The sequence below is a fragment of the Quercus suber genome, unplaced genomic scaffold (assembly GCF_002906115.3).
Source record: "Quercus suber isolate HL8 unplaced genomic scaffold, Cork oak 2.0 scaffold_709, whole genome shotgun sequence".
Lineage (NCBI taxonomy): Eukaryota > Viridiplantae > Streptophyta > Magnoliopsida > Fagales > Fagaceae > Quercus > Quercus suber.
The window spans coordinates 205,192-349,370 of record NW_027070150.1 but is presented as its reverse complement, the minus strand read 5'-3'; the positions used below and the strand labels follow the sequence as shown (position 1 = coordinate 349,370).

At 36.5% G+C, this 144,179-nt stretch overlaps 8 protein-coding genes, 2 long non-coding RNA genes and 1 other non-coding gene across 11 annotated transcripts; 4 read left to right on the top strand and 7 right to left on the bottom strand.

Moving 5' to 3' along the window:
* The first annotated feature begins 10,330 nt into the window (after positions 1-10,330).
* On the top strand, positions 10,331-14,632 carry LOC112029550 (uncharacterized). The gene is made up of 3 exons (XR_010626200.1): positions 10,331-10,641; positions 11,259-11,407; positions 14,267-14,632. It is a non-coding gene; the product is annotated as an uncharacterized LOC112029550 (long non-coding RNA).
* LOC112029559 (U6 spliceosomal RNA) lies at positions 10,350-10,452 on the top strand. The gene has a single exon (XR_002884754.2). It is a non-coding gene; the product is annotated as a U6 spliceosomal RNA (small nuclear RNA).
* Positions 14,633-16,922: 2,290 nt separating the features above from the next.
* Positions 16,923-17,899, bottom strand: LOC136064575 (uncharacterized). The gene is made up of 2 exons (XM_065766482.1): positions 17,458-17,899; positions 16,923-17,257 (listed from the first exon to the last, which is right to left on the bottom strand). The coding sequence occupies exons 1-2, from the start codon at positions 17,897-17,899 to the stop codon at positions 16,923-16,925; spliced, it is 777 nt and encodes a 258-aa protein (XP_065622554.1).
* A 2,151-nt stretch (positions 17,900-20,050) lies between these two features.
* LOC112015413 (uncharacterized) lies at positions 20,051-21,606 on the bottom strand. Its single transcript, XM_065766481.1, has 2 exons — positions 21,188-21,606; positions 20,051-20,433 (listed from the first exon to the last, which is right to left on the bottom strand). Exons 1-2 carry the CDS (start codon positions 21,507-21,509, stop codon positions 20,051-20,053), a joined length of 705 nt encoding a protein of 234 aa, XP_065622553.1. The 5' UTR covers positions 21,510-21,606.
* Positions 21,607-36,260: 14,654 nt separating this feature from the next.
* LOC112015415 (uncharacterized) lies at positions 36,261-40,787 on the bottom strand. Its single transcript, XM_024047820.2, has 3 exons — positions 40,197-40,787; positions 37,820-38,049; positions 36,261-36,771 (listed from the first exon to the last, which is right to left on the bottom strand). The coding sequence occupies exons 1-3, from the start codon at positions 40,504-40,506 to the stop codon at positions 36,493-36,495; spliced, it is 819 nt and encodes a 272-aa protein (XP_023903588.2). The 5' UTR covers positions 40,507-40,787; the 3' UTR covers positions 36,261-36,492.
* Positions 40,788-43,637: 2,850 nt separating this feature from the next.
* On the top strand, positions 43,638-44,165 carry LOC112029556 (uncharacterized). Its single transcript, XM_024062238.2, has one exon. It carries the CDS (start codon positions 43,638-43,640, stop codon positions 44,163-44,165), a length of 528 nt encoding a protein of 175 aa, XP_023918006.2.
* A 750-nt stretch (positions 44,166-44,915) lies between these two features.
* LOC112029557 (uncharacterized) lies at positions 44,916-45,368 on the top strand. The gene has a single exon (XM_024062240.1). The coding sequence runs from the start codon at positions 44,916-44,918 to the stop codon at positions 45,366-45,368; it is 453 nt and encodes a 150-aa protein (XP_023918008.1).
* A 22,871-nt stretch (positions 45,369-68,239) lies between these two features.
* LOC112029558 (uncharacterized) lies at positions 68,240-73,416 on the bottom strand. The gene is made up of 3 exons (XM_024062241.2): positions 72,897-73,416; positions 69,766-69,995; positions 68,240-68,755 (listed from the first exon to the last, which is right to left on the bottom strand). The coding sequence occupies exons 1-3, from the start codon at positions 73,234-73,236 to the stop codon at positions 68,477-68,479; spliced, it is 849 nt and encodes a 282-aa protein (XP_023918009.1). The 5' UTR covers positions 73,237-73,416; the 3' UTR covers positions 68,240-68,476.
* Positions 73,417-92,669: 19,253 nt separating this feature from the next.
* LOC112029551 (uncharacterized) lies at positions 92,670-94,522 on the bottom strand. The gene is given in 4 exon segments (XM_024062234.2): positions 92,670-92,943; positions 92,946-93,039; positions 93,752-93,981; positions 94,137-94,522. Coding segments are annotated over 4 exon segments (840 nt in total). The 5' UTR covers positions 94,471-94,522; the 3' UTR covers positions 92,670-92,761.
* A 2,076-nt stretch (positions 94,523-96,598) lies between these two features.
* LOC112029552 (uncharacterized) lies at positions 96,599-128,637 on the bottom strand. Its single transcript, XR_002884753.2, has 2 exons — positions 128,397-128,637; positions 96,599-96,791 (listed from the first exon to the last, which is right to left on the bottom strand). It is a non-coding gene; the product is annotated as an uncharacterized LOC112029552 (long non-coding RNA).
* On the bottom strand, positions 125,335-126,681 carry LOC112029553 (uncharacterized). Its single transcript, XM_065766485.1, has 2 exons — positions 126,456-126,681; positions 125,335-125,748 (listed from the first exon to the last, which is right to left on the bottom strand). Exons 1-2 carry the CDS (start codon positions 126,579-126,581, stop codon positions 125,470-125,472), a joined length of 405 nt encoding a protein of 134 aa, XP_065622557.1. The 5' UTR covers positions 126,582-126,681; the 3' UTR covers positions 125,335-125,469.
* Positions 128,638-144,179: the final 15,542 nt, after the last annotated feature.

Below are 144,179 nucleotides of genomic sequence, written 5' to 3'. Positions count from 1 at the left end.
GAAAGAAAAAAAGAAGAGAGAAAGATAGAGAGAAAAAGAGCAAGAGTTAGTGGTATGCACCAATAGGTCCCTTCCCTTCTCTCCCTCTCAAATCCCTACTCTCTTCTATAATCGTCCTGGGCATTGTCCATTCAGGTTCGCCTCCCTCAAACCCATTAATTTCCACAGCAGGAATTCTTTTCCTCAGAGGTTAATCGTGTTGAGAAGAGGTGTTCTTCCTCTTTGGCCTTGCTCCTGTGGACCTACCTGAACTTATTTCCTTTATCTGTTGATTAATCTTTATTACCATTTGCCCTTACTATTTCATTTGTGAAAGTTGTTAATATCATTGTGATTATGGATCATTTGGTCATTTCCTATTAAAAGAACTTAAAGAATTATCTGGTCATTCCAGAATACACGATTCTATTTTATCAATTGTATCTGTCTGCAGCAAGCACTCTCCTGGCAAACAAGGCATAGTTTGCGCACAAGCCGGCCAAGTTGAGTTCCAGTTGGACCGGTCTCGACTCCCACAACCCAGAACACTTGGGCCTACAATCACAAAGGGTAGCCCAGCAGAACACAGTAAGAGAAAAAAAGGCCCCACACTCTCATACGCACATAGATCACCAATAAAGAAGTGGAGATTGGCGTTCTACTTTTTTTTTTTTTTTTGTTCTAGTTTGATTAGTTTTATTTTATTGTTCAAATTTCATTAGGCTTATGAGAAAGGTTGTTTTTGTGTTTTAAATCTTTCAATTAGGTTTTGTGTTTTTGTTTTGATTGTAGTATATTTTAGTTTATAACCGTTGAGATAGAGAATCACAAGAGAGTGAAGAACGAAAGAGAAAAGGAATGAGAGAGAAAGAATTATTTTTTTATTTAACTGGGTATTATTTTAAGGGAGAATATTGTTTAGAGGTGCTACAGTAATTGTTACAGTACTCTTTATGTTAAGAGAGCTACTGTAGCAAATACAAAAAAAAAAAAAAAAAATTGGAAATGGAAAACTATTAGAGGAGTTTTTTTTTGTATCTTTGATCCCCATATTTAGCTTTAAAGAGCCTATTGGAATACTCTTACTAATCCACCTTCTCATTCTTGTGGGCTTTCTTTGGAGAGTAGGGAATTCACTACGAATTCCTTTCTTTTTTTAAAATGATGACCCCTCCCCCACCCCCCACCCAAAAAAAAAAGATATATTAAATAGATGAACCAGAAATAAACGCATTTAATTTTAAATTTATAATACATGCATGAAATAAATTAATATATTAAATACAAAAAAAAAATCGAATTTAAATACAGTTTACTACCTTTGTTTATGTTAACTACGTAAAACTCAAGAACCCAAGATATGAAAATAGAAAGTAAAATATTTGGTAACATGTAGATATATGATTAATTTTAGAAGAAATATGAATTTAGTTGCTTAAATCAACAACTTAAAGATAAATATTTAGAATAATAAATGAGAGAAAGCAATTGAGTTCAGAGCATTCAAATTTGGAATTGTAAATAAATATCTTTTTTATACCCTAAAATGCTACTTTATCTACTTTAACAACTCCTTTAACAATATACCAAACATCTTATTTCTTATTTTTATATATAACCCTATAAAATAATATAAACTATAAAAACAAATAATATATAAAAAAATAAAATAAAATAAAAAAAAACTATTCATCTCTCTCTTCCCTCTTCCTCTCTATCTCTCTCTCTCCACAACAACCAAAAACACTAGCCACCCACAACTAAAACACCAGCCCCCATTAAACTAAACACCCACCACTGAAACACCAAACAACCAACCACCACACTAAAATTCCAAATCTAAACCCATATTAGCTAGCCAAACCCAAAGGTCCCAAACCTAAACCAAAATCACACCTATCAAACAAATCACAACCAAACCACTTAGCCAACTGCCACCGCCACCACAGTATCACTATTCCATTACCACCTAAAATCGTGAGATTGAGAAAGAGTTAGGAATGAGAGAAAGAGATCTGAGAGAGAACAAATAGTTGGAGAGTAAGAGGGAGTGGGAGAGGGAGAGAGAGGAAAGAGAGTCCAAAAATGAGAAGAGAAGATAGAAGAGAGAGAGTTTGAAAGTGATAGGGGTATTTTCAAAAAAAGTAATTGATTTATAAGCAGTAGGCTAGGAAAGCAAACGACCTCTACGAGACCGTCAGCTTCATAAAAAGATGACAGAGGCTCCAAAAAGACTATAATAAAGGTGACGTACCCTTAATAAATCAACGATACTTTCAATGGATGATGCCACTACAAAAGCCGACGGATACATCTCCCCCACAAACCAATGGGAGAACTTGAAGCGACGGGTGACCATAAGGCCAACGAAGTGGAGAAGCTGACGGGTCCTACGTGACCTTGCTTGGCCCTCACGAATACTCATGTATGGAAATATCTTGCACATCACGCACAAAGACCCTATCACGTTCTCGTATCTTCCCCATATAGAAAGACACCCTAAAATCTATAGAACCCTAATATTAGAAGTCCTTTACAAGGAAAGATCCCTACTTTTAAGGGATCTTGGATTACTATTTGCCACTATATAAGCACCAGACCTCCTTTTTTCTCAGGTATGCAGAAAATCCTTAACTCTCTCACTATAGAGTTCTTAGAGATTTCTTATACACTAATTTGACTTTCGAAGGGTTTTTGGTTGGTACTACACCGGTGCCTTCTGCTTGGTCCTCTAATTTTTGTTCCATAGATACCCATTAGTGTGATTCGAAGCCTACAACTCACTGATGATTTCAGCACATCATCAGAAAGTATCAGAAGAGAGGGAAAACAAAAGAGGGAGAGAGAGAGTAAATAAAATAAATTTTTTTAGTTTTTACATACATGCTACAATGATTCCTATATATACAAACTTACTGTTCACAATTTAGCAATACCCACAAGGTAAAACTCAATTTGAGCATATGTGGTTGTAAAATAGCAATTTAGGAAGTTTTACACTTCCCAATGCTAATGCTCAGACATTATGTTATATAATAAAAGAGTAATTATTCTCATAAAAATAGGTGGGGTACTCAAAAGATTTGACACTTAGGACAATTGCATAATACTTTAATAGCCAATTGTTGGAGGCAATTGGACATGAATTCAGGGCAATGGGTCCCGTTTATACTCATAAGCAATGCATAATGCAGTTGGTGTATGTTCCAAGCAATTGAAAAATAATTCTGTTTTGGAGGAAGCTTGGAATATTTAGGAATGAGTATTGCTGAGAAAAGGCTAAAGGGTAATGAGAGCAGGGTATAACTTAGAAGATAAACTATTTTATGAAAATAATAATTGTAAGGACTCAATTTGGATTTGACCCTGAATATGAATGGGTTTTCAGCCCAATAAGCCCAAATAATAAATTTGTAGAGAGTGGGTTAAAGATTTAGACGCTGGCCGTCGTTCACCAAGCATGAACTCTCTTTTATTAAGAAACACTTAGAATTAATTTACAACGGGGAGAATGCTCCTCGGCCCGTGGCCGAGGAGCCCCTTTTCTTCTCTTTTCTTTCTCCCCCCTCTCTTTACTTTACTTGCTTTTCTTATATAGTCTTCATCTTCCTATCCCCTTCTTCCATCTGTTGATCATCCATTCGCCTCCCTTCTGGCCATCCGTCCCATCAGAGGCCTTATCAGTACTCAAGTGGTTCACTCTGATCAACGTTGCCCTACTAAGGGGTTATATCCCCATTAATGCGGCCAGAGGCGTTAGGTGAATGCATTAAGTGCAAATGTGACAGTTTGCTCTGGGCTTGTCCCCTCCCAAAAATTATCCTTAGTATGCCGAGGACGGAGAGGTCCTCGGCGTGGGTCAAAAAGGGGCTTTGTCTGACTTAGCCTTGGCTAGTCAGTCCTCCTCGGCGCTGGTCTTGGGCCTACTACGTGATGGGCTGTGGCTGTCAGGCCCACGGGCCCCACAATAGCCCCTCAAAACCCTGCTGCACGTTCCCTCGGACGGGGAGGAGGGTTTTGATACCTACGGGACCTCTTAGGCGAATCGCCTCACTTTGGCTTGTGCTAATGCTGGCGACTTTTCGACTGCTCGATGTGCGTTTTTTACGTTTCAAGACTTAATGCGTGCCCACATTAAATTTTGGTGGCACCATGTTTCCCACGTTCAACGGCGTGATGGTAATCGTTCGGTGGGGATCTCTTGCTTTTATGTGCAGGTCGTTACACTTGGGGAACCTAAGGGGGAGTATAAGTACCTGTTTAAACCGCCTAGTTTCCTCATTTTCGCGCTTACAACCATTGATGCGTATGACTTGCGTCTAGTTCAACTTGCACTCTTCCTGAAGAGAATCGCCATATTTCTGTAAGTCTTATTCTTTTAGTGACCCCCAAATTTCCTTGATTTTACTCCTCCTTTTCTTCTTCTGGAACTTTTAGTCGTCTTTGGGGAATGGGTAAGTTTAAGAAGTTGGTTGATTCCGAAGAGATGATGAACAAATTCATTGTCGACTATGGGATACCCAATAATGTGAGTTTGAAGTACTGTGAAGAAGGGGAGTGGTACCTTAAGAGGAGAGAGGGTGAAGTCGTAATCCCGATAGTCGCTTTCGTAGAGGGAGGGATGAGAATCCCTATGAGGCCAGTGACCCTCAATTATCTTAGGCATTTTCGCCTTGTTTTCATTGGCAGGCTATCCAAGCTCTTTTCAGGTTAGATGAGGAGATCGATGGCCAGGGCAATGCCTTAGCGAAGAGCGTAACAAGTTCTTGGAAGCTGCTAATACCCTCAAGAGATCTGAGGCCGACCTAAAAAAGGCGACCGAGGATCTGGAGGAGATGACGAAGGCCAGGGACGCTGCTGCCTCCGACCTAGCCGTGGCCAGGAAGCAAGCTGAGGATCAAACTAATCGCTTGCAAGTCGTTGAAGGTCAACTACAGACTGCCAAAGGGGACATTGTCTATATGAGGGAAAAGTTGACCACGGCAATCCATGAGAAATGTGTTGCCGAGTATGCCAGGGACGAGGCTGTGAGAGCCAAAGAAGAGGCGGTATTTGCAAAAACAGACGCCGAGCGCTCTGTACAACAGGCAGAGAAGGAGGCTTTCGCAGATGGGGTGGCTAAGACTGAAGCCATCCTCCGGGCTCAAGTTCCTGCGGTGTGCAGGCATTACTGTTCTCAGACTTGGCATAAAGCCCTCAACCAAGCAGGGTTGATGCCTCATCTGACCTCAGGAGGGAGGATAGGGTATATTACCCTATTGCAATTCGCGAGACTACCCCTGTTGCTCCCGAGGAGGGATCCTCATTACCAGCGGTTAAGAGTCACGATAAGACCGCCGAGGATATATCTTTGACTGACCAACCATCCGAGGAGATCGAACCCCAGAGGATGTTGGGGGAGCTAGAGCCGAGGGTCAGGAAATACCACAAGATGTGGCAAGGCTCCCTGCGGACCCTTCGATTCAAAGCCCTTAGGCCTTGGCTAAAGCCTTCGGTTCGCTTATCGAATTAATTTGTCTACTGAGTTGGGGAAACTGGTATACGACATAGGATAATTTTGTTTACTTTCTCTTTCATTTCATTTTGTTTCTTGCCTTAATGGCGTTGTAAGGAAATTGTATACTTTTTGTTTAAGCTGAACGCTTAGTGCTTTGCTTCCAACTACAGATATTTTCTTTTGTTTGCTTTACTATAATATTCTACTTTATATTCGTATTCTATTCTGGAGTTAGCCTCATGAAACCATCTATTATCCTTCAAATATAAATCTAAAGACCGTATTATAGCTTGACTCTAGGTAACGCTTTGGTTTTTCTCCAGATAGTTATTTTCTCCATGGGTTCGAGTCTGAGGACCATGCAATACCCTGGTTATGTCTAGTACTTCTATTTTTCTATAATATCTAGTTTTCCATAGGCTTGGGTCCGAGGATCATACAATACCTTGGTTCTGTCTAGTACCCAGGTATAATGGTGTAAATAGTTTTGCCATAGGCTTGGTCCGAGGACCATGCAATACCTTGGTTCTGTCTACCACTTCTATTTTTCTGTAAGTATCTAGTTTCCCCATAGGTTTGAGTCCGAGAACCATGCAATACCTTGGTTCTGTCTAGTACCCAGGTATAATGGTGTGAATAGTTTTACCATAGGCTTGGGTCCGAGGACCATGCAATACCTTGGCTCTGTTTACCACTTCTATTTTTCTGTAAGTATCTAGTTTCCCCATAGGTTTGAGTCTAAGGACCATGCAATACCTTGGTTCTGTCTAGTACCCAGATATAATGGTGTGAATAGTTTTACCATAGGTTTGGGTCCGAGGACATGCAATACCTTGGCTCTGTCTACCACTTCTATTTTTCTGTAAGTACCTAGTTTCCCATAGGTTTGAGTCCGAGGACCATGCAATACCTTGGTTCTGTCTAGTACCCAAGTATAATGGTGTGAATAGTTTTACCATAGGCTTGGGTCCGAGGACCATGCAATACCTTGGCTCTGTCTACCACTTCTATTTTTCTGTAAGTATCTAGTTTCCCCATAGGTTTGAGTCGAGGACCATGCAATACCTTGGTTCTGTCTAGTACCCAGGTATAATGGTGTGAATAGTTTTACCATAGGCTTGTTCCGAGGACCATGCAATACCTTGGTTCTGTCTACCACTTCTATTTTTCTGTAAGTATCTAGTTTCCATAGGTTTGAGTCCGAGGACCATGCAATACCTTGGTTCTGTCTAGTACCCAGGTATAATGGTGTGAATAGTTTTACCATAGGCTTGGGTCCGAGGACCATGCAATACCTTGGTTCTGTCTACCACTTCTATTTTTCTTAAGTACCTAGTTTCCCCATAGGTTTGAGTCCGAGGACCATGCAATACCTTGGTTCTGTCTAGTACCCAGGTATAATGGTGTGAATAGTTTTACCATAGGCTTGGGTCCGAAGACCATGCAATACCTTGGCTCTGTCTACCACTTCTATTTTTCTGTAAGTACCTAGTTTCCCCATAGGTTTGAGTCCGAGGACCATGCAATACCTTGGTTCTGTCTAGTACCCAGGTATAATGGTTGAATAGTTTTACCATAGGCTTGGGTTCGAGGACCATGCAATACCTTGGCTCTGTCTACCACTTCTATTTTTCTGTAAGTATCCTAGTTTCCCCATAGGTTTGAGTCCGAGGACCATGCAATACCTTGGTTCTGTCTAGTACCCAGGTATAATGGTGTGAATAGTTTTACCATAGGCTTGGGTCCGAGGACCATGCAATACCTTGGTTCTGTCTACCACTTCTATTTTTCTGTAAGTATCTAGTTTCCCCATAGGTTTGAGTCCGAGGACCATGCAATACCTTGGTTCTGTCTAGTACCCAGGTATAATGGTGTGAATAGTTTTACCATAGGCTTGGGTCCGAGGACCATGCAATACCTTGGTTCTGTCTACCACTTCTATTTTTCTGTAAGTATCTAGTTTCCCCATAGGTTTGAGTCCGAGGACCATGCAATACCTTGGTTCTGTCTAGTACCCAGGTATAATGGTGTGAATAGTTTTACCATAGGCTTGGGTCCGAGGACCATGCAATACCTTGGTTCTGTCTACCACTTCTATTTTTCTGTAAGTATCTAGTTTCCCCATAGGTTTGAGTCCGAGGACCATGCAATACCTTGGTTCTGTCTAGTACCCAGGTATAATGGTGTGAATAGTTTTACCATAGGCTTGGGTCCGAGGACCATGCAATACCTTGGTTCTGTCTACCACTTCTATTTTTCTGTAAGTATCTAGTTTCCCCATAGGTTTGAGTCCGAGGACCATGCAATACCTTGGTTCTGTCTAGTACCCAGGTATAATGGTGTGAATAGTTTTACCATAGGCTTGGGTCCGAGGACCATGCAATACCTTGGCTCTGTCTACCACTTATATTTTTCTGTAAGTAGAGGTTTGTCCTCGAACCGCTTTATTGGGGATGATTCCTCCTTGGGTCGGATTATGATCTTTACACGTGGCGTTGATCTCGCCTCCAACTCGAGGCCCTATCTTTTTTATTTATGAAGCGCCCTTTGTCTGTTCGTGTTCCGCGCTTGACGCTTCGGTGCGCGAAACGCGCCTTCATTAATGTCCTCGTGAATTAACACGAGTCCAACGGTCTACGGCGTCCTTGGAAATTGGTGGCCTCATTATTAACCCAGCTGATAATTCTCTTTTCGAACTCTATATGAATTAATTCTCACCAACCCCCATCCCCTATATAAGGTGGGGAGATGGTTTCTCCACAACCCATGGACCTCTCAAAACAAACAGAAAAAGACACATTCTTCAAACTTCCCAAGCCCTTTTAACAACCCCGCCGGAATTGTGATTAGAATTGGCAAAAGCCGGTATGGCCGCAGTCCCCACTGGGCTTTCGGTGCGGCAGAATCTAGGCGTAACCCTGATGGCGCCCTACATGGTGGCCCAGAGGGATGTTGTTAGAGCACCTAACGTCTCTCCTCGGAGCGCACCCCTGACGAAGAAGACGTGCGAATTCATCTCATGGGCGGTGCTCGAGTGTTGCCGTCTCCAACGGCCAACACTCGTGAGGATCGGAGAGAATCAAGGGAACATCATGGGGGAAAGTATCCCGGAGCCCCTGCATCTGCTCCTCTCTTTGTTCCAGCTCCGCCGCGCCGAGAAGGGAGTTGTCGGTGGCCTAGAAACATGATGGCCCTCCCCCTTCCCGGCCTTTTGTGTCAAGCTCTCCCATTCTCTTTATACCAATAAAGGGACGGCTTGACACTTCTCACCGGCTAGCTTTTTTAGGGCGGCTCCACCTGGGCCTCTGATTGTAGAAATAGCTGGTAGGATTAGCTTGTAAATTTGTGTGTGAAACACACCTGCCTGAGCCTCTGATTGTAATTTGTACTGTTTCTATTTATGAAATAATAACATCAAGATTTCTCTTTTCGCTGTCGAATCTTCTATTTTCTCTTTTTTTTTTTACAACGACCACTTAGAAAAATCGCCTGGGGCGCCGGCCAGCACCCTAAATCTCCCCACAGACGGCACCAATTGTAAGGACTTAATTTGGATTTGACCCTGAATATGAATGGGTTTTCAGCCCAACAAGCCCAAACAATAAATTTGTAGAGAGTGGGTTAAAGGTTTAGACGCTGGCCGTCGTTCACCAAGCATGAACTCTCTTTTATTAAGAAACACTTAGAATTAATTTACAACGGGGAGAATGCTCGGGCCGAGGAGCCCCTTTTCTTCTCTTTTCTTTCTCCCCCCTCTCTTTACTTTACTTGCTTTTCTTATATAGTCTTCATCTTCCTATCCCTTTCTTCCATCTGTTGATCATCCATTCGCCTCCCTTCTGGCCATCCGTCCCATCAGAGGCCTTATCAGTACTCAAGTGGTTCACTCTGATCAATGTTGCCCTGCTAAGGGGTTATATCCCCATTAATGCGGCCAGAGGCGTTAGGTGAATGCATTAAGTGCGAATGTGACAGTTTGCTCTGGGCTTGTCCCCTCCCAAAAATTATCCCTAGTATGCCGAGGACGGAGAGGTCCTCGGCGTGGGTCAAAAAGGGGTTTTGTCTGACTTAGCCTTGGCTGGTTAGTCCTCCTCGGCGCTGGCCTTGGGCCTACTATGCGATGGGCTGTGGCTGTCAGGCCCACGGGCCCCACAATAATCATCATTATAATTCTCATTATTATTATTTTTGAATATTATGATTATTATCTTCTAAGTTGTTATTTTTTTCCTTTAAGGTTCTCTTAAAAGAAGATGTTTTTTTTTAAAGAAATTAAATCAATATTTTTTTTTCTGAAATTAATCATATATTTGCATGATACCATATTTGTAGAGTGTGACTTCATTCCAATAGTTTTAAGACATATGTTAGTCTCGTGGCCCATCTTGTATTCCTCTTGTTCATAAGAGGAAAGCCTCGCCATATTTTACATTTTAATTTCATATATTTAGTTCTTAAGTCTGGCATAGTTAGCATGAACAAAGGTAGTAAATTGTATTTAAATTCGAAGATTTTTATATTGAATATTTACATAATAAATTCATGCATCCATTATACTTTTAAGATTACTCATCTATTATTTTTCTTTTACTCTATTTTACAGAGATGATATTATATAATCTTCTTATTTTTTTGGTATTGAATTCAAAAAAGAAATCATATGTTTCATTATTAAACAAAAAATAAATAAATAATTGTGCTTGATAACTATGTCTCCAAAGAAAGCCCACAAGGATGAGAAGGTGGATTAGTAAGTTTGGGCCTGGGCATAGCACCTGAATTTAACTTTAGAAGGGGTCAGTGCCGGAGTCCCACATCGCAAAGAAACAGTAAAATGATAGCATTTATATACAACATGCAGCAAGTGACTAGTGTCCCTTCGGGGACATCCGATAAAATTGGAACGATACAGAGAAGATTAGCATGGCCCCTGCGCAAGGATGACACGCATAAATCGAGAAATGGTCCAAATTTTTTTTCCTTCTCTTTGTTGCCCTTAATCTAGACACTTAAGTTTACGACAACTCGCAAACTTTCTTTTTCCCACACAATACCCTTGTCTTCAACCACGTAGCTATTGCTTTTCAACTATGGAGTCACAGAGTTACACAGAGCCATACCCACTAGACCTATCTAGCCCCAAACTTCAAAATTCATCATACAAGGTAATAGTCCAATCTGGGGTGTGGGTTTAAACTTTAAAAGAAAAATTTGCAGTCTTATGAGTTTTCTTTGTTTTTATTTTTTACTAATTGTTTGTTTGAAGAAAGGTTTGTGTTTGTGTTTGTGTTTGTGCTCAAATTTGAGCCTTGATGGTACTATGTGACCGAATAAAATTCTTGATAAGCTGCCGGTTGGTGTATGGAGTGGGTTCTTTTCTCAAGCATACCAGCTATTTGATGAAATGATTGTGAGGGTCCTAAATGTGATATTTGGTCTTATGCTTCTCAAAAATGAACTGGGTTTTGCTTATAATATAGCTCATTGCTAGGTTTTAGGGGTCAAATTGATGGTACTATGTGGCTGAGTGCAATTCTGGGTAAGCTGCCGGTTGGGGCAAGGGGTGGTTCTTTGTTAGATGAAATGATTGTGTAGTCTTGAATGTGATTTTTGGTTTTATTCTTCTCAGAAATGAACTGCGTTTGCTTAGAATATAACTCATTGTTAGGTTTTAGGGATCAAATACCTGTTTGTGCGTGTGCGTGTGCGTGTGCGTGCTCGCTTTTATCATTTTTCGGTGTGTAAATTTGAAGACAACTCAATCATGAACTTGTGATTGCAGGGCAAATTTCTTGATAGTAATCAAACATGCCGCATAGAACCCGACCTATGACTGCCCTTTTGGTATTTACTGGACTCAATGTCGCTCTGGTTTCAACCATTACACCTGTCTATGATTTCTTGTGCTTTCTTCCATACTGGGAAAGAAGGGTATGTTCATTTTTATCATTCTCTATTTGCAACTGGATTATATTTGTTCCCTGCAAAAATTAGCGTTCTCCTATTGTTTCTTTTATGTTTTTTGAACAGAGATGAAACAATTTTGGTTTGAGTGGTGATACTTCTATCATCCATCTTGCCAGTGTTATTCATGCATTATGCCATGTCTCATCATTATTTCATTAAATTATAAAAATGAAAAAATTCTATTAACATTGAGAACAGTATTAAATGCAAGAATGCTGACAAAATGTATTTTATTGATCGTATATGACCATATTTTCTTGTGTGTGACATGACTATTTTAATTTACAATTGATTTACCCAACAATCAATGCAACAAGGCAAACCCAGGAAAAAACTTTCCCCTGATTCAACTGCCAATCTGGTTTGTTATAATGTTGTAGAAAAAATCATGGTTAATTTTAGCATACATGTTCTATAATATTGTATTGTGGCCTTATGTTTTAATAAAACCCTTGTGCCATTAGGGAGCTGGTATTACGCATCCCCATGATATATGCACCCAATTCTCCCACCATTAGGGGTTGGGGGCATGTGGCACAGGTTTGAGGTTTTGGTGCAAAGAAATTGGGAAAACATTAGCAATTGCGGTTTACTGTTTCTGCAGAAATACGACTGCCAATAGGTTAGCAATGGCATAGAGTTAATGATACATTTGTATGTGCTAGAAGAAAGCTTTACGGCATTTGAAAATGTCTAAAAAGGTGCTTAAAGTTTCGACTGATCTATGAATTAGGCATGGCTCACCCTTTTAATCTGAAATTATCTTTACAAGATTATAAAAACTAAAGAGATTATATAAGTCAAACTCTTAGAATTTCCTTGGGGTTTGAGGTATACCCTAGTGGTTCCAGCACTTCTTTGGGTGCTTAGGCACTGGGGTTCAAACCCCACCAGCCTCCTCCCCCTATTTACCCATAAAAGAAAAAAAGTCTTAGAATTTCCTTAATATCAATAAGAATTAGAAACGTATAACATAGAAAAGAAAATACAAGTATTTCGAAGTCGTTTGCAAAACTTTTATTAGGCCAAACTTACGTTGTTTGTTAACATGCACATTTTCCGTAGAATCCAATAGCGAGCAATTTAGGCTGTGTTTGTTTCAACTTCAAACCACTTCCGGAAATCAATTTCCGGAAAATTGCTGTGTTTGGGTGCTTGGGAAAATTGGGTCAACGGAAATTGATTTCCCCTTTGACCGAAAAAGTGCTCCCCACGCCGGAGTCGATCCAAGCCCAGCGCCCAGCGCCCATCGCCGGCGGCCTTGAACCCACGAACCGCCGATCCAAGCCGAGAGACCATCGTCGGCGACCATGAACCCTCGAACCCAGTCCCCATCGCACCGCGCCGATCCAGTTCCGGAAAATCGATCGCACCGCGCCGTCGATCGTCGATCGTCGAACTCCTTCGAACCCGGCGCTCTTCGCACCGGCGAGTCGCGCCGCGCCGCGCCGTCGATCTTCGTCTTCCTCGATCTCTCCGGTTTTTTTTTTTTTTTTAAGTTTGATTGTTGTTTTTGTTTTTTTTTGAGGAACTGATTGTTGTTGCTGTGGTTGTTGTGTTGTGGTTGTTGCGTTGTTGTTGCCGGAATTTGGTGGTGTTGTTGTTGTTGTTGTTGTTGTGTTGTTGCCGGAATTTTTGTTGCCGGAATTTATTGTTGTAGTTGTTGTTGTTGTTGTTGTGTTGATATGAAAAATTTTCAGGAAAATAGCATTTTAGAATACATCCAAACACATAAAAATATTTTCCACAACAATTTTCATAATTCACCCAAACACCTTAAACATATTTTCCTTTTCCGGAAAATAACATTTCCGGAAAATATGTATTTTCCGGAAAACGTTTTACACGAAACAAACACAGCCTAATCGTAAAATGGAACTGAAATTTCAAAAGATTGTGCAGTTGAAGACCACTAAAAAGAAAAGAAAATCTTTGATGCGATATGTGTTGGTGGATGGTCAAATAGGAATAGGAAAAAGATGAAATAAGAGGATATTCTCCATTGGCCAATCAATATCCACTGAATGTATGTGAAACTTCCCAATAAAGCATGGCTTATTTGTTGATTGATTTTGCAACTCTTGAGAGCAAAAATGCTCATAAACTAACTACGTTTCTTTCAGTAAGAGGCTACAATATGCACTTAAACTATTCTCATTTCCATGTCCTATATTTAAGTTATCTTCAGCTGGCAGGTTAATATCAGAGTCCTCGCCTCTCCTAATACGATTTCATCCTATCATCTGTCTGCTAAAGGAATATTGACTTGTTTTATTCCTAAAAAAGGGCAATTTGACTTGAAAAGGGGGGAGGGGGGAATTATAAATCCACTTCCAGTGCGGGGGGAGTATCAACACAGGGTTATTATTATGGTCTAAAGCTTTGGATAATTTTGGTAATTTCCTGAAGTCCTGCTTCAACTTGTGGCTATGATAAACACATGCAGTTGAAAGTTGAAGGCATGTAGTGGATTCTTTTATATAAACATTATGCTTTGTGTCTTTGACAAACTACATGTATCTCTACTGATACACACCAGCTAATCCATAAGCTATAACACAAACAATAGGCCAGGTTTAGGTGGGTTTTGGTCAGCTTGAGGTTAAAAAGTTAGCCTAATTGGAAGTCGTCTACCAGTTATTTTCAAATATAACTTTTATATGACAATAATACTAAATATATTATTGAGAATATTAATTTGAATTTTGCTTAGTTGCCTTATCCTTGCACTTTGGAATATTAAAATGAGCTTTGCCTATACTTGATTCATTGATTTATGTAGTTGGTGATCCATCTTAAGAATTTTTTTCTCACATGTTACAGAGAGAACAATGGCGTCGAGAATGGGAAGTTTCTTTAGCAAAGGGGTTTGAATCAAAATAAAAGGATCTATGAGGTAAAGAGATGGATAAGAAGACAATAGAAGCTTTATACGAGTACCTATTGATTTTCTCATTTATATTCCGTAGATTTTATTAGACACCAAAGATTTGCAAGAAATTATGATCTCTAGTAAATTATATTCTGTTTCATCTAGGCACTGCTATACTAGATTCCCACCCAATGTTTTTGTCTTTAAATGGGCTAAATATTATTACCTAGCTTTTGTTGGAAAAGCTATCTTCTGTACTGTAGCCTTTCTCTTTAAATGGGCATTGCTCTACTGCAGCTCTGCATTGATTTGCGATCGATCATTTGGCTAATATTTCTAGACTCTAGTTCTTGGGCAGGGACTGAAATTTTGGGTTTATGTCCTCCATTTTTAGAGGTTGGCTCATCATTATGTAAACATTGCAGTGGAGACAAATTATTTCATTCTGCATTATTGGCCAACACTATGTAATGGACTTGAAACATGTGTTTCAATCAGTACATTTTAAGCCTCATACAAATAGCTTGAACATAGGGGCTGAAACCAACTTTCTCATTAATACATCCAACAAAACCTTAGAATTTTGCGTGAGTTTGAATCATAGTTCATAAGTAACAGATGTGGCTTTTCTGCAATGACAAAAAGCCCACGAATACTTTTTTTTTGATAGGTAAGAACAAATATATTCAAAAACTGCTAGATGCAAATTAGCACCAGCAAAACAGAAGTACAAAAAAAAAAAAAAAAAAAAAAANGCAAATTAGCACCAGCATAACAAAAGTCAAAAAAAAAACAACTTAGATTACAAAGAAAGAGAGCTAAGGAATAGAGGAAGAGAGTCACTAGATGTGAGTCCCCAAGCCCTAGCCCAATCAAACAGAGAACCAGAAAAGATCGCAAGCATTTGGTCCTCAGATCTATCCAAATCCTCAAATGTCCGCCGATTGCGTTCCTTCCAAATACACCACATCAAACACAACGGAACTAAGTTCCAAATGAAAGATGAACACTTCCCCAACCAATTCCACCAACTAAATAGAAAATCTGACACCGTACATGAGGGAACCCATGAAATCCCAAAAGTCCTAAAGACAAAGCTCCATAGCCGATAAGCCTTTCCACAATGTAACAACAAATGATTCACGGTCTCACCACAGCAACGACACATAATACACCAGTCAACAAAATCAAAGCCTCTAAGCTGCAAGTTATCACCTGTGAGGATCCTATCCCAAGCGGCTGTCCAAACAAAGAAAGAAACACGCCGGGGTGCCTTAACCTTCCAAATACTTTTCCATGGAAAAACAATAGAAGAAGAGCCATGTAACTTATGATAGTATGAGCGGATAGTAAAATCCCCGTTTTTAGTCAACTTCCATCTCAACTGATCACCATCAGTCCCTAAAGGTAAATTGGCTGCCAAGGATCGAAAGAAATCAACCACTACAGCTGCCTCCCAATCATTAGGACCTCGATTAAAACGAACATCCCAAGTTCTCCCATCTCCTGCTCCTTGACATATCAAAGATGATTCTATGGAAGCCTCTCTGTTTGCAGCAAAATTGTACAAGACAGGAAAAGCCAATTGGAGAGAAAGATCTCCACACCACCTATCTGTCCAAAATTTCACTCTATCCCCCACCCCAATCTTAAACTGGACATTTTTTTTGAAAACTTCCCAGCCCTTCCGGATACTTCTCCACAAACCACAACCATAAGCACCCCTACCCAACTTAGAGGTCCACCCCCCCCCATTCTTCCCCAAATTTCAAAGCTATCACCCTCCTCCAAAGCCTATTCTCCTCAGTCCCAAAACGCCAAAGCCACTTTCCTAGCAAGGCTTTATTGAAAGTAGTCAATTTCCTAATACCCAAGCCACCATTAGCAATAGGCATACACACCTTATCCCAACCCAATAAATGAGTCTTAGGTCTCCCCACAGGAAGTCCCTTTGGAGCTTCTCAATTTTGTTTGCCACATGTGTAGGGATGGTGAATAGAGATAAAAAATAAGTGGGAAGGCTGGATAGAGTGCTTTTAAGCAATGTCATCCTTCCTCCTTTCGACAGATACAACTTCTTCCACCCAGCTAGCTTCCGTTCGATTTTTTCCAAAATAGGGTTCCAAATAGAGGGGACTTATGGGACGCCCCAACGGCATACCAAGATATGTCATTGGCAAGGCCCCAACCCTACAACCCAAAATCTCTGCCAAAGCATGCACATTATTTACCTCCCCTATAGGAACCATTTCGCTTTTAGCTACGTTAACCTTCAAGCCAGTCACAGCCTGAAAACAAAGTAACAGCAATCGAACATGTAGAACTTGCTCCATCTCTGCATCACAAAATAAAATAGTATCATCCGCAAACAGCAAATGTGAAACACTTTCCCCTCTGCCCCTCCTACCATCAGCCCTAAAAGCACTAAGTAAACCTGCCCCCTCCATTCTCTTCACCATCCTACTAAACACCTCCATCATAACTAAAAATAATAAGGGAGACAACGGATCCCCTTGTCTCAAACCTCTAGAGCTACCAAAGAAGTCAGCTGGGGTCCCATTAACCAACACAGAAAACTGCACTGTAGAGATACAAGTTCGAATCCAGCTACACCATTTCTCCCACAAAACCCATTTTCTTCAACAACTTTAGAAGAGCCTCCCAATTCACATTGTCATAAGCTTTCTCAATATCTAACTTACAAATCACTCCCGGAATCTTACTCTTCATTCTGCTATCAACACACTCATTGGCAATGAGAACTGAATCAAGGATCTGCCTACCTCCCACAAAACTATTCTGAGATTCAGATATCAACTGATCTAACACTACTTTCAGTCTATTTGCCAAAACCTTGGCCAAGATTTTATATAAACTCCCCACCAAACTGATAGGTCTGAAATCGCGAATGTTAGAGGCATCATTCTTCTTAGGAATCAAGGCTATAAAGGTAGCATTAAGAGATTTTTCAAACTTACAGTATTGATAGAACTCATCAAAGACTGCTAAAACATCTCTTTCTACTATTCTCCAACAATGATGGAAAAAGGCCATAGAAAAGCCATCTGGACCTGGAGCTTTATCCCCTTCCATATCTCTGACCACTGATAGAATCTCGTCCTTCTCAAATCTCCTCTCCAACCAGCCCCTCTCCAACTCCCCTTTTGATCAAACTCCAATCCTTCCACAAAAGGTCTCCACTCCTCAGGCTCCTGATACAGAGTTTTATAGAATTGAGCTACCTGAGCAGCCACTGCTGCTTCTTCCTCATAAATCACCCCATCCACTTCTAAGAAATTCAGATGGTTAAACCTTCTATGAGAATTGGCCATCTTGTGGAAGAACTTAGTATTATTATCTCCTTCCTTAATGCATAACATCCTCGATTTTTGTCTCCAGGAGATCTCCTCAAGAGAAATAAGATGCTCTACCTGTGATCTCACTTCATTTTTCTCATTTCTCTCCGTCTCAGTGAGTCCGAGAACCCCTTCCTTAGCATCTAATAACTCTAAGGCCCCCAATAATTCTTTCTTCCGGCGCCCAGACATTGCCAAACTCTTGGCGATTCCACTGAATAATGTCATCTTTCAAAGCTTTCAATTTTTTAGCAAACACATAACTAGGTGTACCCGAAAAAGAATGGTGATTCCACCATGAGTCTACTCTATCAACAAATCCGTCCGACTTCAACCACATGTTCTCAAACCGGAAGGGACTTTTTCCCTTCACCATACCCCCGCCTCCAAGAGAATTGGGAAATGATCTGAGACCGGTCGTGGTAGAATCGTTGGGTCACATCCGGAAAATGATGCTCCCAGTCATGTGACACTAGAGCCCTATCGATCCTAGACATGGATGGCTGGTCAGTACCACTAGACCATGTATAACTCCCTCCCTCCAACGGCAAATCTATCAAGTTTAAATCTTCAATAAATTCAGAAAAATTTTCCATAGCTGGAGTAAGCCTAGACCCACCCCTCCGTTCACTAGGAAAACGAACGATATTAAAATCCCCAAAACAACACCAAGGAACATTCCAATACTGCTGAATACCCCCCAACTCATCCCATAAATCACCCCTCAAGTTGTTATCATTTGGGCCATACACCCCTGAGCATGCCCAAATAAAACCATCCTCCACACCTTTCCACTGAACCGACACCGAAAACAAGCCCACCAGAACGTCCAATTTTTCTAAAACCCTCCTATCCCACAAAATCAAGACCCCACCAGCCGTCTGATCAGCATCTAAAGCCACCCAATCCACATACAAACAGCCCCAAATACTGCAAACCAGCTGCCTATCTATGCCAGCAAGCTTAGTTCTTGAAGGCATACAACATCACACTTCCATTCACGTAACAAGTTTTTCACTACCAGACGTTTCTGGAGTCATTCAAACCTCTAACATTCCATGTAACCATTTTCAGCTTCATAAAGACTTTTAAGGCCCCACAACTATCTCTACCACACTTCCAACACACTATCTCCATCGTAGTTAACCGTTGAGATTAAATTCCTCAACTCTTCTTCCTTTACCAGTGATGATGCCACTTTCTGGTTAGCAGCTGCTTTCTTCCGCTGCTGGTTAATAACCTCCATCTCCTTTTCTAGTCTTTGAAGATAGGCAATACACAATTGTTCATGATGTTTCACAGAAAGCCCTATCATTTACTAAAACCTGGGATTCTGTTTTTCACCCAATTAGAGACATCCAATATACCACCCAAATCTAATACCTCAGAATCGTTATGCGCTTCCATCGACAAGGCCCAGCCCCTGAGGGATAATAGTAACCAACGGATTACAATCAGCCAACCTCTCCTCCTCACCCAAGACCACATTCTGGAAAGCCACTTCCTCCACCGTCGAGACTCCAAAACAGATGGGCCACTAACTGACTTCGGTTCCATCAAAGCTAAATTGGGCTGGCCAATCTCATACATATCACTTGACCTGTTACCTTTGTTATGCACCCCTTGAATCACGAGCACTCTACACTCACTTCCAAGTTTATCCTCACTATTGACACCAAAATCCACCAAACCCGCAACCGAGAGTCTTTTAAGGATATTTGCCAAGAAAATACCCTTGAAAGTTGCGAACTTGCCTTATCGGACTTGCCCAGAGCCAACGTGAAGGCATCAGAGTTGAACCCAACTGACTCGCGCCGTTCGAGTTAAACCCAGCAGAAAAAAGACAATCGGTCACCATCGGAACCGCCACAAGACCATCGGAGCTGGTCCCAACCTCCAACCTATCTACCGCGGTGCTGTCGGAGCAAAACCCATCAAGACAGCTCTGATTATCCTCCATCGGTTCCACCTCGGCACCTACGGAATTGATCCCAGCCTCTAACCCAGCCACTGTGTGGCTATCGGAGCTGATGCCCACAGAACAGGTGCGACTACCGAGCAACGTAGGCTCTCCCTGTCGCTCAGCCCCTTTGATTTTATAACTTAAAGGTTCGGTCTGGTGAAAGAGATGACTTAGGCTTCACCGAGTGGGCCAGGGGTGTTGGGCTTGTCATCACAGAGATTCACCCATTCAAAACTTTTGGGCCCGAGAAGCAAGTAAAAGAGCCCACACCATTTTGGGTCAACGAGGATACATTTGACCCTGACCCATTAGAAAGAGCCCCCACATGCATCCCCTGTTTCCTTGATACCCAAACAGAGCACTTTCGTCCCCCTATTAAGGAATCCCTGCACCTTGCCTAAAATGGTTGATTTTGTTTAACATGAGGATTTTTTCCCTGTAGTCCATTCGTCTATGAAGATACTGCGATTTTTCATCTTATAGTTACTATTTTGTTTCCAAACAATTACAAAACATGACAATGGTATCACCCCTATATTTTGCAAGAGTTGAATGGCAATTGACATTACCTTTGTCAAGGTGTTTAGGCCTGTCTTTGAAGCAGCATAGGCAGCACCTCCAGGCAATTGCCCACGGTCGAGACCAGCAATAGAAGATATGTTTATGATTGATCCTCCCCGCTCTGCATCACGCATGCGTATGCCAATGTATTTTGACACCAACCAGGTTCCTGTTAAGTTTGTTTTGATAACATGATTCCATTCCTCCTCAGACAATTCTAATGGTGATTTCACAGTACCTAATGTACACAGCATAAGAGTTAGGCATCCAGGTACCTGAACATTTTGAAATGCTCATAGAATTAAAATAAAGATGAAGAAGCAAATGTTAAAAATACACATAAAATTCCAAGAAGCACAACTGATTTCTTTTTTTTTTTTTTTTAATAATTGGTAAGTTACATATACGGATATACCCATTAAACTTAAACCCACGACTTCACCTTCCAGTTAACATCTGATGCTAGTTGAGTTAAAGCACATTGGCAAGAAACACAACTGATCTTGTCAATACAAGAATGAAAACTCAAAATATATCTGTCTTAAACAATCAATTGTGCATGATCCATGGTCATCAAAGCACATTTGTCCATGGATAGATATCATTCATTTACATAACTTTTTTTTTTTGAGAAGGATTCATTTACATAACTTTGTCCACAATATTCACAACATTTACATTTTTTGAGCAAGACAATGTGGTCAAATGTAAAAGTACTGTATAAGGTTTTTAAAGAACAAATAGCTAGAAGTAAATGGGCTCAAAACTCGTAACTTGCATCTTAGAGACACTCCCAAGAGATTCCACCTTATAATTTCCTTAAAGAATAGTAAGTAATTTGAACTGAAACCTTTTGAACTTGGAAGCTGTGATGTCAAATCATGGTTTCAGTTTAAAATTGGAGCATGCGTAAAATAGTGTATCACCTTATGTACAACAAGTATTACCCAGTGCGTAGCTTACTTGATTTTTTTTTTTTTTTAATTTCTAACCTCTAAATCCGGCGTTGTTGACCAAGGCATTGATGTGGCCAAACACATCCCAAGCCTGTTGTATGGACTTGTCAATAGTGGGACCATCGGCGCACAAATCGAGCTCCACAGCCACTGCTCGTAGGGAGCTTGAAGAAGTAGAGGAAGAGAGGTGATTGATTTGATGACAGAGTGATTGGAGTCTGTCCACGCGACGAGCGGCAGCAATGATCTTGCAGCCAGCTTTAGCGAGATCGAGACAGAAGTCAAGACCGAGGCCTGAGGAAGCTCCAGTCACCATCACCACTTTTCCCTCTAGCTTTCCCCACTCCTCCAACGCCATTTCTCTGACTCGGTGCAATGCCAATGCCTCAGATCTCTTTTTTATTTTCCCTCCCCCCGAGAAAACCCAATTATTATACTGCGTATGGTTATGAAGTAATAATCCGTTTGTCTTTGAGTCTTAGGATCCGTTTGAATACAATTAAAAATTAAAAACTAAAATTAAAAATTGAAAAATACTATAGTAAAATAATTTTTAAATATATGAATAATATTGTAGGACCAATTTTTAATAAAAAAAGTGGTTAAAAAGTGAAATTTATGAATCTGTAAACAATACACAGTGTGCACTGTTCATGAGAAAAGTCAAACTTTCTAAAAAAAAAGAAAGAAGAAGAGAAACGCAAATGCGTCTGGGAGGCGCAAAACGCGCTTCCCAAACGCACACTTAGGGTGTATTTTTTCCCGCAGTTGCATTTACGTTTGTTTCCTAGCCTTTTTTTTTTGCTAGTACATGGCACTGTTTATGAACGAGCCAAGTGCTAAAAACGGGTAAACAGTAATTTGTAGTAATAAAAAAATATTTTACTAATGTACAGAAATAAGTTTTCAACAAAATAAGTGGTATTTAAATGTACACTTAAAATTAAAATTTAACATTTTTTTGAAATGTAAATCATTTTTCAAAAATATTTTCTTTATAAAATTATCTTAATTTTTATACATCATTGATAACAACTCTAAAATGAGTTCAAAAACTTTCCCTCATAATTTTGTTTTGAAAAACTATTTTATTTAACTTAGTGTGTTTGGCATTTTTTAAAAAGCCAGGTTTTTTTACTATTCAGCTTATTTTTGCTACTATTCATGAGTCTTGTTGCACTTTTTAGTATTATTTATGAGGCCTATTGTAGCTTTATTTACAATATTTTTAGTAAAAAAAATTCAGTTTAAACTAAATAAGCTTTTTTAAGTATAAGAAAAATTTTAGGGTAAATTTGGTACAATGAACGAAATTACATATTTACATTAAAAATATTAATTTTTATATGGCCAAACTTATGTATAGTACCTTAATTACAGTTACTTAAAGTTTTTCTTTTATAATTTTGACATCTGTCCAATTTAACAACCCCTACAAATGGCATTAAAACTAAAAAAAAAAAAAAAAAAAACTTTTTTTTTCTTCTTCCTTCTTTTTCTCTTACTGCAAGCGAACCAACGACTTCAGATCTTTTTCAGATTGTAGGATTTGTGCCTTACACTTAGGGATAAATAGATATCATCATCAAAACCAAACAAAAAGCCCCAGCAAAAAATAAAGAAGAAATGGAAAAAAAAAAAAAAAAAAAAAAGCAACAAAAAAATCTCATATTTTCTCTCTCTCGTGCTTCTAGGAAGCCCAAATCTCGAAATCAAGGATCACCACTATTTGATTTGCAAAATATCTTCAAACCCACATTTGAATCTCTGCAAAATCTCATGGACCACTTTCACTTCTTCACTTGCATCTTCTCCTTTTCATCCCTTACCTTCTCCTTCTCAACCCTTACTTTCTTGTTCTTACCCTTTATCCACTGGCCTTCTTACCCTTTGTTGGCTTCAATTTGGTTCAGATTGAGGGTGAGAAGTTGGAGAGATCGAATGCAATGGGGTTCTACGGTTCTACATTCTATGTTCTCTCACGGGACAGAGGAATAAGAGAGAGAGAGAGAGAGAGAGAGAGAGAGAGAGAGAGAGAGAGAGAGAGAGAGAGAGAGAAAAACAAATAGTAGTATTTTAACATCGTTTGTGGTTGTTAAATTGGACAAATGTCAAAATTTTAAGAAGGGAACCTAAAAAACTGTAGGTAAGGTACTGTACCTAAGTTTTGCCATATTTATTGTTGGTATAAAAGATATTGTAATGGAATAATTATTAGTTTATTACTAGACATAAGTTTGGTTGCTACATATTAGAAGCTTGTAAAAGATGATGTATAAGGAAATTTTATATTTTTGAAAATATATTATTTTAAAACTTATTAGAATCATTATAAAAATGAATGGTTATTCCTCAATTTAAAGAAGGATTGTTGAGAGAGAACATAAAGCCGGAATATATACTAGTATTTGGGGGGCAAAGTAGATTTTTTGATTAAAAAAAGTGCGGCCGATAATTGATATTTTGTTGATTGAATCGCGTGAATTGAAAAAGCTCAGAAAATTTGCTTTTTTAAAAATGTGGATGTGGTGTTATTTGTAAATGCAATTGACTAAAATCACGCTACCAAACAATTTCCTTTTTTGCGTTTAGCTTGTTAACGCGCACTTCCTCTGCAAGAACACTTATCCAAACAGGCTCTAAAGATACAACCAAATGACCAAATCACTATTACACATGAATAACTATTCCATTACATGAGTTATTACAGCATACCAAACATACTCTAAGAGATAGTTTTCCTCTTAACCATTTTTTTTATGATACTATCAAATACAGAAAAATGCATGAAACTATCTTCACATAAGGTTCTCCATTGAAGCAATTAATTTTAAGCTAAAATATTATTTTTCTCATTATTGAATTTCGCATGAATTTCGTTTTTCATCCTTAAAATTTTAAAAGTTGGTTTTAAACTCCTAAATTATTGCAAATGTTATGCTTACCACTTTTTAATTTAAAATGTTTATTTTTCATCCCTAAATTATCATAAAAAAATTATTTTTTTCGTCTTTATTTTTGTTATAAGCTATTGAAAAAAATTTCTTTAAAAAGCTTAGGAATGAAAAAATGAAATGTTTTTTAAAATTAGGGATGAAAAACCAAATTCAAGAAAAGTTTAGGAATTGAGATAATATTTTTGCCATAATTTTAACTCATATTTCTATGCCCAAACAAATAATTATTTTACGAGACATAACTCTCATAACATCTATAGGTCCAACATGCATTGGTCCCACATGTTATGAAGAAAGATCACATGAGATATCTTCTCTACCAAATCATCCTTAGAAGATATCTCATTCGAAACGCTCCATTATAGACAAGTACACGTTGCGTCATAAATGATCACTTCAAACATTGTAGTTTTTTCATTTATGCGTCTTAATTAAACCAGTAAAAGTGGCCCATTGAAATTTTGAAGATTTTAACGGTGTTAGAAATAAAGTCTGATTGGAATGTGTAAATTTTGGGTAATGAAAAGGTTATGTGGGGGAGATGTATATCCATAAGTGTCTATAGGGGAGATGTATATCCATAAGTGTACTCATTATTACAACCTTATCCCATAAACTCTACAATCATTCTAAGGTCCTATATATATGTGAGATTACTTTACTGTTATTATACACACTCTAAAATAAATCAAAGAATTGTGGATAACTACTTGAATATAAGAGTTTATCAATTATATTTCTTGTTTCTTTTACTTTGTTTTATTTATTTTCTCATTTCACAACACTTTATCAGCACGATTCTCTACCCAATTTCGAAGGAAGTTGTAATCCCATTATTCTTCAAATATCAAAGATTATTTGTGTAGTTTTCTTAACTCACTGTAAGTTTTTCTTTTTAAGGAATTAGTAATTATCCTATTTGTTTGTCTTTACGTTTTATGCTCATAATTTTAGTAATTTTTAATTGATTAAAATTTTTATGAGATTCACGTTATTCTATTATTATATATTCTTATGAGATGCACGTTATGAGATTCACATTTAATTAATTAAAAATATTTTGTTAAAAATGGTTTGTGATGAAGCAACTTAATAATAGTTATATGTACCGTGTATAAATCAACTTTGAATATATATGTCTGTAGGGTCGATTTTTGTAGCCCAAGCCCGAAAGATATGGGTTAAAGGCCCAACAAATCCAGGACAATGAATTTGTAGAGAGTGGGCGAAAGAGCTGGGCTGGTTATGAAGTAAACAATGGTTGGCTAAGTTACTTGCAGTGATGATAACATGAAATAATGCTTGAACAACTCCATGAATGAATGTCCGAAGAGATGTTTTATTAAGTAAACAGTGATTACAACATTCAGAGCTACAGTAAAGCTTCCCTCTCTTTTTCTCCCTCCCCCATTATCAGGGACCCTTTTTCTTTATATAGCATCCTTTCCTATCATCTCCATCGTCCACCTGTTCTTCATCTGCGTATCTACTCAAGTGCATGTCACGTCATGTGTCTACTTTAGTTCTTTGTGAGTGACGGTAGCCGAGGTTACACTGTTCAGGGATCTTCTCCACATAAATGAGGCCAGAAAAGCTGTTGCAGTGCATTAAATACGGTGGTAGCAGCTTTTCCTTTAGATATTTTTTAGTTCTGATCATCTTCGGATCCACCCAGAACTTATCATTATCATTGGGATNGACCATGCAATGCCTTGGTTCTGTCTAACGCTTCCATTCTTCTGTAAGTATCTAGTTTCCCCATAGGTTTGAGTCCGAGGACCATGCAATACCTTGGTTCTGTCTAGTACCCAGGTATAGCTGAGTGGTTAGTTTCCCCATAGGCTTGAGTCCGAGGACCATGCAATGCCTTGGTTCTGTCTAACACTTCCATTCTTCTGTAAGCATCTAGTTTCCCCATAGGTTTGAGTCCGAGGACCATGCAATACCTTGGTTCTGTCTAGTACCCAGGTATAGCTGAGTGGTTAGTTTCCCCATAGACTTGAGTCCAAGGACCATGCAATGCCTTGGTTCTGTCTAACACTTCTATTCTTCTGTAGGAAGGGGTTTGTCCTCGGACTGCTTTACTGGAGATGGTTCCTCCTCGGGTCAGACTATTAGCTCCGCGGTGCTTTGGGCAGGGGCAGTTCGGACTTTGATCTTACATGTGGCATTGACCTCGTCTTCAATTCAAGTTCCCATCTTCCTCATTTACGAGGCGCCCCTTGGCCGTTCACGCTCCGCGCTTGACGCTTCGATGCACAAGACACGCCTTCATTAATATCCCCGTGAATTGCTACAAATCCAGCGGTCTATGGTCTCTTTGGGATTTGGTATCTTCGTGATTGGTACTGCTGATAATTCTATTTTCGAATTCTGTGTGGATTAATTCCCACTTGTCTTCATCCTCTATATAAGGCTTTCCGGGGAAAAGGCTTCTCCACACTCTATGAACTTCCCAACGCAACTAGAAACACATCCCTTCGGCTCCTCGAGCCCCTTCAATAACCTTGCCAGGATTGTGACCAGAGTTGGGAGATATGAGGCGGCCTTGGGTTGGTGTGAGGACACATAGACCAAAGGTCCTACTGCCCTGGCTAAGAGTCGTCGTGACCGCATCCCCCATTAGACTTCCGGTGCGGCAGAGCCTTGGCGTAACCCTGATAGTGCCATGCGCGGTGGCCAGGAGGGATGTCCCTGAAGTACCTAACGCTCCTCCCCAGGGCGCACCCCTGCCGGAGGAGACGCGCAAAATCACGTCATGGCTGGTGCCCGAGTGTTGCCGTCTCCAATGGCCAACACTCGTGAGGACTGGAGAGAATCGAGGGGACGTCATGGGGGAGGGCTTCCCGGGGCACCTGCATCGGCTCCTCTCTTTGTTCTAGCTCTGCCGCACCGGATAAGGAGTTGTTGGTAGCCTTGAAGCGGGCTAGCCTCAGCCCCATTTCCTCTGGCTAGTTTTAGAACAAGTCCACCTAGGCCTTTGTTTGTAGAATTAGCTTGTAAAGTTAGTTATAAAACACGCCTGCCTGAGCCTCTGTTTGTATCTTGTACCTTTCGTTTAATAAAATAATATGAAGTTCCTTTTCTTTTTTGTTGAATCTTCTACTTTTCTGCAATGTTTTTTTTTTTTTTTGATGTGTCGCCACCAACCTTCCGTAAAATAACTACTTAGGAACGATCGCCCGTTGCGCCTGCCAGTGCACTAATCCTTCCCACAGACGGCGCCAATTGTAGGGACTCAGTTTAGAAAGGTTCCCCAACAATACATTTTTAGAGAGTGGATCGAAGGTTTAGGCCCTAACAGGCTAGCAACGGAATACAAGCCCCCCTTCTTCCATTGAAGGGGAGTAAGCCCAGTTTACAACTAAGGGTAGCTCCTCGGCACTCGTCCGAGGAGATCCCTCTCCCAGAAACTGACATGACCTCTGAGTCCTTCTATAGCATTCTCTTGAATGATCCAAAAAAGTCCCTCCCCCACTCTAATTGCTTTGCTCGTCTTTCTTATATAGTTCTCTTCCTCCTCTCCCCTCCTTCCTTCTGTTGATCATCCATTGGCCTCCCCTCTGACTATCCGTCCTATCAGAGGCCTTATCCGTACTCAAGTGGTTCACCATGATCAATGTTGCCCTGTCAAGGGGTTACATCCCCATTAATGCGGTCAGGGGGGTTAGGTGAGCGCATTTAATGTAGAGGTGACAGCTCGCCTAAGGCTTGCTCCTTCGCCGACGCGTGGCACTGGACCCTTCCTCCTTGGATATTCAAGGAGTCCCCTTTGGTGGGGTGTTCCTTGTGTTCTCCCGAGGTCTCGGGCGCCCGAGGACGAGGTCATCCTCGAATATGTTCCTCAGGGGTTGGTCTTCGCGCTTTCATCCTTGGACCCCTCATGCATCCTTGGCGTGGGCCATTGGGCTTGGCTTGGAGTGGGCCAAGGCCACCTATTTTTCTGGCCCCACAGGTTATATTATACTACAATGAGAACAGTTGAAACAAATATTGCAATACACCAGAAGTGTTCGGACCCAAAGGTTTTTATGTTTTGGCATGATCGTCTTGGTCATCCAGGATCAACAATGATGCGTCAAATTATTGAAAACTCTCACGAACATCCCATAAAGAACCAGAAGATTCTTTTACCTAGTGATTATCCATATAGTGCATGTTCTCAAGATAAATTAATTACCAAACCATCACATTCAAAGATTGTTGTTGAATGTCCATCTTTCTTAGAAAGAATTCAGGGTGATATATGTGGACCAATACACCCACCTTATGGTCCATTTAAGTATTTTATAGTTTTAATTGATGCATCAACCAGATGATCACATGTATGTTTACTTTCTACTAGAAATGTTGCATTTGCTAGGCTTCTTGCTCAAATAATTAGGTTGCGAGCACAATTTCCTGATTATCCAATTAGGAAAATTCATTTAGATAATGCTAGTGAATTCATATCTTAAGCTTTTGATGACCATTCCATGTCAATTGGAATTGATGTTGAACTTCTTGTTGCCCATACACATACTCAAAATGGTTTAGCTAAATCACTTATCAAGAGACTTCAAATTATTGCTCGACATTTGCTTATGAAATCAAAATTACCAGTTTCTACTTGGGGTCATGCTATTTTACATACTGCATCATTAGTTCGCATTAGGCCAACTGCTTATCATAAATTCTCACCATTGCAACTCGTACTTGGCCAATAATCAAATATTTTTAACTTGCACACATTTGGTTGTGTTGTGTACCTATTGCACCCCCACAACGCACTAAGATGGGTCCTCAACATAGATTTGGAATTTATACAGGTTTTGATTTCCCATCTATCAATAGATATCTTGAACCTCTAACTAGTGATGTTTTTAAGGCACGTTTTAAGGATTGTCATTTTAATGAAACAATCTTTCCACCATTAGAGGAAGAAAAGTTGTTGCCTGAAGCATGACGTGAGATTGCTTGGAATGTTTTGACGTTATCTCATCTTGATCCTCGTACAAATCAATATGAACTGGAAGTTCAAAGAATTATTCATTTGCAAGGAATTGCAAATCAATTACCAGATGTATTCACCGACCATAAGAAAATAGTGAAATCTCACATTCCAACTGCTAATACTCCAGCACGGATTGAAGTCCCTGCAAGACAATCAGTTAATACAACAACAAATGAATCAAAGCCACACCTAAAGTGTGAAAGACCTATCGGTGTTAAAAACAAAATTCCCCGGAAGAGAAAAGTACAAGAAAAACAAGTTGCAACCTATAAAGAGGCTATACCTAGGAAACAGGTCACAAAAATAATTGATCTATCCAAAACTTATGAACAAAAATCTCCTGAAAATAAACCTCCTGAAGAGTTATCCCTTGAAGATGATCAGGTACCTGAAAATAACGAGATCTCAATACATTATGTACATACAGGAGAAATATGGGATAGAAATAAAATTGTTGTTGACAACATAGTTTCATATAAAGTTGCCATTGATATTACCAGAAATAATGATAACGAATATGAACCACAAACCGTTGATGAATGTCAATGTAGAAATGATTGACCAATGTGGAAAGTGGCAATTCAAGTAGATTAAATTTACTAATTAAATGTGAAGTTTTTTGACCTGTAGTCCAAACACTTAAAGGTGTAATGCCTGTTGGATTCAAATAGGTATACGTAAGCGAAATGAGAAAAATGAAATTATAAGGTACAAAGCGCGACTTGTAGAACAAAGTTTTTCACAGAGACCTGGTATTGATTATGAAGAAACATATGCTCTTGTAATGGACGCAATTACATTCAGATTTTTAATTAGCTTGGTAGCAAATGAAAATTTGGATATGCGATTAATGGATATTGTTACAGCATATCTATATGGATCATTAGATAATGATATCTACATGAAAATCCTTGAAGGATATAAAATGTCTGAAACATATAATCCAACATCCGGATGTATGTATTCTATCAAGCTATAATGATTTTTATATGGGTTAAAGCAATCCAGACGCATGTGGTATAATCACCTCAGTGAGTATCTTTTGAAAGAAGGATTTGAGAATAGTCCAATTTGTCCATGTGTTTTTATCATAAAATCAAAATCTGGATTTGCTATTGTTGCAGTATATGTTGATTAAATCTTGTAGGGACTCCAGAAGAGTTAACAAAAACAACAAATTATTTAAAGAATGAATTTGAGATGAAAGATCTTGGTAAGACAAAATTTTGTCTTGGCCTACAAATTGAACATCTTCCAAATGAAATTCTTGTTCATTAATCAACGTACACAGAAAAAGTCCTGAAGCAATTTTACATGGATAAAACTCATCCTTTGAACACTCCAATGGTGGGTCGGTCACTTGATTTTAAGGAAGATCCGTTTCAACCACAAGAAGATAATGAAGAAACTCTTGATCCTGAAGTACCATATTTTAATGCAATTGGTGCTTTGATGTATCTTGCAAATTTCACACGATCTGATATAGTAGCAGTTAACTTACTAGCAAGGTATAATTCTGCACCAACTCGAAGACATTGGAATGGAATTAAGCATATTTTACGTTATCTTTGTGGGACTACTGATTTGGGATTATTTTATTCAAATGGATTAAAACCACAGTTAGTTGGATATGCTGATGCAAGTTACCTTTCTGATCCACACAAAGGCCAATCACAAACATGATATTTATTTACTTATGGAAATACTGCTATTTCATGGAGATCTGTTAAGCAAACAATTTCTACTACTTTCTCAAATCATGCAGAGATTATCACAATTCATGAAGCGAGTCGTGAGTGTGTTTGGTTGAGATCGGTAATTCAACATATTCGTGAAAACAGTGGATTATCATCAATCATAAAAAGTCCAACGATATTATACAAAGATAATGCCGCTTGTATCACTCAAATTAGGGGAAGATATATCAAGGGTGATAGAAGCAAGCATATTGCACCAAAATTCTTTTATACACATGAGCTCTAGAAAAGTGGCGATATTGATGTCAAGCAGATAAGATCATGTGATAATTTGGTTGATATGCTCACTAAGCCATTACCAACTGCAACTTTTAAGGAGATGGTGCACAATATTAGCATGCGTCGACTTAAGGATATTTTTACCATGAACAATGGAAATTCTATGTACTCATGAGGGGGAGTAAATTTTCTAAAGGATGTGTGTTGATTGTACTCTTTTTCCTTCGTTAAGATTTTTTTCCCATTGGATTTTCCTTTGTAAGGTTTTAATGAGGCAATCCTAAGGCACTAGAAGTTACACAAGAATATTGTACTCTTTTTCCTTAACCAAAATATTTTTCCACAGGGTTTTTCTTTGGCAAGGTTTTAACGAGGCATATTCTTATGAAATGGTCATCCGATGGGGAGTGTTAGAAATAAAGTCTGATTGGAATGTGTAAAATTTAGGCAATGAAAAGGTTATGTGGGGGAGATGTATATCCATGAGTGTCTATAGAAGAGATGTATATCCATAAATGTACTCATTATTACAGCCTTATCTCGTAAACTCTATAATCATTCTAAGGTCCTATATACATGTGAGATTACTTTACTATTATTGTACACATCTAAGAGAGATCAAAAGAATTGTGGATGACCACTTGAATATAAGAGTTTATCAATATATATTTCTTGTTTCTTTTACTTTGTTTTATATATTTCTATCATTTCACAACAAACAGTGTTCTATTTAATTATCTTTTTCCCTTCACTTTTTTATTTATAGGTCAAGTACCAATTACATTCGATCCTTCCTTGGTATTATGTGATTATTGATGAATTTTCATTCAATATTATTGCAAGAAAAATTAAAATTAAATGGTAGGATCGACCAGTTCAATTTTAATAAAAAGATAAAAGGAATTGAATCTCAATGTCCTTTTAAAAGACTGATTTTTTTAATTGAAAAAGTCTAAACTGAATTCCAAATAAAGTAATCTTCCTACAAAGTAGAATATAAGAAATAGTTGATTGATGTTTTGAGGGATAAGTGATGAAAATGATTCAACCTCCTTGCTAGTGAAAAAACATATCCAATTTTTCAAGATTTCCAAGATCCATATGAAATAGACCTATATAAATTTTGACTCAAATTAGGAATTACTATTGGAGAATATCTTTAGAGTGGTATTGTTCCCTCGACTAGACAATGGTCATCTCCAAAGTTGGGGATTGTTTTGAGGGAGCTCGAGCTTGGGCCTAAGGCTCTCACCAATGATGAATGGGTCTAAGAAGCCGTGACCTGTTGGGGGGATAAATACTTTGGGAAGCTTCTTTGAGTAATTAATAGAACATATAGAAACACACTTTAACCCAAAAGGCCTAAGCCCTATGGGTATGTGCTCAATTATATTATATTAACCACTCATTTTTCTCATCTTTATTCAGTGTGGGACTTCACTCACACGTGTAACCCAACAATCTCCCCCCTCACGTGTGAGTCTGCCTCTCTACAGGCTTCAAGACCTCTCTGTGGGCTATGAACAAGTCCTATTCACTCCCCCTTGGCTAATGGGCTTTTCACTTCATCAACGCATCATCCATGGGTCTCTTGTATGCCACCCATAAGAACCACGTGTTAACCCCACACGCACATCCATGGGAACCCCACACGTCCATGTCCATGGGAACCTCGCATCACACCATTATTTAGCACCATTAGCAATATTCCTTTGTTGAGCCTTTTTTTTTTTTTTTTCATTCTCCAAGATCTTTGTGTGTGGGCCATTTAGACTTTTTTTGTCCTTGCTGGGTAGGGACTATGAACACCTCACCACCATAGGCTCTGATACCACTTGTTGGGGAGATAAACAGCTTGAGGAGCTTTCTTGAGTAATTAATAAGACATATAGAAACACACTTTAACCCAAAAGGCCTAAGCCCTATGGGTATGTGCTCAATTATATTATATTAACCACTCATTTTTCTCATCTTTATTCAATGTGGGACTTCACTCACACATGTAACCCAACATGACCCTACTTGAAATCCAAGGAATGTGTTTTGGTTAAGGTCTAAAGTGGCAAATGGGTGGGTTAGAAATGGGTTCGGTGGTTAAATATTGAAGAGAGGAGCTGGGTTCTTGTGCCTCTCTTAAGTTTGAAATGCTAAGAAATTCCACAAATTTTTTACCAAATGACCTTTTTCTTATCATTTTTTCCTTTCCAAAAAAAAAAAAAAAAAAAAAAAAAGAAACAACAAATATAAAAGGAGAGCAAAAATACATATTTATTATCATTTTTAACAAAAGTTGGTTACGGAAGACAAACAGATTTTACCTCAAGTTGGTAAAATAACATTTTTTAAACCACTTGTAGGAAAAATGATTTTGAGTCAAATCAGTCACCCCAAAATAATATTTACAATAGAGACATCAACTCTATATGATATCTTGTGCTTTTCTCGAGTTCAAGGCTGGATGATAAGCTCTTGGATCCAGTGCACAATACTCCTCTTTCTACAGGATCTATAAGAGGGGATTTCCAAGTTGAACCCACGACATTGTTTGGAAGACGCTATTGCACCAAAATCCATCCAGTGGGGACTTTTGAGGAAACGAAAAAAATAAAATAAAAAGAAGCTCCTTTTGCAAATACGGCCTTCACTTGAAGATGAAAACTGCCTCCAATTAGTTATGAAAGATGGAGAATTTGCTAAATCTCATTTGAGATTTCATCATTTTAATGCTATCGATCTAGTTACTGTGATTTTCAATGTTATCACTAGCATGCATTTGATTTAAGACACTCATGATTAGACAATTCTTCTTTTTTTTTTAGAATCAACGAAGTGCCTTTTATTTAAAGAAAAACATCAGAGTCTGCTAGAAACAAAAGAAAGGAACTGTGGGGGAGCATCCTCCATCCACGCCTTATAATCTAAAACAATTAAAACAAACAGAGCTAAAACAGTAGCAACCATATTACCCTCTCTCTTAACATGAGAGTAGTGTAATTTACTTAAACATCTTGTCAAAACCACACCGAACCTTGGTGTTTGCCCCCAATTGAATCGTACATCCTCAAGATTGACCTTAACCATGTCCAAGATAGGAGCTCTCCAATGAACTTGGATCGGGGTGGACTGTGGTTGGGGAGGTTGTTGCACTGCCTGGAATTCCGATAGTAATTCGTTGGCCACATTGACGAGTTGCTTTGGAATGCAACAAGCTTGGTTAGTTCTGACCCGATTCCGATGTGTCCCTAATATCTAAAACATGACTGAGAACGACTTTTTATTATGTTCCATTTTGATCATCCACGACAGCAACTCTTTGAAATCCATGAAAGCTGCTTCCATGATAGAATCGCTATTGATCAAAGACTTAGTCGTACTGAGGATGTGCTCTAACTTTGCTTTGCCTGCCCATGTTTTGGCTATGAGCATGGTAGAGGGATTTTTTGCCCGTAATATTTCACCAAGCTCTCTCTTTGTACATGGGTTCCCAAGCCCATGATAGATCATTACTAAGAGAATCATTGCATCTGGTGGGGTTGTGGGACAGCCTCCGCCAATATCTGTGATTGAGAGACATCCTCCTTGGAAACTTGCTGCCTCTTATTTGGTAGCTCAGGGAGAATTCTATTGTCATCCATTACTTGTTTACTTAGACCCTTATCTTCTTTTTACCCCCCGAAGAGAAGGAGAAGAAACTTGGGCTTGTCGAAGTCGAGACCATTTGCCCTGTGTAGGATGATTAGACAATTCTTGGACACCATGTGAATCCTTGCATTAAAAAATAGAAAAAAGAATTGTTACTATGAATCCTACGTTGTTTGGATTTTTAAGGTTCTTTGTCCCTACAACAAGCTTCAAAAGCTTGATAGGTAATGTACGGACGCAATACTTAGTTTCAATCCTAGTTAACTACTTCGATTACAGTAAAAACCATTTTCCATTACAATTTATAAGTGTCACTGAATAGCAGGAGATTTGTGAGGAGATGATGCAATTTGGCTAAATGAGCAAATTTCAGATTCCTTCAAATGCTTACCATGGTCCTCTGACAAACAAATAATACGTACGCTAAAACTGTCAACTAGATCTGGTACATTTTCCACGAAATGTCAACTCTTTCATATCTTGAGCTTTTCTTGAGTTCAAGGCCGGACAATAAGGTCTTTAATGGCCGTGTAACTCAAGGTTATTGCTTGTTCTTCAAAACAAGTTTTGAATCTCCTATTCCATTATTGTAACTACTGATTTTTTTTCTTAAATAATAAATTTAAGGACGCAACTTTTGTCCCAACTTGTTGAAGTGAAATGTCATAAGTGGTGGAAATAAAAATGATGTTAGTGTTGAGTTCATCAACCTATACAAAACTGATTGTACACCACGGGCAATCTGTCATGTTAATAAATTGTGAAAAATTTTGAGGATAAAATTTTGTGTCCGTAGAGTTGAAAAAAAAAAAAAAAGAAGAAGAAGAAGAAGAAGTAGCTAGTCTTGAGCTCTCGGCCAGTTAAGGGTTGGAATGTTGGATATGGATCAAATCATCAAAACAATAACTATTTCTGAAGCTATAAAAAAAGTATTTTGGTCTATGCAGAAACACAGGCAGGCACCCGCAAACCACACTCATTCGCACAAAGAAGCGATCAAGTGATTCAAATCATTGCTACAAAACCAATCTCGATCTCAGACTCTCAACACCCCAGGGAAATTAAATGGTAGCAATAGATTTATCTTCAAATTCTCAATTTCACAACACCGCTGCAGGAAAAAGGTTGCTGAATTTGCAGCTGATCTTTCCCTCTTTGATATCCATTTGCTTAGGATCCCTAAGATTGTTGCAGGTTTATGGTTTTAGACAGAACAGCCTATATAGCAAACAAAACGAATATAACAGAAAATTCTAGCTCTCATTGTGATCATAATTCATAATTGCCATAGATGGAAAATTGGCCTCATTGAAAATAGATGTATTGGCTTCCACTAGGCAGCAATAAAATTCAGCTGCTAAGGGTCTAGTTTAAAGACGAAATCAGATTTCAATCCTCTTGAGCTTCTTGAAACTTGTACATCAACAAGAGAACTTTTCAAGGACAACACAATTTTAGGACCAGTTTGAATCTATGTTGCTAAGCTTATGACCACACAATGTTAAATTCATAGACATAAGTAAAAATGCCAGGCATCACGATGCACAGAACACTCAATAGTAGGATTAAAAAGGAACAAAATAATCCATAAGTTCCAGTCTTCCAGAAACTATGAATATTTCACATATATCTGCTAACCTGTTTAGTTGTAATCTTCAAAAGGCAATGAAGTAGTTATTGGAAATTCTATGAAGGATAAGAAACAAAATTTGCAGCAAGAATATTTACACTTGTCTTGATAAGACAGTTATATCTCACTACATAACATGGCTTTCAAAGGGAAGAGTAGATAGGAACACCTGGTATGGTTGCACCAGAATCAACAATGAAAATGTTGCCCGAAACATATTCGGAAGATTCATGTACCAAGTATCGAACAAGTGATGTCAATGCTGGATCAGTAGTGCCATATTCTCTTAACGGGATAATTTTCTTTGTCACGTTATGCAGCCATTCTTTTTGCAAGAGACTCTGGGTAATCTCAGATTTGAAAATGCCAGGTGATATAGAATTCACTCTAATTTTATATACACCCAATTCCAATGCCATGACCTGTCATAAGTAGAAATAACATTATATACAAGAAGAACAAAATCAACACACACACACACATGCATACATATCATGCAGCACAATTATAAAAAAGCAATCGGGACAAAAACAGCAAAAAAAAGAAAAACTAGTCTGATAAGGATACATTTCCTATGGGTAAAGACTTAAGAAGAGCCTGGCTCCTATCTCTAAATAAGTTCAGGGTATTCCATAAATAATTAATTTATGACGTGTTCATCACATAATTATAGAAAAAGTAGCATCCTAGTCTAAAAAGACAACCAAAGTGATAGCACAGTAGCCAGGGATGACAACTCATGAAGTACAGGCCATCAGACCCAAAGTTACTAAAATAAAAAATAAGGAAAGAAAAAGAAACACACATATAGGCAAACAATCAGCAAACATAATAAGCCTGTCCCAATTTCATGAAAATGCAATATGATGGTGTTTGGAGATGGTATATATGTTTTGTTACTCAGTTTCAATGGGGACCAACAAGAGAATATTTAGTACACGTACTTGAAAATGTCTGACCTGAAGTGAATCTCCAGTCTTCATTTGTGTGTCTATTCTTTTGATGTTTCTCTTGGAATTTTCTTTTTCCTCTCAATTGGGAAAAATATATATCTTAAGGTGATGTAATATTTCCTCTTTTATTTTAAATTTTTTTTATAGGAAATGCACCAAACTTGACCTTTTCTTGAATCAAAAGAAGTAATTTTTTTGATAAGTGATAGAGATTTATTAATATAAAAAAATAGACACCTAGGTATACAAGGAATATACAGGGGTGTACAGATCAAATACAAAAGAATCAAAAGAAGTAAATTCTATTTGTTTACCTATTGTTGAATCAATTGAAATAAATTTATTTTTGTTTAGCGTGAGTGTTTTTTTTTTTTTTTTAAATCTCTGCAGTGTATTTTTCTATGAAGTTACTACGATTTTTCATCTTATAGAAAATATTTTGTTTCCAAACAATTATAAAACATGACAATGGTATTACCCCTAAATTTTGGAAGAGTTCCATGGCAATTGACATTACCTTTGTCAAGATGTTTAGGCCTGCCTTTGAAGCAGCATAGGCGGCAGAACCAGGCAATTGCCCACGGTCGAGACCAGCAACTGAAGATATGTTTATGATTGATCCTCCCCTCTCAGCATCACGCATGTGTATGCCAATGTATTTTGACACCAGCCAGTTTCCTGTTAAGTTTGTTTTGATAACATGATTCCATTCCTCCTCAGATAATTCTAATGGAGATCTCACATTACCTAATGTACACAGCATAAGAGTGAGAAATATTTATCAACGATAACCTTCAACAATTCAGTAACAAAAACAGCCAGATAGGCATCCTGGTACATGAACATGTTTAAAAAGCTCATAGAATTATAATAAAGATGAAGAAGCAAATGCCAAAAATACAAACACAAAAATTCCAAGCACACTGATTATTTTATTTTATAAATAAATTGGTAAGTTACTCATACCCAGTCTTAAACCTACGACCTCACCTTCCACCTAGCACTTAAAAGGAATGAAGGTGTCTGTTGAGTTAGAACTGATCTTGTCAATACAAGAATGAAAACTCAAAAGATATATTTCTTAAATAATCAACTGTGGATGATCCAGAGTCATCTAAGCACACTTGTCCATGTATGGATATCATCCCTTTACATACCTGTGTCCACAATATGTGTATGTGCAATGTTTACATTTATGAACAAGACAACGTGAATGTAGTCCAGTGTGAAAATGATGTATAAAGTGTTTAAAGAATAGAATATTAGAAGTAAAAGGTCTCAAAACCTATAAGTTCTTGGGTTCAAAACTTGTAACTAGCATTTTGGGGCCACTTCCAAGGGATTCTACCCTATAATTACCTTGTTTGTGCACATCCCTTAGAGAATAGTCAAGTACTGGAAAACCTATGAGCACCATGTAGTGTGTGTGTGTGTGTGTGTGTGTGTGTGTGTGTGTATTCATATATATGTTTGCGTGTGAGCTCACATGAGGGTGGGTTCCTGTGGAGACTCAAGAGTGGAGTCCATCCGTCACATGAAAGGGTGGGTTCCTGGGCAGTCCTAATAATATTTCTTGTGCATAACAACTCGAGAATATCATAGAAGCTTCTATAACTCTTAATCCTCTCAAAGAAGGAGATCCAAAAGGCAGACACATAGAGATTAATTGGTTTATAAAAATCCACACAATCAATTGAAGTTGAATTATCGTATTTATATCTCTAAGCACACCTTACTAAGTTACTCCCACGGGCATTAAATTGCATGAATCCTGTCCACATAACAAAAAACTAGAATTTGCTCTGTCTGGTGCCAACCAAATATGACAGGCGAACCATTTGAAGCCTAACAATGTGAAATTGGAGAATCAAACACTTCACACTTATTTATTTATCACCCAATCAAACACACACAAAACCAAATTTACCATATTAGGTAAAGAGAAATTAAATGGTTTAATTCCTTTTTTAGTTTTCTTTGTATCAGTACAAAACTACAAATTACCAAATCCAAACCTTAATTTTCCTTCAGTCAATTTCTCAGGAAACACACAACAAACAGAATTAAAAACAAAATTTAACAAAGGGAAAATTTCACAATTCTCCCTATAGTTTTGATTGGTTTCAAATTACACCTAGATTTTTAAAAGTTCCAATTAAAACCATAGACTTTTTAAATTGTTTCAATTTGCCATATTATTATTATTATTATTTTTTAAATGCAAATTCACATCAATTCTAGTTAGAACTTACCTAGACACAAATTCTTCCATGTGAATCATATCAATAAGTGTACAGACACACCCAATTTCACAGCATGTTGAGGTGTCAACTGTCAAGTGCTACTATTTTATCATCACAACTTGACACCTTAGCATATTAGAAAATTGGATGTGTCTGTAGAGATATTGGAATCACAAATGATATTTTAATACTGAAAGTACTATTCAATTTTCACAACAATACCGAGGGGACAAGTTATAAAAGATTTTCATCTGGTTCATCATTGACATCACTTTTTTACTTGTGATTATCAACCTACCACCCAAACTTTGTTGAGAAATTGTAGTTAAAATAAGATAAATTGTTGAGTTTATTACACTAAACTGTCACATAAAGCAAGCATAGGTATAGCTTACTTACATGGGTTTCAACTAATTCAACTAGTAAAATCTCTAATTGTGGAATAAGATATCGATTTCAATCCCCCTACACCTAAAACTAATTGATGTCCCGGTCTAATAATTAGTAAAATTATAAAAATAAAAATAAGGGCCATGCTCATTTTTCCATAAAATAATTTTAAAAATAGTTTCCATGCCCTTAAGTCAGTCATTCGTTAACATTTTCCTAAAAAAAACAGAAAAAAGCAGAAGCTAGTATTTAATTCCTAACCTCTAAGTCCGGCATTGTTGACCAAGGCATGGATGTGGCCAAACACATCCCAAGCTTTCTTTATGGACTTCTCGATGGTGGGTCCATCAGCAGTCAAGTCGAGCTCCACAGCCACAGCTCGAGGGGAACTTGTAGAAGAAGAAGAAGAGTTGATTTGGTGACAGAGTGATTGGAGTCGGTCGACGCGTCGAGCGGCGGCAATGATCTTGCAACCAGCTTTTGCAAGGTCGAGGCAAAATTCAAGACCAAGGCCTGAGGAAGCCCCAGTTACCATCACCACTTTTTCCTCTAGCTCTCCCCATGACTCCATCGCCCCTTCTCTGACTCTGTTTTGGATTAAAATAAATAAGAAGAAAAAATGTAGCTTTTAAAACATCTCAATTTGTATAGATGCAATGGATGAGAGGTATTGAGTAATCCTGGAACAAAACTATTTCCACACTCAATTGCGTGGCTGTCGACTCATGATTTGATTTCCGTGCCTTCACACGTGTTCTCCACGTATAAGCTAATAAAAAGTTGCCCTCCAGTATCATTTTTAGCTGTGCTTTTAATTTTTTGCATCGTTTGGAGCATTTACATTTGAAAATTTTGTTTCATGCTATTTTATCATTTTAAAAAATCATTTTATCAATTATACAATATATTTTTACAATATTTTTAGTATTTTAATTTTTATTTTACAATTTAACATATTAAAATAATATAAATTATACAATCAAATAATAAACAAATTATATCTTTCTCCTTTCTAATTTCTGTCTCTCTATCACTCTCACCACACAACAACCATCCTCTCAACCACACCACTTCCAGGCATCCACAATCCTAGCAAAATACCAGTTCACCACCAATGTCACTCTCTCTTAGCAAAATCAAAGCCTAGTCTCACCATCCAACCAGAATTAATAGCAAAATCAAAACCCAAATTTCATAGCAAAATCAAAACCCAATCCACCGATCTCGCCACCCACTGATCTACACCACGCCAATCTCCACCGTTATCATTCCCATTCCGATCTCCACCGGCATCAAAACCCACATCGACCCATGCCCACGTCAGTCACAAACCCACCACCACCAAAGAGAGATAGAGAAACCCACAACCACTAGATGAGAGAGAGAGAGAGAGAGAGGGTCATTGGAGAGAGCACGAGGTCTTAGATCTGAAGAGAGTAGAGAGCAAATGAGAAAGAGAGAAGGAAGAGAGAGAAAAGAAGAGAAATAATGAGAGAGGAGAGAGAACTTTTGGGGTTAAAAAGGAGGAGAGAGTATATTAAAAACTATTATTTTGTTTTAGAATTGTGCTACAGTGCAATTCTAAAAGTAGAATTGCATTGTAGCACTATTGCAAAAAAAAATTTCATAGTTGAGTTTTACAATTCCGAATGAAGCATGGTTTTTGTGTGAAAACAATAAAATTGCTCTACATATGCCATTTGGCATGCCTAGTGCGAATGCTCTTAAAGAGTGAATAATTACATTTACTATTTATCTTACTTTTTCAAATATATTTTCCAAGCTGTTTTCTATATTTACTCTATTCTATTTAAATATTTTTTTTTCTTTATTACTTAAAACTTTTTGTGATTTTTTTAACAAGTCTTGCAGAGCACTTGTGGCCAGATATAATTGTTGTAAAACCAATTTTATAATAAATCATATGTGGTAAGTTGCTATTGGTTCTAATTTGAACTCACCACTAAAATTATTTTTTTTTTCTCAACAGTTGTAGGGATATTGGGCCAAGAGCTCATTATCTATGTAAATATTGGGCCTAAGGCCCAAGTTGGGGACGAGAGGTCGACCGAGGAGGAGTAAACATTGTCAAGGGAGCCCGTGTTAGTAAATGAAGAAGTTAGTTTTGGTTATAATGGCGTAGGAGGGTGGGCCGAGGATGAGTGCCTCCTCGGCTAACCAAAGTCGAGGTCATAAAAGGTGATCTGTCGTCCAGGAGAACGTTCCAAGAAGCTTTGTTGGTACGGATAAGCATTGTAGAAACATAGGACATGGGGAAGTCTTAAAATATCTAAGGAGAAACTGCTACCACTGTATTAAATGCTCTACAGCTAATTCTCTGGCCGCATTAATGTGGAGGTAATGCCTGAACAGTAGTTTTCAGCCTTATAACTACTGCATAAAGACTTATGGAAGGTGCTGATGAGACAAGTTTCAACACCAACCATCTGGCCTAGACGTAGAGGGTAAAGATGAAAGGGGAAGATAGTATAAAAGAAGAAGGAAGCAGTGTGAGAAAAGGATCAGAATAAAGAGAAAAACATTATAACATCAAGAACTAACTTTGTAATCAAACCTAAGGAAAATATATAAGAACCGGTCTCCTCGGACTTTGCCAAGGATGATTTTCTTAAGTTTAAACTTGTCTATCTTCATTCTCTTGTAATCGAGATCTACCTTATTTGTTGTCTGATTCACTAAAACCCAGTTTTCCAATCCACTCTCTACAAATTCATTGTTTTAGACTTTTTGGGCTTGAGTCCATCTATCTTTTAGGCTAGAAACTCAAATCTGGTCCTTATAATTGGTGTCGTTTATAGAAATTACTAGGGTTATAGTGAGTTTAACATTCGACGATGGTAGGTTCAAGTCCAAATCAGGCAGAATCTATGGGGTCTCAGCGTCAAGATCATTTTCGTGATCTTGAACAAAGAAGGGGCCGGGAGGGGAGGGGAGTGTACATACTATCCATACTAGTAGGAGCCACTCTCGAGGTGGTAGCCATCTCTCTCATAAGAAAAATACCAAAGCCATGCAGTTGGAGATTGATCACCTGAAGAGAAGCTTACGTCATGAATGGCGAAAGCGAGCTCCCTCCAATTCTAACTTCTCTTCCAATGGTGAAGAGGACGGTAGCTATAGGCGCAGAATAAGGACCTCTCCTAGTGAATCTTTCTCGTATGATGAAGACTACCGTCATGAGCGTAGAAATAGAAATTCATCTTCGAGAGGCTTGGGAAATGATGCTATGAGTAGAGCACTCAACCAAATTTCTAGATCACCTTTCACGCGTAGAATTGAGGGAGGAAGATTTCCTCGGCGATTCACTTAGCCCACGTTCACCATGTATAATGGTCGAACAGACCCTGTGGAGCATGTTAGCCAATTCTGACTTCTCTTCCAATGGTGAAGAGGACAGTAGCTATAGGCGCAGATCAAGGACCCCTTCTAGTGAATCTTTCTCGTATGGTGAAAACTACCGTCATGAGCGCAGAAACAGAAATTCATCTTCGAGAGGCCCAGGAAATGATGTTATGAGTAGAGCACTCAACCAAATTTCTAGATCACATTTCACGCGGAGAATTAAGGGAGGAAGATTTTCTCGGCGGTTCACTCAGCCCACGTTCACCATGTATAATGGTCGAACAGACCCTATGGAGCATGTTAGCCACTTTAATCAAAAAATGGTTGTGCATTCCAAGAATGTGCAAGGTATTCCCATCCAGCTTAGGACTTGTGGCGAGGAGGTGGTTTGATGGTTTGGGAGCAGGTTTTATTGATTCCTTTAAGGAACTCACTCAGGCATTTGGGTCTCGCTTTACTACATGCAGCAGGGTTCCCCGGTCCTTAGATTCTTTGTTGTCCGTATCCATGAGAGAAGGGGAGACCTTGAAAATGTATTCGGACAGATACTGGGAGATGATCAATGAAATAGATGATGACTTTGACGACGTAGCCATCAGAACTTTCAAGGTTGGACTACCTGCCGAGCATGGCTTAAGGAAGTCTTTGACTAGGAAACCTGTTACTAATGTCCGCCAGCTCATGGATTGGATTGATAAGTATAAGAGGGTTGAGGAGGACCAACAGCAATGCAAGGGAAAGGGTAACGTTATCCCTCAGGATAGGAGAGATTTCAGGTTAGACCGCTACAACAATAACAGATCCTTGAGGGATTTTTCTGGGCAATTTAGGCTTAGAGCTCCTCAAGTGGTTAACACTGTATTCTGAGAACCAGCGCATCAAGTTTTGGAGAAGATTAAGAATGAACCATACTTTAAATGGCCAAACAAGATGAGTGGAGACCCCTTGAGACATAATCAGAGACTTCATTGTGAATACCACTAGGAGCAGGGACATATCATCGAGGATTATAGAACTCTGTAAAACCATCTGGAGCGACTGGTTAGAGAGGGAAGGTTACAATAGTTTTTGTATCGGCCCAACGGGCAATAAGGTTAGAGGCTCAAAGGAGCGCCTCTTCAAGGCCCTTTTTGGGCACAATTAATGTCATCTTTATTGCACTAGGGAGAATTGGTTCTCATCCTTCCAGGGTGATGTTTGTGGCTCGGCTATAGGCCGAGGACTCTTATTCTAAGCCAAAGAAGGCTAGAGTGGAGATCTAATCAGCGCTGAGTTTTTTGGACGAAGACAAGATTGGAACCATCCAGCCACACAATGACGTTTTAGTAGTCACCCTTAGAATTGGGGGTATGATGTTAAGAGAGTGATGGTGGATCAAGGTAGTGGGGCAAAGATTATGTACCTCGACTTGTACAACGGACTAGGCCTAAAGCCCGAAGATTTGACAACCTATGATTCACCTTTGGTAAGGTTTAATGGGAATGTTGTCATTCCAAAGGGTCAAATTAGACTGCCCGTGCAGGCAGGTTTAGAAGTGGTTGATCATTGGAAGGTTGTCATTCCAATGACGCTTTAGTAGTCACCCTCAGAATTGGAGGGTATGATGTTAAGAGAGTGATGGTGGATCAAGGCAGTGGGGGGTATGATGTTAAGAGAGTGATGGTGGATAAAGGCAGTGGGGGCAGAGATTATGTACCCCAACTTGTACAATGGACTAGGCCTAAAGCCGAAGATTTGACAACCTATGATTCACCTTTGGTAAGCTTTGATGGGAAAGCTGTCATTCCAAAGGGTCAGATTAGACAGCCCGTGCAGGTGGGTTCAGAAATGGTTGAGGTGGATTTCAGCTCAATGGATGCATACTTTTCCTACACGGCCATAGTGGTCAGACCCTGGCTTCATGCCCTAAGGGTCATTTTTTCAACTCTGCATTTGAAAGTGAAGTATCCATCAGGGGACCGAATTGAGGAGCTAGTAGGGAGTCAGTCCATGGCTAAGCAGTGCCTCGTGGCTACAATTATGCATCAGCCTGCAGCTGAGTCCTCGGCTTCTACTAAGGGGGGCTTATAGTAGTCAAAGTCTTCGGTGTTACTTGTTGATGGGCCAGCCAAGGAGGAAAAATGTGAGGATTTAGAGAAATTTGCTGTAGGTGATGACTCGGAGAATTTTTTTTAGGGTGGGGCTCAGCCAATGCCTTAAAAGAAGGAAGAATTGGTAGAGTTTCTCAAGAGGGACATTAATGTGTTCGCTTGGAATGCCTACGAAGCTCTGGGGGTGAATCTGAGCTTCATTTGACATTATTTGAATGTCAATCCATCTGTCACCCCTAAGAAGCAACCACATCAGCGCTCATCTAAGGATCATTCTAATGCTGTAAAGGATGAGGTGATGAAGTTTAAGCAGGCTAGGGCAATTAAAGAAGTGTTCTACCCTAAATGGTTGGCCAATTCTATGGTTGTGAAGAAGAAAAATGGAAAGTAGTGGGTATGTGTGGACTTCACAAACTTGAACAAAGCTTGTCCAAAGGACCCCTTCCCTATGCCTCAGATTGATCAACTAATGGACGCAACTGTAGGCCATCCTTGGATGAGCCTTTTGGATGCCTTTCAGAGGTACCATCAAATACCTTTAGCCTTGGATGATCAAGAGAAAATAGCCTCTGTCACTCATATTGGGAATTATCACTACAACGTAATGCCTTTTGGTTTGAAGAATGCAGGGTTCACCTATCAGAGGATGGTGATCAGGATGTTTGAGCCACAGCTAGAGAAAAACATTGAGGTTTATATAGACGACATGGCAGTCAAGAGCAAGTTGGAATATGAACACGTTAACGATTTTAGAAATATCTTTGAGATCTTGAGGAGGCATAAGCTACGACTCAATGCTCTTAAGTGTTCTTTTGGGGTCAGATCGAGGAAGTTCTTGGGGTACATGGTTACATATTGCAGAATTGAAGTTAACCCTGACCAAATCAAAGCAATAAAAAATCTGCAACCACTTCAAAATCCCAAAGAGGTCTAGAAACTGATAGGGATGACCGTTGCTCTAAACCGATTCATCTCTCGGTTAGCAGACATGTGTAGACCTTTCTTTCAATTGTTGAACAGGTGGAAGGGACTTGAATGGACCGAGGAGTGTGTCTTGACTTTTCAGCAGTTGAAGGAATATCTTTCTCAGCCACCCATTATGTCCAGACCCGAAGTGGATTAAGTTTTGTTTGCCTATATTGTTGTTGCTTCCCATGTAGTAAGCCTGGTAGTTGTATGGGTTTATAGTGGTGTACAAAGGCTGATTTATTATATGAGCAAGTTATTGCATGAAACCGAGGTCCCTTACCTACCACTGGAGAGGGTCATTCTGGCAGTAGTGCATGCTATACGTAAGCTCCCCCACTATTTCCAATCACACACAATTGTTGTCTTAACCCAACTCCCGCTCAGATCTCTACTTTGAAGGGCTAATTACATAAGGAGGATTGCAAAGTGGGGTACAATCCTATGAGCTTTTAATATTAAGTACATGCCTCGCACCTCTGTCAGGGTCAGGTCCTCATCGATTTGGTGGCTGAGTTTACCGAAACCCCATTAGAAGAGAGAGTAGAGAAGCAGAACATGGATGAAAAATTGGTTGGTGCAATCTCCTTACAATAACCTTTGTCTTGGAAGGTATACGTTGATGGAGCGGCGAATTACAGAGGATCTGGAGTGAGGCTAGTTTTGATGTCTCCCAAGAGGATTACAATTGAGAAATCCTTAAGATTGGGCTTCTCAGCCACAAACAATGAAGCTGAGTATGAAGCTCTACTGGTAGGAATGACTATGGTTCAAAAAATGGGTGGAAAAACAGTGAAAATATTCTTTGATTCGAGGCTAGTTGTGGGCCAAGTTCAAGGAAAGTTGGAAGCTAAAGATCTCAGAATGCAAGAATACTTGAACCAGGTTAGACGCTTACAGTCTAGACCTGAATCTTTTAATTTGTCACAAATCCCTAGAAATAGAAATACACATGATGATTCTCTTACCACTCTAGCAATCCCCTCGGCACAAAGTTTACCTTGGGTGATCCTTGTGGAAGACTTGTGTAAGCCTACTGAGGTAGGGAGAAATGTGGCCCATGTTCATCAGATTAGGGTGAGACCTAGTTGGATGGACTCCATAGTGTTGTTCCTTAAAGAGGATATCCTACTTGAGGAAAATTCAGAGGCTGACAAGGTTCGAAGAAAGGCTCTTCGGTATTGGCTATCCGAGGACTAAAAATTGTATAAGAGATCTTTTTCTGGCCTATATCTGCTATGTATACACTTTGAAGCAGTTAAGTTACTCCTAGAAGAGTTACATGAAGGAATTTGTGGGAGCCACACAACGGGAAGATCTTTGTCTCACAGGGCCCTCACTCAAGGATATTGGTGGCCAAACATGCAAAGGAAAGCACAAGAGTACGTGAAGAAGTGCAATCAATGTCAGAGATTTGCACCAAACATTCATCAGCTGGAAGGAGTCCTTAATCCTTTGTCCAGCCCTTGGCCTTTTGCTCAATGTGGCTTGGACATTGTAGGTCATTTCCCCAAGGCAGCAGGGAATAAGAGATATTTATTAGTCGGCACAGATTACTTTACCAAGTGGGTTTAAACTGAACCACTGGCAAATATCAGGGACGTGGATGCCAAAAGATTTTTTTGAAAAAATATTGTTACTCGATTTAGAATCTCTCATACACTCATCTCGGACAATGGACTTTAGTTCGATAGTAAAACTTTTAGGAGGTATTGCAACCTGGGCATAACAAATAGATATTCCACTCCAGCATATCCACAGGGGAATGGATAGGTCGAAACTATCAATAAGGTCATAGTGAGTGGGCTTAAAAAGAGGCTGGATGATGCAAAAGGAAAATAGGTGGAAGAATTACCACACGTCCTTTGAACATACCGAACTACACCTCGTAGGTTCACTGGGGAGATGCCCTTTTCAATGACTTATAGGGCCAAAGTTGTCATTCCTCTGGAGACTAGATTTCCCATGCTGAGAATGAGTTCTTTCACTTTGAGCAGCAATGATGGGCTATTGGAGAAGAGCTTAGACTTAATTGAAGAATGAAGAGAAAATGTCATGGTCCAATTTGCCTATTATCAACATAAGCTCAAGTAAGGATATGATACCAACGTAAAGTTAAGGTCATTGGCACTTGGAGACTTGGTCCTAAGAAAGGTTTTAGGAATTGCAAAGAACCCAACATGGAGAAAATTGGGACCCAACTGGAAAGGGTCATATCGTATCACATTAGTAGCTAGAATAGGTGCATATTATCTTGAAGATCTAGAGAAAAAGGCAGAACCACGCCCCCTAGAATGTAAATAACTTAAGAATGTATTACTATTAATGAAAGCTTTCTTCACCACATTTGGGTTTATTATGTTGCATATCGTGCATTCTACTATCTATATAAGTATCAAACAGAACATTGCTCATGCCTAGCTCTTTGGCCACATACCTTAGGTAAATTGATATCTTTTCATCATTTTTCTAAGTATTAAATAGAACCTAAGCTATGTTTGACTCCTCGGACCACATGCTTTGGGTAAATTAATACTTGCTGACATCAATCTAAGTATAAAATAGAACCTTGGTCATGCCTAACTTCTTGGACCACATATCTTGGGTAAATTGATATCTTTTAATCATTATTCTAAGTATTACACAAAACCTTAACTATGTCTAGCTCCTCGGACCACATGCTTTAGGTAAATTAATACTTCTTGATATCAATCTAAGTATCAAACAAAACCTTGGTCATGCTTGGCTCCTCGGACCACATACCTGGGCTAAATTGATATCTTTTAATCATTGTTCTAAATATAAAACAAAACATTAGCTATGCCTGGCTCCTCAGACCACATGCCTTGGGTAAATTAATACTTTCTATCATTTTGCCAAGTTTTAGGGCAAAGCCTTAGCTATTTCATACTTTTTGGACTACATATTTAAGGCTCAAGTGGATGCTCATGAGAATCACTTAAAGCATTTGTAGGAATACTTGTATTTATTTGAGAATTGATTATCCCTCTGGTCCTTTAGACTTAGTAATGAGCAGGGATAGAGTAAGTTTAAACCTGTACGTATGCGGTATTACTGTGTATGTTCTCGAAGTTAAAGTCATACTTTGCCGAGATGGAGGACTTGGTAAGTTTGACATGTTTTGCTACTGATCATGTGATATGTGAGAATTATGCTGCCAATTATGTAGATCGGTAATTCAAGATATGCCTCATTATCCCATTTTTTCTCAAGTGTTGAATCAAACAAAGGTTAAGTTTGGATTATCATTAGCATCAAAATCATAAGGGAAAGACTTGAAATTTTCATTAATATTGAGCCTCTAAAAAAGGCAAGTAGATTACAAAAGCTTGATATAATTACAGACCTCAAAAACACAAAAAAAAAAAAAGAAAAAAAGGGAAAAGACAGCCTATTGTTTCATTTTTATTACAAGTTTATCTTTAGGATTCTTGGGAGGCTGGGTAGATGCTGCCGTGGTGGACACTTGGGCCTTGCCTTTGGGATCCTCCTTTGAAGGTATGGGAAGAGTGGCTAGCACTAGCTCCTTTGGGGGCAACTAGAGGTAGGCAGCATCTTGGACTACTTCTTTATTGATATCTCCTAACTTTGCAATGTCCTTGGCCCATTCTACTTCCTTGGAAGAAGTGTTGGCTGTAGGAGGAGTTTTGGATGGGTTAGCTTGACCTTCACTTGCCTCCGAGGAGAGCGGGTCGACCTTAAAGCCTGAGAAGCTTAAGGTGTGTATGGCTGGGGGGTAATACACGTTTTCTACCATTCTAAGAGCAGAAGAGGCCTCAACCCCAGCCTGGTTGAGGGCCTTATCCCACACTTGGGAGTAGTAGTGTCTGCATACCCCCTCAACCTCAACCCTTAAGGTTTCCTTGGTCTCGGCCACTCCTATGTCATAGCCGTCATGCTCGGCTTGATCTCGGGCTTTCTCTGTCTCCTCCAACTTCTTCTTGAGGGTAATAATTTTTTCTTTGGAGGCAGCCAACTATTCCTCGGCTTGACAGAGGAGTACCCTTTAACCTTCAGCCTGTCTCTCCACCACATCCAAAGCAACCTCAGTGCTTTTCTTGGCATAGTCAGCCTCTACTAGCTTGGTCGTAAGGTCTTGAGACTTTTTTTTCGCTATCTCAAAAGCCTTCACAGCGGTAATGCACCTACCCTCCTCATCCTTGGCTAGCCTGTGAGAGCTAATAACTATCTCCTCGGCTCTGTGGGCAGCCTGGATAGAAAAAGAAAAAAAAAAAAAAAAACAAAAACAAAACAAAAGAATAAAAAAAACAAACAAACAAACAACAACAAACAGGGACGAGGGGATATGTGAGTTAAGAAAGTCAAAGGTGAGAATAGGTACAAGAAACATTAATGCTATGAAAGTAAAGTGACAAAAGTTGTTAATAGGCTTACAAGGGCCAAGTCCCTCTTCAAACTGAGGAACACTTCATGTTTCCTCATAGTCTTCAGATTAGACATATTTGCAAGTAACAGCAAGGCCTGCTCCAATACGTTTGCAACATACCCTGCCTCCTCTTGTTGGGAATTCCTGATGGATGCATCAGAGAGAAGGGGAGCTCTATCCAGAATAAAAGGAGGTGTTTAGGCAGGAACCCCAACCTAGGTTTCAACTCTTTTATCCGCCAGGTTTTGGGTTAACCTAGTTTGTTTGGCCCCCTTTTGGAGCTCGACATCCTTATGAAAAGGAACCCTGCCTCCCTCCCCCAAATCTTGACTTTGTTGATCCCTTTTCTTTTTGTGATCGACATGATTAACTCGGAGAGGCTATATAGGGGAGGGAGATAGGAGTTTGGCTTGGGCATTCTTCTCAAGCGCCTTGCTCCCTGAGGTAGACTCTATTACATCCAAGAGACTGGTCCTCGACTTTCTTTGTATTCCCATGATGTCTGGAACAGGGGAAGCCTCTTGTATTTGGCTTTCTTCAACTGGAGATTGTGGTTGGTTGAACACGTCGAAGTCGTCCTTGGAGTCGAACACTTCAACTATTTCTCCTTCTTCTTCTTCTTTTTCTTCCTCCCCTTCCTTGACAATAGGACGAGAAGAGGAAGCCTTTACCTTGGGTATGCCTTTTGGTATGGGGTTGGTGGTAAGGACATCCTAAGCCCATTTTTTCATTAAAGGCGTATACACTCACTAATATTCTAAACATGTTTGGGGCACATTGGTGGGAGCTAACCTATAAGCCCTAAGGTAGTCCCTGGTAACGATGCCCATGGGAATCCCCATCCCACCCTCTATAAAGGCAATCATTGGGATCGCCACTTTTCCCTCTTGCCTTTTTTCATGCCACTCTCCCTCCTTATAGTATCTAATAAACACTCCGGATGGCATCCTTTACAAAGCTCTAAAGCTTTCCATTCCCTCCTCGGAGTCTACCAAACTTTTGAATCTACCTATTTCTAGAAAGGTGTGGAGGAACTAAGAAGATTGAGAGAAGAAAATGGGTCGAAGAGAAGAAAATTATAGAGAGAAGAAAAGTATATGGAAAAACAAAGTATAAAGGTTTGTGAAGACTTACAGAAAGAAGAAAAATATCCTTGAACGGGCTTTCAGTATTTGTAAAGGCACGAGTGAGTTAAGAAGGTTGGCAGGTTTAGTATATGTGCGCTAGAGCTAAATGAATGTTAAAATGAGATGAGTGATTGATTTGAGTGATATTTATATCAAAGAGAAAGCTACAGAGCAAGAAAATTCCCGCCCAGGTCATGGTAGAATCCTTAGCCGTTGGATCCACATCGTGCCATAAAACGTGGGAGACAGGGAGCTATAAAAATTTAATGAAGAGCACGCCTCGTATGCCGAAGCTTCAGGAGCGTGTCTTGGGCAGTTAAAAAAGTGTCTACATAGGCAGAGGTGATGTGTGATGAGCACGGACTAGCTAAGGTGACATTGAAATCCTCATTTCTTCCTAAGGAGCTAGAAAGAAGAATCTCGAGGGGCTATTGTAGGGGTATTGGGCCAGAAGCTCATTATCTATGTAGATATGGGCTTAAGGCCCAAGCCAAGGATGAGAGGTCGTTCGAGGAGGAGTAAACATTGTTAAGGGAGTTCGTGTTAGTAATTGAAGAAGTTAATTTTGGTCATAATAGCCTAGGAGGGTGGGCCAAGGATGAGTGCCTCCTCGGATAACCAAAGTTGAGGTCAGAAAATGTGATTTGCCGTCCAGGGGAACGTTCTAGGAAGCTCTGTTGGTACGGATTAGCATTGCAGAAACATAGGACAAGGGGAAGTCGCAAAATATCTAAGGAGAAATCTACTATCACTGCATTAAATGCTCAGCAGCTAACTCTCTAACCGCATTAATGTGGAAGTGATGCCTGAACAGTGGTTTTCAACCTTACAGCTACGGCATAAAGACTTATGGAAGGTGCCGATAGGACAAGTATCAATACCAGCCATCTGGCCTGCACGTGGAGGCTAAAGATGAAAGGAGAAGAGAATATAAAAGAAGAAGGAAGCAATGGGAGAAAAGGACTGTAAGAAAGAGAAAAACACTGTAGCATCAAGAACTGACTTTGTAATCAAACCCGAGAGAAAGATATAAGAATCGGTCCCCTCGGACTTTGCTGAGGACACTTTTCTTAAGTTTAAACTTGTCTATCTTCATTCTCTTGTAATCAAGATCTACCTTATTTATTGTCTGATTAACTAAAGTCTAGTTTTCCAGCTCACTCTCTACAAATTCATTGTTTTGGGTTTTTTGGGCCTGAGTCCATTTATCTTTTGAGCTAGGAACTCAAATCTAGTCCTTAGAACAATAATAGCCAGCAACATCTTGTTGCTTAAGGTTTATTGTTCAAAAATTATGAAAATATTGTGGTAACATTTCTCAATTTCAATTTTCTATTTCTTTATTTAATTTTTCCCTCTCGCTTCATTTTTTCTATCTATATGTTTCTTCTTTTGCTTTTCTTTTTTCTCCACCACACACGTATCCCCACTTCTCTTTTGTCTTCATTTCTGCTTCTTCATTTTTCTTTCTCTCTTCACTGTGCTCCACCAAGGGAGAGAGAAATAGTCTTTGTCCTCTGTCCTTCTCCAAATATTGTGGGGTAGAAATTTCTTTTTTAATTTATTCTGATTTCATTAGTTTTATGAGAAAGATTGTGTTTTGTGATTAGATTGCATTGTGTATTTTGTTCTGATTGTGTTTTGGTGTCTTTTTAGCAATTGAGGTTGAGATAAATATTGAAATTTTAATTCACTGTGTTAGATTTTTTATTCAGATTTATTCAATTGTGGATTATTTTAAGTGAGAAAAATAGTTTAGAGTTGCTATAGTGCTCTCTTCTTCAAGAGAGCTACTGTAGCCACTCTAAAAAAATTGGAAAAGTCTACATTTTAGAGAGGCTGTTGGAGCTATTTTTTTTAGTTTGCTCTCAAAAAATGACTTTGGCTAGTCTATTGGAGATTCTCTCTAAGAGCATCTCCAATAGGCTCTTCAAACCTATTTTTGGAGAGAAAACAGACAATAAATCAATCCAGTTGGGGATTGTTTCTTTTTATTTTGATCTAATCCAGCAACATAAAACAATTTTGATGGTGTTGGTTTATGAATCTGAGCAAAAAAAATTGAGTTTCTTTCTCTCGTTTTCTCTCTTTAGATGTTTTTGGTTGATGAAATCTAAGCAAAAAAATTGGGTTTCTTTCTCTTTGTTTAATTCTCTCAACCCAACACCTTTGTTTCTCTCTCTCCATGACTTAAGATCTGGGTCTTTTCTATATAGTAAAAGATTTGGATGTTGTTGGTTGATATAATCTTAGCAAAAGAAAATATTGAATCAGTTTGGTTGGTAAAATCTTGGTAGAAGAGAATTGGGAGTTGTTGATTGATGAAAAGCAAAACAAATTTGGGTATTAGTTGAAGGACAAATTGTATCAGATTCTGAGAAAAATTATAATAAAAAAAGTAAAGAAATAATATTTAAATGGAGATTGAGAAAGGATGAAGAGTCTGTTGGAAAGTGTATTTAAAAAGTAGGTAAGTAAAACTATTCACTCTCCAAACAGTACAAAAATTTGGAAAGTTGCTAGAGATACTCTAAGCAATTGGATATGGTAATGGGTTAGCAATTGGATATGATAATGGGTGTGTAATGTGTGTTCCTAGCACCACTTTGATAGTCTCATGTATGGTGATGTGATGCTCCATCCCTTCACATTTATGGTGGAACTCTACATGAATTTTATTAGTGGGAATACTGGGATCTATTGTAAATGATAGACCAAAGAGCACCACATCCAATAAAGTCAATTTCATACCTAAGGCCATTTAATTTGGTCAATGTAGCGAAATATTTCAATATTAGTTAATACCGGTATATTGTTTTGGAATTACCACTATAATTTTATATTAAAAAATCATATATTTTGTAAGCCTAAATATTAGCTTAAGTACATTCACACTTAATATATATGTTAAATAACATTTTTTTTTAAAAAAAAAAAATCAAAATTTTAACATTTATTTTTTTATTTTTTTTATTATTATTTTTTTTTGTACTAGTGAATGTAAAAAAAAAAAAAAAAAAAAAAAAAGGAAAAGGGAAAAGACAACCTATTGTTTCATTTTTATTACAAGTTTATCTTTAGGATTCTTGGGAGGCCGGGTAGATGCTGCCGTGGTGGACACTTGGGCCTTGCCTCTGGGATCCTCCTTTGGGGGTATGGGAAGAGTGGCTAGCACTAGCTCCTTTGGGGGCAATTAGAGGTATGCAGCATCTTAGACTACTTCTTTATTGATATCTCCTAACTTTGCAATGTCCTTGGCCCACTCTACTTCCTTGGAAGAAATGTTGGCTGCAGGAGGAGTTTTGGATGGGCTAGCTTGACCTTCACTTGCCTCCGAGGAGAGTGGGTCGACCTTAGAGCCCGGGAAGCTTAAGGTGCGTATGGTTGGGGGGTAATACACATTTTCTACCATTCTAAGAGCAGAAGAGGCCTCAACCCCAGCCTGGTTGAGGGCCTTATCCCACACTTGGGAGCAGTAGTGTCTGCATACCCCCTCAACCTCAACCTTTAAGGTTTCCTTGGTCTCGGCCACTCCTATGTCATAGCCGTCATGCTCGGCTTAATCTCGGGCTTTCTCTGTCTCCTCTAACTTCTTCTTGAGGGTAATAATTTTTTCTTTGGAGGCAGCCAACTATTCCTCGGCTTGACAGAGGAGTACCCTTTAACCTTCAGCCTGTCTCTCCACCACATCCAAAGCAGCCTCAGCGCTTTTCTTAGCATAGTCAGCCTCTACTAGCTTGGCCGTAAGGTCTTGAGACTTCTTTTCCGCTATCTCAAAAGCCTTCACAGCGGTAATGCACCTACCCTCCTCATCCTTGGCTAGCCTGTGAGAGCTAATAACTATCTCTTCGGCTCTGTGGGCAGCCTGGATAGAAAAAGAAAAAGAAAAAGAAAAAAAACAAAACAAAAGAATAAAAAAAACAAACAAACAAACAACAACAAACAGGGACGAGGAGATATGTGAGTTAAGAAAGTCAAAGGTGAGAATAGGTACAAGAAACATTAATGCTATGAAAGTAAAGTGACAAAAGTTGTTAATAGGCTTACAAGGGCCAAGTCCCTCTTCAAACTGAGGAACACTTCATGTTTCCTCATAGTCCTCAGATTAGACATATTTGCAAGTAACAGCAAGGCCTGCTCCAATACATTCGCAACATACCCTGCCTTCTCTTGTTGGGAATTCCTGATGGATGCATTAGAGAGAAGGGGAGCTCCATCCAGAATAAAGGGAGGTGTTTAGGCAGGAACCCAAACCTAGGTTTCAGCTCTTTTATCCGCCAGGTTTTGGGTTGACCTAGTTTGTTTGGCCCCCTTTTGGAGCTCGGCATCCTTATGAAAAGGAACCTTGTCTTCCTCCCCCAAATCTTGACTTCGTTGATCCCTTTTCCTTTTGTGATCAACATGATTAACTTGGAGAGGCTATATAGGGGAGGGAGATAGGAGTTTGGCTTGGGCATTCTTCTCAGGCCCCTTGCTCCCCGAGGTAGACTCTATTACATCCAAGAGACTGGTCCTCGGCTTTCTTTGTATTCCCATGATGTCTGGAATAAGGGAAGCCTCTCGTATTTAGCTTTCTTCAACTGGAGATTGTGGTTGGTTGAACACCTCGAAGTCGTCCTTGGAGTCGAACACTTCAACTATTTCTCCTTCTTCTTCTTCTTTTTCTTCCTCCCCTTCCTTGACAATAGGACGAGAAGAGGAAGCCTTTACCTTGGGTATGCCTTTTGGTATGGGGTTGGTGGTAAGGACATCCTAAGCCCATTTTTTCATTAAAGGCGTCTACACTCACTAATATTCTAAACATGTTTGGGACACATTGGTGGGAGCTAACCTATAAGCCCTAAGGTAGTCCCTGGTAACGATGCCCATGGGAATCCTCATCCCACCCTCTATAAAGGCAATCATTGGGATCGCCACTTTTCCCTCTTGCCTTTTTTCGTGCCACTCTCCCTCCTTATAGTATCTAATAAACACTCCGGATGGCATCCTTTACAAAGCTCTAAAGCTCACCATTCCCTCCTTGGAGTCTACCAAACTTTTGAATCTACCTATTTCTAGAAAGGTGTGGAGGAACTAAGAAGATTGAGAGAAGAAAATGAGGTCGAGGAGAAGAAAATTATAGAGAGAAGAAAAGTATATGGAAAAACAAAGTATAAAGGTTTGTGAAGACTTACAGAAAGAAGAAAAATATCCTTGAACGGGCTTTCAGTATTTGTAAAGGCACGAGTGAGTTAAGAAGGTTGGCAGGTTTAGTATATGTGCGCTAGAGGTAAATGAATGTTAAAGTGAGATGAGTGATTGATTTGAGTGATATTTATATCAAAGAGAAAGCTATAGAGCAAGAAAATTCCCGCCCAGGTCATGGTAGAATCCTCAGCCGTTGGATCCGCATCGTGCCATAGAACGTGGGAGATAGGGAGCTATAAAAATTTAATGAAGAGCAAGCCTCGTATGTCGAAGCTTCAGGAGCGTGTCTTGGGCAGTTAAAAAGGTGTCTACATAGGCAGAGGTGATGTGTGATGAGCACGGACTAGCTAAGGTGATATTGAAATCCTCATTTCTTCCTAAGGAGCTAGAAAGAAGAATCTTGAGGGGCTATTGTAGGGGTATTAGGCCAGAAGCTCATTATCTATGTAGATATGGGCTTAAGGCCCAAGCCGAGGATGAGAGGTCGTTCGAGGAGGAGTAAACATTGTTAAGGGAGTTCGTGTTAGTAAATGAAGAAGTTAATTTTGGTCATAATAGCCTAGGAGGGTGGGCCAAGGATGAGTGCCTCCTCGGATAACCAAAGTTGAGGTCAGAAAATGTGATTTGCCGTCCAGGGGAACGTTCTAGGAAGCTCTGTTGGTACGGATAAGCATTGCAGAAACATAGGACAGGGGGAAGTCCCAAAATATCTAAGGAGAAATCTACCATCACTGCATTAAATACTCAGCAGCTAACTCTCTAACCTGAACAGTGGTTTTCAGCCTTACAGCTACTGCATAAAGACTTATGGAAGGTGCTGATAGGACAAGTATCAATACCAGCCATTTGGCCTGCACATGGAGGCTAAAGATGAAAGGAGAAGAGAGTATAAAAGAAGAAGGAAGCAATGGGAGAAAAGGACTGTAAGAAAGAGAAAAACACTGTAGTATCAAGAACTGACTTTGTAATCAAACTCGAGAGAAATATATAAGAATCGGTCTCCTCGGACTTTGCTGAGGACGCTTTTCTTAAGTTTAAACTTGTCTATCTTCATTCTCTTTTAATCAAGATCTACCTTATTTATTGTCTGATTCACTAAAGTCTAGTTTTCCAGCTTACTCTCTACAAATTCATTGTTTTGGGTTTTTTGGGCCTAAGTCCATCTATCTTTTGGGCTAGAAACTCAAATCTGGTCCTTAGAACAATAATAGCCAGCAACATCTTGTTGCTTAAGATTTATTGTTCAAAAATTATGAAAATATTGTAGTAATGTTTCTCAATTTCAATTTTCTATTTCTTTATTTAATTTTTCCCTCTCGCTTCATTTTTTCTATCTATATGTTTCTTCTTTTTCTTTTCTTTTTTCTCCACCACACACGTATCCCCACTTCTCTTTTGTCTTCATTTCTGCTTCTTCATTTTTCTTTCTCTCTTCACTGTGCTCCACCAAGGGAGAGAGAAATAGTCTTTGTCCTCTGTCCTTCTCCAAATATTGTGGGGTAGAAATTTCTTTTTTAATTTATTCTGATTTCATTAGTTTTATGAGAAAGATTGTGTTTTGTGATTAGATTGCATTGTGTATTTTGTTCTGATTGTGTTTTGGTGTCTTTTTGGCCGTTGAGGTTGAGATAAATACTGAAATTTTAATTTACTGTGTTAGATTTTTTATTCAGATTTATTCAAGTGTGGATTATTTTAAGTGAGAAAAATAGTTTAGAGTTGCTATAGTGCTCTCTTCTTCAAGAGAGCTATTGTAACCACTCTAAAAAAATTGGAAAAGTCTACATTTTAGAGAGGCTGTTAGAGCTATTTTTTTTAGTTTGCTCTCAAAAAATGACTTTGGCTAGTCTATTGGAGATTCTCTCTAAGAGCATCTCCAATAGGCTCTTCAAACCTATTTTTGGAGAGAAAACAGACAATAAATCAATCCAGTTGGGGATTGTTTCTTTTTATTTTGATCGAATCCAGCAACACAAAACAATTTTGATGGTGTTGGTTTATGAATCTGAGCAAAAAAAAATTGAGTTTCTTTCTCTCGTTTTCTCTCTTTAGATGTTTTTGGTTGATGAAATCTAAGCAAAAAAATTGGGTTTCTTTCTCTTTGTTTAATTCTCTCAACCCAACACCTTTGTTTCTCTCTCTCCATGACTTAAGATCCGGGTCTTTTCTATATAGTAAAAGATTTGGATGTTGTTGGTTGATATAATCTTAGCAAAAGAAAATATTGAATCAGTTTGGTTGGTAAAAATCTTGGTAGAAGAGAATTGAGAGTTGTTGATTGATGAAAAGCAAAACAAATTTGGGTATTAGTTGAAGGACAAATTGTATCAGATTCTGAGAAAAATTATAATAAAAAAAGTAAAGAAATAATATTTAAATGGAGATTGAGAAAAGATGGAGAGTCTGTTGGAAAGTGTATTTAAAAAGTAGGTAAGTAAAACTATTCACTCTCCAAACAGTACAAAAATTTGGAAAGTTGCTAGAGATACTCTAAGCAATTGGATATGGTAATGGGTTAGCAATTGGATATGATAATGGGTGTGTAATGTGTGTTCCTAGCACCACTTTGATAGTCTCATGTATGGTGATGTGATGCTCCATCCCTTCACATTTATGGTGGAACTCTACATTAATTTTATTAGTGGGAATACTGGGATCTATTGTAAATGATAGACCAAAGAGCACCACATCCAATAAAGTCAATTTCGTACCTAAGGCCATTTAATTTGGTCAATGTAGCGAAATATTTCAATATTAGTTAATACCGGTATATTGTTTTGGAATTACCACTATAATTTTATGTTAAAAAATCATATATTTTGTAAGCCTAAATATTAGCTTAAGTACATTCACACTTAATATATATGTTAAATAACATATATTTTTTTTTTTTTTAAAATCAAACAATTGTATTCCAAGAGCATGTAATAATTGTACTGTCTTTTTTCTTTTTCTTTTTTCCTTTTTTATAAGATAATTATACCGTCTTTTTAATTGTTAAAAGCTTTTCTCTCCCCAAAAAAACCCAAATATTTTATGAATTTATTATTAATTTTAGACGAAAATATAATTTATTAATTTAACACATATCCCATACCAAATCGAAAAATTATTTTATAAAACTGTTTTATATCTCTTCCACAGTGTATATGGGCTTCATAGGACTGTCTTACGAGATAACATTTGTTGGGGGCAGAAAAGTCTTCCTTCCGACAAATGAGATTTGTGTTGAGTTGGGGGCCTAAACCAAAACTCGATGATGGGCTTAAAGCACAACCCAAAGGCTATCGGTGAAGTTTTTGAAGAGTTCGCCTTTTTTTATACCTTAAGCCTAGGATGGGACTAACATGGGTTATGAGATGGCCTAAAAACACTTTCTACAACAGACACATCAGCACAATAAAAAGCATACTGCAATAAAGAAATAGCTTAATAGTAAAATATTTTAGCAGTAAAGTATCCTAGCAGTAAAATATTCCAGCGGTAAAATGAAACACAGCAGAATGAACTTCCAATCATTAATTATTTCACATATTAAGGAAAGTATCTGCATCTTCAAAGTCATCATCTGTTGATTCTGAGGGAGAGTCCTCTAATACAATAACATGAGGAAAAAAATTCTATAGTAATAATTACATTATAACCTTCAATAGTAAATGAGTAAACAAATACCATGGGCTTCATTATAACAAATAATGAGGAAACTTAGTGTGAAATGAAGGGAGAGAGAGATTCTAACTAGCGCAGCAAGATCATTATGATGCCAGGGCATGCTCATAGATATAGTATATGTAGTGAATAGTGAGGATCACTTTAGGTAGTATGAGTAGTGAGAAAGAGTGTTAGAAAGCTGCTAAGGCTTTCTGCTGGGGATAGATAAGAGTTTATAAGTAGAGGTGTGAGGAGTATTTGTGAGCTAGGGGTAAATAACTTAGTTTTTAAGTTTGAAACTTAGAACTCAGAGGCTTAGAACCTCGTTAAGAGCTTAAAGAAGATTAGAGAGGGATGAAACAGAGAAGCTTTTTGTATCTCTTGGTGTGTCTTGAAGTATTAGTGGTGAGTTCCATTATAGTTCATTTTGAGGAGTAATTAGCAAATAATCTCTGCTAAATCTTCCTCAATCTTCAAAAAATTTTTGAAGAATCATTCCTAGGATTTGGCCAAGAGTGGTAAGTTCAACTTTAGAGTATTCTTTGTTGTTTGGGTAATGGCAGCTGGAGTTCTGACTTAGCATTAAATGTCGATTGTCCTCAGTTGATAGGATTAGAGCATGTATTAGGCTAATGATCTTGGTTTTGCTGCTGCTAAAATCAGAGCTCCCTAGGGCAAATTGCATCACCCAAGTCAGGTGTCAATCTTGGAGCCCTTTGCTAGGAACTCTGCTGGAGATCCCTTTAGTGCCCTCCAAACCACATTTCCCTAAGTTTCCCATTTGGGTTTATATGCTTGGTCCATGAACCAGAAAGTACACGTTTTTGGCATGATAATAAGCTATTTTCAAGTTACTCTAGGAGCTTTCATTGTTTGGTTATGGTTGCCCTTAGTTTTTGACCGAATGGGTTAGAGAAGAAAAAGGGAAACAGCTAGCTAAAGCTTCCCAGTTTTATGTCATGTTATACCAGCTTTATGTCACATGAGAAATGATGAAAATGAACTTGGTAAGGAAGGGTTGAACCCTTGCTGGACACGTGTCCTCCTTTAATCTGATTTGACAAGTTGGAACTGATGGTAGTAGGTCCAGTTGCAGGTTGTGCTGAACTTTGACTTGACAGCTCACATGAGCTTCAGCTGCTGAGATTTGCATGTGAGCAGGGCTAGCTCAGCTGGGCTTTGTAGTTGAGCTTCTTNTATATTTTTTTTTTTTTTAAAATCAAAATTTTAACATTTAAATTTTTTTTTTTTTGGTACTAGCGAAATGTCAAAATCAGCTGAAACACTTGAAATATGCCTACTACAACCTAGTATATATATATATATATATATATTGTACATTTTAGAGGATTATCGATACCAATTTAATGGCCAGTACAATATATTTCTCTAGTACGGCCGATTTGGTATGATATTAACTTCCTAAATCACATCATTGTATTCCAAGAGCATGTAATAATTGTACTGTCTTTTTTCTTTTTCTTTTTTCCTTTTTTATAAGATAATTATACCGTCTTTTTAATTGTTAAAAGCTTTTCTCTCCCCAAAAAAACCCAAATATTTTATGAATTTATTATTAATTTTAGACGAAAATATAATTTATTAATTTAACACATATCCCATACCAAATCGAAAAATTATTTTATAAAACTGTTTTATATCTCTTCCACAGTGTATATGGGCTTCATAGGACTGTCTTACGAGATAACATTTGTTGGGGGCAGAAAAGTCTTCCTTCCGACAAATGAGATTTGTGTTGAGTTGGGGGCCTAAACCAAAACTCGATGATGGGCTTAAAGCACAACCCAAAGGCTATCGGTGAAGTTTTTGAAGAGTTCGCCTTTTTTATACCTTAAGCCTAGGATGGGACTAACATGGGTTATGAGATGGCCTAAAAACACTTTCTACAACAGACACATCAGCACAATAAAAAGCATACTGCAATAAAGAAATAGCTTAATAGTAAAATATTTTAGCAGTAAAGTATCCTAGCAGTAAAATATTCCAGCGGTAAAATGAAACACAGCAGAATGAACTTCCAATCATTAATTATTTCACATATTAAGGAAAGTATCTGCATCTTCAAAGTCATCATCTGTTGATTCTGAGGGAGAGTCCTCTAATACAATAACATGAGGAAAAAAATTCTATAGTAATAATTACATTATAACCTTCAATAGTAAATGAGTAAACAAATACCATGGGCTTCATTATAACAAATAATGAGGAAACTTAGTGTGAAATGAAGGGAGAGAGAGATTCTAACTAGCGCAGCAAGATCATTATGATGCCAGGGCATGCTCATAGATATAGTATATGTAGTGAATAGTGAGGATCACTTTAGGTAGTATGAGTAGTGAAAGAGATGTTTATAAAGCTGCTAAGGCTATATCTGCTGGGTAGAAAAGAGTGTGTGTGATGGGCTTGTCCATCCCTACAAGATGAATAGTTTTGCCATGGGTGATATGCATAAGCTTTTGTAGTTGGTTGATTATGGAAAAATTGGCATAGTTCCCATAAATTTTGTAAAAGAAATATTTTTGAGAGATGGGTAATTTATATTTCCCATGAGTTAGGGACTTTAGTATATGAAAATATGTTTTTGCCAAGGAATAGCTTTGGGCTTTGTAAATATGTGCCAAAATAATATTGGGATTTATGAGTAGTTGCCAAAATAATATTTGGGCTTTGTAAATATGTGCCAAAATAGTATTGGGCTTTGTATGTAATTATTTTTGCCAAAATAGTATTTAGGCTTAAATAGATGCCAAAGTGTTATTAGGTTTTATAAGTAGTTGCCAAAATAATATTTGGGCATTGTAAATATGTGCCAAAATAGTATTTGGGCTTTTAAGATTTTGTAAAAAAAAATATTGCCGTGTAGCAACGGGCTTTAGAGGTGCCATGTAGCAACAAGCTTTTAGAGTATCGTGTAGCGACGGGCTTTAGAGTGCCGTATAGCAATGGGTTTTTAGAGTGCCATGTAGTAACGGGTTTTAGAGGTGCTGTGTAGCAACAGGCTTTGTAAGAGGGTTTTGTTGGGCTTTTTTTGGGTTTTGCCCACAAGGTAAATGATTTTGGGCTTTTTGTGGAAATAGTATAATTTTGTGGCCCAATTTTGGTAGTAATATGATAAGTATTTTTGTGAAAATCCAAGTTGGATAAAATGTGAGATATAATGGGTAGTATTTGTGAGAGGACTCAAGATAATTTATGGGGCTTATATAGGAAATATTTGTGAGAGCCCAAGTTGGGTAATAATATGGAGAGTATTTGGGTAATATGTGGTAAGTATGTAGGAAATATTTTTGTGGGCCCAAAATAGTTTATGGGCTTGCATGGGTATTTTTTAGTGAGTGAGCTAATGAGATTAGAGCCCAAAATTTTGTATCTCAGCACCATTTAAGCCAAATCACCATTTCAAAGAGTCTCATTACAAATGCTCCATGATAGACAAATAAATTTTACTTAAAAAATTATCACTACAAACATGATGTTAAATATATCTCTCTAATTTATTCATTCTCATGGGCTGCTCCACCCACCCTTATTCCATAGGGTAGGCAAGAGCAATTCATTAGGAGTAAAAATTTAGCCCTTCAATTAATGCTTTGTCCCTCCCATTTTCTTCTATAAATAGGAACTTCAAGAAGTATTGTAAGATAGAGATAGCAAGTAGCAACGGTGAAATAATGAGAGACAGAGAACAAAAGAGAGATATATGTAATCAACATTTCAATGTTAGAAATAACTAGTCGCAGACCCGCGCGTTGCGCGTAATTATTTTTTATGGTGATCTCATTATTATTATTATTATTATTTTGTAATTTGAACTAATTTAATGAAAAGTAATGCATTTCATAATCATATTTATCACAAAATAATTTTTTATTATTGTAGAATTGTTTTATTTAAAATTTGAAACCTTAATTCTACCATAGTTGGTTGACTAATTTTTACATCTCTAAGTCAATTAAACATGTTTTGCATGCTACATGTAAACCTTCTTTTCCATAAGGGTTGAAATAATGTGCGTAAAATTTTTTTTCTATGGAAGTTAAAAAGAATAAAATTCACCTTGTCTTGATGTTTTCTAAAAATTAAATTCGGAGATTCTCTTTCAATAATTGTGAAAATTCCAAGCAATAATTCAGAAGGTAATACATGTTACATGTTCATGCTTTGATTGTGTAATTGTATGATTGATTTGGGTTGTAACTTATAAGTTACATCTCTAAGTCAATTAAACATGTTTTGCATGCTACATGTAAACCTTCTTTTCCATAAGGGTTGAAATAATGTGCGTAATATTTTTTTTCTATGGAAGTTAAAAAGAATAAAATTCACTAAAAAGTATTTTCCCCTCCCCCAACAAAACCCAAATATTGTATGAATTTATTATAATTTTAGGCTAAAATATTTTTTTAATTTCATTTTCGTCCCTAATGGTTCATTTTTTATCCCTAAATTATTGAAAATGTTACACCTATTAATTTTCAATTATAAAATTTATTATTTCATCTCTAAACTATTGTTNATGGAAGTTAAAAAGAATAAAATTCACATTGTCTTGATGTTTTCTAAAAATTAAATTTGAGAATTCTCTTTCAATAATTGTGAAAATTCCAAGCAATAATTCAGAAGGTAATACATGTTACATGTTCATGCTTTGATTGTGTAATTGTATGATTGATTGGGTTGTAATTTATAAGTTGAATATGGTAGTGTATATCCAAAAGGATCTAACTATGTTGTTTAGGATATTGAATATAGTGTTATATTGTATTTATAGAGAGCTACGCGGTTGTAGTAATTAAAAATTGGTTTTTCATTGTCTTTTAAGTTAATAAAAAATATTTTCTTTTTTAAAAGCTTTACATTTAACGTGAATCTACATATTAATATAAACCCTATACATATTTAAAAAAAAAAAAAAAATCTATTTCGTCCTCATTGTTCCTAAATTATTGAAAAAATATCTTTAAAAAGTTTAGTGACAAATTATTTTTATTTTTATTTTTTAAGTTTAGGGATTAAAAACGAAATTTATACAAAGTTTAAGGATAAAAAATAGTATTTTAGCCATAATTTTAACTCATATCCAAATGTCAAATTGAAAAATTATCTTATGAAACTGTTTTATGAGACATCTCTATGAATTCCGCATATTATGAGAAAGAGGTCTCACTTTTCCTTCTTTGCAAATCACCATTCAAAGATTTTCTCATTCCAAATGCTCCATTATGGACAGATATATTTCACTTAAAAACCAGGCATGTTAACCAAACCTTTAAAAGTTACCCACCGAAAATTTGAAGAATTTCAACAATCTTCTATTCATTTATCTTGTTTCCTTCACTTTTCATTTATATGTCAAGTAACAATTAGATTTGGTCCTTCTATGGGATTATATGATTGTTGACGAATCTTGGATCAATATTGTTGCCAGAAAATTCAAAAGCAAATGGTAGGACCAATTCAAGATAAAAGAAACTGAATAGCAATGTCCTTTTAAAAAACAATATAAGTCTTTAATTGAAAATGCCTAAGTATTTCATAAGTAAAGACGTTGTTTGCACACCACAAAACATTTGCCAACACCTCCAAATCAAGCACATTTCTATAGCTCAGATTTCTCTAAAACTTTCAAGCCAGAAATAACTTCAAACAATGTGAACAAAAATAGCAAATGCCAAATTTGGGTCCGCTAAAAGAAATCCTTGCCATTTTTTGTTTAATAAATTTTTGTCTGTAAAACTTTTTATCTAATCTCAACTAAACCCATTTTCCATCACAATTTATAGGTGTAATTAAATAGCAGAAGACTTGTGAAGAGAGGATGCAATTTGGCTGAATGAGCAAATTACAGATTCCTTCTAATGCTTACCATGGTACTCTAACAAACAAAAATAATACATACACTAGAAACGTCAACTCTGCATGATATCTTTAGCTTTTCTCGAGTTCAATGTTGGATGATAAGGTCTTTACCTCTTGTCCAGTTAATGGTTGTATATGGCCTATAGGTCAACAAATTTATTTTTCAGATAACTAGGCCTTTTAACAACAATGACAAAGCTTTAGTCCTAAAATTTTGAGGTATGCTATGAATTCACAACAAATTAGTTAAGGTCGATCATATGTATTCTTTTTGTCAATTTTATTTTATATGAAGTCATATTTTTTGTTACTTTTTTAGTTGACAACTTGACATGTTTTTATTTTTATTTTTTATTTTTATTTTATTAATTACTTCTACTAATATTATTTTTGTCTTTCTCTACATTTTTTTATTCTCTCAACTTGGATGACTGGCTCTTCTTACTGGTGCATTGACACTCTCATTTGAACTTATTCAAACTATCTCAAATGACTCTCCTTTATTTTTTTTCATCAATAAGAATTATCCATATCTTTAAACATATTTTCTCATTTCAAATCTTATCTTTTTGTATATTTCCACTAAGTCATCTCTAGCTTGGCCTTTTATTACAGGATCAAAAAAGTTATTTTGCTCTATGAAGAAATAGTGCAGAAATAACAGGTGCATATACACAGGCACCCCCAACCCACACACTCACGCATGAAGAAGTGACCGAGTGATCAATGGAATTCAATGGTAGCCATAGAACCATTTTTTAAACTCCCAATTTCACATCTCACCCTAACAAACAAGTGGTGCTTGTGTGAAAGAGTAAAATTTACAACTAGTTTTACCCTTTTATATCCATTTGCTTTGGCATAGAGTGGTTTTAAGACCTTTTTTTTTTTGCGGCAACTCTAACATAGCAAATTGTAAGTGATTATCTATCACTTTCATATAAGTTTTTTTTTTTTTTTTTTTTTTTTTTTTTTTCTTCTCTCCACTCATTACAATTGTGACAAACATAGTTGTGGTCCTAGATTTTCTCTTTGGCAGAAGATTGTTGCAGGTGACAGAACATCATATGTGGCAGACCAAACGACTATAATAGAAAATTCTACACCACGCTCATGGTGATCATAATTCGTAAGTGCCATAGAAGGATAATTGGCCTTTATGAAAATAGATGTTGCAGCCACATTGTATCAAAACAAAAATTAAGATGCTTCTCTGAAAGTCCAAATCAGATCACCAAGTTAAAATCATAGATAAAAGTAAAAAATGGCAGGCAGCACAGTGTACAGAACTCAATAGTAGCATTAAAAAGAACTTATAATACCATAAGTTCCGGAAACTGTGAATATCTCACATATAAACTAATAAAGTAAACTGAGTTGGTAATTCACAATCTAAGCTAAGACCCAAGCTTCCTTCTCAGTTAGAATAGTCAAGGTGCATATCATATTCAAATTGGTGGTTTTTCATCTCAGAAAAAGTAATTGGTTTGTTTTCGCATTATGTACACAGATATAATAGGTCAACCATATCCGTCAACCAGTTTAGATGTGATTTTTAAAATTCAAAGGAGAAAAAAAAAAAAAAGTAGTTCCTAGGAAATTCTGCAAATGTTATGAAACCAAAAATAATAATGTAGCTAGAATATTATCGCTTGTACTAATAAGCATTCATTTGGGAATTGCTTATTTCTAGTAGCTTATTTACAGTTTATGAAACAAAAAGCTAAAAGTTAGTTTATTTCCAAAAAGCTGAAAATTAGATTATTTGAAATAAAGTTGACAAAGAATAGCGCAGAACCCGCAAACATTAAATAATTTAAGCTAGCTTTTAAGACAGTTCTGTGACTATCTCATTACATTACATGGCTTTCAAAGGGAAGAATAAATAGGGACACCTGGTAAGGTGGCACCAGCATCAACAATGAACATGTTGCCTGAAACATATTCAGAAGAGTCATGTATTAAGTATCGAATGAGTGATGTCAATGCCGGATCTGCGGTGCCAGTGTCTCTTAAAGGGATAGATTTCATTGTCACATTATGCAGCCACTCTTTTTGCATAAGACCCGCAGTAATTTCAGACTTGAAAAGGCCAGGTGATATAGAATTCACTCTAATTTTGAATACACCCAATTCCACAGCCATGCCCTGTTATAAGTAGAACCAACATTATATGGAGAAATTGTGACAAGAAGAACATAATTAACAAACACACGGATATATATATATATATATATATATACACGCAGCACTCTTATATAAAAGCAGGAGGGACAAAAGTTGAAAAAAATAAAAGACAAACTAGTCTGATAATTGATAAGAATACATTTCCTATGGGCAAAGGCTTAAAAAAGACTGGCTCCTACTATCTCCAAATAAGTTCAGGGTAGCATAGTTATGATATGTTCATCATATAGTTACAGAGAAAGGTAGCATCCTACTCTAAAATGACAACCCAAGTGATAGCATAGTGGTCAGGGATGACGCCTCAAGAAGTAGATGTCATCAGTCCGAAAATACTCATATAAAAAATAAATATAAATAAAAGAAAAACAAACACACATCTAGGCAAACAGAGAAAACATTATACATCTGTCCCAACTTCATGAAAATGCAGTATGGTGGAGTTCGGAGATGGTAATTATATCTGTTTTGGCACTCAGTTCCAAAGGGGACTAATATGAGAAGCTTTAGAACTTGCAGTTGAAAGTGCCTGACCTGAAGGGAATTTCTAGTCTTCATTTGAGTGTCTACTCTCTAGGTGTCGCTCTTGGAATTTTTTTTTCCCCTCTTAAATGGTAAAAAAAGAAGCATACTGATGAGTGCCTATCCGAAGCCCTCTGACCTTCCTCTTGAAAAAGAATCTTTTTGGTGATATAATTTTTCCTCTTCTTTTTAATAAAATAGGAAATGTACTTAAGTTGACCTTTTCTTGAATCAAAAGAAGTAAGCTCCATCCATTTACCTATTGTTAAAATAATTGAAGTGAACTTTTTCTTTTGTTTAGTGTGAGGTTTTCTTTCCTCTGTAGTGCATTCTTCTATGAAGATACTATGACTTTTCATCTTATAGTAATTATTATGTTTCCAAACAATTACAAAAAATGACAGTGGTATTACGCCTATAATTTGGAAGAGTTGCATGGCAATCAACATTACCTTTGTCAAGATGTTTACGCCTGCCTTTGAGGCAGCATAGGCGTGCCCTCCAGGCAATTGCCCACGGTCAAGACCAGCAATTGAAGATATGTTTATGATTGATCCTCCCTGCTTCGCATCACGCATGTGTCTGCCGACGTATTTTGACACCAACCAGGTTCCTGTTAAGTTTGTTCTGATAGCCTGATTCCATTCCTCCTCGGACAAATCTAATGGAGATTGCACAGTACCTAATGTACATCACATAAGAGTTAGAAATATCTATCAACAATAACCTTCAACAATTAACTAACAAAAAACACGCAGATAGGCATCCAGCTAACAGAACACTTTAAAAAGCTCATGAATTAAAAGACAGAGAAGCCCATGTTAACAATACACTCAAAAAACTCCAAGAAGCACAACTGGTCTTGTGAATACAAGAATGAAAAGTGAAAACTCCAAGATATAAGTCTTAAAAAACCAACTGTGGGATGGTCCAAGTCATCCAAAGCAGATTTGTCCATGTATGGATATTCTTGCTTTACAAACCTGTGTCTGCCCCAAATATACACAACGTTTACCTCTATGAGCAAGACAATGTAAACAAATGTGAAAAGAAGGTGTTTAGAGAATAGGAAGCTAGAAGTAAAAGGGCTCAATTCTAGAGAGAGAATGATCAACAGTTGTGCCCTTACTAGTGACTATTGGATTAGATGATTACGTTCACCATTTCCTAATAGCTTGTTTTTGGAAATGTTGGTATTTTATCATTGTATCAAAACAGGATGTCTTGGGTTTAATCCATATTTCCACCTTGCATCTCATTTAAAATATTTCCATGTGTTGAGCCCTATTTAATAAGGATTGTTCAAGCCCACACATAAAAGGAAGTGTTAGATTTAAATGAATAAATTTCAATTTCCTAATAACTCAAGTTTTTGGGACAATCGGTAATTTATTATTGACAAACATGGGGCAACCTCTACTTTCATTTCAAACTAACAGAATAAGCCATCAGTACAAGAACACAGTCAGACAAACAGTTATTGGACTGCAAACACAGAAACAAAACACAAAATCTGCTTTCGTTGAGTACTGACAATGACACTCTACATTTACAAATATTTTTTATGTAATCGGGAAACTATTGATAACTTCCAAGTTCCAACACAAGCATCACAATTGCCTTGAACAGCTCAGACTTCACTGGACCATTAGAGATCCAGGCAATTTTTTGAAGTCAAAACATGGTAAACTAGTAGCAGAAAAGGCAAACATGCTCAAATTCACAGCCCTCAAACACCCCAATGCGATCAACAAACATTGTATATAAGGATAGGCTGGATAGCTAAAACTATTCTGCTATGTTGACTTTTGGCATCGTTGACTCACCAAAGAACTAAGTCACAATTTAAGATTGAGTTTTGGACAAATTGCAGTAAACCAATGTATAATTTGGCCCATTTGCACTTTGCCTAACCATGGTTTAAAACTTATCATTTTGTCCACTTGTGCTTAACTCCGTTTGCTCCCCCATTTTCCACCTCACCCTTAAACGTTAAAAAAACACATTTTTATATAAAATTATAACATAGCACGGATCAAAAGTTCCTCTCCTTAGAAAACTCCTACTAGACCTAGAAACTTCGAAATGCCTTCTTTGAATCTGATCTTGTTACATTTTCTAGAAATCGTGATGAATTCCCAGCTGCTGTTGGGAATGGGAGTTATTTTCAGGGTCTCCTCAGGCGGATTTGAAGACCTCAATTGACACTGCTGGAGATCTTACCCAAATTCAAGTCAAAATTCAGTTAAGTGGCACTCAATTTGGAGTGAAACCACCTGGGATTCCAATGCCTAAAACAATAAGGCTTGTTAATGATGGATACAAGTGGCCAGCACCAACTCGCAGTAGTAAGTACTTGATTGCTCTTGTTTCTTTTATGCCTCTAATTTCTGTTACCAATCTAAATTTATTATATATATTTCTGCAGAGACCTCGATGTATGTATGTTGTGCTAGGAACCCAAAATTTAAGGTCAAAGTTCTAAAAACAAAGTCTCTCTGCGCCAGAATGGAGATCTTACCATTTCCTATGATGTTCTTCAAGCCTATGGGAATAACTATATTGCCCAATTGACCATGGAGGGGGTGAGAGGGGAATTTACAAGCACAGTAAAAGGAGCTTACACACATAAAATGGACTGTGCAGATTGCATTTATGGGGGTGCCTGGAGAAATTTACACAGACATGGATTTTTCTAAAGTCATGAATTTTGAAAAGAAGCCAATCATCAGTGACTTGCCTCCCGAGAAAGCAAACGATACAATAGTAGGAAAAATACCCTGTTGTTGCAGAATTGGAAGTCTTTCTAGAAAATGTAACACGATTTCTAGAAAATTGAACAAGATCAGATTCAAAGATGGGGATTTCGAAGTTTCTAGGTCTCGTGGGGAGTTTTCTGATGGGAAGAACTTATGATCTGTTTATGTTATAATTTTGTATAGAAATGTGTTTTTATGACGTTTAAGGGTGACGTTTAAGGGTTTTTATTTTAGAAAAAAATAATATTATTTATTATTAATTATTAAAAATAGAATTGTGGTAAAATTATTTAGGAGAATAGACTTTCTTTAAACATGATTTTAAGCATTAAACCTTCAACTTTTGCAAAACACGATTTCCGTCTAAAATTTGAAATTTCAAAACTTATAAAAACACAATTTTCAATAAAAATGCTATTTTTATTAACAATAAAATCCTTTTAAGGTTATTTATTTATTAACTTCGGTTACTTTTCACTGTAATAACTTTCAATATGTTTCTTTAAAAAAAAAAAAAAAAAAACTTTCAATATAATAGTACCGGTTGAATTTTCCTTGAGACAACAGAGGACACGTTCCTATTTTAGTTTTGAATGATCCTTGTGCCCAATGACTAGTTTTACTAGACATATTGTGTTGCAAACATGTATAATGTATTTAATCGTAAACGCATATTTATATTCTAAGGTATCTAGTAAAACTAGATATCAGACATAAGCCGTTCCCTTTAGTTTCGAAAATAGAACCCAAATATGCAAAAAAATTTGTGATTTGAAGAAAGCAAAATAAAAGGAAAAGTGGGTTTGAAGATAATAAAGTAAAACCTCGAAATCCGGCATTGTTAATCAAGGCATGAATATGACCAAACACATCCCAAGCCTTCCGAACAGACTTTTCGATGGTGGGTCCATCAGCAGTGATGTCGAGCTCCACAGCCACGGCTCTTGGGTACCTTGTCGAAGCCAATCCCGAAGCCGGACCCGATAGCTGATTGAGTTCATGACAGAGTGATTGGAGTCGATCGACACGTCGAGCCGCAGCAAGAATCTTGCAGCCAGCTTTAGCCAAGTTGATACAGAAGTCTCGACCAATGCCTGATGAAGCTCCAGTCACCATCACCACTTTTCCCTCCAGCCCTTCCCATGACTCCAACAACTTCGCCATTTTTTTTTTCTGACTCTGTTTTTGCTTTGCTCTAAGGATTGAGTTTTGAAAGGATAAAGAGAGTTGTGTTTGCCGTTTTTAAGGAAAGAAGCTGACAGTGTTGATCGAAAGATCGATGCAATGGGTGAGAGAGCGAGAGAAGAGGAAGCTGCTAAGGTAGGTGGTGGTCAAGCACAGAATTAGTTAACTACTATTATAAGTATTAACTACTTTTGTTGGGTTTCTCTTATTTTGGGCAAGTCTATTCAGCCTACCAAACCAATAGAAAACATAGTCCAGTCAGGTCCAGCATTTTTCAGCTGGTTCTTGCTCTGAATCCCCTCTTATTTAGCTGGTGTGTTTGAAAACAGTTTATTCCATTCAAGCGGAAATTTTTTTTGCTGGGAATTCTGTAAATAAAGTCTAAAGTGAGTTAAAATAGTAAAATGACACTTATAAATAAAAAAAAATATAATTAGATTTATAAATAATAATAAAAAAAAGTTAAAAAGTAAAAAAGAAAAAAAAAACTGATTTTTTAATCTGGTTCCAAAGGCACACTTGGTTTTTAAAAATGTTCTTTTTTCCGCGTGCACATTAAAAAAAAAAAAAGTTTTTTTTTTCTTTCTTTTACAATCCATATCGAATAATTTGAGAAAGTCCAACATTTTCGGAGAAAATATTGCTAACCTTTTTCTCCTATTTTGAATTGACTAATATAGTCGATTATCTAAAAAAGAAAAAAAAAAGATTATCAAAAGAATGACTAATATAATCAATAAAATTAAAAAATTATGCAAAATGTAATTTTGTTACTGTGTTTATGTAAATTTACTATAACTAATCAAAACAGTTTTTTATTAATTTTTTGTGATTCTCAAGTGAAGGAAGATAGTAAACAATAATTGTTGTATGTAAAGAGAGAAAACAATTTTAAAAAATTATGAAAAATTAATATTTTAATCAAATAGATTATTAAACATGGATGTTTTGAATAGACAATATATTTTTTATAAGATAATGAAGTTAATTAGATTTTTAGCTTTCAATTAAATTCAAATATATCATTTGATTGACCCATAATGAATTGATGGTGTTTTCTTTTTAAGATTAATTAAATTTAATATAATTATCGGATTGAATTTAATTGAGAAACCTATTTTGAGTGTTCCATTTTACACCCTACAGTCTATTACATGTTTTTTCACCCCTTATAGATTAACCAAAGTATAAAATGAGAAAAATTATTCCATAAAAACGATTGAAAAAAGTAGACACATGACATTGTATAATTGTTAGAGCAAAAAGTGAAATACTAAAATGTGGGAAGAAGAATTTGTATTCACCCCATTATGATAAGAGCGGGTCCTATTTTTTTTTTTTTTTAATACGGAAAAGAGAGAAAAGGGCAATAATGTGCTGTAAATTTTAGCATATATCCCTTCTTCTTTTTCATAAAGAAGAGTAAAGAAAAAATATATATAATATGGCATCAATTATTTTCTTGACGTTAAATTTTATATAATAACATTGATGATATTTTAACAATTTTTCACACAATTTTTCACTCCTTGATAAGTTGTAACAAGCTATTAATGCATTTAAGGACACAATTTTATTTTTAAAATTTCCTAACATAGTTTGTTGTCATTGGCACATGATATAAGTAATGTCAATAATAAACTCACACAAAAGTATATTAATTTTAACAGTAATATATTGACATTTTCTTTACGGTATCCTATTTCTTGGTTCAAATCTTCCTCTCCCATTATCTACTTATAAAAAAAAAAATTACAATACCCACAAATTTTGCAAGCAAGTATTTGACTAGAATTATAAAAAGCAAATTCAGCTTGAGATTCATATAGAAAATATTTATTAATGAATCAAATTACAAATAATTAAAAAAAAATTATAGAATGAGATTGATCAAGACTTCAAGGTTTATTTTCTAACTAAGGTTTATTATGTACCTTTTTTTAATAATTTTTTTTTAAAAAAAAATTCTTTTGGGTTGGTGGGTGATTAAAGTAGTATAAAAAGTGAGCCAGCAAATGTGGAACTCTATAAATAATTTAATAGGTGGGTTGTTGGGACTTGGGTGGGAACTGGTACTAGTATGAAAGGGAACTCTATAAATCAACTGTAGAGCATGATTAGGGGGACCGTACTATTTTAGTCCGGTCCAATTGAACCTGGGTGGTACACAGAACTTTCGTCTGTGTGCTTTCGTTGTCAAAGCCCAGTCAAGTCTAATTTTTAAATGTCTTAATGGGTACAAAATCGGTAGAATTGGCAATGGTCGGGTTTGGGCCAATAATAATAATAATAAAACCCAAAATTTTCAATCCATTTTATATATCAAACCACATTAAAGTTTAGGAAGTTTATTCTAAACTCATCTCATTTATATTTGAAAAAGAGGTAAGATATAGTTAACACCTTTGAGGATTGGGCTAATGCCAATTAAATTCAAGACTTTTTAAAACTGATTAACTTAGTTCTTAATTACCGTGAGAGATGAGAGAAAAATGAGTAATGGTATAAGGTCCAAGATGGGTTTACCAATTTAGGGACCAAGTTCAATTAACCCAAACCTCAAAGGTGTTTAGAGATTCAAAAAAACAAAAAAAGGAGGGATCAAAAATTTTAAATTCTAATATTTTAGAGATTCCAACGTTTAAGAAAACAAATGTATTATCCTAAATAAGAATAAAAATATAAGTATATTATAAATGCAATATATTATAGTTTTTGTTCATTTTCTTTTAGTAAAAATTTTAAAATTTTAAAATCTCAACTTTGTATGACAATTTCCTATTAAATGTCATCACTAAAAATTGCATATTAGCGATGATATTGTTTGTCATCACTGATGATATGATAAATTATTAGCGACGACATTGTATTTTACATTTTTTTGGATTTTTCTTTAAAATTTACATTTAGAATTTTACATGGCTACCTAATGAGAAATAATAAACCACAATCCTACATATCACAAATTTTCAATCACAAATACTCATATAATCATAACAACCGCTCAATCAATAACTACTAATAAGGAAAAACAATACCCAAGTTCAATATCATATACATAATTTAAATTCAAATCTCTCTCTCAAATACTAATCAAATAATAACAAATTTTTCAAGAAGATATACAACCAAGCTTGCAATGAAATGTATCTCCTCTCAACATCATCAGTAGCCCAAGACATGCGATATTTTAACCTGAAATAAAAAGAATAAACCAATGTAAAGGTCAACTAAAATAGATGAAAAAAATGCGTACAAAATAGTTTTAACATCCAAGTAAAACTTTAACATTTTTATTTTTCAAAAATACCTTAGCTAAGAAAATATGTAAGCTTTATGTACTTAACAAAACTTAACCTGCATCAAAACTCAACTTAATCTTCATCCCCAAGATCTCCAATAGATTCATCATTGCTAGATAAATCTTTTTCCTGATCTAAGCTTGAAACATCATCATCACTATATATTTCTTCTTCACGGTTGGAGTCTGTATCCCATTCCTCATTAGACAAGTCATCATTGATGAACATACTTTCATCAAGTTGTTCATATACATCATCAACAGCTATTAAGGCCCCCAAATCTATTGCTAGCACATCATCTCTATGTAAAATTGTTGAGTCTTCATCATTTTCTTGGGGAAAAAAAATGAAAACAACTAATATATATTGACAGAGAAAAATAATCATTGTAAAGAAATTAAAGTAAAAGAATTTAAAGCAAATGTAAAGTCATTAATACATACGAAATATCACTCATCTAAAAAACATATCATGAAGTTAAAGCAAAAGAATTTAAATGGAGGCACAAACAGATTGTTAATTAAACAAAAAAATAAATAGAAAAAAAGCCTAATTCTTTCTTCTACTTCCCAAACCAAAAAGACAATAGTCTAGCATCATGGGAGAATCTTTCTTTTGGAGATTAATAAAAAGACAATAGACATGTCGAGTCCCAATATCCTAGTCAAAGAAAAAAAAAATGATAAAGAGATAATTAATGTACAATACAAAATTCAATATACAATTTAAGTCCTTTATTGTTCATGGGTTCCAGTTAGCTCAACTGGTAAAGTCTCTAATAGTTATATAAGAGATTTGAAGTTCATTTTCCGTCTATACCAAAAACCGATTGGTGTTTTAGTCTGATGATAAAGAATTATCATTAGGAGTGGACATCATAAATTGAAACACTCTAAAAAAAAGGTCATTTTTTGTTCATAGTATGCTACAAAAAAAGTGTAATCAATTATTACATGAGTTAGATGTCCGAAAAAGCAAGAATAATATAAAATTAGATTCTATACCATATTTTTATCTATAAATGGAGAAATTGACAAAAAGCTCAAAGTAATTCTCTATTAGTTCAACACACTCATACTAAAATAGATGGAAATGTTGTGAGAGAGGAATGACATGGGAAGTGGTTACATTTAGAACTCAAGAGTGAAAGAATAAAACTAATCCACTTTTTTCGAGTGATTTGTGTTTTTTATTTGTTTCCCTCCCAAGATTTGAGAAATTAAACTACTTCTCTGATCCCCTTGGTACATTTTGGCCACAAAGGAAATTATTGAAATACTCTAATGAAAGTGGTTTGCAGTTTTAATGAACATATTCGGATATAGTTAAATGCATGTCTTTTCAGCCTATGAATTCACTTTATTTGACGCTTCAACAGCCTGCTACACTACATCAAATTTAAACATTATTCTATTAGCATATTTAGTAGATTAGTATTAAAGAAAGAGTGATGTTAGAACCACAACTTATTGTACAATTTTTGCCACAACTCGCCATGAGTTGTGAGTTGTGGAGGCGTGGATTCACAATTTTTTTCCTACCACTTACAATTCACCATGTGATAAGTTGTGGCAAAAGTTTTGCAATAAATTGTGGTACTAGCAAATTTTTTTTTAAAAGAACTAGCTAGTAAATATTGTGAATTCACTATGCTTATCACTTCAACAACCTACAACACCACCTTCAAATTTAAACATTATACTATTTGCATATTTAGTATATCAATATTAAAGAACTAGCTGGTGAATACTGTGAACATGATAATTAAATAAAACATGTAGCATTGCCAACTAATAGACACACTTGGAAATTGAATAAATCCATTATGTAATGTGCAGTACACAAACAAATTTATTTGTTTATTATTATTATTATTTTGAAAACAAACCGTTAATTGTGTTAGTATGGCATTTGGTGCACATAAAAATAAACAAAAACGTTTGAGTAAACTATATCCTTTAAGCATTTCTTAAGTATTGAGAATCTAATTTAGTATATCTTAATTACGAAAATAATATTTAAAAAAAAAATCAAATATAAAAACCTATTCAGTTTCCATTAGATGTTCAACTTCACAAAAAAGAATCAATGAAAACATATTATGTTGCATCTGTGTTTTAACTTTTAAGGGGTTCTGAATCTTAGCATAAAGGAAAGCAGTACTGTAGCTACATCCTTAACTCCATCTTTGGTTTATCATGTTACATATTTATTAATTTATCATATTATATCTTTATTAATTTAATGATAAAAACAAAGACGAAAAGTCATACCTAGGGCCCACTTGTAGGACTTGGAGCAAACCTTAATATTAAATCTATAAAAAATTGAAAAACAAACCACCTTGAGAAACTGATAAACATGAAGAAGAATCAAAGAAGAAAGAAAAAAAAAATACAAACCAACTTGATAAACACGAAGAAGAATTAAAGAAGAAAGGAAAAAAAAAAAAAAAAAATGAAAAGCAAACAACTAACCGAGAGATAATGAGTGACTAAGAAGAAGATGGGATTGATGGACTTCAAATCTGTTACCTTAGGTAGTGTTTTTTTTTTAAACATCTCATGAGTTATTGTGACAGAAACTATATCTATTGTGGCATTCGTTTGTCACAATAGGTCATATATTATGAGAGACTTACATTGCCTTCGTTGAGACACAATATTGTGACAACTATTATGCTTCTTCACAATAAGGTTTTTTTATTTTACTAACAAATTTTATTGGTGGGGATAAAATAATTTGTGAATTGACAAAATTGCCCATACTAATAAAATTGATTTTATTCATAAGAATGACCAAAATACCCCTAAACCTTAAAAATGACTAAAATACCCCTAAACCTAAAAAATGAACAAAATAACCAAAATACCATTGAAACCTCTAAAATGACCAAAATACTCCTGAAACCTCTTGAATGACAAAAAATATCCCTTAACTTGTAAAATGACCAAGATACTCCCGAAACTTCTAGAATTAGAAAAAAATACCATGAAACCACAAAATGACCAAAATACCCAAAAAATACTCTAAAATAATTAATATACCCCCTGAAATCGATAAAATGACCACAAAAGAAAAAATGCCCTCAAATCCTTTAGAATGAGAAAAAAAAAATACTCTGGAACCTCTAAAATGACAAAAATACCTCGAAATCAATAAAATGACCAAAATACCCCGAAACCTCTCAAATGACCAAAAATACCCTAAAACCTCTAAAATGACAAAAAAAAAAAAAAAAAAAACCCTTGAAACCTCTAGAAAGACAAAAATACTCCCAAAACCTAAAAAATGATCAAAAGTACCTTGAAATCTCTAAGATGACCAAAATACACCCAAAACCTTTAAAATGAAAAAAAAAAAAAATCACAAAAACCTAAAAAATGACCAAAAATACCTCGAAATTGGTAAAATTACCAAAATACCCCCCAAAATCTCTAAAATGACAATGTTGGTCATTTAAAAAGTTGAGTATTTTGGTTATTTTAGAAATTTCAGTATATTTTGGTCATTTTAGATATTTCAAGGGTATTTGGGTCATTTTAGAGGTTTTGGAGTATTTTGGTCATTTTAGCGATTTTGGGGTATTTGGGTCATTTTAGAGGTTTTGAGAGTATTTTGATCATTCTAGTTGTTTTGGGAGTATTTTGGTCAATTTAGAACATACTTGCCTAGCCTTGGGGGCATATGTCTCATGATATCTGTTGAGGACCGTTTTTTCGGCTCACGTGGCATTACTTCATTGGCAACCCATGCCACATCAACATATTATTGATTTTTTGGGTAAATCTATTTAAAGCCCAAAGTAAGCTCATATCTTATTTAACTACATGGATTGGGCTCACATGACCCGTGAGATCCTTACTTCAAGAGGTGGATTCATATCCACATTTCCTCTTCATTAATTGGGATCATAACCCCACGACATTATCAACATCAACATATGGATCAGGCTTAAGCAATGAATCAAAGCTCATGGCCCATATTACATCTCTTATACTTATAGCAAGCAGCTTCTTCAACAAGAGCCTGTATTTACGTAAAATGACAACAAAACCCAAGGTACGTCATCTCATCTTCGGCTTATGATCCAAGCTCATAAGTCTCTTTGGGGAAACTTTGGGAGTCGTGGTTTGAAGGGCCAAAAGTTATGTTCAGTAAAACTCCAGTGGTTTAAAGTTGATAAAAGAGACATGATGCTTGGCGTGTCTTCTCCAACTCCCTAAACTCTAACGAGTCCGTGTGTAGCGGGTAACATATGGTAAGCGTCTCTTATCACATAGCATTTTAGATGATAAAATTCCCATTGCTCTTTTCTTAAAGTTTTAATATTCATCATATGACAAATGCTCAATATCCCCAGCCATCTAACTGCTGAGAAAATAATTGTTCATTCAATCCCTAGCTGTTACTATACAAATTTAGAAACTTCATTATATTATTCTACATAAATCTTATTACTACTTTCAGCTAAAATCCAACTCAAACACATGGTCTAATCTGATTGGCTATCTTTTATCTCTCTTTATACAAAATATTTACGATATGTCTAATACCCAGCTACTGTCTGCCACAATCAGACCATATATTTCTTTGCTAGCTGCCAGAGCAGAGCATTAAACACTCTTTTTGCTCACCAAGATTATGTCACAACACAATAAGACCTTGACTAAATCTCTAAAGCTTCATTGACTCTCAACCAATCCTTTTATTACTTGCTAGAAATGTGTTGTAATGGAACCTTAGACCAAAAACACAAACACTCGAAAAGAGAAGCATTTCCAACTAAACCCCAACAGTGTATTAAGCACTTGACACCTGGCTGGAAGTGATATCATCAGCCATTTAATACTGAAATCCTAGTAGCTAGTTGCTATACCCAAAATAGCAAGATACTCTTGAAAGAGATCTTACCATTTTTTAGCCAAATCCATGAAATGACCTCTCCAACAGTCTGAAATGACCCATCTGACCTCATTGGCTTCTACCCAAAGCAAACAGCTGTCTCATGATAGTTGTCACATCTTTTCCTGACAACTGGGACCGCTTTTTCATGATAGCTGTCACAATTTTTCCTTACAGTTAGGATAACCTTTTCAGAACAGCTGTGACAATTGACCCAGTAGCCTGAGCATTACTGATTTTTCCACTTTTGGCTAAAACCAACTAAAGTAACTATCTTTTTCTTGCTAAAATATTTTCCTTTTCTGCTTCTCTTTTCTCAGTAGCTCTTACCCGAAACAGCAAGAATACCTTAAAACTAAACATACCATTTTTAGCCAAATCTTAAGATGGATTCTTTGGAGATTCATTGTTATTTGGGACAAATGTTGGCTAATATTCTTTGCTAAAATGCCCCCTTAAACTCAGCTCCAAAGGGGACCCTTCATCAACACCTCAAGGGGAGACACCAAGGGAGAAGAAGAACTCTCTCATAAACTTCTCTATTTTCTCCCCCTAATTATCTTCTTAAACTCATAATGAAGTACTGAACTTCTAAGTTTTCCAAATTAGGAACTAAACTCTTCAGCCCTTAACTCATAAATGCCATTCACAAGCCCTTATACATTCCAGCAGAAAATCCTAGTAGTTTTGTTAAACACACTACAACCCCATTACTCTCTTATACTCATTCTCTCACTCTCTATATTCAGAAAACACATCTATCTTACTACTCCTATCTCCAAATACCTAAACACATCTCTATACTCTTCTCTTACAAAATCTTTCATTTTTGAAAGCAATCTCTACAACTTCTCCAGTAGTTATAATCCTATATTTTTACTATCTTTAACCTCCATATCTCCCATACTTCCATATATCATACATATTACAAATACCACATCCCAAAAAACATCTATATCTTTTACCATTTTCATACTTCTCAAGAGATATCAAATACTCATACTAAAAGCCATTCTCATGGAAGGCATGAACTTCTATTACTAAAGCCCTTCTCCTAGAAGGCACCAAAATCTCATATCAAGTCATTCTCTTAGAAGGCATAACTACTTCTTACATAAAGCCCTTCTCTTAGAAGGCACATATACTCCATACAAAAGCCCTTCTCATGGAAGGCAACACTATTCATAACTTCACAAAAACTAAAAGAGCATTGTCAATGGGAAAGCTCATTTAAGTGCATGATAAGAGGGGCAAGCTTAACCAGCCCCTACACATAGCTAGACATACTTTATCTTCCTCTAGTTGCACTCATTTTTCCCCTTAATCTTGAAGTTATCATGGCAAACTACCTCTTTACCGTTGGGGTCACTCTGCTGAGACATTATCAACTCATAAAAGCTGTACAGCTGGGACTACAAATCATACAAAGATAAGTGAGTTTGCTTCCTTATCTTTAAATTTACATCATTGAGTATATGATTGCTTCACATTTAAATACATACTACTTTATTCCAAATGCTATTACAATTGTTAACTAAGGCTTAAACTCATTTAAATGCATGATAAGAGGGGTAAGTTTAACTAGCCTCGATCGTTGGCATCCTGTTGGAATCCTATCAGCTCACTGATGCTACACAACTGGAGCTATAAACAATAAAAAGATAAGTGACTTTGCTTTTACATCATTGACTCCATGGTTACTTCACCTTTAAATACAAATTACTTTATTTCAACTACTATTACAACTACTAATCAAAACTTTCATATCGAACACATATTAAATATTTACTCAACCATTATTGTGATTCTTAAATTTTGGCCTTAATGATTTTGTAGGCTTAAAATACGCCGGTAGCCGTTGGACCACTTGGCCCAATGTTGAGTTTTGGACGCAACTCCCCAAAAAGAAACCGGAACTAATAAGGTCATCCTTCCAATGGACCACACGTGGCTAGACAAACAAAAAAGGCCCTCGAACATTTGGCAACTCCACTGGGGAGTTGCATGTATTGTCGTATCATGCCCTCAAAGTCTAGAATCACATGTCATAAAGGAGAACTTGACTCCCAATACTCAAAATCACTTGATCCAGCAGCTCATGACGCTGAGTCACAACAATATTATCTTATTATTATTCACAAAAATACTATTCCACTTGTCTCTCTATCATTCAAGCTACACCAAGGCTTGCAACATACTTATTACAAGCTTATTGACCCCATAAAGGATGATCTCTTCCCCAAAAGCAAGCTTATCTTCATCAAAAGAAGCTCCTCCTATTGCTAGAATAATTCACTATTATCATCATTCCAGCTATAGGGGGCCTTAACAGTAGAAAACCCTTTTATCGCTGGGAATATTCACTATTATCCATCATTCCAGCTGTAGGGGGCCTTAACAGTAGAAAACCCTTTTATCGCTGGGAATATTCACTATTATCCATCATTCCAGCTATAGAGGGCCTCAACAGCAGAAAACCCTTTTACCGCTGGGGATATTCACTATTATACATCATTCTAGCCATAGAGGGCCTTAGCAGCAGAAAACCCTCTTATTGCTGAAGATATTCACTATTATTCATTATTCCAGCTATAGAGGGCCTCAACAGCAAAAAACTCTCTTACGGCTGGGGATATTCACTCTTATCCGTCATACTAGCCACAGAGGGCCTCAGCAATAGAAAACCCTCTTACCGTTGGGGATATTCACTCTTATCCATCATACTAGCCACAAAGGACTTCAGCAGCAGAATACCCTTTTACTGCTAGGGATATTCACTCATTCCAGCCACAGAGGGCCCTAGCAGCAAGAATCAATCTTACCGCTAGAGATCTTCACTATTATTTGTCATTCCAGCCACAGAGGGCCTTAGCAGCAAAAACCTCTTTTACTGTTAGGGGTCTCCATTATTATCTATCATTCTAGCGACAGACAGACTTAGAAGTAGAAACTCCTCTTACTGCTAGGCATATTCGTCTCTTTAGCAAGAGAGATATAGCTGGGTAGATCTATTATTATCCAGCAGCCCAAGAAGAAAGGGTCTAATCGACAACAACCCTTTTTACCGCTAGACATGTTCATCTCTCTAGCAGCAAAAGGCCTCAGCGACAGCTTACCCTTCTTTGGTTGCACTATTACCTAGCAGTTCAACATCAGAGGGCTTTTTTAGCAAAACCTCATATAGCTGGGCAGATTTATTATTATCCAGCAGTCCAATAAGAAAGGGTCTAATCGACAACAACCCTTTTTACCGCTGGACATGTTCATCTTTCCAGCAGCAAAGGGCCTCAGTGATAGATATTTTTCGTATGGAATTGGTTTATTCCCTTTTTAGAAAATATGATATTTTTCACTAACATTTAAGAAAACACATATGTATACCTCTATGAATATATGTGTTTATATAATATGTATGTATGTATGTGTGTGTGTGTATTTGATAACCCCTCTCCCAAAGCATCAAATCCCAGCTCCACCCCTACAAAGAATCATATTTATCTTATCATGAGTCAGATCAAGTCGAGTTAACCTAAAAATTGATCATCTAAACTACTATTCAACAAAATTTAAGTATTAACCACTTTTACACAAACTTAAGTAATATCTTAAAAGAGAAGGATAGACACTCTTACTTTCTTTTTCTTTTCTTTTTTTATGGAAAAACCTACAATTTGTGTAAATGAAAAAAAAAATACAGGTATTTTAGTAATTTAAATTAATTACCGGGTCAGGTTTTGGTTATAAAGCTATAAAACCAAACTGTAATGGATTTAAAAATGCAACCCCAAGATCCATTTGAAAAATCCCAAATCCATTCTATTAGCAGGTTAAGTTGAACAACACATGAAACCTAGCTCATTGCCATCCTGAAATGGCTAAATTGTCATGTTTGGGAAGAAAACAGTTTATGGTAAGGCTACTTGTGAAGTATCTCTAAAAGGGTCTTCGATTGTGCACATATTTTCTCCATAACAACTTACTAAAATGAGTCAAATGACTGAAATTCACTGTCAAATTACAGCAGGTATATTCAAAAGGAAATTACCATTAATGAACTTGTATTAAGAATGATAAGATCTTAGGGCATATACAACATTTCAATTATCAGTGACAAAAAATTTAAGAAGTGGCTTATATTGATGGGTTATGTTGGTGATGAGGAATATTAAGGAGAACTTATCCATGCAACTAACAATTATGCACCTGGTGAGGACAATTTATATGTCATCTTTGAAGGGGATGCACTCTCCATAATATTTTTATTAATTGGTGTGAGACTCTAGATTGCGTGACATAGTCTATTATCTGTTGTAAAAGCAGAAGCTTTGACACCAATTTCTTGAGAATAGCAAAAACGTAAATATCTATTTGTTGTGTGTGTGTCCAAATAACAGTGGGCTTATGCAAAATAGAAATAGAAAGACAAAAGAAACACAAAGATTTACGTGGTTCGGCCTAAGCCTACATCCAAGAGCGGTGTCAAGGAGAAATTTCACTAACAAATGAGGAAGATTACAATAGTAGCACTCTCACTGAACCTAAGAGCCAAGTACACCAAAGTGCTATCTCACACAAGGAATAAAGAAAACTCTTCTAGAAGCCCTCAAAGTTACGGCACTTTTAACACACAGAACAATAGCCGCATAAGTGACCAAGTGGTGCCAAATAACAATTCCAAGTTTAGCTTGGATTTCCTAATACGGCTGGGTATTAGTTTGAGAGTAATCCAATAACAAGGGTCCTAATAAGACTTGGTCACTTATTAGTAGACCAAAGGTAAGCCACACTTAACAAATCTCCACCTTGGCTTGAATTTGGTCAGGCACCACAAATGAAACTTCTCCACCGCCAACACCAAAACCCCTAAGGGCTATCACAAACTGCAAACACCAATCAAGTCTAAGCAATGCTTGAACTTATGCAGAGGAACCGGCTTGGTCATCATATTTGCTGGATTATCTACTATAGCAACCTTTCTGACTGCAACTATGCCCTTAGATACAATCTCACGAATGAAGTTATATTTGACAACAATGTGTTTAGATCTCTCATGATACATCGGATTTTTGGTCAAATGTATGGCACTTTGATTATCACAAAATACAACAGAATCATCTTGTTGTAAACCCAGATCACCAACCAAACCCTTCAACCAAATAGTTTCCTTCATAGCCTCTCTTGCTGCCATATACTCTGCTTCTGGAGTAAACAAAGCAACTGTTGGTTGTAACATTGCTTTCCAACTAATGACACTACCAAATATTGCGAAAACATAGCCTGTTAGAGATTTCCTCTTATCCAAATCACTAGTAAAATCAGAGTCAACAAATTCAACAACACTGCTACTATCAGTAAAAGCCCTGTCATATACCAAACCAATGTTTGCAATACCTCTCAAATATCAAAGAATCCATTTCATAACTTGCAAATGTTCTTTACTAGGATTAGCCATATATCTACTAACCACACTAACTGCTTGCGAAATATTTGGACGAGTGCATACCATAGCATTCATTATGCTACCCACAACACTAGAATAAGGAACATGAGACATGTACTCCTTTTCCTCCTTAGACTTTGGTGACAAATCCACTGAAAGCTTAAAATGTGCTGCTAATGGAGTACTCACTGGCTTAGACTACTGCATATCAAAATGTTCAAGTACTTTCTCAATATAATTCTTTTGTGACAAAAATAACTTGCCAGCTTGTCGATCTCTGTGAATCTCCATTCCCAAAATCTTCTTAGCTGCACCCAAATCTTTCATCTCAAATTCACCACTAAGAAAAGTCTTTAGCTTGTTTACCTGCACCAGATTTTTAGCTACAATGAGCATATCATCAACATATAGCAATAAGTAGACAAAAGAACCATCTGAAAGCTTCCTATGATACACACAACTATCATAGTCACTTCTTGAGTAACCATGCCCAATCATGAAGGTATCAAACCGCTTATACCACTACCTTGGAGATTGCTTCAAACCTTATAATGATTTTTTCAACAAACAAACATGGTCTTCTTTTCCTTGGATCACAAAACCCTCTGGTTGATGCATATATATTTGTTCTTCAAGCTCCCCATGCAAAAAAGCTTTCTTGACATCAAGATCTTCTAATTCCAAGTCAAACAATGCAACCATAGCATGCATCACACGAATAGAGCTATGTCTCACAACAGGGGAGAACACTTCATTAAAGTCTATACGTTCTCTTTGAATGTAGCCCTTTGCAACCAATAGTGCCTTGAACCTCGATGCTTCAACCCCTGTAGTTCCTTCCTTTTTCTTGAAGACCCACTTGTAGGCAACTATCTTATGGCCTTTAGGTGTTTTACTAGCTCCCAAGTTTGATTCTTATGAAGAGACTCAATCTCCTCGCTCATAGCAATACTCCACTGAGCCGAATTCTCACTAAAGCCAACTTCACGATAATTGGAAGGTTCGTGATACTTAATAATCTCAGCCACAAATTATACTATCTTCTCTCTCTACCAGTGGCTATACTATACTACTATTGCTGCTGTGATGCATACACTTCATTAGTAGAATCATGCACCTCATCTCGAATAGGCTGAACTAAAGTGCTATCATGCACTTTATCCAAAGCTTCAATGTCAAGCTCCACTTGCTAACTGACATCGTGGTCTTTTACTACCCCATTACTCTCTTTTGTCTAATCAAGGATAGCAGACTCATCAAATTTCACATCTCTGCTAATAATTAACCCAGGGGATTTTGAATCTCTACACCACAATCTATAGCCTTTTGTCTCTAATGCATAGCCTAGGAATATGCACTTCTTTGCCCTTGGGTCAAGTTTGCCATCATTCACATGAGCATAACTGGGGCAACCAAATAATCTCAAATTAGAGTAATTAGCAAGAGTATCGAACCATACCTCAAAAGGAGTCTTACATTCAATGGCAGTTGATGGAGGCCTATTAACTAAATAGCAAGGCATATTAATTGCCTCAGCCCAAAAGTCCTTAGACAAACTAGAATTTGAGAGCATACAACGAGCCCTCTCCAAAAGAGTTCTGTTCATATGTTCTGCAACCCCATTTTGCTGTGGTATTCCTCTAACAGTGTGGTGTCTCACTATGCCTTCATTCTTGCAGAACTCATCAAATTCACCTAAGCAATATTCCAAACTATTATCTGTCCTAAAACGCTTAATCTTTTTACTACTCTGCTTCTTAATAAAGGTCTTCCATTGCTTGAAGGTGACAAAAACAGCACTCTTATTTTTCAGAAAATACACCCAAACCTTCCTTGAATAGTCATCAATGAAAGTCAACAAATATCGATAACCACCCTTGGAATAGACAAGAGAAGGAGCCTAAAGATCGGAATGGATTAATCCACTATGCCCTTCGTCCTGTGATTAGCTATACTGAACTTGACCCTACACTGCTTTCCAAAGACACAATGTTCTCAAAAGTCCAACTTTCCAATTTTCTGACCATTCAACAAACCTCACTTGCTTAATAGTGACATGCTTGCCTCACTCATATGCCCCAATCCCATATGCCATAACAAGTATTATCTAAGTCTGAATCTAAGAATGAAGATATTGCTACAGAACCTACAATTGTGCTTCCTTGTAGCATATAGAGATCTTCACCATTTTTCCTTTAACGAAAACCAAAGCACCCTTACTAATTGTCAAAACTCCACCTTCACCGGTGTATTTATGCCCTTGAGAATTGAATATACCCAAAGAGAAAAGATTTTTCTTTAGATCTGGCACATGATGGACATTAGACAAAGTCCTAACAACACTGTCGTACATCTTAATTCTTATAGTTCCTATCCTTACAACCTCACAGGTTACATTGTTTCCCATCAGAACTTCACCACCACTAATTGACTAATAGGTAGTAAACCAATCTCTTTTGGGAATCATATGATAGGAGCAAGCTGAATCAAGAACCCAAGCATCACTAGATCGACCAGTAGATACTGTTAGAACTAAATCTTCACCTTCAAAATTAACTTCTGCAACTCTAGCTGTATCAGTAGTATTAGAAGCCTTCTCCTTTTTCTCTTTGAGTAACTTGCACTCATTTTTCTAGTGTCCATCCTTTTTATAGTAGTGACACTTTCCCTTTCTAGATCTAGACTTTGACCTAGATTTTCCTCTATTGCTACTAGACCCTCTATCATGGGGTCTACCTCTAGCAACAAGACCGTCAACGTGATAATCACCCCAATTTTTAGAAACCTTCTTCTTTAACTCCTTAGAGTTCAATGCATCTTTGACATCATCAATTGAGATTGAATCTCTCCCAAAACCATATAACATGGTATCGACAAAGTGATCAAAGGAAGGAGGTAATGAGCATAATAACATCAAGGCTTGATCTTCATCTTCTACTTTGCACTCAATATTTTTCAAATCAATAACGATTCTATTAAATTCATTAAGATGGTCAAAAATAGGTGCACTTCTTCCATTCGAATTGTATATAACCGTTGCTTTATATACAAGCGATTTGTAAGAGACTTGGTCATGTATCGACTTTCCAACTTGAGCCACAATCCCGCAGTTGTATCTTCATCTACAATTTCTCTTAGAACCTCATCCGCAAGAGACAATTGAATTGCACTGTGTGCCCATTCCAACAGATCTTCTTTTTCCTCATCTAATAACGTTGCTGGCAAAGCATCTTTGCCCTTCAGTGCTTTCCACAATCCTTGCTGCACTAGCAAAGCATGCATCTTCACATGCCATAAATTGAAATCATTCTTCCTGTTGAATTTGTCAATCTCAAATTTTGCTACTGACGAAACCTTTGTCACCATACCAAAAAACCCAAGTGAACCAATAACACAACAAAATAGATCCGATGAACAATCTCGACCCAAAACAAAGAATCCAAGGCTCTGATACTAGCTTGTTGTAAACGTAGAAGCTTTGACACCAATTTCTTGAGAATAGTGGAAACGTAAATATCTATTTGTTGTGTGTGTATCCAAATAACAGTGGGTTTATGCAAAATAGAAATAGAAAGACAAAAGAAACAATCACACAAGGACATAAAAGATTTATGTGGTTTGGCCTAAGCCTAAATCCACGAGCGGTGTCAAGGAAAAATTTCACTAACAAAGGAGGAAGATTACAATAGTAGCACTCTCATTGAACCCAATAACCAAGTACACCAAAGAGCTATCTCACACAAAGAATAAAGAAAACTCTTCTAGATGCCCTCAAAGTTGCGGCACTTTTAACACGCAGAACAACAGCCGCATAAGTGACCACGTGGTGCCAAATAACAATTCCAAGTTTAACTTGGATTTCCTAATACGGCTGGGTATTAGTTTGAGAGTAATCCAATAAAAAGAGTCCTAATAGGACTTGGTCACTTATTAGTAGACCAAAGATAAGCCACACGTAACATTATCACTAATGTGTTTAGATATGAAATATCAATAAGGAAATATTTGAGGAAACTTATTAGTGCAAACTTATAAGTTAGCACCAAATGAAGCTATTTGGGGTCAAGCGAAACCAACTCCTACAAGTTATGACCATATCTAAGGATAATCTACTAAGTCTTATAGATGCCAATTTTGAAGTGAAAATCTTGTAATTTAATGACATTATCTAAATTTTGTAATGTCACTAACCTTAAGGTAAATGCTACGTCCATAAAATTTTCACAATAAATCTTAGGTGATAGGTTGTTACTGGTGGGTAAGAGAGTAATTTCAATAGTGAATTTAAATTAAAAACTTGTAACAACTTGTCACCTAAGATCTGTTGTAAATGTAGCACTTCTCTTAGCCTTAATCATTCTAATGTTGGGTTTGGATACGCATTGCGTTTCAGTGTTTGCATGTTTTGCGTTTTCCTCTTCTTTTTTTTTCTTTTTTTTTTTTCACACGTTTCAGGGAGTAATGCGGCTACTATTCATGCACTGTTCATGAACAGTAACCGCAAAGGTTGACTTTTCAACCGTGAATTGTGTGTCCGTGCACTGTTCACGGACCCACAAATATCACTTTTCATAAATTTTTTCATTAAAAATGGGTCTCATGGTACTATTCACACATTTAAAATTATTTTGCTACAGCGTTTTCAATTTCAGCAAAATAAGTTCTATCCAAAGGGACTCTAATTGATTTGTTAATCATTCTCCAGAGTAAAAATCTACTACTTCAACTATAAAATCATGTTCCTAAAGTTGTTAATGCCATGCCATAACTTTGGTCAAGAAATCGGCCCATTGGAAGATCCAAGCCCAAAGCCCTAAATTTATAGACCTTTGTAGGGCTACGTGTTTTTCTAATTTGTATTTATTCTTTTCCAAGATTTTTTTTTTTTCCTGAATTATTCTTTTCCAAGATTGGTTGCAATAGACTTTACCATGGAATAAGATCAGGGTATATAAAATATTAAATTGGTCCTTACTTGACAAAGTTAAACAGGAGTATTTTCTATGCTGCGATTGTGGTCTATTTTTTTTTTTTTTTAGTATAAACTGCAGAGCGATTGTGGTCTATTATTCTTTATATTCGTTTCAACTAATTATAGCAAATAGATCCTTGCCCTCTGAATGACGCGGAATAGGTTTTTTTTTTTTTTTTTTGGGTAATAATTTTTTTTAAAAAAAATTCCTTGCCATTTTATGTATAATAAAAAATTTTGAAAAACTTTTTTTTTTTTTTTAAAGAGAAACAAACGCGCACACACACAAGGGAGTGAGAAATGAGTTCTAACAGAAATGCACACTACAACTCCACTCAAAAGCCGTGGGAACTTTTAAGAGAGACTAGAACAAATTATACCTCACACAATACACTCTCTCTTAAACAATATGGAACAATTACCCATTCTTTTTTTTTTCTTTTTCTTTTTCAAGATACAAACACACACACCCAGAATTTAATAAATGTAACAGAAAACTAAACGAATATAACATAAAACTCTACACTACTCTTAGGGGGTGTTTGGTTCATTGTGATATGTCTTTGATGTGATGCACATTATCATGATGTGATATTAAAATTTTTGGTTTATTTTATTTTTCTAACATTACCATAATTTAAAATTACAAAATATATCATATCATCTTAATCTTATTACATTCCTAAACAATATAATATTGTATTCTTGTATTAAAATTACATTCATGTAAGATTACAATAACATAATATTATGACGTACTGTTATATCATGGCGATCCAACCACCCCTTATGGTGATCATAAATAACTACCATTGATAGAAAATTCTACACAGGATAAGAAACCAAAAGAAAAAGACAGTTCTATCTCATTACATTACATGGCTTTCAAAGGGAAGAGTAAATAGGGACACCTGGTAAGGTGGCACCAGCATCAGCAACGAAAATGTTGCCCGAAACATATTCAGAAGAGTCATGTATTAAGTATCGAATAAGTGATGTCAATGCTGGATCTGCGGTGCCCATTTCTCCTAAAGGGACGGTTTTCCTTACCACATTAGGCAGCCAATCTTTTGCATAAGACCTTGAGTAATTTCAGATTTGAAAATGCCAGGTGATATAGAATTCACTCTAATTTTGTGTACACCCATTTCCAGGGCCATGACCTGTTATAAGTAGAACCATCATTATATGGAAAAATAGTGACAAAAAGAACAAAGTCAACACATCACAACACACACACACACACACACACACATATATTATGCAGCACTCTTATATAAAAGTAGGAGGCATAAAAGTTGAAATGAAAGACAAACTAGTCTGAGTCTGATAATTGATAAGAATACATTTCCTATGGGCAAAGACTTAAAAGAGACTGGCTCTTAGCTCCACATAAGTGCAGGGTATTCCATAAATATTAAGTTTTTGATTTGTTCATCATATAGTTACAGAAAAAGACATCTAGGCAAGCTGTCAGCGAACATAATACACCTGTCCCAATTTCATGAAAATACAGTATGATGGTGTTCGGAGATGGCAATTATGTCTGTTTTGGCACTCAATTCCAAAAGGGATTAATGTGAAAATCTTTAGGACTTGCAGCTGAAAGTTCCTGACCTGAAGAGAATCTATAGTCTACTATCTAGGTGCCTCTCTGCGAAATTGGTTCTTCTTTTCTCGTCTTCTTTTTGTATCCAAATTGTTAAAAAGAAGCATACATTTGTTTACCAATTGTTGAAATAATTGAAGTGAAATTTTTCTTTTTCCCTTACGATTTTTCATCTTAGAGTAATTTTTTTGTTTCCAAACAATTACAAAACATGACAATGGTATTACCCCTATATTTTGGAAGAGTTGCATGGCAATCAACATTACCTTTGTAAAGGTGTTTAGGCCTGCCTTTGAAGAACCATAGGCCACACCTCCAGGAACTTGCCCACGGTCGAGACCAGCAATAGAAGATATGTTTATGATTGATCCTCCTTGCTCTGCATCGCGCATGCGTATGCAGATGTATTTTGACACCAACCAGGTTCCTGTTAAATTTGTTTTGAAAACCTTATTCCACTCCTCCTCAGACAATTCTAATGGAGATCTCACAGTACCTAATGTACATCACATAAGAGTTTGAAATATCTATCAACAATAACCTTCAACAATCAAATAACAAAAACAGACAGGTTGGCATCCAATGTTAACAATCAGAACGACCCGCTCGATTCCTACATGACAAAGTAAGATCGAACATATTTCTACGTACCCCGAATTCCGGCATTATTGACCAGGGCGTGGATATGGCCAAACACATCCCAAGCCTTCTGTATAGACTTCTCGATGGTGGGTCCATCGGCAGTGAGGTCGAGCTCCACAGCCACAGCTCTTGGGGAGCTTGAAGAAGAAGAAGAAGAAGAGAGGTGATTGATTTGATGACAGAGTGATTGGAGTCGATCGACACGTCGAGCAGCGGCAATGATCTTGCAGCCAGCTTTAGCGAGGTCAAGACAGAAGCCAAGACCAAGGCCTGAGGAAGCTCCAGTCACCATCACCACTTTTCCCTCTAGGTCTCCCCATTCCTCCAACGCCAATGCTGCCATTTCTGTGACTCTGTTGGTTTTCTCTAGTTTTAATACTGAATGGTTTGAGATTTTTAAANTTCTAGAGCATCTTACCATAGACTTTCCTTCTCACTTCATCCTGCCTATCATAGATATTTATTTTGATTCGGCGTCCCGTGATAAGCTCATCTTTTCCTTTGCTATCACGAGGATCCTACGCCATTTTTCCATTCCCTTTCCTGTGTCCGACCACTTCACACACATATCTGCCATAGATGCCGCTACCGTAAAACGTAGTAAGGCGCAGTTCAGGTCGAGACAGCTGGATGCCACTCCTCCCTCCCGTTCGCTCTATCCAGATCAGCTCCATCTACATCTGTTTCTTCTCTTCTTCGAGCGATGTATCTCTGGGAGATATTATGGCGCAACTGCAGCGCATGGACACTCACCTTGATACACTCTCTGCTGAGTTGTATCAGGTGAGTGTTCATGTTGGTCGTATTGCACGACGGCAGGCGACCATGGGTGGATTTGCTCCAGAGGCTACTCCTTCACCACCTACTCCAACAGCTTCAGATTCTGAGGATGATGATGATGATGATGATGATGGGATGCTAGCTCTGCCGATGAGATGTCTACATGACACTCTACTCTTTGTCACTCGTGACAAAAAGGAGAGTAGTTTTGAGTTATGAGAGTAGTCATCTTAGGGGGAGAGTTAGTATAGGACATTTTTGATTGGGGGGTGTTGACTTTTTGAGGGATGTAGTGAGGCTTTATATGTATTTTTCTTTTCTTACCTTTTAGATACATTGATCATGTACATGAGGTCCTTTGACCATTTTACATACATTGTACTTATTTTCTATATATGTGGATGTATGTTTCTTTCACCTCTCTCTTCATGTGTTGTTTCTTTTCTATCTTTATACACATGTTCTTTATACTTGTATACAATCTATTTATTTCTGTTTCACACAAGATGCCTTGATGAGTTTTGTTTAAAGTATTTCAGAAATACAGGTTGTCAAAGTCTACTTGCCATAAACTCTCTTCTTGCAAAGTTTTTCAAGAGTTTGTGTTAGGATAGATTTTATTGTATTCAACAAGTGAATATGAGTTGAGTGATTTATGACTTCTCTCATATGCTCATTTGTTTGTTGTGATTTTGTCACGAATTGCCAAAAGGGGAGATTGTTAGGACATATATGTTTTCACTTGTTTAGAACATATGTCAATCATTTATGTAAATTGGCTAATCCTTTGACAAAACGCACTCTACTTGTAATTGGGTAGTTCTAGGTGTTTTTAATACTTCAAGAAACAAGTTTTCAAGGTCAAGTGTTGGATTCATCAAGTCTGTCCAAGAAAAGCAAGCTGAAGTGCAATTTCATTAAAGCTCGATACCTTCTCGACAGCTACCTCGACACCTGCTATCTGTCGAGATTTAAAAACTTAGATTTTCAATCTGATTTTCTTAGGATCCGTGAATATGTTTTTGGGTCTTCTTTTCTTCTAACCCTAAACTTATAAAAGGATTATTTTAAGAGCCGTCAAGTGTGACACAAGTTGAAAATTCATTGAGCAATCCCTGTTCAAGGAAATTGTGATCAAAAGACGAAGTTCTTGACCTAGTTCATCTTCCTTCAAGAAGTTGATGTGTATTTGCACCGTAGGGTTTTGTAACCAAGCATCTTCCTGCTATTCATCATAAAGGATGAACTGAAGAACTTTGCAGCCAACCTTTCTTCCTTAGTTGGTGTTCTGAAGTCGCGTACTGGGATCCGCTCATTGGTTAGTCACGTACTTGGAAGCCGTGCATCAAAGGTGGGAACTGTCGCTACAGATCAAGTCCAATTGGATATTGGGGTAAGGGTTCAACTGTAGGTTGGTAAGGTACTTAGGATTCCTTTACTTATAACCGCTTGATTTGATAATAGTGGAGTTTCGGAGTGGTGACCTGAAAATCACCCGGTGGGGTTTTTGCCGCGAGGTTTTTCCCCATTCGTAAACAAATCGCCGTGTTATTTATTTCCGCTGCATATTTAGTTTTTGGTAATTTGTTTGTGCTTCCACGCAATTGCATGATAAATTGATGAATTAAAAACTTGACTAATTAATTAATTAGTTTTATCACAAGGGGTCATTCAGTTTGTGGCCTATCAAATTCATCCACAATGGAGGATGTGGACAACTATATTAGCCCAAAGAAGGAAATGAAGGTTTTGAACAATTCAACTTTATAAGCTATTTGAAAATTCCAGCTAAACACAGGAAAAATTCCATCCATCTTTCACATATGTGTTGGTTTCTTCTGCAAGCGTCTCCCACACGTTTGCCATCTTCTTTGCATATCATGCCTATAAACAAGCATATATTATTATCAAAGCAAGAAATTGCTCTTATTAAGTGTATAATGTAGCATTATTATTGTTCGGGACCACAAATTGCCGACGTCAAAAGAAGGAACCTGATTTACAACAAATCCTCTGAACATGTTTTTCCCCAAAAAAAAAAAAAAAAACTCTCAACATAACAATAAATTTGGTGCCAATCAACCAAAAGCAACTTAGAATTTTAAATCCTACATCACAATTTATGTTTCCACACTTTTAGCAATCAAGTAATGATAAGCTCTCATTATATGTACTTAATACATAAACAGAAGAGGCATCAGGCTTCCTAGCGATGATTTTCCAACAACAATACAACTCTTAGTTTTTACCTAGCAAACCCAAAAGGGGCCAGATTACCTCTATCTAAGTGGAAGTTTCTTTTTTTTTTTTTTTTTTTTGATAGGTAATCTAAGTGGAAGTTTCAGATTACCTTTACTCTAAGTGCTTACTTGTTTCTTGATATTGTTGATGGTTCTTATCCATGTCCAGAAAAAACTCTCAGAGATGATAAGGGATTGCCTATCACACAAGAAAATCCAGATTTTCTTCAATGGTGATTAAGAAGATTGAGTTTTAATGTCAATGATCAGTGCTACGTTGTCTCACTCAGCTCTTGCTCTTGTTGTTGGGCAAACTACAGCTACAGGTGTATGGGATACTTTGGAAAGGCGCTATACTTCTATATCTAGATCAAACATTCTTGGTTTGAAGAGAGAACTAAATAGCATTAGGAAGAACAATGATTCTATTGATGCGTACATGGCCAAAATCAAAGATTGCAGAACCAAATTGGAGGCAGTAGGAGTTCATGTTGAAGATGAAGAGCTTCTACACATTGTTCTTGATAAATTGCCACAAGGGTACTATTCCTCCAGTTCTCCTCTAGGAACCAGGAATGATCCTATAGGATATGAACAAGTTCATGTTCTTCTCACCTCTGAAGAAAAATCACTAAAGCATGCCTCTGAGCTAATCAAAGACCCTGTTTATACGGCTATGATTGGTCAAAGGACCTAGGCCAAATTTGTCTCCTCCAACCTTTAATGGTCAGTTCCAAGCAAATAGAGGAAGAGGTAGATCAACCAATAATTGAATCAGAATTTTTATCAAGGTCATTATCAAGCAAATCTCTCTCTCTCTCTCTCTCTCTCTCTCTCTATTTTCCCCAATTCTTGTTTTAGGTTAAACTCTGTTACTTTAAACTGTGCATACATAACTACATTTTCACAGGACAACCTAATTTGATGAACTATTGTATTTCCTTATCAAGAAACTGTCATTGTTTCTATAACCCCCTTTTCATTACAATTCAGAAAGTATCAACCCCTTCCAAGAAAATTAATCTTCTTGGGCTACCAAAAATCTTAACAGCCCAGGAAGATACAAAAATGTGCACATGAAATTTAAAGCAAAAAATTAGCGCAGCATTAATTGAGGAAAGCTACTACCTTTTTAGACATAGTATATAATTTAAACTTATAGCATCCACTCTATAATAATTGCCCTCTATCATCGGGCTAAGACACCAATTCTTTTTTGGTGTAGTTAGGATTTGAACCCCACGTCTCTTATTTGAAGACAAGTTACTAGTTCCCAATTCAAACAAACCAAGATCCTATGAGAATATCAATTATTGTCCAATGAGTGAATGTCAAATTGCAGACTAATACAAATTGCACACACACACACACATATATGTTATATTCATGGGAACCAAGGACCACAATATAAACGAACAAGATCATGTAAGGTAAGCCACGGAAATTTACTAATACAAACAAGAAAAGGGGAACAAAATTGATGTGTTCAAAAAAAAAATTATTTCCAAGAAATCTATGCTAAAAAACTACTAGGATCGGAAACTTAGATTCTAATTTAAGAAGAAGAGTTATCATCTAGACTCTATAGATTAAGAGACTAAAATACATTACAAGATCAGTGATGTAATGGGTTGCTGCAAAAATCCAACAACAAATAAAAAAGGGAACAAAACAAACGAGTTTTGTTTTGATCCTTACCTTCTTCACATACATACAGGGATTTTCGGAGGTTTATGTATGTATAGAACTATTAAACAGTGAAGATTAAAACATTTAGAATTAACAGTCCATATATGGGTGGGTAGCGTACCCACACAAAAAACAAGTGCGTACTGTAGAATGACCCCTATTTTAAAAGGCAATATCTAAAGGTGAAAAAGACGCTCCTTAATTATCATGTCATAAATATTCTAAAATTAATGACTTTTTTTCCTCCACTACACATTGTTTTTTGAGAAGTCCTACATTCATAATATCTTCACAACATTTTTTACAGCAAATTATAGGTAATTAATTTTTCAAAAAAAAAAAAATAAGTGATTAGTTGTTATTGGCTCTATTTTTATCATACTACTAAAATTACTTTGTTGCCCCACCAATAACAACTCATTGTTGAAAATTATTTTCCAAAATTCCACAACTTCTTTCTTTAATTCCTAATCTTACCACCTCCTCCACGGCTCCATCCTTTTCAAAGGACCTGTTGACTGCAAGGCCCTCGTGGCCACTGGCAGCGATTCCTCTCATTTTGTACGAGAAATTTTTTTTCTAAAGTTACTTTTAAATTCCGTTTAAGAACAACTTATTTAATTGAAACTGAAAAATTTTTACTAAAAATATTGTAGATAAAGCTAAAAAGTAGCTGAAATATGATAGTGAAGCCCATAATAAATAGTTATAAAAAAATTTTAAAAGCAATGGTTTTTTACGTAATACTAAAAGCAACCAAAGTATGGCAGTATCTCTATAAAAGATAAAGTACATGCACTGCAAATTATTTCTTCATTGTTGGTTTGTAGTAGGACTGTCCAGAAGACCCGGAGACACATTCAAACTGGCCAACCTGCCCGTGTTCGACCCGCCGCCACCCGATCCGACGATGCCGACAGTCGGATGCAGGTTCCGGCGAAGCCAACCCGACCCCTCACTGGTCGATTGTCGGTTTTTGGTTTCCAAACCCGTAACACCCGACCCGAACCGATCCTTTATTCTTACCGGCGAAGTATCACGATTTTCCGACCACATCCGGCGAGATCGCGCCGTTATCTGACGAAATCTAGGCCAAATCTCGACAGATCCGGCCAGATTTCGACCAAATCTCACCGGATCCAGCCAGATTTCAGCCAGATCTTGCCGGATCCGGCCAGATTTTGTCCCTGGTGATAAACCCGAAACCAACCCGAATCAACCCGAACTGAAAAATCTGACCAGATCTCCGGGTCGGTTTCGGGTCTATTTTTTATTCACCCACCCCATTCAGGTCAAGTCCGGGTTGGGCACAAACCCGACCCGGCCCGACCCGTGGATACTCCTAGTTTGCAGGAAGGATCGTACTAATAATATAAACAAAGGCCCATTGGGTCAATTCAGCCCATGTGAGCGGTGATAGAATGGCTAAATGAATATTGCTTGGTTTCGTAAGGGCATTTGCATTAATCAATAATCAATGCAAAATAGAAAAAAAAGTATAAATTTTACATATTTAATATCTAAAATCACCTACATTAATTAAGTTAAAAATGTATAAATTTGCAAAATCGCTACAGTATTTATGTAAATTTACACTGATACTATTCACTTTGCATATAATTTTTTGTTCTTTCTTTATGTATCATGATATTGAAGGAAGAGAGTGAATGATGGTTATTGTATGTGAAAAGAAAAAAAAAATCAATAAAATTTAATATTTTAATGTAATGTTGTGTAAAAAAGTATTCTGATGTGGGTTATTTTGAAAAGTAAATATGTAAAATAGAAAAAATAAGTTCTTGTGCTAAAATAGATGGAATTTTTTGCACGAGCTGATGTGAATGCTCTTTGGCTATTTCTAATTTCTAGTCCATAGTCCATGTCATTAGAGCTAAATGAATATTTCATATAGTAATGCAGATTCTCCAAAGAAAGAAAGAAATAATTCATTTCAATTTAATTTAACCTTAACTAGCTTTAACTCAGTACATAAACTCGAGTATTTTTAAAAATAAACACAATTAGATACATAATTACCTATAAAACTTTTGTATGTTGAAGTTGAATACTACTTATTTTGTTTTTAAATTTTTGTTAACTCTCAAAAAAAAAAAAAAAACTTGTAAGAATATTTTTCATTCTCGATTTCTCCATTTTAAAGGTGGAAAATAAAATTTTAAACTCTTTATATACTTAATCTTTACTTCTTAAGATAATTTTTGGTATTACAATGCAATTAATTCATTTAATGTTTATATGTTTTAAATAAATACCTAATGAAGTTATTGCAAAAATATATTAAAAAAGAAACAACTAATTTTTAAACATGATAACCTTTTTCATTGTAGAATATAGTTTAATTAATAATAGGTTTTAGCCTCCGTTTGGATACCAATGAAAAATAAAAATTATTTCACTATTCAGCTTATTTTTGCTACTATTCATGAGCCCCACTGCACTTTTTGGTACTATTCATAGGTCCCACTGTACTATTTCAGCTAATTTTTATCTTTATCTATAGTACTTTCAGTAATAAATTTTCAATTTTAGCAAAATAAGCGATATCCAAACAGACTCTTATTATGAAAATTTGGATTAATTTAAACCTTAACACAAAATATATTGCACCATTTAACCCAAATAGAAATGTCATATATGTTCACAACATTTTCACAATAAACACTATGAGGCAAGTCGTTATTGATTGTTATTGGTGAGTATAAAAGCAATTTCAATTTTAGATTCAAATTAGATCTAGTAACAACCTGTCACACAAGATTTATTGTAGAAGTGTTGTAAAAATGTTGTGAATATAACATTTCTCTTAATCCAGAAGCTTACATCAATTTGGGCCCAATTATATTATATTTAATACTCGCTTATTCTTATCATTATTGTAGGGACTCAATTTAGATAGGCCCCAACAATACATTTCTAGAGAGTGGGATGAAGAATTAGGCCCTAACCGACTAACAACCTTACACCCAGAACCTTTTCTCCTTGAAGGAGGATGAAGCCAACTTAGTGCTAAGGGTAGCTCCTCGGCCCTTGTCCCAGGAGGTTCCCCCTCCCTCAACTGCTTTGCTTGCCCTTCTTATATAATCTTCTTCCTCCTATCTCTTTCTTCCATCTATCGACCATTCACTTGCCTTCCCTCTGACCATCCGTCCCATCGGAGGCCTTATCAGTACTCGAGTGGTTCACAAGGACCAATGTTACCCTGTCTAGGGCTTACATCCCCATTAATGCGGCCAGGGGGTTAGGTGAGTGCATTTAGTGCGGAGGTGACAACCTGTTCTTGGCCCACTCCCCCGCCTGGAATTAGCCTCGGTACGCCGAGGACAGGGATGTCCTCGGCGTGGATCCAAAAAAGCTTAGGTCTTCATACGCCATCCTCGGACGATCATTCCTCCTTGGCATGGGCCATGGGCCGAATGCAAGATGGGCCGAGGCTACCAGGCCCACGGGCCCTACAATAGCCCTTCAAAAATCCTGCTACCCATTCACTCGGACGGGGAGGAGGGTTTTGATATCCACGGGCCCTCTGAACGATTCACCCCACCTTGGCCCACGTCGAGGATGGTGACTTTTCGCCCGCCTAATGTACGTTTTGGCGTTTCGAGACTCAGTGTGCATCCGTATTAAATTTTGGCGGCTCCACGTTCCCCACTTCTGACGGTGTGATGGTAATCGTTCGGTGGGGACTTTCTGCCTTTATGGGCAGGAGGCTACGCAATTGTGAATTTAAATTGGGGATATAAATACTTGTTTGAACCGTTAGGCTTCCTTATTTGTGCGCTCGCGAACTTTGGTGCGCATACCTTGAATCTAATAAAACTTCCACACTGGCCGAAGAGGATCTCTACATTTCTGTAAGTCTTCCCCTCTCAGTAGCACAAAATTTTCTTTGATCCTACTCTTTCTTTCCTTCTTTCGGATCCTTTGGTCGTTGCTAGGAATGGGTAAGTTTAAGAAGCTGGTTGAGTCCGACGAGATGATGAAGAAATTCATTGCCGATTATGGGATACCCAGTAATGTGGGTTTGAGGTATTATGAGGAAGGGGAGTGGCGTATTAAGAGAAACGAGGGTGAGGTTGTGATCCCCATAGTCGCCTTCGTAGAAGGAGGGATGAGAATCCCTATGAGGCTAGTGACGAGCAGATACCTTAGGCATTTTCGGCTGGCTCCTACCCAGTGTGTTGTTAATGTATTTAGGATACTAGGGTGCGTAGACACCTTGACTGAGAAAATGGGGTTGAGATTAACTTACCATGACGTAAACTGGTGCTACAACCTTCAGCACTTGAGGGTTAAAACGTATTATATGAAGACGAGGGATGATAGGGTCCGACTTATCCAGTGCCTTCCTGATTCTAATAAGGGGCTGACTCAAGATTTTCTCATTGTGTCGGGGGAATGGTACAACGGTCTCTACTGCCCGACAATAGAGGGAGAGCCAGGTAGGGTACTCGAAGTAGGGGGCGGTCTAGATTCTTGTATTATTTTTTGTTGCGTATCTGTTTTGATTGATTAATCACAGGAGCTTTGTTTTTGTTTCTGCAGATCCGCACGCCTTCGCGCGTCATTTTCACCTAGTCAACAAGGAGGATTTGGAAGCCGTTCTTAGGGCGGAACTCTTTCTGAACGAGGCTGATAACCAGGTTAGAGCCGCCCACCACATTCTCGGATGTGACCCAGCCCAGAAGTCGTTCCCGGTCCCAAAGCACGTTATTAGGGCTCGTGATCCTCGGCTTAGGCAAATTACTGTGGTGGAGGACGGTTTTGCATTTTTCGAAGGATCTTATACTCCGGAAGGCATTCCGTTGGTGGGTTCTTCCTCATCTCGTCAAGCAACAAAGACTGAGGAAGGGAAACTTGAGGAGGCAGGGGAGGTGGTCGAACTAAGCTCATCCGAGGACGAATTTAGTGTGTTTAACCTAGCTGATCAGTCTGAAGATCCCTCCAGTGACTTGGGAGACCCCCATTTGTCCGAAGCCGATCTTCAGCCCCTAAGGGTTGGTATTCAAGCCAAGATGGGTTTAAAAAGACAGCCCTAAACCAGCCTTCTTGACTTGCTTGAGGGCAACTCCGAGAAGGGTGTGCTAAAAGAGTCACAACCCAAGCCCCCATCACTTCTACCCCAGCCTTTGCCTGTGCGCACCAGGTCATCCTTAATCCCTCCAATCTCAGTCCCTCAGTCCGAGTCTCCCGACGTAAAAAGGAAGAGATCTTTTAAGGGCAAGGACCTAGTGGATGGGGGCAAATCCCATTCTCCGCCAGAGGAAGGTGGAATCGCCCGACCTTCCAAACAACTGAGGCTCGGTGGTCAACGTAAAGGAAAGGAGATCGCCCAGCAGTCCGAGGCCCAGGCCTGGCTGCCCGCTGCCATGCTCCATGGTCAACCCTTGATGGATGACGCGACGATCCAGGAATCCCGAGGAGGCGAGGGGGCTCTCGTAGCAGATGCGCTGAAGAAGTCTCTTCTCCTTCCCGCCGACATGGCCGAGCTTAGGAGCATGAGCAGGCCAGAGGTTGCCCTTAGCCTTAAGAGATATCTAGGCATGGTGGGTCCCCTGGTACTAGTTTACTCTTATTCGAATTTTATTGCTCAGCACCTTCCCTTCTGTTTACGGTGCACTTGCTTTTGTTGGCAGGCTGTCCAGGCCATTTTCAGGCTGGATGAGGAGGTCGACGGCTAGAGTAACGCTTTAGCGCGGGAGCGTGACAAGTTCTTGAAAGCTGCAAGTACCCTTAAGAGATCTGAGGCAGATCTAAAAAAGGCGATCGAAAATCTAGAGGAGATGACAAAGGCTAGAGATCGAAAATCTGACCTAGCCACGGCTACGAAGCATGCCGAGGATCAGACAAGGCACTTGCAGGATGTCGAGGGCCACCTACGAGCTGCTAAGGAGGATAACGCTGACCTGAAGAAAAAGTTGGTCGAGGCAGTCAGCGCGAGGGGCATTACCGAGCATGCTAGGGACGAGGCTGTGAGGGCCAAAGATGAGGCGGTTTTTGCGAGAATAGACGCTAAGCGCTCTGTAGAACAGGCAGAAGATGAGGCTTTTGCCGAGGGGGTGGCTAAGACTGAAGCCACTCTTAAAGCTCAAGTTCCTGTAGTGTGCAGGCGCTTCTGTTATAAGACCTGGCATGAAGCCCTTAACCAAGCGGGGGTTGATGTCTCGTCCGACCTCAGGAGGGCAGAGAGAGTATATTACCCCTCCGCAATTCGCGAGGTTGTCCCTGTTGCCTCCGAGGAGGGGTCTGCATTACCAGCGGCAAGTGAAAGTCATGACAGGACCGCTAGGGACACATCTTCAGCTGACAGACCTTTTGAAGAGGCTGAGCCCCATAGAGCGTTGGAGGGGGCCGGAACCGAGGACCAAGAAGTGTCCCAAGATATGGTGAGGCTTCCTACTGACTCCCCAGCCAATCCCACGGTCCCTCGGATTTCCCCTACCGTGGAAGGGTCCTCTGAAGCAGCCCCTCCGAGCCATGGTCCCTAGGTGTTGGTTGAAGCCCTTTTGACAAGCCCCTCAAGACAATTGGCCTGTTGAGTTGGAAATGGCATACGGCATAGGACACTTTTATTTGCTTTCTTTTTCATTTCGTTCTGCTTCTTGCCTCAGGGGCATTGTAATGAAACTATGCATTTTCTATTTGAAATGAATATTCAATACTTTGCTTCTAGTTATTGATGCTTCCTTTTACTTGCCGCACTTTAATATCTTGCCCAATACCCTGATTCTGTTCTGGACTCAGTCTCATGAGACCATCAGCTATCCTTCAGGCATGAATCCGAGGACCGGGTCACAATTCGGTTCTGGCTAATGCTTTGGTTCTTCCGCAAATAGTTAGTTTAACCCCCCGGTTCTTCTGCATGTATCTAGTTTCCCGTAGGTTTGAGTCCTTAGGCCATGCAATACCTTGGTTCTGTCTAGTACCCAGGTATAGTTGAGTGGTTAGTTTTCCCACAGGCTTGAGTTCGATGACCATGCAATGCTTTGGTTCTATCTAACACTTTCATTCTTCTGTAAGTATCTAGTTTCCCCATAGGTTTGAGTCTTTGGACCATGCAATACCTTGGTTCTGTCTAGTACCCAGGTATAGTTGAGTGGTTAGTTTTCCCACAGGCTTGAGTTCGAGGACCATGCAATGCCTTAGTTCTGTCTAACACTTCCATTCTTCTGTAAGTATCTAGTTTCTCTATAGGTTTGAGTCTTTGGACCATGCAATACCTTGGTTCTGTCTAGTACCCAAGTATAGTTGAGTGGTTAGTTTTCCCACAGGCTTGAGTTCGAGGACTATGCAATGCCTTGGTTCTGTCTAACACTTCCATTCTTCTGTAAGTATCTAGTTTTCCCATAGGTTTGAGTCTTTGGACCATGCAATACCTTGGTTCTGTCTAGTACCCAGGTATAGTTAAGTGGTTAGTTTTCCCATAGGCTTGAGTCTGAGGACCATGCAATGCCTTGGTTCTGTCTAACACTTCCATTCTTTTGTAAGTATCTAGTTTCCCCATAAGTTTGAGTCTTTGGACCATGCAATACCTTGGTTCTGTCTAGTACCCAGGTATAGTTGAGTGGTTAGTTTTCCCACAGGCTTGAGTCCGAGGACCATGCAATGCCTTGGTTCTGTCTAACACTTCCATTCTTCTGTAAGTATCTAGTTTCCCCATAAGTTTGAGTCTTTGGACCATGCAATACCTTGGTTCTGTCTAGTACCCAAGTATAGTTGAGTGGTTAGTTTTCCCACAGGCTTGAGTCCGAGGACCATGCAATGCCTTGGTTCTGTCTAACACTTCCATTCTTCTATAAGTATCTAGTTTCCCCATAGGTTTGAGTCTTTGGACCATGCAATACATTGGTTCTGTCTAGTACCCAGATATAGTTGAGTGGTTAGTTTTCCCACAGGCTTGAGTCCGAAGACCATGCAATGCCTTGGTTCTGTCTAACACTTCCATTCTTTTGTAAGTATCTAGTTTCCCCATAGGTTTGAGTCTTTGGACCATGCAATACCTTAGTTCTGTCTAGTACCCAGGTATAGTTGAGTGGTTAGTTTTCGCACAGGCTTGAGTCTGAGGACCATGCAATGCCTTGGTTCTGTCTAACACTTCCATTCTTCTGTAAGTATCTAGTTTTCCCATAGGTTTGAGTCTTTGGACCATGCAATACCTTGGTTCTGTCTAGTACCTAGGTATAGTTGAGTGGTTAGTTTTCGCACAGGCTTGAGTCCGAGGACCATGCAATGCCTTGGTTCTGTCTAACACTTCCATTCTTCTGTAAGTATCTAGTTTTTCCATAGGTTTGAGTCTTTGGACCATGCAATACCTTGGTTCTGTCTAATACCCAGGTATAGTTAAATGGTTTGTTTTCCCACAGGCTTGAGTCCGAGGACCATGCAATGCCTTGGTTCTGTCTAACACTTCCATTCTTTTGTAAGTATCTAGTTTCCCCATAGGTTTGAGTCTTTGGACCATGCAATACCTTGGTTCTGTCTAGTACCCAGGTATAGTTGAGTGGTTAGTTTTCCCACAAGCTTGAGTCCGAGGACCATGCAATGCCTTGGTTCTGTCTAACACTTCCACGTGGAATGAAGGAGTTTGTCATCGGCTCTTAGAATCTTACTTTTGGTATGATGACGTCCTCGGACACGCTTCATTGGAAATGGTTCCTTCTCGGGTCAGGCCATTAACTCTACGATGCTCGGGACAAGGGCGGTTCGGACTCTGATCTTATATGCGGCAGTGACCTCGCCTTCATCTCAAGCTCCCGTCCACCTCAATTACGAGGCATCCCCTGACTGTTAGCGCTCCGCGCTTGGCGTTTCGATGCGCGAGACGTGCTCTCATTGATGTCCTCGTGAATTGATACAAATCCAGCGGCGTACGGTCTCCTTGGGATGTGGTCAGGATTAATACCGCTGATAATCCCCTTTTCGAACTTTGCGTGGATCAATTCCCACTAGTCTCCATCCTCTATATAAGGCTCTCTGGAGGGAAATGCCTCTCCACACTCCATGAACTCTCCAATCACAACTAAAAACACGTCCCTTCAGCTCCCCGAGCCCCTTCAACAACCCTGCCAGGATTGTGACCAGAGTTGGGAGACATGGGACGGCCCTGGGTGGGTGTGAGGACACACAGGGTAAAGGCCCTACCTTCCCGGCCGAGAGCCGTTGTGGCCGTTGTCCCCGCCAGAATTCCGGCGCAGTAGAGCCTTGGCGTCACCCTGATAGTGCCGTGCATGGTGGCTAGGAGGGAAGTCCTTGAAGTACCTAACGCTCTTCCCCGAGGCGCACCCTTGCCGGAGGAGGCGCGCAAGATCACGTCATGTCTAGTGCCCGAGTGTTGCCGTCTCCGACGACCAACCTTCGCGAGGCCTAGAGAGAATCAAGGGAACGTCATGGGGAAGGGCCTCCTGATGCCCTTGCATCGGCTTCTCTCTTTGTTCCAGCTCCGCCACACCGGCCAAGGAGTTGTTGGTAGCATTAAAACATGCCTGCCTCAGCCCCATTCCCTCTAGCTAGTTTTAGAACAAGTCCGCCTGGGCCTCTATTTGTAGAATTGGCTTTAAAACACATCTGCCTGAGCCTCTATTTGTACTCTGTATTTTCTCTTCATTTAATAAAATACTATTATGTTTCCTCTATTTTCTGTTGAATCTTCTGTTTTTCTGTAATGTTTTCTTTCTTTCTTTCTTTCTTTTCTTTTTTTTTTTTTGCTACGCATCGTTGTAAACCTTCCGTAAACTAGATACTAAGGAACAATCGGCCGTTGCGCCCGCTAGTGCACTAATTCTTCCCACAGACGGTGCCAATTGTAGGGACTCAATTTAGATAGGCCTCAACAATACATTTCTAGAGAGTGGGATGAAGAATTAGGCCCTAACCAACTAACAACCTTACACCCAGAACCTTTTCTTCTTGAAGGAGGATGAAGCCAACTTAGTGCTAAGGGTAGCTCCTCGGCCCTTGTCCCAAGAGGTTCCCCCTCCCTCAACTGCTTTGCTTGCCCTTTTTATATAATCCTCTTCCTCCCATCTCTTTCTTCCATCTGTCGACCATTCACTTGCCTTCCCTCTGACCGTCCGTCCCATCAGAGGCCTTATCAGTACTCGAGTGGTTCACAAGGACCAATGTTACCCTGTCTAGGGCTTACATCCCCATTAATGCGGCCAGGGGGTTAGGTGAGTGCATTTAGTGCGGAGGTAACAACCTGTTCTTGGCCCGCTCCCCTGCCTGGAATTAGCCTCAGTACACCAAGGACAGGGATGTCCTCGGCGTGGATCCAAAAAAGCTTAGGTCTTCATACGCCATCCTCGGACGATCATTTCTCCTTGGCATGGGCCATGGGCCGAATGCAAGATGGGCCGAGGCTACCAGGCCCACGAGCCCCACAATTATAATTCAAAATGTGATTTCACTACTTAATCAACTAATTGAATACTCCAACCACATTATTTATTGAGTTTCTATTTTACTTTAAAATATATTATACAGCTAGATAAGCAAGTAAGTCTGCAAAAATTGGACCCAAACTCGTTAACCTAACCCAATCCAAAGGGAAATTACCCAACTTGAATGATAGTTTGATAATGATTTACTATGAATGCACCCACATCCAATGATCATAGAGATCTATCACATGAGAGTGCTTTGACTGCTTCTACAAAACAAAAATCCAAAAACATACCACAATTCTTCATATGATGCTCGCCAATCCAGACTAACACGAAAATTTTCACATTATTGTTCTTTAATGGCATTTAAAAGATAAAAATATGGTGCAAACTAGCCCAGCAAAAACTTCAGATAAAAAAAAAAAATCCAACAGCAAAATTTTGTTCTTTAATCTTACAAATAAAAAGCCCATAAATCAAAATTTGAAAAATCATTAAAAAAAAAAAAAAAGGGATCAATAAAACCTAAAATCTGCTGCTGCGTTACTTGCGTAGACGCTGCCCCCAAAATCTCCCACGATTCTTCTTCACTATCCAAACCCAAAGGAAAAAAGCTGCTTCACACACAAAAAAATTTGCCACTCTGTAGCTCCAAGAATCTGCCGCGGTGCTGTCGCCGGGGCTGTCCTTGATCTGCCGCCACCGCCGCTTCATCTGCTGCCGCTTCATCTGGTTTTTTAGCTCTCTCTTTCTCTATTTCTTTCACTGTTAATTTTGTTTTGATATGCTCTTTCATTGAATCACTATGTGTGTGTGGTTATAGTCTTTTGATTTTTTTTGTTGAGTTTTGAGTATTTAACCGTGTGTTTTTTTGGGGGGTGGGGTCATACGGTTTATAGTGTTTTTTGATTTTTTGTTGTTGAGTTTTTTGAGTCTCTGAGTTTGTGCTCTCAGCTCTGACCGTGTTTGGGGGTTGGGTGGGGTGGAGGGCTGTGGGGTTATACGGTTTATAGTGTTTTCATTTTTTGTTGCTGAGTAACTTGAGTTTTTGAGTCTGTGAGTTGTGTGGGCCTGTGGGGCTGGTGTTTGTATTGCAAACTTATAAATTAAAGAATTGTAAACAAATTAAAGAATTGCAATAGTGTGGGGCTGTCTCTACGTGTCTTTACTGTTACTGTGAATTGTGTCTATGGGGCTTTGTATTGTAAACTTATAAATTGAATTTTTGAGTCTCTAATGTGTCTTTACTGTTACTGTATTTAAAGGATAGTAAAAAAATTAAAGAATTGCAAAAAAGTCACTTAACAACAATAAATTTTTTTTTTTTATAAACTTAACAACAATAATTAATATGTTTATTATATTAGAAAAAAATATGTTAATGAACTTAAAGTTTATTTTTTATTCTTTTGCTAGTACGATGAACTTAAGAAGATATTATTTACAAAAAATACATTTTCAACCTCATGAACACAATTTTCCTCAAACGAAAATTGGTGGACTTATGCGTTGATTTATTCCTAAATGGTTTAAAGAGTATGGAAGTTGGTTGGAATATAGTATTTAAAATAATGCTGCATATTGTTTATATTTGTTACCTATAGTATTGAAATTTATGTTTCTTATTGACCCCCCTAAACAAAAATCTTGGAGCCGCCCCTATCTTTGCCACATGGCGTGGCGATGCAAAGTCTACCCACCATGCTCTAGAGTCAACATCAGTTAACAGAGATTCAGAAACCACACAAATTATATCTTTGGAACCTCCATAATTAGGTCTGTTATTGTTTTTATTTTCATGACAATTAGCTTGATAATGACCAATCTTTCCACACTTAAAACACTTTCCCTTACCCCTTTTATTATTATCATTGTTCTTGAAATTCTTTCCTTTGCCTATGAAATTTTTAGAAAAGTTTTTCTTGTCATTTTTAGGAGTTTCATTCTTTGGTGGTTCACTAGTGGAAGCAATTGTTAAGAGAGACTTAGATGTATTATTTTTATTTCTTCTATCCGCTTCTATCCCCAAAAGAGTTGGTAAGTTTTTTATGTTCACAGGGGTTGCAGAATAGTCTAGAGTTACCACTACAGAATCCCATGAGTTATACATGATGATCACCGACTTTAACCTCTTTCATGTCAACAAAGAAATCTCTCATCTTTGCCATATGGTGTGAAGATGCAAAGTCTACCCATCATGCTCTGGAGTCAACATCAGTTAACAGAGATTCAGATACCACACAAATTATATCTTTGGAACCCCCATAATTAGGTTTGTTATTGTTTTTATTTTCATGACAATTAGCTTGATAATGACCAATCTTTCCACACTTAAAACACTTTCCCTTACCCCTTTTATTATTATCATTGTTCTTGAAATTCTTTCCTGTGCCCATGAAATTTTTAGAAAAGTTTTTCTTGTCATTTTTAGGAGTTTCATTCTTTGGTGGTTGACTAGTGGAAGCAATTGTTAAGAGAGATTTAGATGTATTATTTTTATTTCTTCTATCCAGTTCTATCCCCGAAAGAGTTGGTAAGCTTTTTATGTTCACAGGGGTTGCAGAATAGTTTAGAGCTACCACTGCAGAATCCCATGAGTCAAGCCAACTATGCAAAATAGTAGACACTTGCATCTTATCAGGAATTGGATTTCCTAAGATAGCTAGCTCTTTTGCAATTACTGACATTTTATTGACATGTTCAATACATTATCACTTTCATTCATCATGGTTCCATTAAATCTCTCAATTAAAAGTTGAATGTATGTTTCAGAAGATGCACGATATGCTTTAGTAATAGCATCAAACATGGTTTTAGCATGTGTATATTCTTCAAAAAGAATTTCAATGTCAGGTTCCATGAATGTAAGCAAAATATTTCTAGCAGTTTTATCATCTTCTAAATGTTTTTCATACGTAACTTTTTGCAGCAGCAGTAGAATTTTCAGGTGGTGGAGTTGGAATGCCGATATCAATAACATACTCAACCTTGTCTTCAAAGAGTATGTGATGGATACGACGTTTCCAAACAGAATGATTAGCCCCATTTAATTTTTTAGTTTTGCTTAATTTTTGACTTACAGCTTTACTAGTCATGATCAATTAATAAGAATTAAAAGGATTTTAGTTTAGAAAGTTGACCGTGATGCAGAAACCCAAAAAATAAATTTGTGTGTACCAAATCTATACTGATGTCTGCTCCAACACTCCCTTTTTAGGCCAGCCAAGCTTTCACGTTAAATGACAAAAAAAAAAAAAAAAAAAAAAATTCCTAGAGTAATTTCAATGGTCTTTCACCACCTAGCAAGAGTCCCATCCAATCACAAAATCTACTTGTCCATGGCAATGAAACCTTTTCTCTCTAACAAACTTCTTCACAATAGTAGCAATACTCCAAAAAACATTGATGAGATTTTCTTCCTTCGTAGGCTCGTGGAGTAAAGAAGATATGCAAATGAAAAGAAGTTGGATTCAAAAAATAAAATACTTGCTCGGCTACACTGGGAAAATGGACTTGCTTCAAAGCTCTAATACCAATGAAGCAAAAAATTGAAATAGAACTCAAATTGAAATAGAACTTTTATTCAACTAAAACACTAAAAGAGTAAATATCTGAATCATATATTTAAATGAGAGATAAGAGTGAAATAGTGTTTAAGTTGCAGTGGGTTTTTTACTCTACAAGATTTTTGGGTGGTTATCTTATCTAAAGATCTCAAGTGGGAGACCCACAAAAGTTGCCAATGTTCATTTCAGTTCCTGCAAATTAGGACATGAACGTTAAAGTGTCTAACGTTTATTTGAACGTTAAAACCAGATCTCTTATCTACCTCACTGCCCCTACTTACAACTTATTATCCATGAGAAATCTCAACCGCACATTCGACCATGTTAAACCCCACACAGCCAATCATGGCCAAAACATGCAATTCCATTATTCAAACAATTTTATTAATAATAATCATCTCAAATACAATATTGTGTAAGGTAATTTCTTTTGAGAATTACACACGTATACATTGTGGGTTATTTAACCACACAGTTCAACATCCATATTGTGGGCTATTTGGCCATACAATCCAACATCGCAGCACTATTCATGGACTAGCCAACTTGTGAAAAACGCAGCAATAGTGTTTTGCTTTTTAAAAATTATTTTGCTATAATGTTTTTAGTAATAAGTTTTCAGTTTTCAGCAAAATAAACGGTATCTAAACAGGCCCTTAGTTTATGACATCACTGTTTGTATATCCAACATGGTCTTCATTTTTATACTTGCGTTGGTTGGTGTATTTTATCCATACAACCGAGGAGCTTTGTTTACTGCAATGATAGTTATATATGGACTCACATCTGGGATTGCAGGATACACAGCATCCTATTTCTATTGTCAGCTTGAAGGAAAGAATTGGGTTAGTCTAGATGAATTTTGTTTGTGAATTTAGCTTAGGCCGTGGTGCTTCTTAGAGTAAGACCCAGTGAACTTAACTGATTTTTTTCATTCTTTGGTTCAAGTGAGAAAACGCATAATTTCAATTTTTAATGTGTTAAAATAAAAGATCTAAAAGTTGATATATATGAAAAGAATATGTAAAAGAAAGGTTTTAATTTTTACAAAACCTAGCTTCTAGATCTTCTTTTCCCTTGATTTTTTTTTTTTTAGTTTTTTTATTTTTATGTTTTGGGTGGAGAGAGACATAAAAATGTAACAAAAATACAAATTTACCCCTGTTTTTAACACAGGTAGGTAACGGGAGACAAACGGAGCTAACCTCAGGTGGGTAAAGTGTCAATTTTTAAACCACAAGTAGGCAAAGTATTTTTTGGGCAAATCACAGGTGGGCAAAGTGAAATTAAAAAAAAAAAAAAAAGCTTTAGAAAAAGTGGTATTGAAAGTAATATATAGTCCAACAATATCTATTTCATATGATAGTTGTAGCAAAAATTATGGTAATTTATGTTAGAATACACACTTGTCACAATTTTCATATGTAGCATATTGTGATAAATTTTGAAAGTAACAAGCATTCATTCATAGCCTATCATGTAAGATAATTATGGAAAAAATTGTGGCATTTATGTGATATTTGAATTTCTCACATTTGTACACACAATTTTACACATTTATACTCACACTTTTACACACTTGTTACAACTCTCTTATGCAGCAAATTATGATAAATTATAATCGATTTTCTATCCCTCGAACATGGAAAAACTGGCAAAAATTTGTTGACCTGACCCGAACGGCCAAGTTTTAACCCTGCTCGAACTCGAATTTTTGACCGGAATAAAAAACAAGCCAACCCACAACCTGCCATTTTTTTTGTAGGCCAACGTGATCCAACCTTTTTTTTTTTTTTTTTTAATTCTGAAAAAAATATTTAGAATACGTGCCATGGTGCTAGGTGCTTAAACATAAAGGTACAAATCATTGCACTCACACTACCTAGCCATTTAATAGCCACCAGTTGTAGTGGTCACGCCTCCATTTATCTTTTTAAAAAAAGAGTTAATTAAAAGGAAAAAAAATACAAAAATCAAAAGCATTTACAACTACACGTCTACTCTACTAAACGTCTAACACTAAGTTAAATACTAGGTAGTAGAGTTAAATACTATGACTATGTTACTAACACTAAGTCTAACTAGCACAAAACTAAACTAAAGTAAAAGAGAAAGTCCAAAAGTGCATATTATTCATGTGAAAATACGAGTTGGCCCGCAACCTAATTAGCCTGACCTATTTTCAACCCATTTAAAATGACCAGTTTTGAACCTAGCCTATTTTGGCCAACAACACAATCGACCGGACCGTTCGCCATGTCTACTATTCCCATTATATCCATCACTATTACATGAAACATTATTTTCTCACTACACGAGTCCATTTGGAAACAACTTATTTAGCTGAAATTGAAAACTTTTTGCTAAAAGTGCTGTAGATAAAGTTAAAAGCTAGCTAAAATAGTACAGTGGAACTCATGAATAGTATAAAAAATAAGCTAAATAATAGCAAAAATAAGCTAAACAGTAGGAAAAATAGGCTAAATACTAAAAAAAATTTTTTTTTTTAGCCAATGCCAAACGCAACCTACTACTTGTAGTTTAATATTGTTTTCTCTCTATAACTCATTATTTGTCACATTGTACATTATCTATCGCATTATACAGTCATAACAAGTATAGGTATAGCTTTCTTTATTACAAGAAAGCCCAACGTTTTTGGGAAAGCTAACTTGTTTTATGACTTTATTTGTATTAAGATTAGGTGGGTATTTTCTTCTCCAAAAAAAAAAAGATTAAGTGGTGTATGGACCAAGAATACGGGCCCATTATTGAGCTGGTGGCCCATTTACCAGATGACCTCGGTCTATTTCGACACTAAACGGAGCCTAGTTAAGCCCAACCGAACATTTAGATAGTGTACCAAACCCCCCTCCCCCGACACATGTGAACATGGAATAATGCCTTAGGGGAATCCACCCACCGAGTATTAAACAGCGTTTGGTGCAAGTTCCAATGAGATTGTATCAACAGAAGGTGGTGGGTCCCATTAGGTCAAGAATATAGTGTAGAGGGACCCATTAACATGGGAAAAAAACCCCCTCATCATGACAACCCCACTAAGAGGAGGATATGAATAGAGAAAGAGGGATAAGGAGCAAGGGTTGAAAATTTTGGGGGGAGTGAAACACAAGAGTAGTGAGAAAAGACTTAACACAGGAGAGGTGTAAAGGCTCAGCTATGCAACCATAGCCTCGGATGGGCCAATATCAAAGAAGTTTAGGGTCAAAGACAACAGTTTACCTCTTTCAGCAACCTTTCGAGCCATTTCTTGGACCTCCCACTATGGAATAAGCCTAACCCAAAGTATAAGTAAATTAGGGGTCTAAGCCCAAAAGCCCAGATTCATGGACCACCACAGTGGGTATTTAGTATTTAGTATTTACCGTTCGCCGTGTTTACTATTCCCATTACATCCATCACTATTACATATATCATTATTTTCTCACTGGACACAACTTATTTAGCCAAAACAAATTTTTTTTTACTGAAAAGTTAGCTGAAATAGTATAGTAAGATCTATAAATAGTGCCAAAAAGTGCAATGAGACTCATAAATAGTACCAAAAATAAACTAAATATTAGCAAAAATAAGCTAAACAAAAAATAAAAAGATAAAGTCTTTTTCATCCAACGCCAAACACAACCTACTACTTATTGTGTAACATTATTTTCTCTCTATACTCATTATTTGTCACATTGTACATTTTCTGTCGCATTGTACAGTCATACCAAATGAACGAAAGTGAACGATACAAGCAAAAACGTGATAGAAAGAAAAAAGTTGGAAGCTAAAGGCTAACATGAGTTAGCAACTTTTCTTTGCAAATCTTAATTCATGTCTAGTCAAGTACAGGTACAGCTTTCTTTTTCTTTATGATGAGAAAGCCCAACATTTTATGAGAAAGCTAACATTTTTTTATAACTTTATTTGTATTAAGATTAGGTGGGTATTTTCTTCTTAAAATAAAAAAATATTCAAAAAAGGAGAGATTAGGTGGGTATTTAGTATTTACCTACTTTTTTCTAACAAATTCTTTTTACTTTATTAACTGTTTAACTTCTTCTAATATCTTTAATTTAATAGTTGTGATTGAAAATCACTTTTTACAACTCTTAATCTTAATTATTGATTACATTTGCAATGCACTTGATCTCTATCACATTTATTTTTCCCCATTATTAGCGTTTAAGTACAGTAAATTGACATCTCCACATACATAAAATACTTAGGGGTTTAGAAGGGAAAGAGTTCAAATTGCAGGGTTAGCAGCATATTATAATTATCTCTAAAAAAAACCTACAATAAATTGATTAGGCTTTTTTATGATTAAATTTAAATTATAGCTTTTACTGACCGATAAAAAATTAATGGTATTTTTTTTTTAAGGACAATTAATATAATATAATAGTAAGTTTTAATTTAAATTTGGGAATATACTTAAAAAATTGTACTTAAATTTTATGTTTTTACCCAACCAAAAAATGAACCTTTTATAAAATAAAATAAAAATTATGCTTAAATGAAACATACCCCAAATTTTTAGAAAATTAAATTTACCAATGAAAAAATAAAGAAAGAAAAAGGGGTTTGAGCATACTAATAATACAATTGAAAGAAGCAGAGGAGAAGAAAACTGCATGGTGGAGATGATATCAATTAACTGGTTTTGTTTGCTTTTTATGTTTAGTCAAATAATTGCCAACGAAATTTTTTATGGTTGCTATTATTATTTTGATAAGTAGATAATGAGGGATAGGGATTTGAACCAAAATATGAGATACCACAAATATGTTCTTATTATGTTAATATATTCTCACATGAGTTTATTATTAACACCACTTATATTAGTGTGAGTTTGGATAGCACTGAGAATGAAATTTTCAATTGCATTTGGCATTTTGTGTGGGTCTCGTGCACTGTTTGCGAGAGTTGCAAGTATGGATTTCAACCAATATCATATGTGATTGTACTTTTGTCACATTCGACAGTTCCCTTATTTTTTTTCTAACACTTGATGGTACCATTCTCATATTGTGTAGTACAAACATCGCATGTGACTGTACTTTTATCACATTCGGTGATTCACTTATTTTTTTTTTCTCACATTTAATGGTACCATCCTCACATTGTGCAGTACCAACATCACATATGACTTTACTTTTGTCACATTCGGTGGTTCCCTTATTTTTTTTCTCACATTTAATGGTTCCATTGTCACATTGGACAGTACTAACTTCACATTTGGCCGTACTTTTGCCATATTCAATTGTACTAGTGTTTTTTTTCTCTCACATTTGATAATACCACCTTAAATTGTGCAATACTAACATCATATGTAACTATAGTTTTGTCAAATTCAGTGGTTCCCTTTTTTTTCCTCACATTTGATGGTTCCATTGCCACATTGGGCAGTACTAACATCTTATTTGACTGTAATTTTCTCACATTCGGTAGTACTTTAATTTTTACTCATATTTGACCGTACTTTTTTCACATTCAGTGGTACTTTAATTTTTACTCACATTTGATAGTTCCATCGTCACATTGGACGGTACTAACTTCACATTTGACTGTACTTTTGCCACATTCGGCTGTACTAGGAGTTTTTTTTTTTTTTTTTCTCACATTTGATAATACCACCCTCAAATGTGAGGATGGCACTGAAATATCCTTAGAACCTAAAAAATAACCGAAATAACCTTAAAACCTTAAAAAATGACTAAAATACCCTTAGAACCAAAAAAAAAAATGAGCGCAATGCCCTCATTTTCTAGAGAATGTTTGAAATACCCTTAGAAACTTAAAAAATGACAAAAATACAACTAAAAAAATGACTGAAATGATCCTGAAATTAAGAAAAGGACCAAAATACCTCGAAACATAAAAATAACCAAAATACCCTAAATTTTCTCTAAAATGACCAAAATACCCCCAATTAATTAAAATTATCTTCCAATTCACACTATTAATAATTTTGTTTAAAATATAATAGAAGTTTGATTATTTTCTTCTACTAATTTTTGTTTTTATTTTTTCGCACTTTTTTGCCAAGCATCAAGTATGAGTCACGTGACCTGTCGTCATCAATAACATGATTACATTATGCTTCCAAAATAAAATGCCATACTCGGATACCTAAATTTGGATTTGGATTTGGATTTAAGAACAATAAAATGTTTTTTCCAATTAATATTTTTCTTAAACCTTATACATTTTAATTTTAGTAACATTTTTTTTATAAATACATGAGGTAATTAAAAAGCTATTGATAATTAATTAACAAGATGATGACTAAAAATCTGTCATCATAGCCAACTAAAATGTTCTATATCAACAGAAAGAGAGAACCCAAATGCTTGAGTTTTTTCACAGCATTTAAAATCTCAATTTAAAAAATCGTTTCGACGTTCTTAACAGCTAAAAGGTTCTATATCAAGAGAGACGATAAAGTATTCAAAATATGTGTCTTTTACACAAAATTCAAAAGAACAAACTAGCACTCAAATTTTTTTTTTCAATAATTACTTTTTTAAAACCTTTTGCATTTTCATTTTAGTAGCATTTTTAATACATACATGCAACAAACAAAGAAGCCATTGGTTGACTCCTCATATTTTGCAACATAAGCTTTAGAACCCCAACAAATTTCCACGTCACCAATATTATTTATTTAAGTTTTACCAAAAAAGAAAAAAGAAAAAAGGCATCTATCCCTCTTTCATTTTCGCATAGCTCAAACGTTGAGCCTTCACCTCCCACCTCTCTCCCTGATGTAGAGGCCTTCACCTCTCACCTTTCTCTTCATGTGTTCTCTCTCCATTTTTTTCATAAGTAGTAGTTTGTGGACAAATAATCACAAACAAGATTCACATTGCAAATCCTTCCATTCATAAGCAGATTTGAATTTATTTTCATTAACTTAGCCAAGCCAAATACAATTTTGAGTGCACTTTGTACTTTTGAAAGTATGACCATCACAAAAATGATTGTTGTCCTTGCTTAATTGATTTGCATTTCTCCCAGGTTGATACTCAGGCCAGTAAACTTTGACCATTTAAACATATAACCATCACATGAAGTACATTGGTTGCATTTCTCCCAAGTCTTTTCTACCATCTTTCTTTACAACTCTAGTTATTTTGGAGAATACAAGTCTTACAATTCCAACTAAATGTCAAGGCTACAACTTGTAACACACATGATCTCATAAATCTATTTCAAAAAAAAATAAAAATAAATAAACTACAAAGAAAAGTTCATTAGAAACACATACCAATTATGTTATTAGAAATAAGGAGAGAGAAGTTCATTAGAAATGCTTTTAATCTTTGAACCAAAAGGTCTTGAAAATATATCTTTCAACAAACGTCCTGGATGGCATTTCACCTTGGACCTTACTAGTGGTGAGAAATCAAGGTATTCTATTCTATCCCAGGTGTGAGTCACTTTCCCAAGCATATAACAATAATAGAGGAATTGTTCTTAAAAGACAGCATTCATCCATAGTTCTTCAGACTGCACATGTTCATGTTCTTATAGGCTCCACTCTATTCTATTTCATGTCCTCTTGGTTACAACTTCCCAAATTAGCAATACAAACTATAAGGAGGCCTACTTGGCCTTGATTTAGCCAACAATATATAATGTGAAAATTTTAATTTCATGACCATAAAATATTTGAAGGAATAGTAGAGCTCTATGCACATTAAAACCTAAAAAAAGACCGTAATGCCCTGAAAACCTAAAAATGACAATAAAAATGTTACACAACCACTCTATTATTTTTCTTAAACTTTCTACATTTTAATTTTAGTAACATTTTTTAGCAATGAAAAAGCCATTGATAATCCAATTGCCAAGATGATGACTAAAAATCTGTCATCTCAGCCAACTAAATTTTTTTTTTGCCAACTATTGACAACTAAAATGTTTAATATCAACATAAAGAGAGAACCCAAATGCATGAGTTTTTTCACAACATTTAAAACTCAAACTAAAAAATTGTTTCAAAGTTCTTAACTACTAACAAGTTCTATATCATGGTGCGGACACAAGGTACAAGCCTCCAATTATACGCATGTATGGGAGGAAGAGAAAAAAGAAGACGGCCCAACTTGTAGCCTTATGGATTGAGCCTATCAATAATTGGGCTTGAGATTAAGCAAGCCCGAGCATTTAATAATTAGGTTTATTTATTTATTTTTTATTTTTTTTATGCATCTTATTGTTAGCTATTTAAGCACTTTTTTTGATTATTGTAAGATAGTTTTTGAGAATTATAAAAATATTGTGTTTATTTTTACACTGGTGTCGACTCCAGCTTGCTTGGTGTTGACTTCAAGCAACCCTTAGGTACTAACTCCTAGGTTTTATTCTTGATTCTATGGTTGTTTAATTGTTCTATTAAAATAGTGTGGTTGTCCTTCGTCACATCAAGAGAGATGATAAAGTCTCCAAAATATGAGTTTTTTACACAAAATTCAAAACAAAGAGGCCATTGATACACCAATTGACAAGATAATAACTAAATATCTTCCATCATAACCAACTAAAAAAATATCTTGCCAACTAAAATATTTTAGAGAGAGAGAGTATCCAAAATACATTGGTGTTCTTTTAACAACATTCAAAATCTCAAATAAAAAACTGTTTTGAAGTGGATCTTTTCTACTCTTTTTTCTTTGGCAAAGCTCAATTGCATAACTTATTGATAACAAATGTTGACATGTTGTTGTGCAATAGGAGAATTCAACACTTTTCTCCTTCCTCAATCATAACTTCAACTGCATCGTCCATATATTTTGCACCAACACCAATAGCTCTATCCCTCCCACACAAGATCTCAATGTTCTTCAATTGTCAATAACTTCATTTTTATACCACATGCTTTTGTATTTTTCTAAGGAGAAGAAAAAGGAAGCAATGGGTTAACCTTTTTTTTTTTTTTTTTTTTTGATAGAGCAATGAGTTAACTTAAATAAAATAAATTGGACAATAAAACAAAGGAAAGGAGAAAAAATAAAATAAAAAGCAGGACATTATGTGATGATTGTATTAGTAATAAACTTATATTTAATAGCTAAAAATCTATACCAACAACATGGTAAGCACATCAAAAGACAAGTTCATATATAAGTGTGTGCATAATATCTTTTTTCATTGAAGTTACTTGGAGATACTAGATTTCTTCAGTTTCAGCAACTAGATAGCAAGGTGCTAATCCTACCAGTAAACTGTTAAATATACCAAATAGCATCATTAAACCATTAAACTGCACTTATTGAATATCGAAGACTACAATGTAATTCGCTCAAGTTTCGAAAAATATTTAAAAGATTCTAGATTATGAAAGTTGAGTGAATAATGAAAAAGTTAAAACAAAATGAGTAATGCTATTTTCAGTGGGTTTCTTAGAAATGAATATCATGGGAAAGGAAGGGTAAAAAGGTCTAAGCAATAATACCCTATGAATTTTAAAAATTATAGAAATCAATACATTACATGCAGTATATAGAGTATGTTAATCCTGCAATCACTTCACAAGGTACAAGTTTGCATGAATGTCCTCAATGTCCTCTCCTGCTGACTTAGAAGTTAATGTGAAAGATATATCAATCCCTGCAATCACTTTGAGTAGGCCTTGTAACACAACAGCCAAGTGAGCACTGGTACCAGAAATGAGCCAAAATTTTTCATTCCTCCACCACTCTTCTAATCCAATACCAGCCCATTGCACCTCTAGGGTAGCAAGTGAGATAAGGCATATGGTTATGATAAACACGTAGACCAAGAAGGTCACACTTAGAGTTTGCACAATGAAGTGGCCAGAGAAAAGTGAGAGTGCAAGGGGGAAACAATAGACAATGAGGAATCGATACCAATATTAAGGTAAGCCATGCCTCGGAGAAATTTGAGTTGCCTAGAGTCTAGCTAAGGATTGTTTCGAGAGAAGAAAATCTACCACTATTAACAAGCTATAGCCAATACATATAGTACTAAAAATTAACTTTCATTCATTCACAAGTCACAACCATTCACAGAAAATATATATATTCAACCTAATTTCAGTTTGGATAAAAAATCTAAAACAAAAGCTCAATTGACCGAAGTAAAATTTTCCTGTAAAGAAAATACATGATCGAAGTAGAATAATCATGCACAACTCAGACAAAACACAAGCAGCCACCTAGCTTAGACAAACAAAATACTTTTGGGAACCCAGCAACCATTGTAAATGGAGAAAGATATCAAAGTCATCTCAGTCAATAAATCACACATAGCTCACAAATTCATTTCATCAAACACTTAATTTGCATTTTCAATTAATCCAACATTGAACTCTAAAAACATAAAAAATAAAATAAAAAACCAACAATTACTTAACACAAATAAACCAACCAAATTTTGTAAATTTCATATATAACTCCCCAAAAAATAAAAATCAACAACACTACCATTCCCAAGTCCCAGCTTTACCAATAAATACAGACCCAGATAGACAAATCCAAACTAAACCCACACAACCCATATACAAACGTAAAAGCAAAATAAAAACAAAACAAAATAAAACAAAATGGAGACAAAGCCACAAACAATAACTCATAGAAATACAGAAATCCATAAACAAACCCATAAAACCCCCATTGATATTTTGTGAATTCAGATTTAGTACTAAAGGAAAAGGGAGATACAGAGGTTTAAGAGAATGTGAAGAGTTGAGAGAGACATCTTGGAGTGAAACATAAATTACATGTAAGTAATTAAATTTGTTTGGTGACTACACTTAGGGTCCGCTTGGATACAACTTATTGTTACTGAAAATTGATTGTTGTTGAAAAAACAGTAGCAAAATAATTTTTAAATGTGTAAATAATACCTTGAAACCCATTTTTAATATTTTTTAATACATAAATAGTGCTGCTACACTGTGTAAACAGTGCGTTACAGTGCGTGAACAGTGATAATTGTCTCTGCATAGTGATTTTACTTTTCATGCGCTAAAAAAAAAAAAGTTCCGAAACGTAAAATAGAAAATGCAGACGCAACTTTTAGTGTTATCCAAACACATACCTAGTGCCAGTTTGGATTCAGCGTCTACGTTTTCATTTCAGTGTTTTTTTTTTTTTTTTTTTTTTTTTCTGTGCATGAACAATAACTTCACATGGATTCAATGTGCAGGGAAAAAATTACTATTCACGCACTGTTCATCACTGTTCACAGCACTGTTTACGCACTAAAAAATATTAAAAATAGGTCTCACAGTACTATTCACACATTTAAAAATTATTTTGCTACAGTGTTTTCAGTTTCAGTAACAATAAGTTCAATCCAAACGGACCCTTAGGGTAAGTTTGGTACACTAAATGTAGATTACATTAGGAATAGTAATCTTTATTACTGGGAATAGAAGACATTGTAATGGAATAATTATTATTATTCATAAGTTTAGTAGTTACATATGAAAAACTTGTAAAAGAAGATGTATAAGGAAACTTTACATTTTTGGAAATATATTAATTTTAAAACCTATTATATACACTAAGGAATAACTATTATATCCATTTTAAAGAGGAATAGCTATTCTTCAATTTAAAGAATAGTTATTCCAATGTAATAATTAATTCATGTAATAAAGATGCAACCAAATGACCGAATTGATATTACACATGAATAGCTATTCCATTACAGGAGCTATTACAGTGTACCAAACGTATCCTTAGTATCCATTTGGATACGGATGACAACTCAAGCGTCTGCGTTTTTTTTTTTTTTTCAAACACCTTTTGCACTGTTAATGAAACATAAACAGTATATTAAGACTTATATTAAGACAAATGTACCGTATTTGGGATTAAATAGTAACCAAAAATTATTTTTTTTATTATTTTCAACTATAAGTTTTCAATTTTCAGCAAAATAAGCTGTATTTACACACTCCCGTGTTAATTAGTACCAATCAGGAGGAAATTCCAAATCAACTTTCTAAACAAAGTTAGCAAACAACCCCCAAATCTCCTAAAAAAAAAAAAAAAACCCTAAATCAATTGATAAGCATAACTTGGATTAGTAACGGTGAATAAAAAATTAAGACAACTTACATATATCTCATGCGTTGATAGTTAAACGGCTGAAATTGAAGAACCTAGCTTCTTTGGTGGGTTAGCCGTCTGGGTTCTTGTGGTTGGTTTGGAAGAGAAGAAGTGAGATGAGATAAGTAAGAGATGAGACAGAAGCATAGAAGAAGAGCAGAGAGAAGCAAGAAGATTAGGAGAAGAGTCTGATTTGTTTTTTTGTTTTTGATTTTTTGTTTATATATGTTACCTGTTTTACCGGTTACTAGTATCCACTTAAAATAAATGAATGGTCAAGATCAAAACACAATTGAATTAATGGTTTAGATTTAATTGGGTATCATATCCCAAAAAATGAAGAGGTTCATAGCAAATAGATCCTTGCCCTCTGAATGACGTGGAACATGTTTTTTTTTTTTAATAATTTTTTATTAAAACCATTTTCCATCATAATTTAATAAATGAAACAAAAAACTAAACCAATATAACATAAAACTCTACACCACCCTTATGGTGATCATAAATAAGTGCCACAGATGGAAAATTCGAAACCAAAAAAATACGACGGTTCTATCTCATTACATTACATGGCTTTAAAGGGAAGAGTAAATAGGGACACCTGGTAAGGAGAAACCAGCATCAACAATGAAAATGTTGCCCGAAACATATTCAGAAGAGTCGTGTACCAAGTATCGAACAAGTGATGTCAATGCGGGATCTGAGGTGCCATACTCTCTTAAAGGGACGGCTTTCCTTTCCACATTACGCATCCAATCTTTTTGCATAAGACCTTGTGTAATTTCAGATTTGAAAAGGCCAGGTGATATAGAATTCACTCTAATTTTGTATACACCCAATTCCAGGGCCATGACCTGTTATAAGTAGAACCATCATTATATGGAAAAATAGTGACAAGAGGAACAAAATCAACACAACACAACACACACATATATTATGCAGCACTCTTATATAAAAGTAGGAGGCACAAAAGTTGAAATAAAAGACAAACTAGTCTGAGTCTGATAATTGATAAGAATACATTTCCTATGGACAAAGACTTAAAAGAGACTGGCTCTTAGCTCCAAATAAGTGCAGGGTATTCCATAAATAATAAGTTTTTGATGTGTTCATCATAAAGTTACAGAAAAAGACATCTAGGCAAACAGTCAGCGGACATAATACACCTGTCCCAATTTCATGAAAATACAGTATGATGGTGTTCGGAGATGGTAATTATGTCTGTTCTGACACTCAATTCCAAAGGGGATTAATGTGAAAATCTTTAGGACTTGCAGTTGAAAATGCCTGACCTGAAGAGAATCTCTAGTCTTCATTTGTGCGTCTACTATCTAGCCGCCTCTCTTGGAAATTGGTTCTTTACTCTTTTATTTTTTGTCTCCAAATGGTAAAAAAGAAGCATACATTTGTTAACCTATTGTTGAAATAATTGAAGTGAAAATTTTCTTTTTCTATTGCGATTTTTCATCTTAGAGTAATTATTTTGCTTCCAAACAATTACAAAACATGACAATGGTATTACCCCTATATTTTGGAAGAGTTGCATGGCAATCAACATTACCTTTGTAAAGGTGTTTAGGCCTGCCTTTGAAGAACTATAGGCGACACCTCCAGTCCATTGCCCACGGTCGAGACCAGCCACAGAAGATACGTTTATGATTGATCCTCCTCGCTCTGCATCGCGCATGCGTATGCAGATGTATTTTAACACCAACCAGGTTCCTGTTAAATTTGTTTCGAAAACCTTATTCCACTCCTCCTCAGACAATTCTAATGCAGATCTCACATTACCTAATGTACAACAGATAAGAGTTTGAAATATCTATCAACAATAACATTCAACAATCAAATAACAAAAACAGACAGGTTGGCATCCAATGTTAACAATCAGAACGAGCCGCTCGATTCCTACATGACAAAGTAAGATCGAACATATTTCTAGACATGGCAAAACGGGTCAGAATTTTCTGACTCGACCCGACCCGACCCGAAAAATACCCGACCCGAACCCGATTTTTTTTGACCCGAAGCAAAAACGGGTTGACCCGTGACCCGACCCGTGTTTTTTACGGGTCAACCCGACCCGACCCGCGACCCGACCCGAACCCGAACCATTTTTTTAAAACTTTTTTTTTTGGTAAAAAAAATAGTAAAACTAAGACAATATTGGTTTAATTGTTTATTGTGAACTTTAAGGAAACAATTGATACATTTACATAACTATATGCAAATTTATTGAAAGATTAATGGTTGAACATTCTGTAATGAGTGAATATTTTTAGATATCAAATAGTAAAGTACATGTCAAGATAATCTGGTTACAGTAGAGTTAAAAACATAGATTTAAAATTGTAGACATGTAAGAAATATTCACAAGTGTGTTTCAGAAAGTATCAACCCCTTCCAAGAAAATTAATCTTCTTGGGCTACCAAAAATCTTAACAGCCCAGGAAGATACAAAAATGTGCACATGAAATTTAAAGAAAAAAAATTAGCGCAGCATTAATTGAGGAAAGCTACTACCTTTTTAGACATAGGATATAATTTAAACTTATAGCATCCACTCTATGATAATTGCCCTCTATCATCGGGCTAAGACACCAATTCTTTTTTGGTGTAGGCAGGATTTGAACCCCATGTCTCTTATTTGAAGACAAGATACTAGTTCCCAATTCAAACAGACCAAGATCCTATGAGAATATCAATTATTGTCCAATGAGTGAATGTCAAATTACAGACTAATACAAATTGCAGACTAACACACACACACACACACACATATATACGTTATATTCATGGGAACCAAGGACCACAATATAAACGAACAAGATCATGTAAGGTAAGCCATGGAAATTTACTAATACAAACAAAAAAAGGGGAACAAAATTGATGTGTTCAAAAAAAAAAAATTTATTTCCAAGAAATCTATGCTAAAAAACTACTAGGATCGGAAACTTAGATTCTAATTTAAGAAGAGGAGTTATCATCTAGACTCTATAGATTAAGAGACTAAAATACATTACAAGATTAGTGATGTAATGGGTTGCTGCAAAAATCCAACAACAAATAAAAAAGGGAACAAAACAAACGAGTTTTGTTTTGATCCTTACCTTCTTCACATACATACAGGGATTTACGGAGGTTTATGTATGTATAGAACTATTAATATCACAATCCAGTGGTTAGAATTTAGGATTTGAATTCATTGATATCCAAATAGAAAATAAAGCAAAACCCAATCATTACTCAAGGAAATTTGCGATTTCAACTTGCCTATATCTAGAAAATAAAAAACTAAAGCAACATAATGCTGAAATATTGTGCTTCAGTAATGAATCCGAAGGATCTAAAATCAATAATATCCAAACACCAAAACCATATATTAGGGAGTTTAGGGTTCCAAATTCATTCAAATACACGAAAATAAAAACCGCAAATGAAAGAAAGAAAGAAGACAACGAAGTTTGAAATTTCAAACGAAAAAAAACTTAAGAGTTCACACCTTGCCAATCTTGAACTTCATGGAAGCAGTCTCAAGCATCGTCTTCGTTGACAAAGCCTCTGAATTGATAGAACGAGAGAGAGAGAGAACGCAACATCTGCTGTTGTTTTTTTTTTTTTTCTTTTTCTTTTTCAGCTTTTATAATATAACTTGGTTTATCGGTACTCGGTAAGCCACTAAAACTCAGTTAAACGGCTAAGATTAAAACATTTAGAATTAACGGTCCAGATAGGGGTGGGTACCGTACCCATACAAAAAACAAGTGGGCACTGTAGAATGACCCTTTCAGTTCCTACAAATTAGGACATGAGAAATCTCAACTGCATATTTAGGGCTGGCTCAACGAATTTGGAAGCTCTAGATGAAAGCTTTAAACGGGGGCTTTTATTATACTTAATTATATATTCATATATTTTTTTCAATTAAAATTTATTTTTCTTGCTTTTTGAGAGGCAAAATTATTAATTAAATTTTTGCATTCAAGTTCCACTAACATTTCCTTTTCAATTGATAATATGGCCAATCCACCTAATCTTTCTTATGACATAGTTGATCTTAAATAGGATTTTATTAATTTTAATTTTGAAAAACTTCTTTCTGCATAAGCAACTGTAACAGGTATAGTTAGTAATATTCTGAAAGCAATACATGTATTTGGAAAAGATTCTAGCCTCTTTATATAATTTATTACATTAATTGGAGAGTTTTCATTTATTTGCAAAACTTCTTTTAAAACTTTTAGTTCTGAAAATAAATCTAAGCCATCAATATCAGAATAAGTTACATGTATGAGAAAACATTCAAGATTAAGACAATTTTTTTTTCAAACTATCATTATCTAGTGATTTTAGTTTTTCAAAATTAAATAAAAAACCAAAAATATTTTCATATATTTGAATTTGTTCAAACCTACTTTCAATTGAAGAAATAGCTTGATCTACTATATATAAAAAATAATTAATTCTAAAATATTCTTTAGCGGATTGTGTTGTCTCATCAAATTGTTTCTTTCTATGATTTATACGTTTTTCACGAAATATAGGCTCTATTTCCATTTGGGTTGCAATTTCTTTAGATGAATTCATAGCAGATGTAAATCCATCTTCTCTATATTTTTTTAAAAAAGACATGAGACCTTTTAATTGATCTATAGCAACATCAATTTGCACGTCTTTCGATTGTAAATTTTTACTAATAGAGTTAACAGCAAATAATATGTCATACCAAATAGTCATACCTAGCAAAAACTCAAAACTTTCAATCTCATATGTTGCTAATCAGCTTCACTTTCTGTTTTGGGATCTTCACATGTTTTTGTCAATTGTAACAAAGCATCTCTTATTTCTAGAACTTGAAATTTTATTGCTTTCACACTTTTAATTCGACTTTCCCAACATGTTTGTGACAATGGCTTAAGAGTTAAACCTGTTACATTATCTTGTAAAATTTTTCATCGCTTTGTGGAAGAAGAAAATAGTGTGTATATACGTTGTACTACTCCAAAAAAAGATATAGCTTTAGGACAAGAATTAGCCATATCACATAGGACAAGGTTGAGATTATGACAACCACATGGTGCGTAAAATGCTTTAGGATTTATATCAAGAATTCTTTTTTGTACCCATTGTTTTTTCCCTTTCATATTAGATCCATTATCATATCCTTGTCCACATACATCATTAATATCAAGTTCAAGATTTTTTATTGCATTTATAATTTCATTGAAAAGACCTTTTTCCAGAAGTATCATCTACCTTTAAAAATTCCACAAAATGTTCATCTATTTTTATCGGACTTATTGAAATATCCACACATCTTAGTATGAGAGTCATTTGTTCTTGATGACTTACATCGGGGGTACAATCAAGTATAATTGAAAAGTATTTGGCTTCTTTAATCTTTTTTATAATTTTACTTTTAATTTCATTTGCTAAAAATTGTATAACTTCATTTTTATATTATGTCCAAGATAATAATTATGGATTGAACCATGTTGAATACGTCGAATAGGTTCTTGCAGTACTGGATCAAATTCTGCAATCATTTCAATTACACTTAAAAAAATTTCTGTTATTTTCTTGATAGATCTTTTCGTTTTTTCCTCTGAATGCCAAATTATTTTTACCAAGATTTTTTACCACCGCTATTATTCTTAATAACAATTTTTTCCAATGATCTTTCTCTTTCTTTATTTGTTCTTGGACATTTTTATCAATTGTTTTATTCTTCAATAATCTTAGTTCTAAATCAATCCAAGTATTCATATTAGTAATATGCTCATTGGTTGTTTCATGATTTTTAAGGATAGAACTAATATTTTTCCAAACCTTAGTTCCTCCATTAGCTAGCTAATTTGTATTAGATTTTGAATTAAACAAATTGCAACAAAAACAAAATACTTTATCTAGGTCTTTCGAATACACTAACCATTTTCTATCATGTTTCTCCCCATTTGGTAATTTTCGAATATAATGCGTAGTAGAAAAATGTCTAGAGTTCTTATCTATAGGAAATTTTAGATCATCAACTCTTATTGGACCATTTTCTACTAATAAATCTCTTAATTTTATATCAATAGTTTTCCATTGACCTGGATCAAAAATATTTGTAGGAATATAATTAGGTTGATCATTAATATTTTCACTCTCCTCTAAATTATTTTGAGCTTCATTATCAAGAACAATGACATTACATGTTTGAACATTATCATGACCACCTTCGTTATTATCATTTTGTTGTATATTTTCATTATCTTCTAACTCTTTTTAATGAATTTCTTGTTCATTTATGAAACCTTCACTCAAATTTTCTGCAAGATTTTGTTTTTTACTAGTAATAAATTTGTCCATAGCTCCTTTTTTAGATTCAATTAGTTCTTCTCTATATTTATTTTTTTTTTATTTTTATTTTATTTTTTTAAGTTTTTCATATCCAGATGGATATTTTCTAGTAGACATTTGTAGTTAAAAAATATTTATGAATAAATGAAACACAATCTATAATAAAAATAAAATAAAATTTAACTAGAATAATATAAATTTAATGTATAAAACAATAGAACCTAGTTTATCAAAAGCACAATTGCAGCTTTACTTAATATGATCACTTTACACTTTAAACCTACACAAAAAATTAAAATTAATATTAATACAAACTAAATTATTCTAAATTTATAATTTTGTTATCAATACTCTTCTTTTGTGTAGTAGTAAACCTTTATTTTTTAGCAAAATGTGTAGGACTCAACTTGATTGAATCCACTAAGACCAGCCAGTCCAGCCCACTAGCAAAATGTGTAGGGCTCAACTTGATCTGCTAAAACTAAGACCAGCCCACTATCCCTCATGGTTCCATCCCACTAAATCTAATTTCTTAAAAAAAAAATAAACAAAAAATAAACAAATAAAACAAAACGTGTAAGACTAGAAGTCTAGAATCAATACTTTAACTCTTTAAGTGGGTCCATTGACTCCATTCGGACCATTCCATAGCCTTCTAGAGAAATCTAAAGAAATCAAAATTTAAGAGTACAACTAATTTAGCCGGCACTTCAACTAAACTAAAGTTCAGCCAGCCAACTCCTCTTCAAAAAAAAAAAAAAAAACCTAGACACCGAGCAGCAAACCATGAAGAAGACGAAAGATGCAAAGGAAGAGAAAACAAAAAACGAACATGAAATGAAGATCTGTGAACACACCAAGTCTATTGCCAACACCAATTGATGAGTAAGCCAACTAAAAAGAGTGCTTTTTTTAGAATCAATATGGAGAGAGTAAGAGAGTGAGTGTTTTTTTTTTTCTTCTTTCTTTTTTATGCCTTTTGTAATCTTTTCTTCTGTAAGCTAAAGATTTCTACCTTTTGTAATCTTTTCTTCTGCAAGCTAAAGATTTGGTGATAGAAGTAGCCTTCTTGTCACTTCACCCTTTTGCTTTGTGAGAAACGGTTTTTTTTTTTTTTCTTCAAATGAGAAAGCAATATTATATATATATATATATATATATATTTTTCAGATGAGATTGCAACAGGCGCTAAACTAAAAAAAAAAAAAAAGAAAAAAAAAAAAGAAAAAAAAAAAGAAAAGAACAAAGCAAACGCAGACGCAAATGTAGGTTAACCAAACGGACCCTTAGTGCGTATGCCAACAGATGTTTGTGCGTTTTGTGTTTTGTTTTTTTTTTTTTTTTTGGTCCCATGTGAAGCAAAAAATTGAAATAGAACTCTTATTCAACTAAAACACTAAAAGAGTAAATATCTGAAACATATATTTAAATGGAGACCCATTGCAACCCCCAAATCTTATCTAAAGACCCACAAAGTTGCTAACGTTCATTTCAGTTCCTACAAATTAGGATATGAACGTTAAAGTCTTTAACGTTTATTTAAACGTTAAAATAAGATCTCTTATCCACCTCACTGCCCTCACTCACAACTCATTATCTTTGAGAAATCTCAACTGCATATGAGATGAATATTACCTTACACAATATTGTATATAAGATGATTATTATTAATAAAATTGTTTGAATAATGGAATTGCATGTTTTGACTATGTCAAATCCCATACAGTCAATCATGGTCAAAACATGCAATTCCATTATTCGAACAATTTTATTAATAATAATCATCTCATATACAATATTGTGTAAGGTGATTTCTGTTGAGAAGTACACATGTACACATTGTGGGTTATTTAACCACATAGTTCAACATCCATATTGTGGGCTATTTGGCCACACAATCCAACATCTCCCACCTATCCAAATAATTTGAGATGTAAAATAATTATTCAATAACTCCCATAGTACGGACATGTCCCTTGAAACTTTCTGTGGCAAATGCCTTTGTCAACGGATCTGCCACCATCTCCTTTGTTGATGCATATTCTACAAGAATTTCATTTTTCAATACCACATCAAAAGTTTAATAATAATAATAATAATAATAATAATGTTCAACATTTTTACCTCTTGTACCAAGCTCACCACTTTTTATGGTGCATATTGCAACTTGGTTATCACAAATAACTTTTATAGGCTCATCTGATATTTCTTTTATATTTAAACTTTTAAGAAAGCCTTTTATCTAGACAGCTTCTAATATAGCATTACTACAAGCTATATATTCTGCTTCCATAGTGATTTTAGCTACACAACTTTGTTTTTTACTACACCAGGAAATAGCTCCTCCTCCGAGGAGGAATACATAACCTAATTTGCATTTCCCATCATCTGTGTCACCAAAGAAATCAGCATTTGAATATCCAATAACTTTCAAATGTTTTTTACTATAAGTCATTTTATGACTTTTTGTACCTTTAATATATCTTAAAATTCTTTTAATAGCTGCCCAATGGGCCTCGCCTGGATTACTTTGAAATCTACTCACAAGGCTTACAGCAAAGCTTAGGTCAAGTCTAGTATATAGCATAGCATACATTATGCTACCAACAACTTGAGCTTAAGGTTTATGCTCCATTTTTATTTTCTCTTCATCATTTATAGGACACATTTTCTTAGAAAAATTGGTTTGTTTATGTATTGGAGTATCAATTGGATTTGAACTATCCATATAAAATCTTTTTAAAATTTTATCAATGTTGTTCTTGAGATAATTGAAGTATTCTTGATTTTCTATCTCTAATAATTTGAATTCTTAATTCATAGGCAGCTTCACCCAAATCTTTCATTTCAAATTGGGATTTTAGAAAATATTTAACTTCACATATAGATTCAATATGATTACCAGCAATCAAATATCATCAACATACAAAGATAAAATTATAAAATCACTCCCCCTATTCCAATGATATACACAACAATCATAATCATTAGCTCTAAAACCAAATTTAACAATTGCATTATGAAAAGTGTAATACCATTGTCTTGATGCTTGTTTCAAACCATACAATGATTACTTAAGCTTATACACTTTATTTTCTTGACCCTTAACTTTATAACCATGAGGTTGTTGCATAAAAATTTCTTCCTTTAGTTCTCCATTTAGAAAAGCAGTTTTAACATTCATTTGATATAATTCTAAATCTAAGGTAGCAACAATGGATATTAAAATTCTAATGGAAGTGAATTTAGCAACAGGAGAATATGTTTCCTCATAGTCTATACCAAGTTTTTGTGTGAATCCTTTTGCCACTAATCTAGCTTTATATGTTTCAATACTACCATCACACTTAAACTTTCTCTTTGATATCCATTTACTACCAATTGCTTTCCTATTTTTAGGCAATTCCACTAATTCCCACACACCATTTTTAATTATTGAATCTAATTCTTCCTTAATAGCTTCTTCCTATTTCAATGAATCTAGGGCAGACAAAGCTTCTTCAATTGTTAAAGGTTCTTCAACATCCCCTTCACTTATAAAAGTGAAATAATCTATTAATTTTGTAGGGGAATTTCTTTCTCTTTGAATCCTACTAAGTGTATCATGAGGATTTTCACTATTAGGAACAATAACATATTCATTATTAACCACTTCCTTCTCCTTAGAAATTTCAAATAATTCTACTAATTTATTGGGATCTCTTGTATCAATTTCTTCTTCTAAGAATCTTGCATCTCTACTTTTAGTTACACTAATAGTTCCATCACTATGGTGAATAAAACAAATCTATACCCCTTAGAATTTTTAGGATATCCAGTAAATGTACCTTTGATAGTTTTACTATCTAACTTACTTCTTAAATGTGATGGGATTAATATATGAGCTGAAGAACCCCAAACCTTTAAATTTTGAAGATTGGGTTTTCTTCCAGTCCATAATTCATTTGGTGTTCTACTATGACTTTTTGTAAGAACTGGATTAAGCAAGAACATAGTAGTTACTATAGCTTCTCCCCAAAAAATATAACCTAATGAAGAATGGCTTAACATGGACCTTACCATGTCCAACAAGGTTCTATTACGTCTTTTAGCAAACACCATTTTGTTGTGGTGTATAGCTCATAGTAAGTTGATGTATTATTCCATTTTCTTTCAAAAAATCACTAAATGGATCTGACATATACTCTCCCCCACGATCTGATCTTAGTATCTAAATATTTCTTCCTAAATGATTTTTAACTTTCTTTTTGTACTATTGAAATTTTTCAAAAACTTCAGATTTTTTATGCATCAAGTATATGTGTCCATATCGAGAAAAATCATCTATGAATGTGACAAAATATATCATACCCCTATGAGTTTTAATACTTAATGGACCACATACATCAGAATGTACAATAGCTAATAATTCATTGGGTATTTGTCCCTTGGGAAAAGGAAGTCTAGCCATTTTACTAGATATGCAAGGTTCACAAGTAGGAAAAACAATGTTCATGTTTGGAATTAATCTCATATTAATCCTCCTTTTCATTTTATTTTTATTAATGTGTCCTAATCTCATATGCCATATATAAGGATCATCCATACGTAAACAAGCATCATCATAAGCATATGAATGATTAATAGACATATCAAAGTAAGCAAAAGAACCAACTATTGCATTATTATTAGCAAAAGAAAATGTCATTAAGACGATACAAACCACCCATCTTAATACCCCACATTAAGATTCTACCATGTTTTCCAATTGACACTTTTCCGGAACAAAAATGAATCTCAAAACCTTTTTCATCCAAGCAAGGGATAGAATGAGATTACGTCTCACAGTGGGTGCAAAAAGTACATCTGACAGATAGAGTTTTCTTTCTCTAGGTATCATGATCTTCACAGTTCCAATGCCTAACACATCACAATATGTGTTATTGCCCATGTATACACGATGATCACCAGCTTTAACCTCTTTAATGTCAACAAAGAAATCTCTCGTTTTTGCCACATGGCGTGACAATGCAAAGTCTACCCACCATGCTCTAGAGTCAACAATAGTTAATAGAGATTCAAATACCACACAAATTATATCTTTGGAACCTCCAAAATTAGGTTTGTTATTGTTTTTATTTTCACGACAGTTAGCTTGATAATGACCAATTTTTCCACAATTAAAACATTTTCCCTTACTCCTTTTATTATTATCATTGTTCTTGAAAATATTTCCTTTGCCTATAAAATTTTTAGAAAAGTTTTTCTTGTCATTTTTAGGAGTTTCATTCTTTGGTGGTTGACTAGTGGAAGCAATTGTTAAGAGAGATTTAGATGTATTCTTTTTATTTTTTTCTGTCCGCTTTTATCCGCAAAAGAGTTGGTAAGTTTTTCATGTTCACAGGGGTTGCAGAATAGTTTAGAGCTACCACTACAGAATCCCATGAGTCAGGCAAACTATGCAAAGTAGTAGACACTTGCATCTTAACAGGAATTGGATTTCCTAAGACAGCTAGCTCTTTTGCAATTATTGACATTTTATTGACATGTTCAATGACATTATCACTTTCATTCATCATGGTTCCATTAAATCTCTCAATTAAAAGTTGAATATATGTTTCAGAAGATGCACGATATGCTTCAGTAATAGTATCAAACATGGTTTTAGCATGTGTATATTCTTCAAAAAGAATTTCAATGTCAAGTTCCATGAATGTAAGCAAAATATTTCTAGCAGTTTTATCATCTTCTAAACGTTTTTCATAAATTCTTTTTGCAACAGCAGTAGAATTTTCAGGTGGTGGAGTTGGAATGTCAATATCAATAACATACTCAACCTTGTCTTGAAAGAATATGTGACGGATACGACGTTTCCAAACAGAATGATTAGCCCCATTTAATTTTTCAGTTTTGCTTAATTTTTGACTTACAGCTTTACTAGTCATGATCAATCAATAAGAATTAAAAGGATTTTAGTTTAGAAAGCTGACCGTGATGGAGAAACCCAAAAAATAAATTTGTGTGTACCAAATCTGTACTGATGTCAGCTCCAACACTCCCTTTTTAGCCCAGCCAAGCTTTCATGTTAAACGAAAAAAAAAAAAAAATTCCTGGAGTAATTTCAATGGCCTTCCACCACGTAGCAAGAGTCCCAGCCAATCACAAAATCTACTTGTCCATGGCAATGCAACCTTTTCTCTCTAACAAACTTCTTCACAATAGTAGCAATACTCCAAAAAACATTGATGAGATTTTCTTCCTTCGTAGCCCCATGGAGTAAAGCAAATATCCAAATGAAAAGAAGTTGGATACAAAACATAAAATACTTGCACGGCTACACTGGGAAAATGGACTTGCTTCAAATCTCTGATGCCATTGAAGCAAAAAATTAAAATAGAACTCTTATTCAACTAAAAGTCTAAAACACTAAAAGAGTAAATATCTGAAACGTATATTTAAATGGAGAGATAAAAGTGAAATAGTGTTTGGGTTGCAGTGGGTTTTTCACTCTATAGGATTTTTGTGTGGTTATCTTATCTAGAAATCTCAAGTTGGATATTTAAAGACCCACAAAAGTTGTCAACGTTCATTTCAGTTCCTACAACTTAGAACATGAACGTTAAAGTCTCTAACGTTTATTTAAACGTTAAAATCAGATCTCTTATCTACCTCACTGCCCCCACTCACAACTCATTATCCTAGAGAAATCTCAATTGCATATTCGACCATGTCAAACTTCACACAGCCAATCATGGCCAAAACATGCAATTCCATTATTCAAACAATTTTATTAATAATAATCACCTCACATACAATATTGTGTAAAGTAATTTCTTTTTAGAATTACACACGTATACATTGTGGGTTATTTAACCACACAATTCAACATCCATATTGTGGGAGATTTGGCCACACAATCCAACACCACGTCACTGTTTACGGACTAGCCAACTTGTGAAAAATGCAGCAATAGTGTTTTGCCTTTTAAAAATTACTTTACTACAGTGTTTTAAGCAATAGGTTTTCAGTTTTCAGCAAAATAAGCGGTATCTAAACAGACCCTTAGTTTACAACATTACTGTTTGTATATCCAACATGGTCTTCATTTTTATGCTTGCATTGGTTGGTGTATTTTATCCATACAACCGAGGACCTTTGTTTACTACAATGATAGTTATATATGGACTCACGTTTGGGATTGCAGGATACACAGCATCCTCTTTCTATTGTCAGCTTGAAGGAAAGAACTGGGTTAGTCTAGATGAATTTTGTTTGTGAATTTAGCTTAGGCCGTGGTACTTCTTAGAGTAAGACACAGTGAACTTAACTGATTTTTTTCCATTCTTTGGTTCATGTGAGAAAACACATAATTTCAATTTTTAATGTGTTAAAATAAAAGATCTAAAAGTTGATATATATGAAAAGAATATGTAAAAGTTAGGTTTTAAGTTTTACAAAACCTAGCTTTTAGATCTTCTTTTCTCTTGAGTTTTTTAGTTTTTTATGGTTTGAGAGGAGAGAGACATAAAAAGGTAACAAAAATTCAAATTTATCCCTGTTTTTAATAGAGGTAGGTAACAGGACATAAACGAAGCGAATCTTAAGTGGGTAAAGTGCCAATTTTTAAACCACAAGTGGGCAAAGTGTTTTTTGGGCAAATCACAGGTGGGCAAAGTGTAATTTATTTATAAAAAAAAAAAAGTATTGAAAGTAATATACAGTCCATCAATGTCTATTTCATACGATAGTTATAGCAAAAATTATGGTAATTTATGTTAGAATACACACTTGTCACAATTGTCATATGTAGAGCATATTGTGATAAATTTTGAAAGTAACAAGTATTCATTCACAATCTATCACGTAGGATAATTATGGAAAAAATTGTGGTGTTTATGTGATATTAGAATTACTCACGTCTATACACACAATTTTACACATTTAGAGCATCCACTCAAGTGTTATACTACCAGCAAGAGTAGTAGTTAGATTCTAATTCTCATGCTCTTGACACCGCGGCCCAGGCAAGCATTGTTTTATTATTATTATTATTAGGACATTTACAGTGTCTAATACATTAATCTTACTGCTTCTGAGTTTCTCTGTATCACGAGCGAAGACTTGCTCTCTTACTCGCTGATACTGAAGAATTGCTGTATCCTTCTTGTGAGGAAGAGTGTGTCCCTTCAGTAACACTGTTATTTGGAGGCTAGTGGGTTTATTTTTCGGGGAATTGGGAAACACTAAGTGGAATTCAGGCTGAGACAAATGGAAAAGCTAGTCAAGAAATGGGGAAATATGTCTCTAGATGATAGAGAAGGTGGTGAAGTGCAGCTGAATGCGACTGAGAGCTCGAAGAAAGTCACAGTAGCTGCAAAGTTCTTGACCAAGAGAGCTTTGAGTACAGAAGCTGTAATACGAACTTTCAATCCAATTTGGCGACCAAAGAATGGATTTAAAGTGCGTAATGTGGGTAACCATATCATTTTATTTATCTTTGACAATGGAGAGGAGGTGGAGAAAATTATGAAGGGAGAACCGTGGAGTTTTGATAAGCATTTGGTGTTGCTTAAGCAGTATGATTACAGTATTCCAGTGCAGGATTTAGTTTTTGAACATGTTTCATTGTAGGTGCAAGTGCATGACATCCCAATCAAATATTTGAGTAGGGAGATTGCTAAGAATCTTTGTGAGGCAGCAGGGATTGTTAGTAAAGAACCAATTTTAGCAGAGGTGGACCGTGGCAATGTCATGAGAATTCGAGTAAGAGTCGACATAACACTTCCTCTCTGCAGGGGGCGAATTTTCACACTTGAAAATGGATCGAAAGGATGGGCATCCTTTAAGTATGAGCGCCTCCCAAATGTGTGCTATTGGTGTGGCCGGCTGGATACACTTTGACAGAGATTATGATCGTTGGATACAGAGTAGTGCTACTCTAACCAAGAAGGAGCAAGAATATGGTTCCTGGCTTCGTGCTTCTCCATTACCCACAGTCCATAACTCGATGGTCATTGTACCGGGTTATTACGAAGCAAAAAAGAAGGAGATTGAGATGAGAGGAGATCAAAGGAAGAAAGGTAATACTTCAGGCCAGGTGAACTCCGACACGGCGGTGCAGAAAGTTACACAGGGAGGTGGCCCAATGGAAGACAGAACAAGTGAAATAAATGAGCCAATAATTAGGGAGGAAGACGTTATGGAAGTTGCACAACCAAGGGCTACAACGGGTGAAAATTCTGAATCATTACAGCTGGAAAGGGAAGCCGAGAATCAGGGGGATTATTTTGAGGAAAAAATAAATGAGATTGATTCGGACTTAATGAAATTTGAATTGAAGAAGGACTCAGGAAATGAATGTGCAGTTAATAAGGAAACAGCTGTTGACTTGGAGGGTGAAACTGAAAATAGTGGGGAGATGCTAAATATACTCCCACGTGGATTGGAGGCTAGTGAGAAACTTACAGAAAATAAAAAGCACGTGACAGAGGAGGAAGAAAACCCTAAAATATATGCAACTCACGTGCTTGATGAAACAAAGGAGGCAAAGGCAAGTAGCTGCCCAACGTGGAAAAGGATAGTCAGAAAAGAAACAGGCATCACCCGTATAGCTACTCCTCTAAGAACTTCGAAGCGGTCAAGTGCTGAATTATTTGAAGCCGAGTTACCTAGGAAGAAAAAACAGGTTTCTCAGAATATTCAAAAAACAACAAGTGAATTGGCGGGGGCTGGAAACCAGTCCCGCCAGGAGCCATGAATATCCTATGTTGGAACTGTCGTGGGCTTGGGAACCCACAGATAGTGCAGGAGCTTGGAGATTTGATCCGGGCAGAAGATCCCTTAGTCGTGTTCCTAGCCGAAACATGGCTTGACAAAGCTAGGTTGGAGGAAATTAAGGTGCGATACAAATTTGAAGGTTTGATTGAAGTTTCAAGAATAGGAAGAGGAGGAGGGGTGGCCATCTTGTGGAAGAAGGAGTGTGACTTTTCCATTGATACATACTCCCCTAACCATATGGATGGCATAGTGAATAAAGGAAAGGAAGACGAATGGAGATTTACTGGCTTCTACGGAGAGCCAGACACAAGAAATCGACATGAATCTTGGACAAAGCTGAGAAGATTAAAAAGTAAGTACACTCTTCCATGGTTGTGTGCGGGAGATTTTAATGAAATCACAAAGGTAGATGAAAAGTTGGGAGGTAGGTTTAGACCATGGAGCCAAATGGAAGCCTTTCGGGAGGTGCTTGATGAATGTGAGTTTAAAGATTTAGGATTTGTGGGAGGGAAATACACATGGTATAGGGGGATAGGAGGAGGTAACACAATATGGGAAAGACTTGATCGTGCAGTCGCCACCACATATTGGATAGATAAGTTCCCAGCAACAAAGGTGGTACATTTAGAATGTGGTTCTTCTGATCATAAGCCTTTGATTATCTGGCTAAAAGGAATTCAGATAAAGCAGCAAAGACCATGGAGATTTGAACAGATGTGGCTTGAAGATACTGGATGTAGGGAGGTTGTTGATTTGGCTTGGAGACGAAACTTTCTAGGAAACCCGATTGCTCAAGTGGAGGAGAAAATAAAAGAGTGTCAAGTGAAATTGAAGCAATGGAGTCGTGTGTCCTTTGGGAGTATCAATCGGTCTTTGAAAGAGAAGAAACAACTGTTAAAGCAAGCAGAACAAAGGGCCATTAGAGGTGGGACAATGGAAGCAGTCAACCATTTGAAATGGGAGATAAATGGTTTGTTGATTAAGGAGGAAAAAATATGGAGACAAAGGGCAAGGGCTTTGTGGCTTAAAGAGGGGGACCAAAATACAAAATTTTTTCACAACCGAGCATCCCACAGATACAAGAGAAATAGGATTGAGGAATTGAAAAATGAAGCAGGTGTAGTGTGCACCAGTGAAGGGGAGATATCAAATATTTTGACTGACTACTATCAACAATTATTCACAACGGCTTCACCAACATGTGTGGAGGAAGTGCTAAGGGTAATACCTTCTATCATTACGGAGGAACAAAATGCCATGCTAGCAGCTGAATTTGTCAAGGCTGAAATTGATGAAGCTCTACAACAGATGGAACCATTAAAGGCACCTGGACCCGATAGTTTACCCCCATTGTTTTACCAAAAATTCTGGAGTACTATTGGTGAGGATGTCTCCTCTGCTATCCTAAATTGCTTAAACTCAGGTTTTTTTCCTCCCTCCATTAACCGCACTTTTATTACTTTAATCCCCAAAGTAAAAAGCCCTTCTGTTGTTTCTGATTTTCGCCCTATAGCCCTTTGCAATGTCATGTATAAATTAGCTTCTAAGGTCATTGCAAATAGACTTAAAAAAGTCTTGCCATACCTGATTTCTGAGTCACAAAGTGCATTTCAATCCACTAAGGCTATTTCTGATAATATTCTAGTGGTCTTTGAACTATTACATCATATGAAGACTCAAAAATCAAAAAAAGCAGATTTCATGACCTTAAAGCTTGATATGAGTAAAGCTTATGATAGAGTGGAATGGCCTTTTTTGATTCAAATCATGAAGAAAATGGGTTTTTGTGATGCTTGGTTGTCCCTCATTTGTGAATGTATCAGTACGGTGTCCTACTCAATCTTGGTTAATGGAGAACCCAAAGGCGAAATCTCTCCTACTAGGGGAATCCGTCAGGGGGATCCATTATCACCATATCTTTTCTTATTGTGCTCGGAGGGGTTGAATAGAATGATCCAACAAGCTGCAAGAGATAATCACATTCGTTGTTTTTCCTTATGTAAAAATGGCCCAAAGATTACTAACCTATTTTTTGCAGATGATACTTTGCTGTTTTGCCGTGCAAGAATGGAGGAATTGCAAGTCATCCAACACATTCTTGCATTGTATGAAGGGGCATCCGGTCAGCAAATAAACCAAGGGAAGACAACCCTTTTCTTTAGCAAAGCAGGGTCCGAGGAAAAGAAGGGAGAAATCATAAATTTCCTTGGGGTTCCAGAAATCAAGGACTATGAAAAATATCTTGGTTTGCCGGCAGTGGTTGGGAAAAATAAAAAAGTAAGCCTAAATTATATCAAGGAGAGAGTGTGGGCAAAGCTTCAAGGGTGGAAAGAAAAGCTTTTATCTCAAGCAGGGAAAGAGATTTTACTCAAGGCGGTGGTACAAGCTATCCCTACATTTGCAATGAGTTGCTTCAAGTTGCCAGTGGGTTTGTGCAAGGACATTGAAATGCAAATCAGGAAATTTTGGTGGGGTGAACATGGTGGCCAAAGAAAAATTCATTGGAAGAGTTGGGAAATGTTGTGTAAACCGAAAGAGGAAGGAGGAATGGGCTTCAAGGATTTGGTTAGATTCAATGAGGCTATGCTAGCAAAACAAATTTGGAGGCTGCAAACAGATAAGAATTCTCTTTTGTTTAAGGTTTTCAGCACTAAGTATTTTCCTACGGGTTCGGTGATGGCGGCAAAAAGCAGGAAAGGATCTTTCGCATGGCAAAGCATACTCAAGGCAAGGCATGTAATTGAAAAGGGGAGTTTATGGAGGGTTGGTGATGGGTTACAAATTCAGATATTCAAGGATAATTGGATTCCTGGTTGTCCCCCTACCAAGGCTGTACCACGCATGCAAGAATGTGAAGATGACGCCACAGTTAATTCGCTTATGGACCAGACAACAATGGAGTGGAATGGGCACATGATTGATCAGAAAGTTGCTTCCTATTTGACGCAGAGAATTAAGGCTATCCCCTTATGTAGAACACCACAAGAAGACTGCCTGGTATGGCCACGGAGTCGGGACGGAAACTACTCTGTGAAGACCGAATATCAGCTATTATGCGAACTGCAAAATAGAGAGACTGCCTTGGTTTCAAATGGTGATAATTCAAGGAATTTTTGGAGAGGAATATGGAGATTGCGAATCCCAAACAAGATAAAACATTTTGGCTGGCGAGCTTGCACCGAGTCAT

Excerpts from the sequence above, each read along its gene's own strand:
- LOC112015413 (XM_065766481.1), bottom strand. The coding sequence starts at position 21,509 with ATGGCGTTGGAGGAGTGGGGAAAGCTAGAGGGAAAAGTGGTGATGGTG. Across the intron at positions 20,434-21,187 it reads CAACAACGCCGGATTTAGAG|GTACTGTGAAATCACCATTA; the intron begins GTTAGAAATTAA and ends TGTGTACATTAG.
- LOC112029553 (XM_065766485.1), bottom strand. The coding sequence starts at position 126,581 with ATGCGCGATGCAGAGCGAGGAGGATCAATCATAAACGTATCTTCTGTG. Across the intron at positions 125,749-126,455 it reads GCCTAAACACCTTTACAAAG|GTCATGGCCCTGGAATTGGG; the intron begins GTAATGTTGATT and ends TACTTATAACAG.
- LOC136064575 (XM_065766482.1), bottom strand. The coding sequence starts at position 17,899 with ATGACATTATTCAGTGGAATCGCCAAGAGTTTGGCAATGTCTGGGCGC. Across the intron at positions 17,258-17,457 it reads GGGGAGTTGGAGAGGGGCTG|CCTTGATTCCTAAGAAGAAT; the intron begins GTTGGAGAGGAG and ends CTACCTTTATAG.
- LOC112015415 (XM_024047820.2), bottom strand. The coding sequence starts at position 40,506 with ATGGAGTCATGGGGAGAGCTAGAGGAAAAAGTGGTGATGGTAACTGGG. Across the intron at positions 38,050-40,196 it reads CAACAATGCCGGACTTAGAG|GTAATGTGAGATCTCCATTA; the intron begins GTTAGGAATTAA and ends TGTGTACATTAG. Across the intron at positions 36,772-37,819 it reads GCCTAAACATCTTGACAAAG|GTCATGGCATTGGAATTGGG; the intron begins GTAATGTCAATT and ends TACTTATGACAG.
- LOC112029558 (XM_024062241.2), bottom strand. The coding sequence starts at position 73,236 with ATGGCGAAGTTGTTGGAGTCATGGGAAGGGCTGGAGGGAAAAGTGGTG. Across the intron at positions 69,996-72,896 it reads TAACAATGCCGGATTTCGAG|GTACTGTGCAATCTCCATTA; the intron begins GTTTTACTTTAT and ends GATGTACATTAG. Across the intron at positions 68,756-69,765 it reads GCGTAAACATCTTGACAAAG|GGCATGGCTGTGGAATTGGG; the intron begins GTAATGTTGATT and ends TACTTATAACAG.
- LOC112029557 (XM_024062240.1), top strand. The coding sequence starts at position 44,916 with ATGGTGGATCAAGGCAGTGGGGGGTATGATGTTAAGAGAGTGATGGTG.
- LOC112029556 (XM_024062238.2), top strand. The coding sequence starts at position 43,638 with ATGTGCAAGGTATTCCCATCCAGCTTAGGACTTGTGGCGAGGAGGTGG.